This window comes from Pan troglodytes, chromosome 3 (genome assembly GCF_028858775.2).
Source record: "Pan troglodytes isolate AG18354 chromosome 3, NHGRI_mPanTro3-v2.0_pri, whole genome shotgun sequence".
Lineage (NCBI taxonomy): Eukaryota > Metazoa > Chordata > Mammalia > Primates > Hominidae > Pan > Pan troglodytes.
In genome coordinates this window covers 123062915-123181452 of record NC_072401.2, presented here as the reverse complement: position 1 = coordinate 123181452, position 118538 = coordinate 123062915, and the positions used below count along the sequence as shown (strand labels likewise).

Sequence of the window (118538 nt, the reverse complement as noted above, 5' to 3'; positions counted from 1 at the left end):
CCCTTTTTTATTTAAATCTATTTAATCAGGTCACTTTTAATTTAAAGAGCTCTTACTGATACACGTCATTGCCACCACTAGACCACATACCTGTGCAAGTATTTTCAGCCACTTTTTAGGAAAAGATGTGTTTTCAAGGAAACTTTATTTGTTATCTTTCCAGTTGTTTAAGACTTAGAACAATAACGAACAATAAACATAGCTCACGCTTGGGAACGTGCCTTCTGACTCATCTGGACTAATCAGACCCAGGGGATTCAACCAATCAGAACTGAGCGGGGTCTGGTCATCCGCTGCCTGCCAGGCGGAGAGGATTGTTTGTCCTCACAAGTTAGCAGAACTCCGGGAGGCAGCACAGTTGAAATTGATGTGAGACTTGGTAAAGAACACAGATCAATTGAAAAGGTGACTACACCAAAAATCGTTAGCTCATATACATGGCAGAAATGACTTCAGGCAGGGGAGAAGGTGAAAAGGATGGAGACTTTTAATCAAGTTATGAAAAAACAATCTACATAAAGAGGCAACATTAGAAAACAAACTTTATTCCCTTAGAACTTGCACATAGCCTTCCATTTCACCTGCTCTCAAGTTCCATTAGCTTTCTTCCCTGTAGAAATAAAAATGAAAATAAGACAGACAAAAAATTATTGTTGCTAATCATCATTTAGACTAAAGTCTATTTTCTGGCAATCAGCCCCATTAACTACAGATACTTGTTGAAGAATAAATATATTTCTAAATTATATACATTATCTTAACATCACCACTATCCCAGATTCCAGCATTTCAAATGTGTAATGAGCCCTAAATTTAGGAAGCAAATTATTGTTGTACATGCTTTATTTTACAAAAGTCCAATGTATACAAACCCTCACTTTTTCCTTTCTTTCATAGATAAACTTCTCAAAAGTTGTTTTACATTTACAGTCACCTCTTCTTCACTTTACTGCCCTGCTTCTGGACAACCAGACTCACCTATCAGACCTTGAAGGCAAATTGGGAAAACTCCAGTGGAGCTCTCTGAAATTCCCCAACTTCTCTTCCTGTGTTGTAACTTGCTTTCCTTGAAACCCTCTGTTCCCACCTGGTACCCTTAATCTGCAGCTCCACCTTAGACCCCTTGAGACTTGACTTCCCCAGGGCTTGAAATCTTGCTTTACTTAAGTGACTATAATCTGATTCCCTTCTCTCTTTCCTACACACACAGCTCTTTCTCTACTTTGAGGAGGAAATTCTGCCCTGAACTTTAGTGCTAAGGAACCCACCCCAGACCAACAGAAAAGGCAGGGTGGGGTGAGTCAGAGAGTGTCTGGAGGCCCAGGCAGGTGAGGATAAGGGCTGGCAAGGGGGAGAAAATTTGAATCCCACTTTCAATTCACTTCTTTAGTACTCTTGCAGAATCAACAATGACCTTATATTTGTCCAATCCTGTGAAAACCTTTCAGAAACCAATTATGCTAGACTTCCCTGGACTCTCTGATATTATTGGCATTTCTCTTTCCTGAAATACTCTTCTCCTTTGGCATTTTTCCTCCTTACGCCTCTAAAAACACACTTTCTCCTGCTTGTCTTTCTTTCCCTCCAACCTTTCCTTCCTTTTCAGGCTCTCCTGGTTCTACATTTACTCTTCTTCTCTTTTCACTTCACTGATCTTCCCAAGTCATTTCATCCATCTCATCCATGGCTTTGACCTATACCTACATGCCCAATGTAGGTGTAGGTCAGACCTTTAATTCTGTCCTGTTCTTTCTTCTGAGTCCCAGACCTGTGTATCCAATATGTATACTGAACAACTCCACATGGATACTCACAGATTCCTCCTCCAAGATTCTCTAGATGAACTCAGTATCTTACTCATTAAATCCATTCCTCTTCATCTGCCACCAAGTTACCCTTCATCCTACATTCCCTATTTTAGTAACTGGCATAACAGTCCCTCAAGAGTGCAATTCAGAAACCTGTGAGTGCCACTAAAATGCAAGTCCTGCCAACTCAACCTCCCAAATAACTCTGCATCTTCTCCAATATGTTAGGCTCTGGTTGTTTTCCTTGCCTGAACTACTGCAATGACTCCATCATGAGATTTTGTGTCTCTAGTCACTTTTCTTTCTAATTTACCCCCCAAGTGGCTCTTGGAGTTATTGTAATAAAACAAAATCTTATCACATTACTCCTTTACCGCAAGCCAGTTGATGACACTCTATAACCAATGAGAAAAACATGCTTCAATATGTCTCTTAGTTCATATTCTGTTGCTTATAATGAATGCCTGAAACTGAGTAACTTATAAAGAAAAGGAATTTATTTGTTACAGTTTGGCCCCAAGGTCAAGGAGCCACATCTGGTGAGGGACTTCTTGCTAAAAAAGAGTCCCCAGGTGGCACAGGGCATCACATTATGAGGAGACCAAGCATGGTCATGTGCTAGCTTGGGTCTTTCTTTTTTCCTTTTATGAAACTACCAGCTCCCCTCTTATGATAACCCGTTAATCCATTCAACCATTCATGAGGGCAGACTCCCATGATCCAATCACCTCTTCAAGGCCCCACCTCTCAATACTGCCACACTGGGGATTAAGTTTCAACATGAGTTTTGGAGCGGACATTTAAACCATGACAATAAGAAAGTCCAGCATTATCCGTACTTTGCTCTCCTTTATCTTCTTTTTTTAACGCTTTTTTATTTGAGACAGAGTCTCACACTGTTTTCTAGAGGTTGAGTGAAGTGGTGCAATCATACCTCACTGCATGCTCAAACTCTTGGACTCAAGCAATCCTCACACCTTAGCCTCTCAAGTAGCTAGGACTAAAAGTGTGTGCCACTATGCCTGGCAATGTATAATATATATATATATATATATATATATATATATATATATATGTTATATAAATATATATATATATTTTATATGTAAAGATAAGGCATCTTGCTATGTTGCCCAGGCTGGTCTCAAATTCCTGGCCTCAAGCAATCCTCCCTCATTGGCCTCCCAAACTGCTGGGATTACTGGTGTGAGCCACCATGCCTGGCGCCATATCTTCTTCATAACCTTCTTACTTAGACACAGCTAGTCTTAGAGAATATTTTTTTCTAGTTCCATTATTTCACTCAAGACTTCAAGACTACATTGCCCTAAAAGAAATTGAGATTTGTGTTTCATTTCTCAATGTTACAATTTCATTTACTTTTTATGGACGAATGCATACATTATCATACATTGATGGCATGAGGGATGAAAAGATAACTCACAAAGTACCCCCAGCAGGACCCTGCATTAAAACAGTGCTGGCCAGACAATAGTCAGTATGTAACTTATTATTTCATACAACTATCTTCACAATTTGGCCCTCTCTACCTGTGGAACTTTATCTCCTCCTGCTCCTCCTCTTCACTCTGATTTCTAAAGATAATTAATCTCAGGTTTATTTTTAAATACAAAGACCCCTTAGTATACTTGATTAGAATTTAATTTATAAAGATCTAATAGCTGTAAAACTTTTGGGGTGAAATATATCACATAAAGCTGGACATACTATCAAATATGTATTAATATTTAGATTTATCTTTGCAAAGGCCTATATGTTCTGTGACCAGAAAGAATATAAAAATTGTACTAAGATTGACTCACTATACTACCTGAAAAAACCTTTGAAGGCAATAAAATGAAAGCACCTGAAGAGAGCTTCAGGTAACCTAACTGGAAGAAGGAGTTTCCTGGGCTCTCCTTGCAGAGGAAATCACTAATCTCCTTGTGGAGAACCAAAGAGAGATGTCAAGTCTGAGTCAGCAAGTGAGAGCATTTCTTTTGTTTTTTTTTGAGACGGAGTCTTACTCTGTCGCCCAGGCTGGAGTGCAGTGGCACAATCTCTGATCACTGTAAGCTCTGTCTCCCGGGTTCATGCCATTCTCCTGCCTCAGCCTCCCGAGTAGCTGGGACTACAGGCGCCTGCCACCACGCCTGGCTAATTTTTTGTATTTTTAGTAGAGACAGGGTTTCACCGTGTTAGCCAGGATGGTCTCGATCTCCTGACCTCATGATCTGCCCACCTCGGCCTTCCAAAGTGCTGGGATTACAGACGTGAGCCACCGGGCCCGGCCGAGAGCATTTCTTAAGACGAACTCAACAGCCTGTCTAATATGATCTATAATCTTCTGAGATTCTGAGTTGGGAAAAGACAGAGGTAATAGGGAAGTTTTAGCTACCAAATGATAAACCAAATGGTATCTCTATCCACGATGAGGCATTAACAATCAACATGTTTACAGTTCATTCCTTTCACTGGCACTGAATAGAATGCATAATGCAGCAGTTTCATCAAAAGGTCATAATGTGAGAAATTACGTGCAGAACATCCCTGAACCCCTGTAAATGGAGGAATGACTCCATGGAAGAAAGAGTCTCTAGAATTATGATAAATGATGAAAGATTGAGATATTTGGCAAAGGAGTGCATATGCAAATTTTAAAAATACTTGAACTAAGGTATCTTGTTATTTAAAATTTGAAAAGGGGCATATTTGTTCGAACACAGAAATAATGTGCCGTATATCCAAGTGATTTTGGAAATTAAATTGTAAAATATGGTCTAATTATTATTTCACTTTTCTTGGATTAAGGTGGGTTTTTAGTTCACTCTTTTAAAAAAGAATATGCTATAGAATAGACTTTAGATTGTTTGCTTTTTCACATAAACTGGCCTATTTTCAATTTGTGTTATTGGGATTGAGCCAAAGCTGATTTATTTATTTATTTATTTAATTTTTTTTTTTTTTTTTTGAGACAGAGTCTTGCTTTGTCACCCAGGCTGGAGTGCAGTGGCACGATCTCCGCTCACTGCAAGCTCCGCCTCCTGGGTTCAAGCGATTCTCCTGCCTCAGCCTCCTGAGTAGCTGGTACTACATGCCATCACGCCTGACTAATTTTTGTATTTTTAGTACAGACAGGGTTTCACCATATTGGCCAGGCTGGTTTCAAACTCCTGAACCTTGTGATCTGCCCGCCTCGGCCTCCCAAAGTGTTGGAATTACAGGCATAAGCCACTGTGCCTGGCCCAAAGCCGATGTTTTTATAGTGAAAACTTGAATATGCTTATTAATTCATTTAAAATAATAGTATTCAATTTTATAGTGGTAAATATGAAAATATGAAGCTTATGTTCTACTAGAAGAGAAAACAACAACAATAAAAATAATATGACAATTTTTGAAAGTGGTAAGTGGCCTAAAGGAAATAAATAAGGTGGTATGACAATAGTAATAATAGTTAACATTTATCAAATACTTTTTATATGCTGGCACTATTCTTTACATGTAATCTTGTAATGTAGGTAGTAGTATTAGCCCCATTTTACGCATGAAAAAACTGAGTTACATGGAGGTTAAATAACTTGTCCAAAGCCATGCAGCTACAAAATAACAGAGTGAGAATTTGAAGTGAAGTTGTTTCCTGTGTATTGAATCAATCATCTTGATGAAAACAACTGAAATACTTAAAAGAAACATTTTAAAATTATCAAAGAGATAACAAGATAGTTTTTTAAAAGGCCTAAGGTCAAGGGAAAATGAGAACTCTGGAAGGTAAATGGGTTGAGGAGAAATGGGTACAGAAACTGCTTTTGCCCTGAAGTCATTTGTCAATCTGGATAAATTAGAAGCTTTGTTTTGAAGGGCTTGCTGGGCAAGGGAGATGGCACAATGTGGAGAATTCGTAGAAGATCGTCTCCTAAGTAAACTGGAAGCTCCCCTCCACAGAGCTGCACACTCAAGACAGGCATGAACCAGAAGTGAGCCAGCCCAGGAAGAAAATTTAAACCCCTGATTCAATTGCTATCTCAAGACTTCAACTTAGTTTAAGGTGAAAGTGCCCCCCGAGAAGCCTAGAAGAAGCAAACAAAAATTCTTTCTGGAGATTAGTGGGCCTTCACCTGTGGGACTCAAATTGTTTACACAAATAATTTTTCAAATACAATGTCCTACACACAAAGGAAACCACAACATAAAGAAACTAGACTTGAGTAAGAATCAGCAAAAACAATAAAAACACAGACCCCCAACCCCAATAAAGACTTCAAAGGCAAACAGTAAAAGAACTATGCTTACCATGTAATGTAAATGAAGATAAGCTTGAAGACATCAGTAAGAAACAGAAAACTATAAAATGTTGCAAAGTGGAATTTTTAAAAAACTGATCTTCTAGAAATACAATATATGATAACTAAAACTGTAAAAACGTCAATGAATGAGTTTGATGCCAGATTAACCTAAAAAGCTGAAGAGAGAATTAATGATCTGGAATACAGGTTGGGAAAATTATCCAGAGAACTGTATGGGGAGACATAGGGCTGGAAAATACAGAGGAAAATGAAAGAGAATTAGAGGATATTAGGAAAAGGTCTAGGCTAACATAAATTTAACTTAAGCTTGTCCAATGTGTGGCCCCGGGCCACATGCAGCCCAGGATGGCTTTGAATGCAGCCCAACACAAATTTGTAAACTTTCTTAAAACATTATGAGATTTTTTTGTGATTTTTTTTTTTTTTTTTTTTTTAGTTCATCAACTGTTGTTAGTGTTAGTATTTTTTGTGTGTCCCAAGACCGTTCTTCTTCTTCCAATGTGGCCCAGGGAAGCCAAAAGATTGGACACCCCTGGTTTAACTGCTATTCTAAAAGGAGGCACAGAGGCAATATTTGAAGACATAAAGGCTAAGAATTTTCTAGAACTAATGAGAGACCCCAACCTATAGAGTCAGGAAACCCAGTGAATCTCAAGCAATATTAATACAGAACTCCCCACTTATCCACAGTTTCACTTTGCATGGTTTCAATTAACCACAGTCAACTCTGGTCCAAAAATACTAATGGAAAATTTCAGAAATAAGCAATTCAAAAGTTTTAAATCGCATGCTATTCTGAGTAGTGTAATGAAATCTTATGTCATTTCCATTCCATCTCACCCACCTGGGATGTGAATTATCCCTTCATCCAAGTATCCATACTATATACTACCCACCTGTTAGTCACTTAGCAGCTGTCTCAGTTATCAAATAGACTGTCATGGTATTGCAGTGCTTGTGTTCAAGTAACACTAGTTTTACTTAATAGTGGCCCCAAAGTGCAAGAAAGGTGATGCTGGTGATTTGTATTTGCCAAAGAGAAACCATAAAGTGCTTCCTTTAAGTGAAAAGATAAACATTCTCTACTTAATAAGGAAAGAAAATAAATCACATGCTGAAGTTACTAAGATCAGCTCAGTTATTGTTGTTAATCTCTTACTGTGCCTCATTTATAAATTAAAGTTTATTGTAGGTATGTATGTACGTATAGGAAAAACCATAGTATATATAGGGTTCTGTACTATCCACTATCCATACAGGGGACTTCTCTACCAAGAGATCTACCCTTAGACAAATCAGAGTGAAACATCAGAAAACCAAAAACAAAGAGAAATCTTAGAAAGCTTCCCAAGAAGAAAAGACAGACTGCCTTTGAAAGAACAGTAACCCGTTAGCCGACTTCACAGCCATCAGTGAAATGACTGTCTTCAGTGTGCTGAGAGGTGTGCAGAGGTCTGATGGTGCTGGGGCCTATAGACCATGGTAAGAAATTCGCATTCTAATAAAGCCAAAGCCATTAAAAGTTTTGAGCAAGACATAATCTGATTTAAGTTTTACAAAAGTCACTATGGCTATTTTGTAAAGGAGGAATTTAAGGGAGGAAATGATAGACAACGTAAGGGCCATTGCCATAGTCTGCACAAGAGAAACACTTAAAGAATATTAATATATAAATAGATATCAACCAGAAAAATGGATTCATCTTGGCCATATCTGAACACTGTTATTCTAGGTGTAGATAAAATTATAAAAATAAGCCTATCAAATCTGTAGATCATGTGCAGTTTTGAACAAGGGAGTCTACTTTAGGTGACAAAGTCAGTACCCAAGAAGGCTTCAACTTCTTAGTGTGGTGGAATAAATGAAACAAGCTGAAATTAAACAGAGTAAATGTGATATAGGAGTGACAGAACTTAGTACCGCTCATAGAAGAAAACAAGAAAGGTTTTCTTTGACAAGATGAATGAACAGTAATTTCAATCTTGGGCTCATTAATCATTCTACATAATACTACCACATTTCTTTGTGCTACTTAGACCAAACCTTGTCCCCAAACGGGACAAGAATGATGATGAAGGGCACAAAAGCATGCTACGTCAGGTATTTTTGGAAGAACTGGGGATATTTAACATTGGTAACTAAATGTTATTTCATTAACATTTACTGAACATCTCCTTTATGCCAGACTGTCATAAGCACAGGAGATTCAAAATACATAGGACTGGTTCCTTTTCTCACAGTATTCATGGTTTCATTACACTGAAAACAAGAGTAGAACATTGAGGATAAACAACTGTCTTCAAATAATTTCAGATTTATTTATTTATCTTGAGATAGGGTGTTGCTCTGTCGCCTGGAGTGCACTGGAGTGCACAGGCTGGAGTGCACTGTGATCACCGCTCACTGCAGTCTTGACCTCCCAGGCTCAAGCGATCCTCCCACCTCAGCCTCCCAAGTAGCTGGGACTACAGGTGCCCACCACTATACTCAGCTAATTTTATTTCATTATTTGTAGAGACGGGATCTCCCTGTGTTGCCCAGGCTGGTATCTAACTTCTGAGCTTAAGCAATCTTCCCACCTTGGCCTCCCAAAGTGCTGAGATAACAGCCGTGAGTCATCTCACCTGGCTAATTTGAGATTTATTATATGGAATAAGAAATGGGTATGACACCTAGGTAAGCATCCTAGCTTCTTTGAAGGCTAAGGCAGGAAGATCCCTTGAGCCCAGAAGTTTGAGGCTGCAGTGAGGAATGCTCATGTCACTGCACTCCAGCCTGGGTGACAGTATGATCCTGTCTCAAAAAAACAAACAGCAACAACAACTTAAAAAATCAAGTGAAAAACAATACTTCTTTAATAAATGTTTTCAAATGTTAGAAGAGTTTTTAGTATAGTAGATTGATCATTTGATGGTCCCAATTAACAACCTCCCTGTATCCATGATTTTAAAATGTGACCATGCAACTCCTCCCATCAAGATATAGAGTCTATTTCCCATGTCTTGAATCTGAGCTGGCCTTGTTAGGTGCTTTGGCTAATAGAATGCAGCAGAAGTGTACTTGTGCCAGTTATAAGCCTAGGCCTCAAGAACTCTTGCATGCTTCTACTTTCTCTCTTGGACCCCTGTTCCACCATAAGCACCAGCTCTGGCTAGCTGCTGAAGGATGAGAAATCACATGGAGGAGAGCCAACGGGTCCCAGCTGACAACCAGATGAGCTCTGGAATCACAGTGAACTAGACATCACATAGCTGCATGCAGACACATGAGCACAGCTTAGCCCAGCCTAAATTGCCAATCTGACTTGCAATATCATGAGCTAAATAAATCGTTGTTTTAAACCATCAAGTTTTGAGGTTGTTTGTTATGCAACAATAGTTCAATGATACAGGCAGCAAGTCCATGAATATCTTCCATCAATTTTCTTGGATTGAGAAATAATAATTCCTGGTTCAGGTTACTTCCAATTCACTATTAAATTTCTGAACGGTAACAAAAGGAAGCAAGTAATGAAATGATTATTCTATATAGATAAGAGCTTTTATTATTAATTTTTAGATCATACTTAGGATAGTGATACTTTGCTGTTTTTCTGGCAATGAAGTTAGTTTTAAGAATGCCTTGATGTATTTTAAAGACAATTGGCCTGAATAAGAATTTTAGCTAGTTTATGCCTTTTTTCCTTACTCGTATCTTGAAATGTAGATTCATAATTAACTTAGGCTTCTTATTCATTCTTTTCTTTTGCTTTTGCCAAGATGCTTACTGTGGGCTATGACACTTTAAATCACAATGAAGACACTGAATTTCCAGAGGCATAATATCACTTTCATCTTTTGGTTCAAAATCCATATGCTTCCAACATATTCTTGCGGTAGTTGAGCATTTCCTTTCCTTGTTATGCAATAAAAATAGAATCCTTGTATTTCCATTTTCTTTTGGAAAATTTCCAGCATTCCCTGTACTATCAAATCATGGTATTGGAAGGATGATTTGGGGGCACAATATCTCATTGCTACTAAATGCTTTTCATTTTTATTATATATTACTACTTGCTCTGTATTAAATGCCCCCTTTCCTTTAGTGGGGCTGTGCAGGATTTGCTATGCAGTAAAATATAATGCAAATATTCCAGATTATCCTTCGAGGATTAACTAGTCATTCTAATTACTATGTGCCATAAAAACTGGACCTCTAGGTTGGATTACACAAAGCAATGTAAATCTGGGAAAATAAATGATCACTGTGGTTCACGTCTGTGATCCCAGCACTTTGGGAGGATGGGGTGGGAGGATTGTTTGAGCCCAGGAGTTTGAGACCAGCCTGGGCAACATGGCAAAACCCTGTTTCCACCAAAAGTACAAAAAAATAGCCAAGCATGGTGGCACCTGCCTGTAGTCCCAGCTACTCAGGAGACTGAGGTGGGAGAATTGCTTGAACCTGGGAGGTGGGGGTTACAGCGAACTGAGATTGCACCACTGCACTCCAGCCTGGGTGACAGAGAGAAACCCTGTCTCAAACAAACAAACAACAACAAAAGATCTGTTAAACAGCCAAGGTCAAAATTAAGAAGTCATTGCTAGCCTTTCCCTGAGAAAGAAGTTGTGGACCTTGAGGATCCCTCCATAGTCGTCAGTGATATTCTCAAAGCCAACAACATGGAAGGGGATGAGTAATTTAAAATCTGCTTAGAATCTCTGGAACTGAGATTTCCCTCTAATTTTATGCCCAACTCTTGAGTCAAATCTTAAATGAGTGAACCAAACAGCCCTCAGGAGTAGACACCCTTCCTTCTACTTTTTTCTCTGAAGATCTGTTTATTTTCCAACTAACCAAGAATAAGACAGTTCTCCTACAACAACAGCTTTAATATTATATCACTGCTTGGGAGTTTTCCCATCTAAGGTCTTTTACTTAGAATCTGTTCCTGATACTTACCTCACAGGTATTTATGGAGTAAATATATGATCATGACACTAGGCCCTATGGTAAAGCTTCTATGGTCTTCCCTCTGGAAGAAAAGATAATGAAGTTATTCATTTAAAAACACTACTTTAAGGGGTATTGTTACCTTTTTATCATCAAGAAAGCTCTTGGCATCCATTCCTTAAGGAACACATTCACAATTCCATCTCTTTACTAATAAAGGGAATTATGTTTTGGAGTCAAGTTCCAGGCACAGTTTTCTTGCTTAGAAAATGAATGCACTCCAGTCAAAAAAACAAATTCTGAAAAACTGTAAAAAATATTTCTTCAGTTCTTGGCTCTGACTCACTTCTGGTAGGTTCTGATAGTGAGTTGGGAGGGCCATGTAGGTGCAAGGGGCCCCCAAAATTCTTCTCTTTCTATTACCATCACTGGGATGCACAATGCACTTCATCAAAAGCAGTACTACTGTTAACCCCATGAGAGAAAGGAGTCTGTTCCAGGCAAATTCTTTTTACATGTAACACTTATCACTTTTTTGTGTGTGTGTGTTTTTTTTTGCTACAATGTACTCCCAAAATAGTCTGCAAGTTGGGAATCATTTCACCAGAAAGATGGTTAAGTGGAAAATGTAACATGATGTGAAAAAATTATCAACCTCTGGGACTAGATTTTGTGACAATGATGCAGTTTCTGTTAATCATGCCATATTCACATCCGATCAGTTATCAACTCTTGTCAAGTTCACCTCCAGAAATTCTCTATAGTCTATCACCACAACCCTAATTCAGGCCCCCACTTCCTTTCCTGTGTTCTATTGCTGTGGGCTCTAACTTGGTCTCCCCACTCGCTATCTTTCTCTATTCTAGTCCATCCTGATTTTAATCATCTTGAGGCCAATTTAAATCATATCATTGACATGGTAAAATCCTTTAATTGTTCACCTTTACCTATAGTGTAAGATTCGAACCTCTTCAGAGGCATTCACAACTCTTTTCCACCTAGACATGTCTCTTTCCAAATGTCCTCACCCCTCTCATTCTCACATACCCTGAATAGCCACTCTGCACTTCCTGCCCCTCTGCCTTTGCACTTTCAGTTCCCTTTAATGAAAACATCCTCCCCACTGCAAGTATAAATTCTATCTTTCTCTCACAAGTCAAATCAGATGCCACCTTCATCCACAGTCTCTCTCATATCCTGTGTGCCAACAGAACTGGTCTATCCCACTTCCCCAGCTTGGGTGGCAGAAAGAACTATTTTCTCTGTAAATTCAGCTTGAATCACTCTGAGCTCTACCTCACATAAATGCAGAATGGCCTTCTCACTGGAGAGTCCTCTCTCCATGGTAACTCCAGTGCCCTCAGGCATGCTTTCTCAGTCCTAGTGGACAATATAATTACTCTTATCTCCAGGAGGAGAGAGAGAGAGAGAGAGAGATTGAGAGAGGGAGAGAGAGAGAGAAGGAGAGAGAGAGAAGCTAGCTCCATCCACCGAGGGGCCCTTTCCTATCACTTTTATCACTCTCATTTTCACACTATAGTGTTGGGAAAACACTGGGGATCTGACATGCCTGTGCTTCGCCTCGTGTCCAGCACTTGAGAACCTTGTCTTCCTGCATGTGTACTACCAAAATCTGGCAACTTGCCATCCAGGGCACTCCTTGTGCTCTGAAGAAACGCCCTTGGGCCATGTAGGGTTACCACTGCTGTTGCACTGGCCGTCCTTTCCTCCATGGGAGGGGGAAAGGAGAAGCCTCTCTACCTGCTGGCACAGGCAGCTGCTCTCATCCCCACCACTCCCAATGTTGCCGTTCTTCACTTAAAAGGTTCCTCAAGTCTGTAGCATACCCACGGGGCCTTGACAACCCAAGGCATTGTGAGCAGTGTGCAAATAGCTCACTCCTGAGGGATTTCTTCTCAGCCTGTGTTGTAGGTGGAGCCCTCCGTCCCATGTCACTCCATCCCTCACTGTCTGACTCGCATCCCCTTCCCAAGATCAAAGCTTCACATCACCATCAATTCCATTAAATGTGCCTTCCAAGTAATCATCTGAGTCCTTGGGACACATACCAGTTAAAGTGCCTTTAGTTGTATTTTAAAAAAAACTCAAACTACATTAAGCAATAATGAAATTTGCGGGATGACATGATGTAACTAGAAGCTTAGAGGTAGCACAGGCTCGAGGATGGCTTAATGCAGTAGCAAGCCCTATTTCTTTGTGATTCTTGGCTCTGTCTTCCTCTTTGTATCAACTTCATCCTCAAGGACAAAGGCGACCAGAGTAGCCTTAGTGTCTGAACCTACTGCCCACACATGACACATCCAGGAGAAGAGTGAGAGGGTTGCTTCTGCATGCATTCCTGGAGTAGGAGGCAAAAAGATACCTCGAACCCCAGCAACATTTCCTCAGTGGCTGAAATGGAGACTCCCATTCCTGAGCCAATCCCTGGCAAGGGGGAGAAAGCTTATCAACCAGACCCGCCCACTGGGAGTCACTTGGGCTTTTCATAGAGGGGTGTACACCTGAACAAAATTGGGTTGATAGAAATCACAAAAAAGAATGCTGAGCAGGCTATCACCACAACCACTAGAGAGGGATTTCATCTGTGCCTCAAAATAGCTGCCTTCTTTCTGAACTGGTGATATAGAAAACCTCTCATATACATTGATTAAAATCTTAGATACAGCAATATTACCCATTTTTTAAAAAAGCTTTTAGAATCCTACAGTCATAATATTGAGCAAAAGAAGGCAGACACAAAAGAAGATATGTACTGTATGATTTCATTTATATAAAGTTCAAAAACACTGTATTGTATTAGAAATAAGAGGAGTAATGACTGAAAAAAGGGCATGGAGAGGGATTCTGGGCTAATGTTCTGTTCCTTGATTGATGCTAGTTATGGCAGAAGTTTTATTTGTTAAAATTCATTAAGCTGTACATACATGATTTATGTACTTTTGGAATGTATGGTCTACTTCAACTAAAAAGCTAAAAATAAATAATAGAATTATAGTGCAAAGTATTGTGCAAGCTGTGACAGATATTAAGATTAATAACACACAGTCTCTTCAAGATTCAAGGATGTTGTAGCTGAGCAGAGCAGTCACATAAGTCAATCATCCATTACTACACAGTGTTAGGATATGTTCTATGATGAGGAGCATGAGATCCAAGGTCGAGTAAGACTTCCTAGAAAGGATCACATGTTAAGTTGGAACAAACAAAATGTGTGGGTATGAATTTGCTTAGTGAGGAGTGAGGGGATTGTGCAAATGCACGGAGGTAACACAGTACTGAGAATAGCTCAGTGTGGCTGGGTCTGAGTGTCTAAGGAGAAGAGGAAACACAGAGGGTAGAGAGGTCAACAGGGGCCTTTTAGGTTATGTTAAGGAGGTGGACTTTATCCTGAAGGCAAAGGAAAGTCATAGAAGGGGAAGAAGAGGACTGCCATGATCCATCATCAGCCAAGAACACAGTTGGCATTCATAGTGAAGGGGCATCTCTGTGTCTAAGGACTGGAAATAATCTCCATGAAGAGGGTGAAAGGCATCAGGGCTTGGCTAAAAGAAATTCATGGGAAGCTAACTGGCCTGTAAGTCAGATGATTTAGACTCTTGCCCCCCTTTTCCTACAACTTTGATCTGTACCCTTAGACAAGGTGGAATGGGGAAGGGAAAAAACACTGTGGACTCTTTTCTCCAATTTGATATAAGGACAGGGCAGGCACATCTACTTCATGTAATTTACTAATCTCATTGACTACATCCCCATGCCATAGCTATTCTCACCACAGTTTAAGAAGAGAACTCAGGCTTAGAATGACAGAGCTGAGATCCAAACCCAGGACTTCTGGGATCCTGGTGCTCTTCCTGCAGTATTCTGGGGAGGATCAAAATTCCCTCGTTTTTCGGCAAAGAGAAGAATTTGCCCTTGGTTACTTACAAGGTCTTTTCAGTTCCTTCCAAGATTCTATGCTGTAATTGGGATGCAAACCCTTCATCCAGAGATTAAATAAGTGTGTTCTTAACACACTTCATTTGCAAATTCTTGGTCATAAATTATGTTCCCCTTTCTTATTTTTTATAAATAAAAGGATCGTAGGCTTTCAGAGGCTTTTTTCTAAATTTTACAGGAAATAAAATGTTACTTTAAGAGTAATTAGGGATCTAGAAGCTTTTTAAAGCCAGGTCTCTATATGCTAAAAAGCAATATGTAACTAATTTCCATAAGTTGGGAAAAAATGGAAAAAAATTACCCCCACTGGACAGAATAATGGCTTTATATAACTACTTAAGCATGATGCATTGTGATTTTGTCATTAGAGTTGCTTTTCATTACCCCTTTTTTTCCTGATTCTTATGAACCTCACAAACTCATTCCATCATAAGCTGTCCAATGCAAGACAAAAATGTCATTGCTAGTGTCCTAGCATCCAATGTGATTGGTATTGAGCTTGATATATATTTGTTTATTTTTCTATTGCTGACATCAAATGAATACTCAATGACAGAAAAATCAATGTAATTTGACCTTTTGCTCTCTAGTAAAGGAAATAGCACTGTAACTTAATGGCTATATTCTATATCAATATCTATATCAATGTTTGAAAGATGTACACTAAATTGTTAGTAGTAGTACCCATGAGGTAGAAGTGGTACTGTGGGAAAAGGGACTTACACTTTTAATCAAAATACTTTGATATTATTAGAATAATTTTTTAACAATTAAAATGTCTTCATATACTATAAATGTAATTTTTAAAAGTAAAGAATACCACTTTCCCAGCTTTCAAAATTCTTAAGAAGTAAATCATTCTGAAAATTTGTGCAGGCCAATAATGACCGTATCTAATGAAATATTGTAATTAAGTAAACATAGCTATATGTTTTACCACCATTTTTGGCAGTAATAATAATGTTTTATGCTGACAATCCTATTTTTAACAAAGAATTTAAACTCTGTTGACAGAAGGGAGTATGATTAAAAAAAACCTATCAGAATATTCTCGGAGTGTGAAGGACAAATGATATACACAAAACTCCCACATCTGAAGCCAAGAAAATCTTCCTGAGTAATAATAGCAACGTCCAAGAGCAGTGAATGCCTAAGGGGAGTAAACTGGGAGTTGTGCAACCAAAACTGCAATCGCGAATCCCACAATTAGGTTAAATTGTCACAAGATTTATTGAATGGCCACATTATGCATTAGGGAAACACAGATGACTAAGATATGGTTCTTTAATACCAAATTGGCAGGCTGATCTCTACCCAAGTAATCTCAATTCTCTACCCTAGTATCAAGGGTAATGATATTAGTTTATAAAGGAGGAAGTAATTAATTCTGCCTTGGAGAGGTGAGGCATGGTGGTTAGGGGAAGTTTTCAGAACAGCTGACCTTCTAGTAGGCTTAAAAGGCAGATAGAATTTCTCTGGGCAGCAAAGAAAAGTGTGGAAGTTTATTTATTGGGAGTAGGGGAAGATAGATATGAAGGCTATTGCACAAACAAAGGCATGTAAATACTAGGTGTGGTAATATGAGGTACCAGATTGAACTGGGAGTGCAGTGAGGAAAGGATGCTGAATTAGTGAGAAGCTGCAGGATAGGAATAGGAAAGGTAACTTAGTGTTGAGTTCAATTCTAGCAGCATGGCAGACTAGATACCCTGAATGGTTCTCCACTATAATACCCCCAATTCGTTAATAACTATTTTTAAAATGATGCTTTTTAAAGAATTGCTGAGCTCAAAAAGAAGAGAATTAGCTTAGGGCTAGCTCTTGCCTCCAAACCAAAACAAAAACATTGAGTTGAAATGGAAATGGTAAGAAGCCTCCACTAATCTGAGGAGCAACACCTGTACCAGCACTGGGACCAGAATACGACACCTAAATCTCACGCCAATCCCAATCCCTAGGTAAGAATTTAACCTGAGATTTCAACATTTACAACTGGATTCTCAGAAGGGCTAATGTCATTCCAGATCAGCACAGCCTCCTGGCTCCCAGCAAAAGAAAATCCCAATCTTCTCTGAAGTAATTTCACTTTAGGCCCTTAGAATTTTCACAGACTACATTCAATCTGAAACAAACTCATAATAAAAATAATTTTAAAATAAACTATCAAACACACAAAGGAAAATCTACCTTTGTGAGTAAATAGAAATAAGCAATAAATACAGAGATCCTGAAAACTTTTGTTATTGTAATTAGTAATTATATAAAATTACTATTCCTTGGATAATCTTAGCAGTAAAATGTGAAACTTTTTAAATGAGCAGAAACCATAGACTTTCAAAAGTGACCAGACAGGTTTGAAAAATAATCAAGTAGAACATTTAGAAATAAAAAAAAAATTGTTTAAAATAAAAACTTAATTGAATGTTAAATGACCAATAAAAACAGAGAGGGAATTATCTTGTTCTCCTTTTTCATGGCATTTACTTGCCTTTTTTCGTGGCATTTATCACCTTCTACATTCTACATAATTTGCTTACTATATTTATCATTTATTGTCTGTTTCTTAATTTCATCTCTTCAAATGTAAGCGCCTCCTGGGTAGGGATGCATTTATTTTGTTCCCTGAGGTACTCAACTGCCCAAAATAGTGTTTACCACTAGTAACTGCTAAATAAATATTTGCTGAATAAATGAATGGAACTGTCCAGAATGTAGCAAGGAAGTATTAGGAGAAGAAAAATATTAAGGAGGTATTAAGGGGCACAGAGAATAAAATGAGAAGGTTAAACAAACACCTAATTGAAATTCCAGATAAAGAGAAATGAAAGAATGGACAGAATCTTCTCCAAGAGAAATGGCTAATAATTTTGCATCACTGATGAAAGACATGAAGACACAAAAATAAGGATATTTACTTGCTTTGGTCTCACAAGATTGTCCTCAGGAGCAAAGTACTCTTTGAAGATTGTCAGAGAACAAAGAAGCCAGGGTTATTAAAAGGAACTTGTCTTCATTCCCTGTCACCTTACTTTGATGAGTTTAGGACATTCAAATTGGGCCAAATGCTTTGATCTTACAAGAAATAGTATAAGACGGGAAAAGACATGAAGCCCACTGATGATTTACCCTGTCTTGATTAAAGGCCAGATTGAATTACATCACTGGGTTTTCCAGGTCTCCAGTTTGTAAAAAGCAAATAGTGGGATTCTCAGCCCCCGTAATCATTATTAGCCAATTTCTCATAATAAATCTCTTCATGGCTGGGCACTGTGGCTCATGCCTGTAATCCCAGCACTTGGCAAGGCCAAGGCAGGTGGATCATCTGAGGTCAGGAGTTCAAGACCAGCCTGGCCAATATGGTAAAACCCTGTGTCTATTAAATATACAAAAAAATTAGCCGGGCATGGCGGCAGGTGCCTGTAATCCCAGCTACTCAGGAGGCTGAGGCAGGAGAATTGCTTGAACCTGGGAGACAGAGGTTGCAGTGAGCTGAGATTGTGCTACTGCACTGCAGCCTGGGTGACAGAACAAGACTCTATCTCAAAAATAAATAAATAAATCTATCTCTTCATAATAGATCTCCTTTATACATGTGGGTATATATGTGTGTGTGTGTGTGTGTATGCATGCACATGTGTGTGTGTGTGTATGTGTATATATATTTACATAAAGAAGAATTTCTCGCTTAGGTAGAGAAAGGTGTGGGCACTCAATAAATATTATTTAATGTAAACAGTAAATTCACTTAAAGGATAAATTTGTATGTTTAAACAGGCTTATAATTAGGTAAGAGTGAGTATAATGTTATGAAGTCATGTATCTTTTACTGGTTCTGTTTCTCTGGAGAACCCTAATACAAGTGGGTACATAAGGGTTTATTTTTCTTCGATGCTTCATAATTTACATATGCATTATATATATATATCTACTTTTTATGTCAAATATTACATAAAAGAAAAAAGTCCCTTAAATTTTGCAAATATTGGATATACAGAATCATATATAAAGCTCGTTAGATGATACATGTGAAATCATTTCAAGTATCATAAAGATTATTATTCTTTTTTAATACATGGATTTTTTCCTAATAAAGCTCTAAGCTCTTGAGAAAAGAGACTGTTTATATTATTATGTATCTATGATACATACTGAATCACATTCTTCTTTGAATTGAAATGTTAAAAATAAAAGAGAAAAGAAAAATAACTGTTTTATATTCAGGGGTCAGGAAGTCATTCAGGGATTATAGAAGAAGGACAGCATCTGGTCTGGATGTAAAAGATGACTCTAGTAGCAGAAAATGCAATGAAGTGAAAGCTGGGGAGAAGAAGAAACCTGGACACTGGACATCAGGAGAACAGTGGCAAACTGCTGCAAGAACATGGGCTGGGGATCATGAGTATCTGAACTGGGAAGGAGGCAGTGGGAATACAAAGAAGAGGTGGTTCAGAGGTGCAACTGATGGGAGCTGGGGAGAGATTGAAGAGGAAGGGAGCAGTTTCTCATTCAGCAACTGGGAGGATACTGAAGGAGAGAGATGGGCAGATTTGTGAGGGAATTAGCCAACCATGTGACATGGGGGAAGTCAGTTAGCTTCTTCATAGCTCATTATTCTTCTCACATGTAATATGAGGGTGCTGGGCAAGGTATTCTCTTAGGATTCCAACTCTAATATTCTGACTCTAGACAGCAGAATGCTTTTCCCCCCAAGCCATTCAATAAACGCTATTATGTTTATTCCTCATATCACTAGGAGGAAGGGAGGAGCCTTGGAAAGATCATAAAGTTTCCTTTATCTCTTCTTGTTATCCTCTGGGAATTTAGAGTGTGAGAAATTATTCAGAATTTTTAAATTTTCAGGTAAAAATATAACATCAAGAATATTCATTTGACACAATGGGCGTGTGAAAAAAAAAAAGAAAAAAAGAGAATATTCAGTTGGCCAAATGTAGTAAAGAAAAAAACAATTGCCATATCTTTTTTTAAAAATCCTAAATTTACTTCAGAATTTACTGACTAATTAATAATATAAACAGTGACCAGTGACTCCTGGAAAGGTCGGGGGTATTACCTATTCTGTCAGTAATTTGATTAGCAGAATTTCTAGCTTCAGGTAGAGAAAGGTACAGGTGCTCGATAAATATTATTTAATGTAAATGGTAAATTCACTTAAATGAGAAATTTGTATGTTTTAACAGGCTTATAACTATGTAAGAGTGAGTATGATGTTATGAACTTATCTGTTTTGTTTTGTTTTGTTTTTGAGTCTAGCTCTGTCACCCAGGCTGGAGTGCAATGGCGCTATCTCAGCTCACTGCAACCTCCACCTCCCGGGTTCAAGCGATTCTCCTGCCTCAGCCTCCTGAGTAGCTGGGATTACAGGCACGTGCCACCATGCCCAGCTAATTTTTGTATTTTTAGAGGGATGGGGTTTCACCATGTTGGTCAGGCTGGTCTTGAACTCCTGACCTTGTGATCCGCCCACCTCAGGCTCCCAACGTGCTGGGATTACATGAGCCACTGCGCCCCGCCATGAAGTTATCCTTTAATGAAGGTTTTTATTTCAGAGAAATAATTTTCTAATATTATGGAAAAATAGTGATGTAAATTTTTTACACCAAATGTATTACTTGAATAAAGTATTCATTTGTTAGAATATACTTATTTTATTTTAAATAAATTATTTTTTAGTTTTTAAAGGAGCTGTTGAAGAGGTCTGTTTCAATAAGGAGGCTACTGTTGTTTTTTTCGAGCAACCATATTTGTTTTGTCCCAGAGAACACGGCTTATAAACCTTTTTATTTGTTAAATTGATAAGAAAAGACCCCCCTCACTCTCCAGCAGTAGCTGTAGAAATCTAATTTCAAACATATCTACGCAAATTATTAAAGGAAGGAAGGGAGGGAGGGAGGGAAAGAGGGAGGGAAAGAGGGAGGGAAAAAGGGGAGAGAAAAAAGACAATTTTTTACAGTGGAAGAAAAGGAAGGAGGGAAGGAAGAGAGAGAGGAAGGGAGGGAAGAATCAATAATAGGGAGAAAAAATAAAATTTTCATTAGATAAATATAATTCACAAGTGCTATGGAGAAATAATTATCCCTGCATCATTCTCACTTATCAGGCATGAAGAAATGTCATTAAGACCCTGTTATCACTTTTATTGTACCACTTTTAAAATTTATCCTGTGCTTACGTCCCCTCTGGGGGAAAATACATATTCTCACACATGGTTTTGAAAATTACTCTGGAAGGAGATCTGGGAAAATCTATATGGTGTGACAGAAGAATATGATTCAACAATTATTTGTGTTACCTACCCATAGATAACATTCAGGGAAACTTAAAGCATCAGTTTCTGTTATTATAGGTTTAAAAAATACTATTTTTCTTAATGGTGCTAAGTAGCATATTGCTTTACAGTAGAATTAGCCTCATTGAATGACAATAATTCATTCCCAGTGTTTCCCATGGGAGGAATGAACAAAGATGGTTAAATACTGAGGGGGAAAAATAAAGTTAGGATCCTTATTTGAAATTATTTAAATACCTTCAGTTCCATCCTCTTTATTTTGCCACTTCACTGACTGGCATGCAGCACTGTGCTTTGGTGCTAGTATATTTCTATGTATCTCTCAAAAAATAGCCATTGACTAAATGACTGATTAGCTTACCATACTCTCCCTTCTATCACTTAGAAAAGATATTAAGAGCTCCACAGCAAAAAGATGTGTCTTTTTCCCCTCCTCTATCTTTCAATCCACATCAGAAATTAGGGAAGGAAGAAAACTTTATAGCCTGTATCTAAATAAAAATCTCAGACAAAGGATTTGTCTGAAATGATAAGTGTATACTCCTGCACTCAAGGACCTAGGAGGTTCCAAACCTGTGCTTCCTTTACTAAATGCCACTGAAATTAAACTCAAGAAAAGGATTATTCACTAATGATGAGGTCACCAGTGAAATACAACCAGGTTTTTGCACAAATAGGAAAGAAAAAGGCATGGATTGTTTAGATTCGTATTTTATCAGATTTAACACAAGAATGTTAAACAGAGAGTAAGTGATCCTCTAGCAATAAGTGTCCCTATAATCAATCATATGTCACTTATCACCTTTCCATGCCTGGATTTACTTCTTTAAACTTTATTGATTTTTTTTAACATTTTATATTTTTTACACCTAATTCTTCTAAAACCGGAATCTGGAAGCTCTTTGAATGCAGGGAAAATTGTTTTAAAAATGTCTTCCTACAGTGTCTTACACTAGGCTGGCATTCAATAAATATTGGCTGATTTGGATAATGAAATTAAATAAAACCATTTAAATTTCAGCAATTAGGTTAAAAAGGTTTTTTTCTACTTACTGAGCTAACAGATGGTCAGTGCAGAAACTTCGAAAAACATAGAAAAAACTTAAAGAAAAATTTAAGAATCATAAAACATCCTCAATGCCTTCTCCCGCTTCCTGCCCCCAGGAATAAGTGTAAGTTTTTGTAGCATTTTTGCTATGTTGGTTTGATGAAAAAATACAGCGTGCAGCTATACATAAAAGTTCCATAGCTCACAATTTTTGTGTAATGGATATCATGAACTTTTCCCCACATCAATAAATATTCTTCTCTAACATGACTTTTGTGTCAGTTCGGTATTCCATTGCATGAAAACACCATAAATCCCATTGAACACCAAGATCTTCTTGTTTGTAATTTTGTCTATTATAAATTATTCTACTGTGAATATCATATCAAAAAATAGCGATTTATAATTAATCAAATAATTGTGCTCTTATCAGGGAGGATGTTTGATTGACAAAGACAGAGAATGGAATTAAATGGGTTTGTACAATTTTGTATTGCATATTTCACATATTGACGTAGAAAAAATTACTAATCTCTTCAGTTTTAAAGTGTGACTAAGAAATAAGATACTGAGATTTTATAGGAAAAAATTCTTGTCTTTTTTCTTAGAGTATAAAATAGTTATAGAAAATCAAAGCCTTAAACCATTTAACAATGGCAAAAATGAAAGGCTTAACATTTATTTTCTTCATCATTTATCATATATCAGTGAGTTACTAAAAAGAAATATGGGGAAGAATTTTTGCTAATTCAGGAAAGTTTGAAGGCAGTACATGCTAGATAAATGACATAAATACATGCTTAATACACTGATAATGATCATCAATCAGTCTCGATCTTGACTTGTGTCAGATGCAAAAACCTATGTGGCTTTTAAAAAAACTCTAAAATTCTAAATTATAATAACATATTTACTTAATTATAAAACGTGAGACTGCCAAAATCTGTCCCTTACCCGAATCAGTTTTTTTAAATAATTCTATTATCAAGACAAATGATGACAAAAACTAAAAACAAAAATCTCAGAATATGCCATTTAAAGGAATCAGTTCATGGACGACTTATTTGCACTCTTTTTCATTGGTTAGGCATCCTAGTAACCTTTTTTTTAAATCCAAAACTTTTATAGGAGGTAATACATCAGATTATTAATTTTTTTTTTGAGACAGAGTTTCACTCTCATCACCCAGGCTGGAGTGCAATGGCACCATCTTGGCTCACTGCAACCTCCACCACCTGGTTCAAGTGATTCTCTTGTCTCAGCCTCCTGAGTAGCTGGGATTACAGGCACCCACCACCACACCCAACTAATTTTTTTTCATATTTTTAGTAGAGATGGGGCTTCACCATGTTGACCAGGCTGGTCTCAAAGTCCTGACCTCACGTGATCTGCCCGCCTCGGCCTCCCAAATTACTAGGATTACAGGCCAGATTATTCATTTAAAAAAGGTTTTAAGGAAAGGATTATTACTAAGATTATCTACCTCTTATCCAATTTAGTCCCTTGCTCCCAAAGTAGGTTTATACCTTAAATATGGGCCAAAAATATCAGTAATAAAAAAAATAGCAATGGGAAAAGAAACAAAATGGATTTGGGCCATGGGATGGAGATTCACAAAGAATATATGACTTCTGCTCTGAAGAAGCCATAATGTTCTCGGAACTAAAAACTTCAGTCTAGCCCTGTAAGCACATTCAGTTATTGCTTAGCAAGAACATAAAGACTATCAAGGTTAAGGAGAATGGCGTATAGATAAAATACATTTAGGAAATACCTAGGTCCATGACATCAGCATCACTCCCACCCCTACTACCATCTTTATCAGTTTACATCATTACCTATAACAAAAAAATTCTAGTCAAAATTAAATTCTCTAAGAATCTATTGAGTGGTAGTCCCTATCCCCAAGAGTAACATCCTGAAGGGAAAATAATTTATAAAAACAATAGTAGTTGTTGATAAATAACATATATTTCAGTGTATATTTTTCTGTCACCTCATAGAGTTAATCCATATTGTTATCCTTTCTTGAAACAAGGTATAACTCTTCACATATTTCTACTCACCCCCATCCCCTACTGCCTTCTGTGTTATGATGGCCAGGCAGCGTAAGAACCCACTTGACATTCTTGGTCCTGATTTAATGTGGGGCAAGACAGTGCCACTGTGTGTTTTCCTCGAGGCTCATCCAGCTGCACAAGTAGAAGCATGGCTGAGTACAGTTGGTTTTGCCAAGTGAATATAAAGAAGGGAGAGGGAGCAAGGGGGTTGAGCACATTATGCAGGGAATCGTTATGATGATGGTTGTGGGTTTCAAGCTGGGTAAGGGGCCACTGGAATAAACAAAAAAGGGTAGGTCAATGGATTAGAGGTTCTGAAAAGATTGAAGGATTGCTAGAGTTGTGCTAATAGAGGGAATGACCTGCAACTACAGGAGGTGGTAAGGTCAGAGAGTAAGGTGCATGAAATTAAGATTATGGAAGGGTTTTAGTTAGTTGTTGCAATAACTTCTAGAGTGTGATCATGCATAATGGCTGGGGTAGGGTGTAGGACAAGATAGAAAGGAATTCAAGAAACTGAGAGGCCAGGGTGTTAGAAAGATCATCTATGTATATGCTGACTTTTCAAAAATTAATACAGAAAATGTATGGAAGAGAGTGATAATGAGTCAGGAGCTAAAGTCATAGAGAAATTAGGAGGGGCTCAGGGACAGAGAGAAATTGCAACAACAAGGTTAGCTGGTAATATCATTTAATGACATTACATTCAAAGCTGGGGAGAAAGGAGGGAGAATGGTCTGAAGCAGAAAAAAAGAAAAAAGAAAAAAGATCAAAGAGACCTAAAGTCATTCCAGGCCCATAAATATAGAAGGATGTAGTAGAAAAATCAGCCCTGACTTGAGAAGACTGTAAGGGAAGAAGCATCCTCAGACAACCAGGTTTTCTGCAGAGCAAGAAGGTAAAGGAAACTCCTTCACAAAAGGGGATGAATATGTAGCAGATTTTGCTGAGGAAGAATCTTGAGTTCCGGAAGAAACAAAGGAAAGGGGTTCAAGAGTTTGGTAAAGAATATGTGGGCCGGGCGTGGTGGCTCATACCTGTAATCCAAGCACTTTGGGAGGCCGAGGCGGGCAGATCATGAGGTCAGGAATTTGAGACCAGCCTGGCCAATATGGTGAAACCCCATCTCTACCAAAAATACAAAAATTAGCCAGGCATGGTGGCATGCACCTGTAGTCCCAGCTACTCAGGAGGCTGAGGCAGAAGAATCCCTTGAACCCGGGAGGTGGAGGTTGCATTGAGCCAAGATTGCGACACTGCACTCCAGCCTTGTTGACAAAGCGAGACTCCATCTAAAAAAAAAAAAAAAAAAAAGAATATGTGGGAGATGGAGCTAGAAGTAGAAATGGGCAGATATGATGGGAGAGGAGAGGTGGCTTGGAGTCTGGAGCTTTTACAGTGAGTCTTATAAACATGTAGGTAAAGGGCCTCATATGGTTTGGCTGTGCCCCCACACAATCTCATCTTGAATTGTAGCTCCCATAATTCCCACGTGTTGTGTGAAGGAGCAGGTGGGAGATAATTGAATCGTAAGGGCAGTTTCCCCCATACTGTTCTCATGGTAGTGAATATGTCTCATGAGATCTGATGGCTTTATAAGGGGAAACCCCTTTCACTTGGCTCTCATTCTCTCTCGTCTGCCACCATGTAAGATGTGCCTTTTGCCTTCTTCCATGATTGTGAGGCCTCCCCAGCCACGTGGCACTGTGAGTCCATTAAGCCTCTTTTTGTTTATAAATTGCCCAGTCTTGGGTATGTCTTTATCAGCAGTGTGAAAATGAACCAATACAGGGCCTAACAAAGACAGTCCTGGTAGACTCAAGGCAGACAATGGGGTCATGGGAAGGCTGGAACTGCTGAGTGTAGGGAAAGGAGATATTAAGGATATTCACGTTCCTTCATGACCCCGGCAGCTAGAAACAAGAAGGAGGCTGTGAGAAAAGGTAACTGCAAGGTTGCCTTTTTTTTTTTTTTTAAGAGATGGAGTCTCACTCTGTCGCCCAGGCTGGAGTGCAGTGGCGCGATCTCAGCTCACTACAACCTCCGCCTCTCAGGTTCTAGCAATTCTCCTGCCTCAGCCTCCCGAGTAGCTGGGATTACAGGCGCACACTGCCATGCCTGGCTAATTTGTTGTATTTTTAGTAGAGATGAGGTTTCATCGTGTTGCCCAGGCTGGTCTCGAACTCCTGAGCACAGGCAATCCACCGCCTCGGCCTCCCAAAGTGCTAGGATTACAGGCATGAGCCACCGAGCCTGGACCTCCAAGGTTTCTTGACACTTGTTCATGAGGTTATGTGACCAGGGGGATATGTCTTGCCCAGTGTGTACTTGATTCACTCTTGATTCCTGCTGGTTAGGGCTGTTGATGGGAATTTAAAAACATCCTCCTCATACGGCAATTTGTTAGTGCACAAATAAACAAAGTGTGTATATACTATGACTCAAAAATTTTAGGGATTTTCTGGAAAATATTCTCGTGGCAATCAATTTACAAACAAATTAAATAATGAATGGTTAAATACAGCATAGTATATCCATATTATAAAATGAGGTAGATATATTGTTAAGCGAAAATAAAAACAAGTTGCAGAACAGTAAGTACAGTATAATTTCACTTATGTATTTTTAAAAGCAACATAAAATCCTATACTTGCATAGCATATCTAACAAACACTTCCTAAAAACGTACTACATGTTAGGCACTGTAGTTGCTTTATGTATTAATTCACTTAATCAGCTAGGTACTATTATTATTGCCATTGTATAGATAAGGAAACAGACCCAGCAAGGATAAATAATTCACCTCAAACCCCAAAAATATTAAAAAGGCAGACTCAAATTCTGTTCTAGGCAGCCTGGCTCCAGGAGCTCTGGTTTTAAACATGTAAAACTGGCTATTATAGACAAGTATTGAAAAAAGCCTGAAAAAAATATGCCCCAAACTCTTAACTACAATTATTTCTGAGGGGGGAGTAGGACTGAAGGAGGTAAAAGGTAAAGAATATTGTTAGTTTTTACTTTCACTACTTCATGCTCGTTTAAACTTTTGATAATTAGAATATATTCACTTGTATAGTTTTGGTTTTACTTCCTTAAAAAAACATTCATTGTGGTTCCAGTCTGTACCAGGTTTGTGTTCAAGGCACAATGGCGGCATTATTTAAAAAGTAAAAAGGGTAGGGATCAACTTTCCTTGAGGAAGGAAACTTCAAGGAGGAGATTTTGAGTCTTGAAGGATGAAGAGTTTTCCAGGTAGACATTCATGGAAGGGCACATGGTTGGTGTTCTTTATTGTTGTTGTTGTTATTATTATTATTATTATTTTGACAGAGTCTTGCTCTGTTGCCCAGGCTGGAGTGCAGTGGTACGATCTTGGCTGACTACAACCTCTGATTCCAGGTTCAAGAGATTCTCCTGCCTCAGCCTCCCCAGAAGCTGGGATTACAGGTGTGTGCCACCACACCCAGCTAATTTTTGTATTTTCAGTAGATACGGGGTTTCACCATGTTGGCCAGGCTGGTCTTGAACTCCCGACCTAAGGTGATCTACTGGTCTCAGCCTCCCAAAGTGCTGGGATTACAGGCTTGAGCCATGGCGCCCGACTTACAGGTGGTATACAACAAGTTTTTTGAATGAATGGATTCTAGACAGAAGGAACACATATACAAAGTCTCAAAGGAAAGGTAGCAGGAGTCAAAGCTGGAGAGATAGGCAAGGGCCAGATCACCAAAAGCCTTATGTGTTAAGTAAAGGACATTATCTGGAAGCAATGAGGAGACATCAAAAGATCATATATATTTGGGTTTATTTTAGGTTTCCAGGGCATTATCTTACAGATGCTTACTGCACATTAAGTGGTAAGGGATAGTAGAAGAGAATAACCACTGCTGCTGCTAATGAAGATGATGATGATTTGAGATTCTGGGAGATAAAGTATGTGGACTGTAATTGTGACTGTCGCAAATCATCTACTATCTTACATTTTCTGTATTTAAGATCATTTCATTCTTGGCCACATTACTATCTTGAGGGTTTTTTTTTTTTTTTGAGAAAAGGTTTTGCTCTGTTGCCCAGGCTGGTCTCGAACTCCTGGCCTCAAGCAATCCTCTCTTCTGCCTCCCAGAGTGCTGAGATTACAGGTGTGAGCCACCATGCCCAGCCCTATCTTGAGATTTTTTTATATCCTTAGGTACTGGTAATTTTTTTCCTGCTTTTGACTGAATTGTATATTTTGCATTTATATAAAAGTATATTCTGAAAGATCTAAAGTCATGAATAAAATCTTCTTATATGTGTTCCCAAAAAGTCATTCTAGCTAAGCAATTCTATTTTCCCCCCATAACAGTTCCAACCCATAAATCCTTACTGCACCCTTGCTGCCTGTTATGAGCTTTTACTATTCCTCCTAAATCAATTTATTTCTGGATATTGGGTTTTTGCTGAACTATCTCCAGAGGTGTCTTTGTTTTATTTATATTTTAATATATTTGGCTACAGTATGCATAATATTTCTAGCCAAGGATGAGCTGATCATTTTTAAATAAGGTATTATTGGTGGCAGAGGACCTTCAGTGCATTTTTGGTAAAAATCCACCTGTGATTCACTCAGCTGACTTTACATGAAAATTGGAGCCATTTACGGTTTGGTAGCCTGCCATCTTCTTTCTGATGTGTGAGAAGCGTCTCTTTCCTTTGGGATTTCAGAATTTTAAGCTGCTAGGTAAACAGCTGAGTGAGAGGAAAGTCCTCATAAAGCAAACAAAACATCCTAAAGCAATGACTTCTTTTTGTTGTTCAGTAGCCAAGATTAATGTATAATTTTTAGAAGAAATACTTTAGTGTGCAGGAATTGTTTGATGTAGATACTAAGTCTTTTATTATTTTTCCTGGGCTCTACAGAAAGTGTCAGCCTTCAGAGGGTGCCAGAAAAGTCCATTGGGCAGAGCTCCTTTTGCAGAATAAATCACCTTTAAGCCAAGATTCAAAGCTTTCACTTTCCATTATATTGTAGAGCATTCTCCTGTTTGGTAGTCAAGCCTAAATCTGTTGAACGCAAAGAGGTATAACCTGTCTCCTTCTTGGCTCACAACAATATAGATCTTTATTATGCCTTCTATCCCCATCCCCAACTCATAATTATAACAGAGGTTCTGACTGGTTATATCCAAGACTTGAACTTAAAAGGCACACATTTTCAATAGGAACTCTATTGTTTACTGAATTTTTATATTTTACACATTGAGATAGTTTGAATGTATGTCCCTGCTCTAATCTCATGTTGAAATGTAATCCAATCTCAGAAGTAGGCCCAGTGGGAGGTGCTTGGATCATGGGTCCCTCATGAATGGCTTGGACCATCCTCTTGGTGTTAAGTGAGCTCCTGCTCTGAGTTCACACAAGATCTGGCTGTTTAAAGGTGTGTGGCACCTCCCACCAACCTTCCCTTCACCTTCTCTCCCTCTTTGTTGCTCCTGCTTTCGCCGTGTGACCTGCCAGTTCCCCCTTCACTTTCCACCATGATTGTGAGCTTCCTGAGGCCTTCCTAAAAGTTGAGCAGAAACCAGCACCATGCTTCCTGTAAAACCTGCAGAACTGTGAGCCAATTAAACCTCTCTTTTTTTATATATACACTACCTAGTCTCAGGTATTTCTTTATAACAATGCAAGAATAGCCTAATACACAGGTCCAGTTGGACTTTTCCACTTCTCGCAGATATACATGGTGTTGGACATCAATGCCTTCTAGGAACCCTCAAAGACATCACTTAAAGTCCCCCTCTGAGTGCTTATCTCATCACTAAGATATACAACAATCTTCTTTCTAAGGGCATTTACTCACAGACTTGACTCATTGATTAAGATGTAAGCCACACTATGAAATTTTTTTCCTGGCATCCAAATCTCTTTTAAGAAATTACTTACAGAAAAGAAAAAAAAGTAAATAAAAACAAAAAAAAAGAATTTATTACATTAAAAAATAATCTATAGAGGTAAATGAATCATGTTCTTAAAAACTGTTTAGTGATGAAAATATTAATGTATATGTATGAACATTTAGTCAGGATTGTGCAAAGGGATTCAAACATTATAAGTTGATCAGACTAGATGTCCTTTAAAATGTTTCAACCCCACATAGTTCATGATTACCTGGACAGTACAATCTCCTCCCTTTCCTTTATCCCTAAAATCCTTAAAGACATTATAATAATCATAATGTCATATCAAAAGGATTAACAGTTGAATTACATATTTCTATGTTGCCATGTGAATATCTTGTAATTTTAATTATTTAACCAAAATTTGCATTAAAATGAGGCCATTGAGCATCTTGTATGGGTATTTCATACATTTTCAAGATAATTTACTCCAGGTGAATATAGGGGAATCTTGCATGATACCAGTACATTAGCAACGCTCCAGGTGAATATTGGGAGAAAAGATAACATTTTAATTTTTTTGTCTTTTCTATTTCTCTTTCCTTTTGCTTTATCTTAACACTTTTGCCTAAAGTTAAGAGTTATAGGATAAAAGAGTTACATTTGAAGATTAGAGCTGGCTAATGGGAGGTAGGAAGGGCATGGTTTATGTCAATGGGGAAACAGTGTCCTTTATATATACAGAGTGTTTAAGTGAGTTTCACCCTCACTTCTCGAAATTCATGTCTGGTCAGACATCAGTAAGTCAGGTCTTTCTCCAATCAATGGTGGTGGTAGATATTTCTGCTTTTAAACAAAACAACGTCAAAGTGGTTAACCACTAACCTGGTAATATGGAGACTAATAACCTTATCCTAAGTCCATTATTAGTAATTCAGAACTTAGCATGGGGTTGCATTTGGAACCTGTAAGAGGTGTGCATGTAGCACAGAATAAATTTGACATAAAAGAAAAGGGAAAGTAAAGAGAATTGCATTTACATTTTTAATTAACATTTTAAATATGTCTTAAGAATTCAGCCTGGGTAGAATTAATATAAATAAGAAATTATCGTATCTCATTTGATTGAAGGTAAAAGTACCATGACTGGAAAGACTGACCTACTCTATTTTCCCAATTTCTGACAGATGACTTATGTGACCCATTTCTGCTAGTTTCCATATTATAAGTGATTGGTATTCTTTTTCTCCCTGAAGGAAAGACAAATATAACTTTGAAGAACATGTCTTTAAATAGTTTTTGGAAGAGGGTCGGCAGGAATCATTGGGATTAGGATGAAGTGGAATTGTTCTTAACCTTGCCAAAAAGAGAGGCTAGACAGATTTGATTTCTGTATGTTCACACAGAGAGAGGTTGAGGAAATGAACACTAAGTCTTCACGCCCACTTTCCTCAAATCTCCAAACACAATAGCATTCTAAGCCTTGAGCTGCAATTTAGAGTCAAGTCATTCTTCAGATTGTCAATAAAAAACTGCAAGCACTCATCAAGTCTGTATCTTACATTGATTCCCTCTAGGACTGATTTCATATCAAAAATTGTATTAGCAGGTATGTAAAGGAGTACTTGATCATAGAAAAATTGATTAATAATGCACTTAGTCACATAGGAAAGTTATTACAACCCCTTTAAGACACTAATTTACTCTTGGAGATTTCTGATCTGGAGAGAGCTGTGAATTTTCCATCTATAAAACCTAATCTTTTTTTTTTTTTTTTTGAGACAGGATCTGACTCTGTTACCCAGGCAGGAGTGCAATGGCACAATCTCGGCTCACCAAAGCCTTGACAGCCCAGGCTCAGGTGATCCTCCCACCTCAGCTTCCAGAGGGGCTGAGATTACAGGCACGAGCCGTGCCATATCACTGTGCCTGGCTTTTTTTTTTTTTTAATTTTTTGTAGAGACAGGGTCTCACTATGTTGCTCAGTCTGGTCTTGAACTCTTGAACGTAAGAGATCCACCCACCTTGGCCTCCCAAAGTGGGTGTAATCCCATGTCTGGGATTACAGACGTGAGCCACTGTGCCTGGCCTATAAAATGTAATAATTGTTAAGAACTATGAAGGATCTGAAATTTTACCCTACTGGCAAGCTAACAAGGTAGTTAGCCACAGTTTCATGAATGCTGGCAGAAGGCACAAAACTCCCCCGCCAGACACAAAGGACGGTTTATTACTCATAGCAATAGCAGTATCCAGAGTGCCAGTATTTGTGCCAGTATTTGTGCCTGAGTCTCAGTTCCCACAGAGTGACATGGAGAGGGGCAGATGACACCTGCACATGCAGCAGGTTGCATTACAAGAGAAGAACCTGGAGCTTAGGTAACCTGAATCTTTTATAACAGTCAGTAGGCATGCCTGACCTTTGCCCCAAGGAGAGCGTTATCTTTATTACACAGAACAGTACACATACTAGTTCTTTGCTGTTTGCCATATAAACATCCTTGAAAAGATATTCCAGAACAAAGGTAACCATTGCCTCTGCTTTCAAGGTGTACAGAAACATGAGGCACTCATGGAGAATTGTCTCCCCAAAATAATAAATTTCTGTCTCTATTTGCTCAATATTGAAACTATACATAAATCCCCTAGCTTTGCCCCTCAACCCATTTTCCACTCCCTCCTCAAATTGGGAGCCCATCTTGACAATGCTATTGGTAGATGTTAATGGGGTTGGGGGTGGGGCAAATTCAAAATGGTAGAAAATTATAACTTTTAGTAATGGGTAGGATGAAAGTTGGCTGGCTGCGGTGGCTCATGCCTGTAATTCCAGCACTTTGGGAGGCCGAGTGGATCATGAGGTGAGGAGATTGAGACCATCCTGGCTAACACGGTGAAACCCCGTCTCTACTAAAAATACAAAAAATTAGCTGGGTGTGGTGGCGGGCGCCTGTAGTCCCAGCTACTGGGGAAGCTAAGGCGGGAGAATTGCTTGAACCCAGGAGGCGGAGGTTGCAGTGAGCCGAGATTGCGCCACTGCAGTCCAGCCTGGGTGACAGAGCGAGACTCCATCTCAAAAAAAAAAAAAAAAAAAAAAGAATAAAAGAAAAAAGTCAGAAACCCTACAGGGGAGTTGTAGGCAGCTCCTAGTATCTTCCCTTCCCCTAAAAGCATCTTCCTTTCACTTGACTTTAATACACAGCTGGTAATTCCATTAAATGGACACTTACTGTTGTTTTTGAAAAATGTAAATCCCTTGGAGCATTAAGGACTTTTAGGGGCTCACACACATTAGTACAAACTTGTATAAAATACTTTCCCTTTAACAGCTAACTGAGACTGACTGCCCTGAAGGAATAGCAGTTTTTGACTGGCGGGGAATAGAAAGGTCATTGAGAAGCATGGAGCCCTTTTGGGGTAATGGCAGGCCAGAGATAAGATCCTGGAAGGATGAAAACAATACGATGTCACTGAGCTCATAGGTGCTAGGAAACAAGGCATTATAAGGTAGACAAAGATGTAGAGAAAGAGTAGAGAGATGCCAAAGAAAGGTTTTGCCCATTCTCAAATTTTACTTGAGGTTGGCACTGTACCCAAAGCAGAAGAAGAAAAGTCGCTCCCTCCCCCTCCTCACTATGGGATCTCTTCATTTCACAAATAGTTATTGAATGGCTGCTGTTCCAACTACCACGGCTGTTTCAATTGCCACTACTGTTATTACTACTTACCATTTATTGAACACTCACTATGTTGCCAGCTTTATGATTACACTGGTGTGACAATGTCAAATAAGACTCTGTCCCTGCCCCTAGAAGAACTGACAGCCCAGTGTTACAACTTAGCAAATACTATTATAGAATGGCATCTAAATCAGATAGGGTAGATCCTTGCTTTAGGAAACAGACTTCTGATTTCTATTGTTAGTTCTATAATTCACATAGTGAACTAATAGTGGCTAATACTTACTAGTGCCTACTATATGCCAGGTACAGTTTTAAGTGCCATTAACACAGAATCCTTATAACACCCCTATGAAGTAGGTACAACGACTATATCTTCATTTTACTGAGGGAAAAACTGAGGCTCGGAGAGGTTAAGTAGCTTTCTCAAAGTCACACAACCTGTGAGCAGCAGAGGTGGGATTTGATTCCAGGCCTCTGGCCTTATGTTCTTAAATACCTCCCTACACTGTTATTGAAACAAGTTCAAGCTAACTTTCCAGGAAATATAACCATAATTTATAACTTATTTCTATGTTAAAGTAAATTTTGAGTCCCGATATGGTTTGGCTGTGTCCCCAACCAAATCTCACCTTGAATTGTAATGATCCCCAGGTGTCAAGGATGGGGCCAGGTGGAGATAATTGAATCATGAGGGCAGATCCCCCATACTGTTCTCATGGTGGTGAATAAGTCTCATGAGATCTGATGGTTTTATAAATGGAAGTTCCATTTATAAATGGAACTGCACAAGCTCTCTTGCCTGCTGCCATGTAAGCCGTGCCTTTGCTTCTACTTTGCCTTCTGCCTTGATTGTGAGGCCTCCCTAGCCATAGGGAACTGTGAGTCCATGAAACCTCTTTCCTTTATAAATCACCCAGTCTTGGGTATGTCTTTATTTGCAGCATGAGAACAGACCAATACAAGTTCCAAACTTCTGACTAGAGGAAATTTTCAAAACACATTGAGTGAGGAAACTGCCTGGAAACTCCTTGGACTGTAAGAGAACAGCAAGCATTAGTGAAAGACAGTTTATGGGACATTATAAGTTCTGTGTAAAAGGCACTAGAATGTTAATGACCACATCATAAGTTTGGGAATCCTAATTTGGGGGGGTTGATTGTTCTGATATGCAGCTTTTATCTTCTTAATTTATACTGGTAACAAAATCAATCAGTTAAGTTTACTTTAAAAAGCAAGCAAATGCATTTATAGGAGAACTTCTACTCTTTTTTCTTTTCTTTTTGAGACAGAGTCTCGCTCTTGCGCTCTTGTCGCCCAAGCTGGAGTGCAGTGGCGTGATCTTGGTTCATCGCAACCTCCGCCTCCCGGGTTCAAGCAACTCTCCTGCCTCAGCCTCTACACTGGGATTACAGGTGCCTGCCACCACGCCCAGCTAATTTTTGTACTTTTTTTTTAGTAGAGACAGAGTCTCGCCATGTTGGCCAGGCTGGTTTCGAACTCCTGACCTCACGTGATCTGCCCACCTTGGCCTCCCAAAGTGCTGGGACTACAGGTGTGAGCCACTGCGCCCGGCCAAGAACTTCTGCTCTTAAGGAGGGGAAAGAAATGTACACTGTTAGGAACACTTTGCCTGTTTCTGTGCTCTTGCTACCTTCAGAAAATTGCTAAGTCTAACTTCTATGCTGGGTCTAATAAGAAGACACTGTTGAGCAGTAATTCTTACAGATAACCTTATTTATATTTTAAAATTTTTGTGATACATTGAAGTGTTTAATCTTTGCTTTTCATGTCTGTTTTTTTCTTTGTGGTTTCTTCTATTCCTTTTGAGATCAGAAAGTTCTCCTCTGTTATAGGCTGAATTGTGTACTGCCAGAATTCACATGTTGAAGTCCTAACCCCCAGTACCTCAGAATGTGCCAGTATTTGGAGATGGAGTCTTTTAAGAGGTAATTAAGTAAAATGAGGTGATCAGGGTGGGCCCTAATTCTATATGAGTGGTGTCCTTATAAGAAGAGGAGATCAATACACAGGCACAGAAGGAAGACCATGTGAAGACAGGGAGAAGATGGCCATCTATAAACCACAAAGAGAGGCCTCAAAAGAAACCAACTCTGTGAACACTTTGAACTCAGACTTCTAGTCTCCAGAATTGTGAGCAATTAAGTATCTGTTGTTTAAGCCACCCAAGCCACCCAGTCTTTGGTACTTTGTTGTGGCAGCCTCAGGAGACTAAGACATTGTGTAAGAGTAAATCCTGGTGACTCCAGCATTGCTATAGAGCTTCTATCCATGGTCCTATAAGGGCAGTTTATAAACATATTAAAGTAATTATAAAGAAACTATAAACTTCATGAATTCATCCAACAAACATTTATTTAGCTTGTCCTGCACATCAGGTACTGATCTAAATAGCAAGGACAAAAAGATGAGCCCCTAATAGCTCAAAATAAATAAGATCCCACATCACCCTCAAGGGATTCATAGTTTAGAGGAAACAGGCACATACAGAGTGAATTTCAGTATGATGTGATCACTGGTAAGACTGTGGTATACACAGTATGGGTAAGGACCAGAGCCTGTGGGAAATCCACTGGGACCCAAGAGGGCTGTCAGACTGGAGGCCACAGCTAACCTAGCTCTTTAAGGAAAAGTCAGTGTAGCAGATGAATGAAGAGAGACATTTCAGTGACAGGAATGCCATAGACAAAGGCAGAGAAATGGGAAAGTATCTAGCATGTCAGTTGATGACTGAGCGTTCAGGGTAACTGCAGTTAGAATGTGTATGAAAAAGGATGGGAGGAGAGATTGAAAACTTGGATTTTAACCTGAAAGTAGTGGGAAGCCACCAGAGATTTTTATAGAGAAAAGTCGTGATCAGACTTTGCTTTAAGCGTGGTCTTTCCAGTAGTACAAAGAATGAAACAGTATGGGGAGAGGTGGGCTGCAGAAAGGCTGGATAGCAGGGAGAAGCAGGGGAGCCTGAATTGAGGCGATGGTACCGGGTGGAGAAGGGCAGTCCTGCTTTAGAGATATTCCAGAGGTGAAACTGAATAGGTCTGCTAACCTACATTGTGAAACCGTTAACACTTGCATATGTACTAACAACTGAAAAGCACTTCCAAACATAAAGCACTATACAATATTTACTTGTTTTTGTTTTTCCTATATTAGATGTATAAATGCTATTGCTTCTTTCAACATATAGACTTGCCAATTTAATACACAATATTTTATTTACTTTTTAAGAATTAAATTCAAAGGAGCTACATTTTCTTGTGTTTTGCTTAAATTTGGGAAGAATTGTTCCTCTAAAAAGTACAGTATAATTGGATACAGTTAAATAAATTTTATCTCATCAGAGCGTGTCCAGTATTTTTGTGATTTTTCCTAGTTGGACTTGCTAGAAAGCCGTCTATTTGAAGCAAGGGAAAGTCTGGGAGAACACACTCTTCTGGATCTAATCTAAGTTTTCTCACTACCCACCTGTCATGAGTACCTTTTTCAGTCTCTCTAGGCCAAGGGTTTCTTATTTAAAAGGACCAAGAGACTCCCTGATCCCTAAGATTCCTGCTAAGATTCTGTACCTCTTTCCTCCCAAAAGAATGACTGGTCTTGAATTCTAAAATGCAATTTTTGTGAGTGTGTTTTAAAAAGAAGACTGCATTTCGCTGAAAAAATCTTCCTTGGAAAGTATATAAATCTTATTAGACGCCTTTGAGAGTCATTAAAAGAACTGAAGCATCATGCACGTTTAAAACATTACCAGGCTGGATGGAGTACGAAGGCACTCAGGGGAAGGTACTTAAACCTCCGTAGGTTCAACCAAGTCTTACCGGGAGTAACCCAACGAACAAGTGATGCTTTTTGAAACAAATTTGGAGAGTTGGCTGCAGGAAAATTAACAAGCCAGTGGATTTCCTTTTCCCTTCCTTAGGAAACTTGTTTCTGTAGATGCAAAAAGGGCCCTAGATCCTCTGGAAGAGAAAGAGAGTGGGGAGGGGAAGTTTCTCTTTCTTTACTCCCCACCTGCGGTCTGTCTGATTTCCTCTCCAGCTCTGTCTGATAAGGAATTGATTCTCCCCCTCCTCTTCCCCCTCCCGCCCTCCCTCTCCTTCTCCCTGAGTAACGATGCTGTCCTAGCAAGTGATGCTGTCGGAGACAGGAGACGGGCGCCGAGGAGGCATCGCCGCCGCCGCGGGGCTGGAGAGCCTCTCCCAGCACCAGAGCCCCGCTCGGCCCCGGGCTTCCTCGTCGCAGCCACGGCCGCGGCAGCTGCTCCCACGGTTTGATGGTGGGCGGCGGCAGCTCGGCTTCGGCGCTAGCCTCTAACTGCTGGATCGCGGGCCGCGACGCTCTCCGCTCCTGCCTTCCCGCCCTGGGCCGCCCGGGGCCCCGGAAGCCGCGGGAGGTGGTGAAGGGGCGCCGCGGGAAGACTGCACTGCCGCGAAGGCGGAGGAGGCCGGCAGCCGGCACCCCCACACTCGGACCGCAGCCGGCGCGATGTCCACCAAGGTCAGGAAGTGCAAGGAACAAGCAAGGGTGACCTTCCCCGCGCCGGAGGAGGAGGAAGACGAGGGCGAGGACGAGGGCGCGGAGCCGCAGCGCCGCCGCCGGGGCTGGAGGGGCGTCAACGGGGGGCTGGAGACGCGCTCGGCGCCCTCGCAGCGGGAGCCGCACGGCTACTGCCCGCCGCCCTTCTCCCACGGGCCGGACCTGTGAGTACCGGGCCCGGCCGCGGCCCGCGCCTCGGAGGGCGGTGCCGGGCGGGGGGCGGGAAGGCGCGCGCCGGGCGGCTCCACGTCGAGCCCAGGACCTCCGAGACCCACATGGTACGGCCGGGCAGTTCGATTTGGAGTGATTTGGAGGGGACAGACCTCGGCCGGAGGCTCGCCCCCTCGGTCCCGCGCGGTGGAGGGACACAGGGGCTGCCGAGTGCGTGGCAGGGGCTCTGTCCCGGCTCAAGCACACGGAACAGCCCGCAGGCGGGCACACTGACTTCAGACAAGCATCCTGGCGAGCAGCCACTCCCTGTATTAGAGCCGAGGAGCTCGCACGACTGCTGCCAGGGCTGGGCACCCCTTGGAAGACGGACCCCGGGGTCCCGAGCTTACCCAGGGAGGCCGAGGAAGGGGAAGATGTGCACAGACCCAGGCGCGCACTTGAACCCTGAACTCCTCCCGGGCGTCCCAGCGTGGACTTGGGTCCCCTCCGACGCTCTGGGACGTCGGGGGCGGGGGCAGAGAAGTGGGGAGTAGGGAGGGGACAGTGCGATACAGGGTGTGGGTTGAAGGTTTGCCCAGGCGCCTCGTCTCTCTGTGGTTCAGTCACATTGGGGGTAAAACTGGAACCGAAGCCCTATAGGGTCCCCTGAGGGAGAGAGTGGGCATCGGGCAGCCGGGGAACCGCTTTAGTGATAACTTTGACTGCGGTTCCCAGGCGGTGCAGGGTCAGCGGCTCGCGCCCCGGCGCGCGGGCTCTCTTTTTCTCTTTCTTTCTCTCCCTCTCTTTCTAAACGAAGGAGCGGTCGGCGCGCTAATGCATGAGAAAGAGCAACTTTTCTTAATTTCCAATCTTGGAGACAGCTTTTAATCAGTGCGAGACGCAGAGAAGATAAAAAGAGGGTGATCGGTTTCACAGGGTGAGATGCTCTGTATTTTTTCTGTCACGTAACACTGGGAGTGCCGCAGGGCTTACTGTCTTTTTTAGGAAGAACGCTCAGAACTAGGTAGAGAACTTGGGGTCGGATGGTGGCTGGCGGCGCAGACCGGCTGAGCCGGGGAGGTGGTTCTCCAGGATGGGGACAGAGGTTCTGCAGCGCCCCCTGCTGCCGGCGAGAGGCCCACCGCCCGAGGCCGAGACCTCCGGGGTGACCCCTGCATCCCCAGGATCGCGCGCTGCTCCGCGCGCGCAGAGTCTGCGCCTGGTCAGGCTGGACCTGTCGGTAGAACACAGGAACACAATCAGTGGCTGGGAGTAGATCCCATAGGGAAGAGTTCTGATTTTAAATGAGCGACGCATCCCGATGTGGTTCAGTTATTGCTGAAGATAAGCGTGGAATGGAAGCGGCCCAGGAAATGGAGGGAAGGTATATCCTTTGGGATTAAAGCGCCACCAGCTCACTTCCCCGTCTCCCTAAGGTTTTAAAACATTGTCCATTTTTCCTTTTGCCAAATTGGTTTTTATAACCTACCTGTTTTTTTATTCCTTTTAAAATTCTTCTTTTTTAAAAACCTTAAATCCTGACTACATGAAACAGCGGAACTCTTACCTGAGAAAGTAGGGCGGAGCAGAGATTATTCACTTTGCCTTCTGAAATTTGAGGTCAATTACACAAAACCCTGGGGCAAATTCTATTGTAGGCTTGCTGTCTCACTGCTAATAGAACATCTTTTGTATATGTTTGCTAACTTTACGTAATTCAACAAGTAAATGTTGTGGTATACTTATTTTGTAGAAGTCGAGAAAAAGACCCAGCCATTTTTAAGGAGATATACATTAAAAGACATTTCTTCTAGAGGCAGGGCAGCAAGCTCTTCATGTTTATTTCAGGCCTGTCACTTGGTAACATCAGAGACTAGCTTGATCTCTGTAACAGAGATTAGCTGTTTATTCCACCTTTGAGGAGAATCCGGCCACTGTTTAATAAATAGTGTTTATTTATTGTTGTTTAAAAGCGAACACGACAGCCCTAGGATGGACTCCGAGAAGGATACCCAGGGTCATTTCAGGAGACGGAACAGCATAGCTGAATTTAAAATTCAGCAGGATGCTGAGGATACAATCCCACCTTTACCAGGATAATTCCTCGGGGTACTTCTATTGCTGGTTTCACTGCTCCATGCTGCCCTATTCCATGTGGAAATTTTAAATAGACTGACTTGGGAGGAAAAGTGTCACCTGCTGTATCACTAACAAGATTATTTTTACCTGGTGATAGAACTCTTGATTGAACCACTGATTCAAACCAAGACTTCCTTCATCCCAATTGGTTGCAAACCTAGGACCAAGTAATATGTCATTGTAGTGATGGCCTCATTTTTAAAAAATGTTTCAGTTATTCAGTATATGTGATGAATTCCAAAAAAGATATTGGAAGGTAGTTTTCATGAGTCTCAATTCAAGCGTTTCTCAAGCGTGCATATTTGCAAAGTGTAGGCTAGGTACAGCAAGCCACAAAGATAAGCATGACAACTTTCCTGTACTCAAGAAGTTTACAATCTCATGAGGGAGGGGAATGAGACTGGGCATGAGCGGTTATGCTGTAAGTTAGAGTAAAATCAGTTCCGTTTAAAAAACAACAACAACAACAACAACAACAAAAAACCACAAAGAGTTATAAAGGGTCAAGTGCGAAGAAGAGAAGGACAATATTAAGTTGTGGGGAAATCAAGGAAACCTTTATGGGCCTTGAAGGATAGATAGGACAAGAAGCAGAGATAAGGTAAATACTTAATTCAAGCCCTCTCTTTCCCCAAAATGCCAGGCATGTTTAAGGAATATTAGTTGAGTTTGGTTGGAACATAGTTATGTATAGGGGAGCAGTGAGATTTAGCTGGACATGTTGGTTTGAGGCATTAGTGCGGAGGATCCTATATGCCAGGATGAGGCACTAGGGAGCCACCGATTATTTTAAAGTAGCAGTAATTTGAGCAAACCCACTCTGGATTGAAGTGGCAATTAATAGAAAGTGAAGAGACAAATTAGGAGATGACTGTAACTGTCCAGGCTGAGATTAGACTCTGTGATAGTGTAGTGTTGGTGGAATGGAAAGGGGAGAAATTGAGGGGAAAAAAAAAAAACCAGCTAGAATCTATGGAATTTTGCAACTCACTATCCATGATGGCTTTAAAGAGAAAGCAGGATCAGAGACAATTTAGTGATTTTTGACCCAGATAACCAACATGGTTGATGCCATTGTTGACAAGAAAAAAGCAAAGGTGAGGATCTGATTTTTCAGATAGTTCTCTTTTTGTTGTTTTTTTTTCTTTTTAAAGGAATAGTGAATGATCAAATATTTCTGATAGAGATGTTAAGCAGGGAAAAGGAAATACAAGTTTAAAGCTGTCTGATGGGAATTGTTACACAGTTGTGTGACTACATGAGATTACTCAAAGGAGTGTGAAGAGAGAAACAAAGGGAGTCCAAGCTAGATTTTGAGGGAAAAAGCTTTTGTTTAGAGGGCAGGGAGAAAAAGCAGCAAGAAATAACATCGATGCACACTCTTCAAAAACTGAAAGATCAAGAGAAAAACTTATGACTCTACTGTTAGAAGAATCAGTCCTTGCACGTATTAGCATACATGCACAAAATCATTAGATTTTTCAACAATGTTATCTTTAACAGAGAAAGATTTCTAGAAAAAAATCCTGTTTAGTTTTTCTTTAGAGGAAGTGCTGCCAAAAAATTGTCATAATAAAAGCAGTTAATTTGTGTTTATATACTACATGCTGTCATTTATACTCATTCACTTAAATCGCTCCTCTTTAAAGCAGTTTTTTAAATCATTGTCATCACTTACCAAATGAGGAAATTAGTACACAGAGATGTAAAGTAATGTTCTAACGCTTCCCTGGCAAATCAATAATAGATCTTCTGATACTCACCTTTATATGATCAAGGAACCAAACATGAGTCCACAATGCCTTGTAACTCAGATTACCTAAAACACTTTGTATGTTAGTTTCTGTGGCACTGGTCTTGTATAAATGTTCCAGTCTTGGCTTAGTGTGTGTGTTGGCTCAGGCATTAGACTGGAAGCAGGACTTCCCTCCCTCCCAACCCTGGAGGGAATCAGATTCTCCAAGTGATTGTTGAATCTTAGGGACATGAGTCTGGACTTTGAGTCCAGACTGACTAGTGTTATTAAGAAAGAGGCAGCTTTCTTTACAGTTATAGTTTAATTTTTAAGAACAGCACAGCATGGCATTAGACTTAAGGACTTTATTTTTTTAATTCTTTTTTTTTTTTTTTTTGAGACAGAGTCTCACTCTATCACCTAGGCTGGAGTGCAGTTGGTGCAATCATAGCTCATTGCAGACTCAAACTCCTAGGCTCAAGTGATCCTCAAATCTTAGCCTCCCAAGTAACTGGGACTACAGGCACACACTACCATAACTGGCTACTTGTAAAATTTTTTGTATCGACGAGGTCTCACTATGTTGCCCAGGCTGGTCTCTAACTCCTGAGCTCAAGCAATCCTCCTACCTCTACCTCCCAAGTTGCTGTGATTATAGGCATGAACCACCGCACCACCCAGCCTTGAGGCCTTTAATACTCTGAAACTTTTCTTTATATTATCAGTTGTATATAGCAATTTCACTGTGTACAAAGAGTCATCATTTTTGTTGGTTTAAGTTATTTTTATGTAATATCAAGTAGTTTTAAAAGTTAGATAGTGCTAAAAGACGTCTACGAACAACAGCAAGCCCCCAGCAATTCCCTGGTCCCTTCTCCTTTTCTGTCTACTCCACTTTCAACTCTTTCATATACTGCTATCTTTTTATTCATATTTTAGATGTTATCAATAGTCTCAGGTGAGAATTTATGTTCACATGTATCTATTATTCTCCACCTATCTTCCACAAGATGGTTTATCACAATTTCTGGTTAATATCTTATTTAAGTTCTTCATTAATATGACCATGTAATCATTGTTCACTGCTAAGTCAAGTAGTATAGTATGACTACATTTATTTTCTTTGATAATTGGTTGTTTTTCTTGGAGTAAATATTTGTCACATCGTGTCCTTGTTTCTTAGCTAAATCTTCTACGGTGTCTAACTGTGTGTGTTTTCCTGAAGTTATCCTTTCTAGAGCCCTCTAACTTTCTTTGTATGAGGTCTTTTTTTCCCCCCGCTTCAGGAAGCTCTTAGAATTGTCTGTTCATTAGCTCTCTTCTGAAGATGTGCCTTGGTATGGATGCTTTCATCATCACCTGAGCTGGACACTTGGGTAACACTTTCCATCTGGACATTATGTCCTTTAGTTCTGGGAAGTTTTCCTAACCACTATTTTTATTCTTTGCTTTTTCTGGAATTTCTATGGTCTGAATGTTGGACCTCCTGACTGATCCCCTAGTTTTTATATCTCTTCTCGTCTGTTTTCCAGTGCTTGCTTTTTGTGTTTTTTCTATTTCCTTGTCTCTATCTCCCAACTCTTTCACTGAATTTATTTCCATTTTAGTGATTATATTTTTAATTTCTAAGAGCTCTTTCTTGTCTTATGAGTATTCTTTTTTATAGCATTCTTTATTTCAGAGATCCAGGGGTTTTTTTCCTAATATTTCTCAGGGGAGAAGAGATTAGGAAATAATAAACCTGGCTGTTAGTATTGACGAACTCGGCAAGAGTCCCCCTGTTCCTAGTTCCTGCCCCCTGGTATCCCCACGTCTAGAGCATTTCTGTTTCTGTATCTCCAGAGATTCCATATCCTATCTCCCATAGGGGTGCAGGAGGGTTGTCACTTAACCATATCAATTAGCAGGTGGGGATGTAGGGGGATGGTTTCTATGCACTTTTTATATAGCCAATTCCCTCATTTTAGGTTCCAGCCTTATCTCTACTTTCTGGAATTTTTTTTGCTTTCAATTTCTGGGCGTTCTCTGGCATTGAGCTGGGTGGATCAGCTTGTTTTCTGTAACAGCCACTGTAGTTGGAACTTCTTTCTCTCCACTAAATGATTTACTGTTTTAACAACTCATCTCCTTTCCACCGTTATATATTGTAGCTTGGAGTTACAAATGGCTCTTGGTTTCATGGAAGATGAAATTTGTGTTGCAATTCCTTGTTCTCCTTGTTTAGGGAGGTAATTTTGAAAAGGAGAAGGGATGAGAAAGGGCTTTATTCCACCATCTTGAGACTGAACATCCCTATGATACATTCCTATGATTGTGTGTTGTGTTTATTTAAGCCCTAACATTGGCAATATTATTTAACGTAACCAAGAATGGCAGAAGGAAGAACATTCTTACTCGTAACTGATCTTATTAGGCACATGGAGTAGATAGTAACTTACACTGTGTGATAAGAAGGTCATCTGAATTCCCCACCTAAAATCATCTTAGTACCACACTTCTGAAATTTAACAATATAGAATATTTTGAAGAATAATAGAATGTTTGAATTTGAAAGGATTTCATCTAGTCCAGTCTCTTATTTTACAAATTAAGAAACTGAAGCTGCAGGTTGACATCTAATTCACAGCAGCCCCAGGCCATCTGAAATCCCCAGCTTTCTGGGACTGTGCTGTTCGCACTGTGGCCTCCTGTGGTTAAGCATTTCTCTCTTCCTCAAAGAAATTTTAAAATGCATTTACTCTTGGGAGGAGCAATACAGGAAACTATTAATTAGTATTAATTTATTTATGAAATCCAATTAATTCATTTAAATTTGGCTGCTGATGGCAGATCAACTTGAGAAAGTTGGTAAGCTAAATAGGAGGTCTAAGAGTAAGGGGAAAGAGGAAAAAAGGTTATCGCAAAGCACAGTTGACCCCCTGCCAAATATTATTTATGATTATCCCTTTTATTAATATTAAAGAGGTGAGAGGATCCCAGTCCAGCACTAGACCATCTTCTGAGGACTGAGTTAGAATTTTAAGGATTTTTCATTATTGTGCTGGGATAGAAAATGTGTCTGTGCTTCTGTCCCTCTCTCTTTCTCTTAAAGTTGTTATTAAACATTGAGCTTTTCCTCTGCCTACAATATCCCATAAACCTTTACTCCCCCACCCTCCCCCCACCCCCCAGTTTATAATAGGCAGTCAAACACCATGGGAAATGTAATGGGAGGAAGAAAACTTTACGGAGTTGCTGTGCCCTTGGTAGGAAGGAATCCTTTACATTTCCTAGCTCAGGATTGAGATTTCCTGTTTCAGGGAGGATGCTAAGGAATGATGAATGGCTGCTGGGCATTCTTCTAAGGAGGGGAGGCTCTTTGCTTGTCCAGAAGTCTTGCTTCTCAACCCTCTCCCCTCTACTGCCCTCAATGTTGCATAACATCCGTCCAGAAGGGGCGCTGTGTTAGTGGGCTGTGCTGGGTGAACACATAGGAGTCTGGTCCCATACAGAGGGTCTGCAGATGTAGACTGTGGGATGGCTGACTTCACGCTTATGCACGAGGGGCTCAGCAGTGACTTTATGAGAATAATTAGGATTGTTAATAGCATTTTGTGTTTAATTTAGCATTTAGGTCAGGTATGTTTGTCTTCAATTATCTAGTTAAAAAAAACCTATTAAAAATACTATTTTCTTTGCACTGTTCAAATAATAGGTGATAATGTGGATTTGGTCCTAGGTCTTTTTAAAAAATGAGACTTAAATGTCCACAAATGCGTGACTTGTTAAGGAAAATGCGTGACTTGTTTTGACTTTAGATATGGATGATAATGATAGAAAACCAGATTCCTTTATTCTAATAACTATATATATATAATTGATAGTGACTAATGTATTTAAATATGAACTTCTCTTGGGTCAGTAGAAGTTCCTTAATTTTATTATCTATGGTCATTTTGTCTGAATTCTTGTTCAAGTATAGACTGAATTTATATAACTTTTAATTTCATTGTCACTAGTCTTCCTGAAATAATAAAAATTAGTTTTAAAAAGCATTGTGAAGATGAGTTTGAGATTTGTTTAATTACTAATTAATTATTAAAGGTTATTAATTTTAAGATTTATCTCCTGTTTGCCTCTAGATTATCCTGATAAAATATAACTATGTAAAATCAAAATCAAGAGATAGAGAATGCACCAAATACTTTTGTGGTGTAACTAAGAATTAAATGTTATTAAGCAGAAATTTGCTTTGAAAGAATGATTGTTGACATTACTTTTATTTCTTATTATTAATTTATATTATATGTGACATTCTTTTTTATAGACGAATCACTTCAATTCCCCTCCACCACTGCTTCTTCCACACATAACCATATGTGACCAGGGGTATTCTGTAATCTAGAGGGGGAAAATTATCTGTTCCTTAGGTCTTCAGTGATGTGGTTTAACTATGCGTGCATCTGGGCACCCATCCCTCCAGTAGATATTCATCACCATATACTAAAAGCCAAGCATATGGAGATGAAAAGAGGCAGCCTTTGCCTTTAAGGACATTTTAATATCATTGGGGAGATAGGCATGAAGACAGACAATTGCAAAGCAATACAGTAGTTGGTTTAATGGAGTTATACACAGAACACAGTTCCTAGAAGCATAAACATCTAAGTTCTAGAAGGCATTTGCTTGAATACTTTCTTGGGCACATACGTTCGTTTAAGAAGTATTACCAAGAAGTCATGCAGGCAATGGCTAAGGGTCCTCACTTCTGCTCCAGTGTACTTTTAGAGGGAACAATGCACTGTTAGGTAGCTGTTTGCTTTTCTGGTTTTAGCTGCTGAGGAATCTGGCAAAGAGCTACTCATGCTTTCATGAAAAGAATGAGAGATAAAGCAGTGGAGATAGAGCAGGGTTCCTCTCCTTAAATACACAACAGCTTCTTGCTTCTGACAGTCATTAGGGCAAATGCCAAAATTAGCATATATCTAATAGATTGTTTTTAAGTTTTTTGTTTGTTTGTTTGTTTTTTGAGACAGGGTCTCGTTCTGTCACCCAGGCTGGAGTGCAGCAGCGCAGTCTTGGCTCACTGCAACTTCCAACTCCCAGATTCAAGCCATTCTTGATTCTTGTGCCTCAGCCTCCCGAGTAGCTGGGATTATAGGCATGCACCACCATGTCCAGCTAATTTTTGTATTTTTAGTAGAGATGGGGTTTCACTTTGTTGCCCCAGTTGGTCTAGAACTTCTGGCTTCAAGTGAGTCATCTGCCTCTGCCTCCCAAAGTACTGGGATTATAGGCATGAGCCACCATGCCTGGCCAAGCTTTATTAAAATTATGCATGAAGAATTCTGAATATAATGCAGACCAACAGAAACTATCAGGGAATTCATTACTGTGGAGACCTAAATATCTCTCTGGGCTTATAAGTGCTGGAATGTTTATATTTTAAATTTTTATGTGTGTGTGTCAGGGCGGCGGTGGGAATGATGAGAATCTTTAGAAATGAAATCTGCGCTTTCCTCTTTCTTCAGTGAAGCACCTTATCTTGCTGGTTTGGTTGTTACTGTGACAATGTATTATTGAGCTCTATGATGTGTAGGTAGATGCAGGCTGAGAAGTAGGTATGAGATACTTGTGGACTACCTGTGGCCATGTACCCTCTAACTAGACAGTTGAACTGATGGGCTAGCTTTCTCTAGCCTTGCATGCTGGTGTACTTAATGGCTACTGGGGTTCAGAGTGTCCCCACTCCACTTCTTCCCCTCCAAAAAATATATATTAAGAGATGTTCAAAATGTGTGTTTTTGATGATATTATTAAGACTGTTTGTCAGATTCTGTCTCCTCCTTCCAACCACATACACATAAGCCTATTGTGTAAATGTCAGATGTCTCCAGAAGTAGCCACATTGACTGACAGGTGCCTGCTTGCCAGGGAGATTATGGGATTTTTCTATTTTTTGACTTTTCTTCTCTGACTTTCTTGTCTTTTGTCAGTACCTGCTGCTTCCCACCCTCATTACCATTTCCAATTATCACCATCTCCATAGTGTAACTAACATGGTGGCTATTGTCTAACACTTTCCCCCACTTCTGTGCTTTTCTCACTACTTATCTTCTGTGGCTCCATCTGCCCTTCTTGCCCTTCACAAACGGATGCACAGGATCCTGGCTGGTTAGCACAGTCACTTTCTTCAATGTGGTGAACTGCTCCATCCAAACATTTTGGATGTCATTCTCATTAACTCAACTCACATTGATGGTGTTCTTACTTTGCTTGCTTGCTACATGGGTTGAATAGTTGGTTAATCTTTACCTCATTCAATAAAGGATTTGAGGTGACTTCCGTAATAATGCTCATGTATTGCAGCGTGCTAAGGAGCTTGTGATTCAACCCAAACAGCCATGTTAGAAGCTGTTCTTTGTAGAACCAAAATGTTCCGACACATAAGCTCAGCATGCATTTTAATAGTGATACTTGGATTTATAACCCATTGTTCATTTTCTTATTCCCTAGCAGCATCATGATAAAGTAGCCAGGAAGATCTCTGAGCTCTAATCTTCTAGTTCTGTACTCCTCAGTGACCTTAAGGGAGGTAGCATTCTGATGAAGTCTTTAAATCTGCAGAATTAGTATCAATTGCCAAGTATTTTTGAACATATACTACATTGTATTAGGTACAGTAGAGATAATATGTCAAGAATAAAACATAAGATAAGACACAGAAAACATTTATCCTCAATTGAACTGAGGACATGATTGTCACAGGAGACAATAATCAAGGAGACAAAAATCAAGGAGATGAGGTAAAATTAAGTGTCTATATTTATGAGTAGACTACCTATATTACAAAAGCTTGGGCTGAAGTGGTCAGGAATGGCTTCAGAAAGGATCAAAAGACCCAACATTTCATACTGAACAGAATCTTGTGGGTCATATCGGCATTGCCCTGTGAAACGTGACCCTCTGTATACAGAAGTGTAATGTAAACTGGACCACTGATGGTAAGAAGGATTTGAATTGGCAAAGAGCAGAAATAACAGTATGTTCAGAGAGGGAAACATAAGAGGAACATCCTGGAGGTAGGTGTAAAAGGGTCAAGAAATCATTCACAACTTGGATGGGCAGCAACGTGTAGCTCCTGTAATCTGCCTGTAACAAAAGTCTGTCTCCTGAGCCTCCCACTTACTGAGTAGGAGAGAAAACATTAAATGCCCAATCTGTGGTTCACATTAGTGTTTTAAATTTTGTTTTGTTTTTGCTTACTACACAGACACTCAACAAGTGAATAGTGCAATCAATAAATTAAGCAATTAAGTCAATTAAGCAATTAAGCAGTTACGTGAATTGACAAGGAGGGAAGGCTTGCTCTACATTTGGCAGGGATTTGGTCAGTTAGGACAATGTCTCCCCACGTCTTGAGCCGGTGTGGAAGGGGCTTTTGCTTTCTGATTCTTGTCCCCCAATCTTCTAAAGGGCTCAGAGTCTCAGTGGCCTGTCTGTCTACCAGCATTCAGCACACTGCAGAAAGAGGCTGGGAGGCTGACCTCTTTTATCTTAGTTCGATACTATAAAGTAAATGTTTATTTGGATAAAGTTGCTCAGGCTCTCGGGAACTACCCTTTCCCCTGCTCTTCTCTGTCACATCTGGCCATTGGGGGAGGGGAGCTTATGTGTCCCTGGAGGGGGAAAGAGTTAGTGTCCTCTAACTCGTCTGGTCTCTGGGCACTGTTCTATGTCTACTTGAGTGCTGCTTGTCAGCAGAAGTAACTGGATCTTGGCTGACTTTCTTTTGTTAGAAACCCAGATATGCTCCCTCAAGTACTTGGTTTCAGCTCAGCTCCCACTGCTACAAATCCCAGCACCTGCAACATCTTCCATCCAGCTTACAGCACCAGCAATCTGTCCCAAGCCTTAGTGCAGGCTACCTGGCTCTCATAGCAGGGTCCACACCACAGAGGAGCTGAGGGTGGCTTGAGAAAGCTCTTTGCTTTTCCCATATCATTCCATTACTTAACCAGTACTTAAGGTACTTCCTCACCTTATTGAATCCACATCTTGACTTTTACTTCCCTTCTGTTATTTATTTGTCCTCCCAGAACAGTAAGCATCACGGCTTTGCTGTCAGAAGTGGGAGAGCTATCTTGTCTGCATAATGAGAGCACTTTATGATCAGGGTCCTTCAGGATGAATTAGAGAAATAAAGGAATTGAGAAAATCTTTTCATTAGACAGTTTCCCTTTTCTCAAATTCTGCTTGCAAAATCCTCAAAATCATTCAGTAAAAATACAAAAATCCCATAATTTTTTGCTTGTAAGAATCTGAACTTCTCCATGATCCTTTTCTTTTCACTCCTGTAAAATGTATCTTCTCGAACTCCCCTTGAACACACCCACCCAACTCTATACTGCACCACCCACCCTCCAGGCAGAGATGTCCTGAGTCAACCAGGGCAAAGATCCTGTATTTGAAAAGGCAAAAAAGAAGAGCACCTTAATATATTTTCAACAAATGTCCTTAATAGTATGGGAGTACCCCTTGACAGTACAGAAATGGCAGAATAATATGTTTACAGGATAGTGAAGAATGAATCTGGGGAACAAGGGAAGGAAGGTTGGCAAGGCAGGGTGGGGTGGGCTGTCACCATCCCTGAAAGTCATACAGACGAGTCTCGACTGATGAAAAGAGCGGTAGGGGTGTTACTGATAGTTTCCTGTTTTGGTTTTTTTTTTTTTAAAGAGAAGTGTGATATGGTGAAAACAGAGTTTATGAACAGCAAGATGCTGGGCATAGTTGTCATGTGTAAAGAGGAGAATCAGGTACAGCCGGAGGCAATGGAAAATAAGAGTCAGACAGATTCCAGGTTGAATCCCAGTTCTTCGTTATTTTACCATTTGTGTTATCTTTGGCAATTTCATTTGAGCTCAGTTTTGTTATCTATGAAACAGAGAAAATTATACCTGCTTCATGGTATTGTTATGAGAGTTAAATATGATAGTGCATTGAAAACGTTACATACATATGAGGTGCTCAGAAAAGTTTAGTTGCCTTCCTTCATGCCATCTCTGCTGGGAAGCTGTTACAACAACCCAGCTATGACTTGATAAAGATCTGGAGGCTGGTGCTGGCAATGAGAATTGGAAGGAAGCATTCAGTACAAGAAACATTCCAAAGCAGAGGCTTTAGAACTTTGTGACTGACATGATCAAAACAGTGAGTCATAGATGACCTTGAAATTTCTAAACCTGAATAATCAGCCTGAGATACAAATGTTAGGAGTGGGGGCTGCTTTAAGGAAGAAGGTGAGTTGGGGCATTTTAGAGTAACCAGGTGATAGACCACAGTACATGTGGGACCTGAGGTCAGGTGAGAGGATGGGATCTAGGAAGAGATTTAGAAACTCAACTAAACAGATATTTATTGATATTTATTTTCTATGGGGCACTGGGTAGAACTCTGTGGATAATGATAAATAAAACATGAATGTACTATCTATGAACGTGTACAGTAGAGGCATATATGAGAGGGTATTTATTAATACTCTGGGTTGTTTTTTTTTTTTTTTAAATAAATTCAGACACTTGAGCCCAGGAGGCAGAAGTTGCAGCGAGCCAAGATCCTCCCACTACACTCCAGCCTGGGTGACAGAGTAAGACTCTGTCTCAAATAACTTAAAACAGGTTTAAAACACATGGAATATAGGATATTTGGTTTTAAATCTGTGTGAGAAATAATTTTAAAAAGGAGAAAGACTGTGCCAGAAATGTGAAATAAGATAGTAATAACAATTGAGCAGTCCCCCTAAGAGAGGGGCAGGGGAGTGAGGGTTATACAGTTTTTATTATTAGATTAAAGGACAAAAACTTATCTGAAGAGAGAGGCTTCTTGATTTGCAATTCTAGGTTGACTTTGGCACTTTAATCCTCATAAAAGGTACAAAGAATACTATGGTGAACAATCTCTTTAACTCTTTAATTGTTTTTGAAAAGATACAATAACCTTTTAAAAATATCACTCCTTCATAAAAGCAAGGTCTTGACATTAAACAGTCACTGCTGAAGGCATTTCTGTAGGCTGCCTACTTGCTGTGCTGTGGTTTAGGTAAATAGCTTCCTGGAGACCAAATTTTAAATAGTTAATAAATTTTAGAGAAACTAAATGAATGTGAGGCTACTTGTCCCTTTGCCTGTGCTGCTCAAACATATTATTTCAACTTCATTTTTGGCAGGACCAGAGTGACAACTGCTTGAAGGCCTCATAGCCAGGGGTCCTTGATCCAGGATGCTTCATTATTTTTATATTGGAGGTTCCCAGTAAGTGTAAAGAACTTTCATTTTAAGGGCGTATTTCAGGGTCCAACCGTGAGAGATTCTGATTTAGTTCATCTGAATGGGGCCCAGAAATCTGATTTCAACAAGCAGTCCAAGTGACCTTGAGGCAGGTGGTACTCAGGTCACACTTGGAGAAACCCTGTTGGAGGTCAGATGAGTTGATAGCAAAGTCAGGAAAAGTGAGGAGTGTTACTTGTATTTTAGCTTCTGAATAGAGCAGAGCAGAGGGTTCCCTATGGCTCCACCACAATATTTCTCAGAAGAGCCTTTCATCTGCTTAAGTGTTTGGACAAATTCTAGGATCCCAAAAAGCATGAAAAAAATGTTTTGCCTTAAAATGTATTGTCAGTGTCTTCATTCAGGCTGCCATGACAAAATATCATAGAATGGGTGGCTTAAAAAAAAGAAACACACAGAAATTTATTTTCTTCCAGTTCTGGAGACTGGAAGTCTGAAATCGGTGCCAGCATGTTCGGTTTCTGGAGAGGTACCTTGTAGGTGGCCACCTTCTCAATGTTTCCTTACATAGGAGGTAGCAGGGTGAGGGGAGCAAGCCCTCTTGTCCTATAAAGGCACTAATCCCATCATCAGAGCCCCATCTTTATGATCCTATGATTTCAAAATAATCTCCCAAAGGCTCTGTCTCCAAATACTATCACATTAAGGGTTAGGGCTTCAACATATGAATTTTGTGGGGACACAATTTGGTCCATAGCAGTTGGATATTACTAGCTATCTGTATTAGTCATGAGGAGCTTAAACATGGCCCTCATAGATCTGCGGGTCAGTGGTACTCCAATGCTTTTACCAGAAAGAAGTCCCTGCAGAATGCACTCTCGCAGTGTTGAATGACCCATTGGATGAAGATCTGAGGGTAGGAAATTCCTGGCAAAATAATTTTAGTGTTAACATTACTAGAGCTAAACATTCTCTCCCATTCACCCACATTCCTTCCTTATTTTTCATGCTAGAAGAGATACATTGTCAAGGCCAGCTGAGATGATGTTTATGCATTGTGGATGATGTGAATATTGACTCGTTCCATCAGTTCAGATTAATGAAATTTATCTTAGTACTATAAGGAAAGTTAACAAAAAGACACTTCCATTTGTGAATTTATCATAAGATGAGTGATATTAAGTCAGCTCTTTTATTTTGAAACAACAGTATAATTTGTTCTAATTGAGATATCTCACTTCTCAGTGTCAGAAGTTTTTAAAGACAAAATAAAAATGACATGTGACTTGTTCTAAAATCAGACATTTCAGTTCAAATATATAGTATGGAGGTATAGCTTTTGAAGGAATAAGAAGTATTAAGAATTGGGAGGCCGAGGCGGGCGGATCACGAGGTCAGGAGATCGAGACCATCCTGGCTAACACGGTGAAACCCCGTCTCTACTAAAAATACAAAAAAATTAGCCGGGCGTGGTAGCGGGCGCCTGTAGTCCCAGCTACTCGGGAGGCTGAGGCAGGAGAATGGCGTGAACCCGGGAGGCGGAGCTTGCAGTGAGCCGAGATCGCGCCACTGCACTCCAGCCTGGGCGACAGAGCGAGACTCCGTCTCAAAAAAAAAAAAAAAAAAAAAAAGAAGTATTAAGAAAAAACATAAAATACTAAGAAATACAAAGGAAATATTGATGAAAGAATGATGTCCTAATGTTCTCAACCTGGTGTCTTTTGGGAGAAATAGTAGGATTTTTATAAGTGATTTTTCCCTGTAGATAGCAATCATTAAATTAAAAGCCTTTCCACCAAGATGTGACACTTTAATAAGAGTTAATTTTCCCAAAGGTAACCCCTCTGAGTATTGAAATTCTGACATATATACTCCACATATATTTTCTCTCATCAATATATAATATTTTATACAACATGGAATTTCTAGCCATTTGAAGAATATCAGTTCATAGATTAATGATAAAAATATTAACCCAATGAAGTCAGTACCACTAATAGTCATAAAACATACTTATTACTATAATATTTACAAGATTTGTTTAAAATCCTTGTCATAGAGTTTGGTCTTGAAACAAAGTTCTCTTCTATGCAGTTCTTGTCCACCTAAAAGTCATTATTATACCAACACACACACACACACACACACACACACACACCCCACACATGTCCCCCAACTCAGACTTGCACCCTTCCCTTGTCTCCCACACATACCACACATACACTCTACTCCACACTCTCCCCTACACATCATACCCTACTCATAACAGCCAAACACAGCACATTTATTTCACTTCAGAAAGATTATAATGTAATGGTTTCTAATAAATACATTTTAACATTTTTGTCAACCAAAGAATTAAAAATAAAAATTTTAATAAATAAAAATTTAAAACATTAATTTTATGTTTAATAAAGAGATTCACACAGTAGTTAAAACTATTCAAAATATGCAAAAGGGTATAAGTGAAAAGTGAAAAGTGAAAGTCCCCCTTCCTGTATGACTTCTTAGTCCCAGTCCAGATATAACTTCAAAATCTTCATGTGTTGATTTCTAGAAATTGCTACAAACACATATGTGTATATAAAACAAATATGTTTATTTAATTTTTAAAAGTTGATCACTTGACACTAGTTGAGCCATTAGAATTGGGTGCCAGTCACAGCACTGTGTCCTTGCATAAGTCAACAAGCCTCTCTGGGGACCCCTTTAGTTGCCATACCTCTATAGAGTCAGGCTTGCCCGGCCACATTTGCCTTAGTCCCTATCTGGGAGAAGCCAGTGGCTTCTGTGCTCCTCTCTCTGTTTGGGGCCCTCAGAGCTGAAAACAGAATGGACACTGGTAGGTGCCTCTGATTCCTCTTGCCAGGGAAGCTTCCCAATTTAGTCATCCACCCCAGGCACCCAGGGAGGCCAGTGTCCTCTCTAGTTAATTTTCAACTCCTGACTCCACGAACACAGTTTTTTCAATGGTAGGAGGTATTTCTGGAATATATATTCTAGAAATAAAGCATTTTCTTTTCTAGCCGTTCACTTTTAACTTTGACTTATTTGCTTCAAAAGTCAGTAATGTGGAAGCTTTATCTGGTACTTTTTGGTACAATTCATCCCACCAAAAATCACAGATTTTTAAAAGGAAGTTATCTTGAACGTTGGAACTGGGTAAGGTAAGATACAGATTTATACAATATTTGTGCAACATTTTAATAGCCACCAAAATATTGTACAGATTATTGAAAGATTATAGATAGTCACGATGTTAAAAGTGTTTATTTAGCATTGTTTTTCAGAGACTCTGAATTTCTGAAAAAGCTTTTTATTCATGAGGAAAATCTGAGAACTTCATAAAATTCGATTTTATACCTGACGTGAGGATGCACAAGGAAATGAAATTATTTACCTAACATCACAGAAATTAAGATGTGAACTCAAATCACTGTTCACATCAATTGACATAACTTTGATAATGCAGCTAAATAAATCTCAACTAATGTGGTTGTGTTAGGATTTCAGTACGCATTGATCTGGATGTACAATTAGTGCCCTGTTGCTTTACTCACAAAGTAATTCTAGTGATTTTTAAACCATAATCAAACCTTGTCGTTTCAGTTCCAAGAGGCAAATATATAATACTAGTAATTAAATAATTCTTATTACAAAGGCACGGTTGTTTTCAATAAAATCAATCTAGGTTGATGCTCAAATTTTATAATTGCTAAATCTTGTCTGCATCTTTGAAAAGATAAATCCTATAACTTGGGGATGGGTGAATCCCCTTAAGAGAAACGCATAAGGTGGAGGGTGTGGGGGCAAGTGGCATGTGCCGGTAGTCCTAGCTACTTGGGAGGCTGAGGTGGAGGATTGCTTGATCCTAAGGGTTCAGGGCTGCACCTGTGATCTTGCCACTGCACTCTAGCTTGGGCCACAGAGACCCTGTCTCTAAAAAAGTATTTAAATAAACAAAAATTTTAAAATAAAGAGAAAAAGATGAAACTAAGATCCTGCAACATGATACTTGGCCTAAATCCTGTGCTTTTGTAGGGGGCTGAGGGTCAATGATTTTATTTAGTTAAAAGGATGCAATGACTTGGCAGGAGTGTTTTGGCCTCATTCTTTAAAAAATTAACTTCTCTTAGTCTTCAAGCCTAGTACTTGAATGTCAAGTACCTGCAAGCCTCAATGTCCAAGACTTTTAAGAGCGGAAGGTACGATGAGTTCCATCTTTACTAGGGTCACAAGGAAGGCATGGGTATATGGAAATTTTTATTATTATTCCATCTGAATATCATTTTCTAGAGAATAGGAGCTTTTGTTCTGAAGGGCTACCGGCTTCCTTCTGGGATCTAGCAGCCAGGGTTAGATCACAGGTGTCACTTTCAGGCGAGTAGTTAGCAACGGTATCGCTAGCAACTGAGCCGACCCCTGCAGCCAGAGGTTTGCAGTGGGTAGTGTGTATTCCAGAAAGGGCCCTGACATGTGAAAGGAAGGAATATGCCCTAATATTCTACAGTTGTTTTATCGTTGCTACTGATTAGGTCCATGGAGGGAAGCCCATCCCTGAGACGCATGACAGTGATGCGGGAGAAGGGCCGGCGCCAGGCTGTCAGGGGCCCGGCCTTCATGTTCAATGACCGCGGCACCAGCCTCACCGCCGAGGAGGAGCGCTTCCTCGACGCCGCCGAGTACGGCAACATCCCAGTGGTGCGCAAGATGCTGGAGGAGTCCAAGACGCTGAACGTCAACTGCGTGGACTACATGGGCCAGAACGCGCTGCAGCTGGCTGTGGGCAACGAGCACCTGGAGGTGACCGAGCTGCTGCTCAAGAAGGAGAACCTGGCGCGCATTGGCGACGCCCTGCTGCTCGCCATCAGCAAGGGCTACGTGCGCATCGTAGAGGCCATCCTCAACCACCCTGGCTTCGCGGCCAGCAAGCGTCTCACTCTGAGCCCCTGTGAGCAGGAGCTGCAGGACGACGACTTCTACGCTTACGACGAGGACGGCACGCGCTTCTCGCCGGACATCACCCCCATCATCCTGGCGGCGCACTGCCAGAAATACGAAGTGGTGCACATGCTGCTGATGAAGGGTGCCAGGATCGAGCGGCCGCACGACTATTTCTGCAAGTGCGGGGACTGCATGGAGAAGCAGAGGCACGACTCCTTCAGCCACTCACGCTCGAGGATCAATGCCTACAAGGGGCTGGCCAGCCCGGCTTACCTCTCATTGTCCAGCGAGGACCCGGTGCTTACGGCCCTAGAGCTCAGCAACGAGCTGGCCAAGCTGGCCAACATAGAGAAGGAGTTCAAGGTAAGCTTTGCGCTCTACCCCGGCTGCTCTGTGTGCTCACCCAACTTCCCCGCTGCTGCCTGGCCCGCTCTGCCACTGTTCGCTCCACATTCGGTTTTGCCCAGTGAATGTGAAATCACGAGGGACTGAGAACGTCATTCAGACCTCATCTAATGTTTTCTTTCTCCCTCTCAATGATGGTGCTGTGACAAATTCGCTTTGGGGATCCAGTATTCTGGATCAGAGAGCTATAATTATGGTGCCGCTCTGTGTTGGGTAAGCATTAAATAAAACTCAAGATTTCTCCCCTTTTTGCTAAAAGGAGGGTTTGGGTGTGACTTTTTGTCTTCCAAATCCTTCCTCCTGTTTTGTAGTTAGTTGTATGGTAGCACATAAGTAATATGTTTGCTTTATTTCCCCTGAGGGAGTGTACCGTGTCTGGATGTCCTGCAATACTAGGTCTGTGGTGGACTGGACGGAGCAAGCTCCTATTCCATCTCCACGATAGTGTTAGTTTTGAATGCACTGTTCATTGGCCCAAGCATTTGTGTATCCCTTTAGAATCAAAAGTCAAAAGACCAATAAAAAATACTATTAAAGTCACTTCACTGATATGACAAAATGCCTCTCCCTGAATTCCACAAATGTATATTCAGAGTGGTGAGCCGTAGATGTCAGTTCAATCTAGAAATATGAGGACAGCAAAGTGATTTGCTTTAAGAGATTTTTTTTAATAAGTGAACTTTTTTTCTGGATATTATTTTCAATCAAGCAGTATTATTTATTTGTATAAAAATTATATATTAATGACAGATCATTTTATTTTTTAATCAGTTGCTACCTCCTCCTATGCGTTTTGATTGGTTCTGGCTACTAAATCTGGGTATTTCATAGTTCTGATCAATATTATTTAGACTGTTTTTGGCAGCTTCTTGTCTCCCATTTCCCATCTAAAAAGACGATTGTAGACATCAATTCCTTGAATTATTTTCTAGATGCTAAGTTAATCTTTTTAGTTTAGTGTTATGGTGTCAGATCACAGAAAACGTGATTATTCTTTCACATCTGAATATGGTTTTTATAGTTACTGAGATTTACACAAATGCAACTAGCAATATAATTCAGGATACAGAAAATATACTTTGCCCCGGTGTTGCAAGAAAATGGTGGGAAAGTGGTCCCATCCCTTTTCCATACACACAAAATTCCCTGGATATCCATCAATGCTCATTTTGTCCCAGTGGAGATCTGGACTTACTGTAATTTTGTTAACCCATTAAAATATTTTTCTGATGTAAAAGCTACACACATTTATTGTAAGCATTTTCCAAAAAAGGGAAAATACAAAGAAGAAAGTAAGTCTTACCTTATATCTAATCCCTTTGAAGAGATTGATTATGTGGTATTTGAAAAGATTTATTTACTTGGACCCAAAATGTTTTTTTTTGTTTGTTTTTTTTTTTTTTTTAGATCTCAGAGCAAGTTGAAAACTCCAAATTCCGTTTAGAGACAGTAGAAAAGCATTTAGGTAAAGCACTTGTAAATATCACTTTGTTGTTTTGAAACAGTAATTAAAACATAATTCTAAACATTTATTTGCCACTATTTCAAATGCCACACAAATCTTGTTTTTACACATTTTTCTTGATATATACTGAAAGTCTGCAAGAGATTCTATAAAAGGGAATATTTTCTAAGGTCGTGTTTTAATAATTTACTAAAGATGGTGATGTTTGCAATTCCACCCAGAGTCGTCAGCTCAGTGCAACCATGGTAAGAGAATTTGTTATTCATAGTTTTACCCTGAAGCTGGCTAAGTCCATATTGGTAATGCTTAGAATCTCCTTTATTCTGACTTAAAGGGTCACCTCTGATAACCTTTCAGGGGTGGGGAAATATCACAAATAAAGAGGCAAAAAGAGAGAAAACACAGTTGAATTCTAGAGAACATCCATAAAGCTGCCAAATATCTATAAGGTTAAGCAAAAATCATCTAAATCTCCCAGTTCTTTTTTCTAGATTATATGGAAAGTGCTTGTGTAGCAAGATAGCCCTCTCTGAGCCAAAATTAGGACAGTTCTTTAGAAATTATAGTCTCCAAGGACTTCATGTCTCTCTCCCCTAACTCAATGTGCCTTTTCTTTCTCATTTTTACCTGTCCTTGTTATTCCTTTCTTATCTGCCTTTCTTTCACCTTTCTCCCCTCTTATCCCATGTTCATGTCCGTCTGTCAGGGCTTTAGACAGACAGAGAAAATAGTGCTTTCATAGCACTGACCCAGAGACTCTGAGCTCTGAAAGGGCAGCAAAAGTGAAGCTCATTTCTGAGACAAGCAGGTAACCTAATTTGCCCTATTCCATGGTGTTGCTATATTCTTCCCATGGGGACTTTGAGCTCAAAGTATTAGCCTTGAAATTAAAAAAAAAAATTGTTTCCTAGTGAAAAAGAGGTGATTTTTTTCCTTTTAAGACACCTATATTTATTTTATCTTATCAATGGCCTGTAATATCTAGTATCTCACCCCCGAAATTGCCATTATTTAGATGCTTCAGAGAAGATTCTCAGCCACTCTGCAGTTTTCACATTTCTTTGAGGAATACAGTAGGTATGGTGTTTAAAACATGTGAAGGTCAATACCCTAAGAGGTCAAATATTCTAGGATACAGATTTAGATAAATTAATGGAGGATAGCTCGGTGACAGGTTATTAAAGAAATATTTTGGATGTGCAAATGCTGTTTGAAGCTATTCTGAGAAACAGAATATTGGAAAGATAGACTCTTGGTCTAATCCTCCAAAATGTCAGTGGCAAGGAAGCCAGTCATTTATTAAGCTGTGAGGACGCAAATTGAAATTTTCTAGTTCTGACTGAGTCAATGACGCACCTTTTTTGTAAAAATAAAGAAGTGGGGAGAGGTGTTTGCTTCCCTGTGCCTCAGTTTTCCTCTCCTTAAAGTAAAAAAACAATTTCACCTTATATCACACTACAGCTGTAAGGAAGAAAAAAAATGAATATAATCCAAAAGCAAGGTGACATTTTATAGCAGGAAAATACTCTAGGAATCATCTTTCATTTGTAAAAGAGAAAACAAAGGCTGTAGGCAACATTTCATATGTTAAGCCTAGATTTGAGTGTCTTGAGTCCCAGTCGTAGGTATTATATCTAATATAATGTACCTGGTAATATTGAAGCACTTCTTAGCACCTAATTTGTACCAAACACATTCTAAGCATTTAATCCTCATAGTACCAATATTGGGTAGGATTATTCATGTCAGAGAGGTAAAGTGAATTCCACAATATCACACAGCTAGTAGGTGGTAAAGCAGTATTTGAACCCAGGAAGTCTGGCTTCAGACTCTATGCTTTTAATCAGTATGATAACTTGCCTCTTTTGTTATTAGGGAGAGAGCCTGACAGAACCAAGCCTGTTAAGAGTTGAATTTCAGTTTTCCTCTTCAGGATAAAAAAGGATTAGAATGGTAATTAAACATATACATTAAAAGGAGTGTGCAGAACCTGTAGATAGATTGTGATGAAGACTGAACTTCATTGTTCTTCCTCTGGCTTGAGCAGATCCTTAGGGTTTTAAGTTCTGCTCTATAAGGTGTGCAGTAGGTCCACCAGCTAACTGTGGAGGGCTGTGGTAATAGATGAGCAGTATATTAAAGACCATTATGCAAAACTAACTTAAGATAAACTTATTAGAAAATGTAGACCAGACAAATGGTCTGATCTGTGAAGTAACATGGTGGAATTAACAGTCAATGCGGCCTCAAGATGGAACTAACAGTCAATGTGAACTTTACATAGATGGTTGCTTTTGCAGCTGAAGAGAGGCTGTTCTTAGCTGGAGTTCTCCATCTTTCCCACGGAACTCTGCATAGGTTTAAAAAATGGTATCCAATGACTATAACAAAAGAAATCACCATTATCTCCAGCTCTGATTATTTTCTGCACTCTGGCAACAGACTTCTTCAAGTGGGAAATGTTTAAATTGTTATAAAAACAAATAGTGCTGTCCTTGCAACATGTTTGATTATCAGTTTTTTTGATCTTTATTGATCTTTCAGTGGGTGTGAAAAAAGCTTTCCTTAAAACTAAACAGTTTATAGACTATAATTTTATAGGTAATGAGTCATTATTTAGGTATTACTACAGATGTGGGTACTAAGTGTTCTTCAAAGCACGGAAAGTAGCCTCTTTTTATTTCTGATCAGTGGAGAAATGACCACCCTATGTTGTACCAAATCTTACAGAACAGTCTGAACTGAAGAATAACATGAGGAAATTTCATCTAAAAAAATTATATTAAAAGGGAAGCTTTATATGGAAACAGGCATGGATTTAATACTTCTTCTGGATGCTATAATAAAATGTTTCATTAGTCTTTCAGGAATGGAAAGCAGATGGATATTTAACTGACACTCTGCACAGAAACCAGAGACTGAACATTTTATTAATTTTATCAGTTGCATGGTACCAACTTGAATGGAAACTAAAGATTGAAGTTTTATTCATTTTATCTGTTCCCTTACGAAGGGAAAAGGATTAACTGTAACTGTTCTTTATCTGAATTTCTCATATCTGAAATGGAAACTATTCTAATCTGTGTAGCCTTTAAACAGTCTCTCTTCTTCTTGTTTATTTTAGCTGATGACGTGGTTTTGCTCATCAAATCACGTTAATTATTTAAAGGAAAAAAATTGAAATTTTTCACGTCTTTTTTAAAGTATGATTTTTGGAAGCCCAGTAATTCTGCTGAGCCAAATATTACTTAGTAATATGGACACATACAGTGTCTCAGGACATGTTACAATGGGGAATTCTGTTTTCCTCAAGCGTTTCACATTAGATTATTATCTGGTTACCTTTCCTAATAGGCTAGAATTTTAGTGAAAGTCATAAAAGTAGAACTGGGGTCTCCAAAAATGAGATACTTTCTCAGGAGATGGTCATTGACACCTTCATTAGAACAAATGGACTAGAAATAAAGCTCCATTCAGAAGGCAACAAGGAATGCTACCAACTGACTTCCTTATGGCAGTCCATGGCAGTGTATAAATATGCAAATGAAATTAAAGATTCACGGATTATTTTTAGCAAGGTGTTAGTTCCAGTGGCCTGGAAATTTTTCTCTCAGGTACTGAATTCTGTAACCCTTGAGAATTCAGTTACATACAGTGATATATTTCTCTTCTTCTAGTTCTGCAGGGCACAATAATATGCCCTTCAGACAAACAAACAAACAAAAAACCCTCTGTATACAGGTGGGTATCCATCTACCTCTCTACATTCGCTATAAACCAGTTATTCTCAAACATAACATGTATCAGAATCATCTGAAGGGTGTGTGAAAACACACAGAGATTGCTGGGCCCTTCCTCAGTTTCTAAATCAGGACATGTGGGCTGGGGTCTGAGAATTTGCATTTCTAACACATGCCCAGGTGCTGCTGATGCTGCTGGTCTGAGGACTACACTTTGAGAAGCAATGTCTCCAGTAAGGCAAGGGATAATGAACTGGACAAGTTATTTTTCACTGTCAACCTAAATAACAGAGAGAGAGGTTCTCTAAAAGAAAATGAGGCCGGGTGCGGTGACTCAAGCCTGTAATCCCAGCACTTTGGGAGGCCCAGGTGGGTGGATCATTTGAGGTCAGGAGTTCAAGACCAGTCTGGCCAATATGGTGAAACCCCATCTCTACTGAAAATACAAAAGATAGCCGGGTGTGGTGGCACATGCCTATAATCCCAGCTACTCAGGAGGCTGAGGTAGGAGAATTGCTTGAACCCAGGAGGCGGAGGTTGCAGTGAGCCAAGATCGTGCCACTGTACTCCAGCCTGGATGACAGAGCAAGACTCCATCTAAAAAAAAAAAAAAGAAAACGAAAAAAATAGAAAATCATATTTATTTGGGAATATAACATTGCAGTGCAAATACAAGTGACATGGTAAACTATGTGTGTATTCAGGGAGGTAAAGAAAGACAAGGTTTTTAAAGGAAAAGTGAGGAGGGTTACACTCCAGGAACAATAACAAAGGCGGAGCCAGTCCAAAGTTGTACAGGCAGTTGCTGGGCAGATGTCCTCACGGAGGTATTTTTTGTGTAAGGTTGCCATGGCCTTTATGCAAGGTTATGGTTTTTGCAGTCTTTTGTGATAGTTTTATGTGTGAGAACCCTCCCTTCGTGGCCTTCTCTGACTCTATTAGTCAGGTTTTTTTTGTTTTGTGGTGTTTTTAACACAGTTGACTTAGTTTTGACAACTTTCATATCACATGTAGTTGATCTTCTACATCAAATTGCCATTTTAGAAAAATTGCCATTATAGAAAAATTTCCAATGTAGAAATGGTCTTGTTTTGGCTTTACAAGAACTATTGTTTGTACAAAAGAGAGAAAACTCTTTGATCCTTTGGTCTTTTGGCATATACTTTTTTGAGTAAATGCTTTTTAAATTTTTTAATTGACAAATAATTATTGTATATATTTATGGGGTACCATAGGTACCATGGGATGCTTCGATGTATGTATACAATGTGAAATGATTAAATCAAGCTAATTAACATATCTGTCATCTCACGTTACTTTTTGTGGTAGTGAGACATTTGAAATTTACTCATCAATTTTGAAGTATATAGTACAGTATTAAAGCTATAGTCACTGTGCCGTGCAGATAGATCTCAAAAACTTATTTCTTCTGTCTAAATGAAACTTTGTTCACTTTGACCAATATCTCCTCATTCCATCTCTACTTCACCCTGCCTCCTACTCCCACCCCCTGCCTCTGGTAGCCACTTTTCTATTCTCTGAGTATGACTTTTTTAGATTCCACATATAAGTGAGATTATAATCATGCCATTTTCAGAAATATCTCGGATGGTTGGGCTGGTTGCAGCAGAAGGAAACCTGGCTAAAGGGTTGGGTGGGTGCAGATCCAGCCTGTATTCAGCTCAACAAGCCTTGCATCCAGGTAGGCTGCAGCTTTCTACCCCCAAAAGAAGGGATACCTTTTTCTAATTCACCCAAATACTTTCCACTGAATAAAAGCAAATTATTTGTGTTAAAACACTAAACCTCTTGTTCTTAGAATGACTATCGGAAGCTCTCCATGCAATGCAAAGACTTTGTAGTGGGTGTGCTGGATCTCTGCCGAGACTCAGAAGAGGTAGAAGCCATTCTGAATGGAGATCTGGAATCAGCAGAGCCTCTGGAGGTACACAGGCACAAAGCTTCATTAAGTCGTGTCAAACTTGCCATTAAGTATGAAGTCAAAAAGGTGAGTGGGCCTACTTTCATCTAGTGCCATATTAGAATAAACATGTGATACAAACTATGCCATAATCCTAGGAAAATTATTAAAATAATAAGACTAGATGCTAGTAGGCTGGGCAACATAATGAGACTGTGTCTCTACAAAAAATAAACAAAATTAGCTGGGCATGATGGCATGTGCCTGTAATCCCAGCACTTTGGGGCCTGTAATCCCAGCGCTTTGGGAGGCTGAAGCAGGAGGATCACTTGAGGCCAGGCGTTCAAGACCAGCTGGGCAACATAGCGAGACCCTGTCTCTACTTAAAATTTAAAAATTAGCCAGGCATGGTGGCACGTGCCTGTAGTTCCAGCTACTCCGGAGGCTGAGGCAGGAAGATCACTTGAGCCCAGGAGATTTGAAGCTGCAGTGAACAATGATAGCACCACTGCATTCCAGCCTGGGTAACAGAGCAAGCAAGACCTTGTCTCAAAAAATAAAATAAAAAAATAGATGCTATTGATAAAAGAGTTTTTTGTGGGGGGTAAAGTTGCAAGTTAAATGTGTAGCTTCTGATCCTTTCTACTTTTTACCCATGGTGGGACCTTGAATAAGTCATAAATTTTTAAATTTCAGTTCCCTCATGTACAAGGAGGATAATATCTCTTATCTATCTCAGGGTTTTGGTGGAATTTAAATGAGTTAAGATATGCAAAAGCACTCTGTAAACTGTTAATTACAATACAATTAATAATGCTGTTACTTGTATACATTTTTGTAAGGCATTTTTACATTGTTATGTGAATCCTTGCAGCAAGTCTATGTTATTATTCATTTTATCTATAAAATACATCAGATAGATGATGGGGTTTCTATTCTACAAGGAAACTGAGGATTGCCAAGCTTCAATGACATGTCTAAGGTCACATAACTAAGGAGTTGGTCATGCAGGTGCCAGAAATAAAAATTATGATTTTTTTACTCTGATTATTGCAGAAAAACTGTTATGTGTATCTATTTGCTAACTTGTATGGGGCTTTTAAATAATTCACAAAAATTGTAGTTATAATGTTTCACAATAATAAATATCTCAGTTATCCAGAATCCAATACTTTATACATGTTATATAACAGACTTTCTTGTACTTTAAGAGAAACTGATAAATCACAAAGAAATAAACTGTTATCAGCTCTGGTTTTATGAAGTTGGTCAATTTACAAAGAGCCAAGTGTTCTGTCTTTTCTGCAGTGTGACATGGTGCTTAAGAGGACAGGCACTAGAGCCAACCTGTAAGGATTCATGTCCTGACCTCGCCATGTGCTCCTGTGTGACCATGAGCAAGTCACCTAACCATCCAAGCCTCCATCTGCTCACTAGTAAAGTGAAGACAATAGTTGTACCTACTTATTCATTTGTTTAAGGATTGCATGAGATAATGCATGTAATTAGCACACAGTAGTACATGGTGATTTCTCAATAAGTATTAGCTATTAATAATAACATTTCTACATTATGAAAATTCATACCCAGAGTGATGACTCTTAAGCTAGTTAATCCTCACTCGTCAAAGACAGATTTCATGCCCCTTGTACTGAATCAAGTCCTTAGTAAGAGGAGTTGATTTAGGCAGGAAGGAATTTAGTAAGTGATATTGAGGAAGCTCACAGAATCCTAAGAAGAGGTAGAGGAACAAGCTTATCTAAGCTGTGCTTCCAAAAACCTCACCCAGAACCAGGCACAGCGCTGACCTGTTAAGGGAGTTTCTGTGGCCCAAACAGAACAATTCTGCCTCTGCTGCTCCCATATCAGCATAGAAAGGATGCTCTGCATCCTGCCTGTTTTCATATGGCCCCTTCCACTGGTCAAAATGCCTCTGATCAGTGGAACCTAAGCCAATGTTTGCACCCTAGCAGCAAGTGAGGATGGGGAAATCTCTCTCTCTCTCTCTCTCTCTCTCTCTCTCTGTCTCTCTGTCTCTTTCTCCTCTTTCTCTCTCCCCTCCTTTCTGTCTCTCTCTCTTCTGACACACATAATTCTACTACCACAATGTAGAAAACTTCTACACATAGTATTTGCAAGATTTTGGTCAACCATTAATGGCAGATCTCTACTTCATAAGATAGTCAAATGTGAAGATTCTCAGTAAAGATTGAAATAAAACAACTTTTCAAGGAAAGTATGTTACAAGATAATTAAATTGGCTAGATTGCCCTCTCAGAGCATTCTTGCTAGTTGAGGTTTTGTTATTAATATATTGAGGGAAAAGGATAGTTTTGAGCAAGATTGATAGTAAACTGTTTTTTAGAAAATTGTCTGGACATATATTCACACATCCTGCAATATGTATATCTTTTCTTTGGCACCTGAGAGAATTGATTTCAGTTGTCACTTGTTGTTTATCATTGCTTTGGAAGTGTTATATGAGCAGAGACAGCTCATCTACACTTGTGCTTCAGTCAACTAAACTGCCTTGCAGAGTTTATGTCTTCCTGCATGTCAATTTTAAATAAATTGGCATGTAGGTTACAAAGTATGAGGTGTCGTTAGTAATAAATTGGTATCAGTCAACCATCAGGCAACAACAAAAAAGTTAGAACTGTAAGGAGATTTAGGACTTTTGCAAACTTTTCTGGTTTTGTTTGTTTTATGCTATAAAAGGAGTATTAATTAGAGTCTTTGATTTGGAATCTTCACTCAATAACTGTGTGTAAGAATTCTATTCTTGAATAATAAATGTATGTAAGAATTCTGTTCTAGAATAATAAATGTGTGTAAGAATTCTATTCTAGAATACTTGCAAAGCCCCAATTTCTCCTTTCTTTCTTCCTTTCAAAGGCTTCCTTCATGGCCGGGCGCAGTGGCTCACACCTGTAATCCCAGCACTTTGGGGGGCCGAGGCAGGTGGATCACAAGGTCAGGAGATCGAGACCATCCTGGCTAACATGGTGAAACCCTGTCTCTACTAAAAAACATACAAAAAAATTAGACGGTCGTGGTGGCAGGCACCTGTAGTTGCAGCTACTAGGGAGGCTGAGGCAGGAGAATGGCATGAACCCGGGAGGCGGAGCTTGTAGTGAGCCGAGATCGCGCCACTGCACTGCAGCCTGGGCGACAGAGCGAGACTCCGACTCAAAAAAAAAAACAAAAAACAACAAAACAAAAAACAAAGGCTTCCTTCATTTTCAGTCAACACTCACCCATCTTCACTCTCACAAGGAGGAAAAATATCACCCCACCCACTCCTGCTGCTTCCTTTTCCCACCATCTCATTTCTAGTCTCCAAGCAAAACCACATCTTGGGTTATAATGATGCACAAACCCTGCCCACTCTGGCACAGAGGTAGTCCACAGCCATATGCAAGCCATTGGGATTTCAAAGTAACTTTATATGTTATGGACTCCCCCACACCCTGATAACATAATAAACTCATATTTATTCAAATCAACCGATAATTCCACCAAGGAAACCATTCTTATCTAATTGTAAGCCATATTGGCCGCATATGAAACTCAGGAAGTCTTTTTTCTATCCTCTGCCCAAGACCTACTCCCAGCTCTGGTTCTGAGTCTATTATCTTCTAACTGGGCTCAGGATTCCCAGAGCTCTGGTCTTTCCTAGAAATCAAGGCATGAGTTCAACGCAGGCCTTACAGAACTCAAGGACAGTTAATCCAGAAAATGAATATATAAAACACCAGAATAGGAGATACATGACCATGAATTTAATGTTTATGTTGGAAAGGACTTTCTCATATAAAAGCGAAGAAATCTCCAAGCAAAAATGCAAATAATCTGGCCACATATAATTTAAAACCTCTGTATGACATCAGAAAGATTATAAACAAAAAAGTGAAGGGCATACTAGGAAAAATGTTTTTTCGATTGTAACTCACAAAAGATTGATCTTCTTAATATCCCAAGAGCTCAAACAAATTTGTAAGGAAAACATCCAGGGCCCTGTAGAAAAATCAGCAAAAGATTTGAATAGGCATGTCACAGAAGAGAAAATTCAAATGGCTAACATGCATATTTAAAATTTTCAGACCTTTTAGTGATAAACGTATACTAATGTACAAATACCATTTTCCTTCTCTTAAACTAACAAAGAATAAAAATTTACAATTCTCAATGCTGATAGTAAAAGAGTAACCATCTGCCTGCATCTTTACTAACAGGGAATGGATTTTGAAGATTATTCATCCTAAAATCTGTTTTTTTTTCTTTTTTTTGAAATGGAGTCTCACTCTGTCTCCCAGGCTTGAGTGCAGTGGCGAGATATCGGCTCACTGCAACCTCCACCTCCCAGGTTCAAGCAATTTTCCTGCCTCAGCCTCCCGAGTAGCTGGGATTACAGGCACCCATCATCCATGCCTGGCTAATTTTTGTTTTTTTAGTAGAGACGGGGTTTTACCATGTTGGCCAGGCTGGTCTTGAACTCCTGACCTCAAGTGATCCGCCCACCTCAGCCTCTCAGAGTGCTAGGATTATAGGTGTGAGCCACTGCGTCCAGCCTAAAATCATTTTTAAGGGGTCTGTAAGGTAAATTATAAAACTGGAAGGATAGTGAACACTATTACTATTTATAGAAATACCTATATTATTCTCTGAAAAGAGAATGGAATACACTGGAAGATGAAATTTGATTTTCTGAAAATGGGTACAAGAAAATTAAATTTTAGGCAAAAACACTAATTTTGTTTAATTAGAATAATGGACTATTTGCCCCCCGCCAAAAGTCTTGAGTTCTAATTCTGACTCTGCCTCTATCCTGCTCTGTGATGTGCAGCTGAACATTAATCCACTCCCCACCATAGAAATAACCAAAGTTCTACCTACTTCACCGTGAGCTATGTCTATTGTGAGAAAGTTTTTGACAAAAGATACTAGAGCTTGGTAGACCATTGAATCTGGAAAACTGGGCTCTCAGAAAGAGAAGGAGAACATTTCCTGAGTTCTTCGTTTCTGCTCTCCTATTAATATTTCCTCAATAGTAGGATTAGATTTAAATGTAGAAAAGCCATCCTAAAAAGAAACATGCAGCAATATAAACAGGATAAAAGCATCCATTGTGTATCCACTTTCTGTGCAAAAAGTGTGCAGGGGAAGCCCAGAATTAAAGAAATGCAATGAGAGAGTGGTAAATACACCACTGAGACGTTGGAATGGGTGTGCTGGCCGGCACAGTCCTGTGTCCTGCACTGTGTGGCCTCTTGTCCTGGTCTTCCCCAGGCACCAAGAGATAACAGAGCATTTTGCACTCAGCAAGTTTGAAAATCCAGAAAACCTGTGCAATATAAGTTTTAGGTTTATATTTCACAAGTCATTGAGTTTTAAAAAGAAGTTTAATTGCCTAGTTTTTATTTACAAGAATATGTTCCTTTAAATTGTATGAATCGTGGCTCTAACAGTATCATTAAAAACAAATCCAGAGTTCCTACTATGATTTTACACAACAGTATTCCCATGAAGACCGTTCTTGTGAAGGCTGATTTGATGAAAAACAGTGTAACATGAATTAATTTTTAAGTTTAAAATTTGATTGTTTTCCTTAACCTGCCCTGATCAGTGGTTCAGTTTATAATCTATTAGTTATTTGGCAAGAAAAAACATTTCAGTTGTTCTCAATGCTGATTGTCCAATTGAAAGATTGAGATTTTCTTGTGTCAAGCATTCTCTCTTTAAATCAGAAAACTCAAAATAAGGGTATTATTTTTGTTATGACTTCAATTTGCTGGTCCACTGAAGTTAGGAAACAGCATACAAATGTTATCCAGTTGGGCATAACTGGTGTAGTGACATAAGGAGATTTTTCAGGAGGTAAAACACTTTTCAGGTATAAAGGTCACTGCCCTATTTCGAAGTCATTGAAAAGACCAAAACTCATCTCCTAAAGGGATTAGCTTTTTTGCCTTCACTTGCTATTATTGTACTGGCTTTACTTTCTTTTTTGAAATGCTCCTTGTGTACTTGCATTAGGATTTTACATCATTGGAGGAAAATCTGTTTGTGTGGATTAAATGGAATCGACAGAATCCATGAAGTCGTGTATAATTATCTCAAAAAAAAAGAGTAGAATTAGAAGCATAGGAAATAGACCTGTTAAGCTGAATTTTAAAGTGTAACAAGCAAAATGCAAACACCCACAATTTTGGTTACTACTTAATGTAGAGTAAGTGTTTGCACTGTAGTACAGGTTACATCAAGTCAAAGATTGACCATCACATGTATGCCATATGGAAAGGACTGAGTCCATCAAGTCTTTGAAGCTGTGCAATCTTTATAAATATGTAATTAATGCCATAAAGCACATCTTCAAATTTAAAAATTAGTCCAAGGAGGAGGAGTAGGAAAGGGAGATATACTATAACATTAATATTTCTGTCCTCAAGAGTTTAAAACCTAAGAACGACTAGTGCCTTAGTCCGTTTGTGTTGTTATAATAGAATGCCTGAGATGGAGAGACTTATAAGAACAAAACTTTCTTGTCTCATAGTTCTGGAGGCTGGGAAGTCCAAGATCAAGGCACCAGCAGGTTTGGTAGTCTGGTGAGGGCTGCATCCTCTAGAGGGGAGGAACACTACGTCCTCACATGGCAGAAGAGTAGAAGAGCAAGCTAGCTGAATGCTGCATGAAGCCTTTTTTATAAGCGTCTTAATACCATTAACAAGGGAGCAGCCCTCATGGCCTAATCACCTCTTGAAGACCCCACCTGTTAACTCTACCACATTGACAGCACCTGAATGTTGGAGGAGACACATTCAAACGATAGCTACCAAACACTCACAAAAGGGAAATTTGTCCATCAATTCCATATAGACACATGCCCACCTGTCTCTTAACTTCATGGGAATTTTGTTTCCTACAGAAACTGTTGGTCTAAAAACTACATTGTTGATTTCCTAAGTGGTAATCTGATTTAACGACATTATATGCTCCACCTGTAGTTTACCCTGAATGCACCATTATCTGTCCTAAGGTTAGCCTGGCTGCAGCCACCAGGGATGCCTTTTATTTATATCTGTCTAACTTCCCACAAATGCATATCCTCCAAATATCAAGATACTTGTACCAACATTCAAATTAAGACTCTTTTAAATTCTGATTAGGCATCTTGACAAGCCTATGAGTTGAAGTCTCAGTTATAATAGCTTATTTTGTGTCTATTCAAAGCTTACTGTGTACCCTAGAACAATGACCTCTTATCACTTAATTCAACTCTGATGCTTCCATTTTTATCTTCTTGTACCAATATACTTGCCCAATATACTGCCTGGATCATAGGAGGGGCTTAAGATATTTTGATGAGTAAATAAATGAATGAATGAATAAAGGACATTTAGGGACCATAGAGGGAGAGGTGAAGCAGGAAGGAAATGATCTAAATATAGTACAGGAGCAGAAGTGGAAGTTTGGAGAAGTTCTCAACAAGAATCCTAGAAAGTTGTCACATATACCCAGGAAGCCTTCAGCTTTGATATTCGTGAGTTCAAATAATGATTGCATTGGTCTATGAAATGCTGTTTTCCAAACTTAGAACCTTGGAAAAGTGACAAAATCCTGGGTTTGGAGAGAAGATCTAATACATCCTTAGCAACTAGCAGCTACTGAAAATCAGGACCTGGGATTTTGAAAACTGAATGGAAAGGAACTCGCATGATAAAATATGCTTCTTAGTTCAGGCTGCTGTAACTAAGTACCATAGGCTGGGTGGTTTATAAACAACAGAAATTTATTTCTCGGCCAGGCATGGTGGCTCATGCCTGTAATCCCAGCACTTTGAGAGGCTGAGGCAGGCGGATCACCTGAGGTTGAGAGTTTGAGACCAGCCTGACCGCCATGGAGAAACCCCGTCTCTACTAAAAATACAAAAAATTAGCCAGGCATGGTGGCACATGCCTGTAATCTTAGCTACTTGGGAGGCTGAGGTAGGAGAATCACTTGAACCCGGGAGGTGGAGGTTGTGGTGAGACGAGATTGTGCCATTGCACTCCAGCCTGGACAACAAAAGAGAAACTCCATCTCAAAAAAAAAAATTATTTCTTACAGTTCTGGAGGCTGGAAATCCAAAATGAGGATGCCAGCATAGTGAAGATCTGATGAGGGCTCTCCTCTGGGTTGCAGACTGCTGACTTCTCATTGTATCCTCACATGGTGGAAAGAGCGAGCTCTCCCGCCTCTTCCTATCAGGGCTCCAGTCTCATTCATGAAGGCTCCTCCCTCATGATCTAATTACCACCCGAAAGCCTAGCTTTCTAATACCCATCACATTGAGGCTTAGAATTTCAACATAATTACTCAGTTAATTATTTCAAATCTAATATTCATAAATTTATTCTCACCACCTCTGTCTGTGGGTCGTTAAGTATGCATGTATGGTGATGCGGAGGCAGCCGCCAGTGCAGCCATCAGTGGACTTTACACTGGGTGTACTCTGGGGGCAAAGGCAGGGATTTGGGGGAAATTGAACCTACGTCGCCTGTCCTGGGAGATGAGACTTTCTTTTTTAATTAAAATTGTTGATGGGAAACTATGCACCAGTCAGTGGAAACCTGTGCATTTCCTTGTAGGTGGGCTTTGATAAAGAGCCAAATGTTAATAACTCTAGGAATTGCCTGGAGTTACTAAGAATCATCAGGATCATTAACTAGAACTTGATCAAAGAGGAACCTTTTGACAAGTAGGAACTGCAGCTACTCTGTTTCTCAGTTCCCAAAAACATTTCATGGGTGTTTCTTAACAGGTTCATTGTTATTGCTTATTCTGTTTTTTAGAAGACAGTGACACCTTGATTTTTGTGTTGCTAAGAACTCCTTTAAAAAATATGTTGTCACTCATAGTTGATTTTTGAATTCCTGAGCTTGGACAAAGAGCATATGACCATTCAAAAAAAGGTGTGTCTAGCTACAAATGGGCAGATTTTGGCATAGGGAACTTTACACGGGCCTGAGTACAAATACATTCTGCTTCTTGAATAAGAACAGGGCTTTAAAGAAATCCCAGTCCCTCTAAATGATGCAGGCAGATAACTTAACAAAATCAAACGGGAAAAAAAATCAAATGGCTGGGCTGAAATAAGTATAATTTGCTCATTTTTCCTGATTAGAATTGTATTTATTAAAGAACTGCTAAAGATAAATAGTCGTGTTCTTTTGACCTTTTGATAAAGGAAGCAATAAAAAAGAGGACAGGAGGGAAGTGGCATTTGGTGCCAGTTCCTGGAAGAAGTGCATGTGTAGACCCAGCATAATATTTGTAAGTTCAATTGATTATTTTTCAGACCTTTTACAGATTTGCAGTAATAGTACATAATTACACAAAGGGTGCATTATGCATTTTTTTGTATGTAGCATTTTAGGGGTTGCTCGCGAAACTTCACACATTTCTCTTTTAGCTATAGCCTACAATAAACCAAGTAATTTTTCTTCTTTTCCATTTTGAACTGAATGCAAGTAAGCTGGCCAACAGCAAGATGGGACACATTTTTACAAAAGAAGCCAGATGTCACCCAGATTCCACAGAGAAATCTGTGAATCATGGAGGGTTTCTATCAAAAAGAACTGTGATTAAGGACAACACCAATTTTACCTTCTCATTTCCATTCTAATTCTTCTATTAGTTCTGAAACAATTTTGAAAAATGGAGGGAAAGCTAAGAAGAACATTACCAGAACCTTCCAGTACCAATATGCTAGAAAAAATATACTTTAATATCTTTAGGATGCATGTGTATTTAATAGTTGAGCTATTGACAATGGCATGGTAACTTACCTTTCTCTCCCCTTCTCAAACTCTCTCTCTCCCAATAGTTTGTGGCTCATCCCAACTGCCAGCAGCAGCTCTTGACGATCTGGTATGAGAACCTCTCAGGCCTAAGGGAGCAGACCATAGCTATCAAGTGTCTCGTTGTGCTGGTCGTGGCCCTGGGCCTTCCATTCCTGGCCATTGGTTACTGGATCGCACCTTGCAGCAGGGTACTTGCTTTCTACATCTATTTCCTCTGTGGTGGTGTACTGTGTCTCTTTGGGATAAAAAAATAAAAAGCTTCATGCTTAAGAATCTTACCAGTTTTACCCTGAATGTTAATTGATTCAAGAACACAGATTCTCCTTTTTAATTACTGGATCAATTCAAATAAGGGATGAAAAAGGATTTGGTACCAGTGGGATATACCACATTTGCAGGCGTAAAGTACTTAGGCTTTTAAGATAAAATCTTCATGGTAGACAGAGAAGGAAAAGCTGCTTGAGTGAAGTAGCCCTTGTACTGATTTTATTGACGGCTTAATAAGTAGAGTGTCGACTGGGCTGGCCTGTGAACAGACCGGGGAATGGAGTGCACTGCTGCAGTAGTACCAAGAAACAGTTACGCTGGGAACTAGAAGGGCAACCCATTTGGACCTGTCAGAAGAAATCCAAGGTTAAGTGTGTGAAGCACAGTTGAGAACAGCAGTGGTATCCAAAGTCTTCAAGAAAATGCATGTCAGGTTCCCCTAGCCCTTTGTTAATTCAGACAGTTCTTAAAAATGTAGGATTTAGGTTCAGGGGTTTTAGATTTTTTTAGATTGTTTATTTGGTTTTGCTTGGATCATTTTGGTTAGTACCTTTATTCTCCTCTCAACTTTCCAATGTAAAATCAATTTAGTTGTGCCCAAGAGATCCCCTAGCAAGATGTGGAAAGGAATACTATTCATGCCAGTTATTACAGGCACTGCCAGAGAGAATGAGCTGTGCTGAGATCCTTTAATCCTGTTTTTATATTCTGAAATTTGGTTTTGTTTAAGTCAGAGGTAGTTTCAAGGCAAAATGAGTCAAGGGCACTTACAAATGATCCTGGAAATCTGTCATCTCTCTGGCTCAGCAGTCTCCCCCGGCAGAGTTCTGCTCTGCAAACACCATATATGTGTGAGAATATTCATCCATCTCATTTCATCATTGCGTTGCCCATGCAAGTTAAGGCAGAAAGTTTGTCATTTTGATCATGTTTGATGACTCAGCCAAGTTCTTTTGTTACGTATCATGGAAAATTACTTTAAGATTCTTCAAATACGTAAACACTAAAGATGAAAAACTATAAATAATATGAGAGGGCATGCAATAAAAAAAAAATCATATCCTACCCAAATAATTTTCTTTTCTGAAGGAAATGAGTTGGAAAGTTCAGGTTTAGAAGTGTTTGTCTCTTAGGGGAACTTAATCAGTTAAAACATTCCATCAGGTTTGAAGTAGCCATCTTGGAGTCCACTTCTTTTTTCCCTGCACTTTTACAAATACAACTAACAGTGTGGCGTGCTCTGCAGAGAAGGGAAACATGGAAGTTGAGCCGTTCCCAGAGCCCATGTTTAGAGCTGCCGTATACCACCTATCTTATGGAAAAAGGCAACATAGCAAGAATTTTCCATGTATGTCCCATTTTTGAGATTGGCATTCTGCTTTCTTTTCATGTTACTTAAAGTTTTAAAAGATTGACCTTTAGGAGAAACAGACTTGGTAATTCCCAAGAAATTTCTATGTGCTACGGATAAGCTACCCCCAAACGTGCCCTTTTTGCAGCTGTGTAACAACAAGGTGATGTGTAAATGTGTTGTTTATTTTTCTGTGTCTAACATGGAAAATGTGACATTCGTCTGTGTGCATTCATGTTCAATCCCAAAAATCCCTGACATCTCTTTCATCATTTATTGATATCACATTAAGGTTCTAGACCTACAAAAACATTTGTTTGGAGTTAACAGTCCCTTAAATGTGAACCTCAGTACTTTATAAGGTCACAGACAGAGTTAAAAAGCAGGGTCTGAGAGTGTAGAAGAGAGAACATACTTGATAAATCTACCAAATGTACCTAATTCTTGGACTGTGGGGGCCCTTGGGACGGGAGGAATGGTTTTTCATTTTCACTGGAACATGGGACTTTTAAGGACATTATATCATAGGGGATTTTAAAGGAGTCACCTTAAAATAATTATATACTGAACTTTGGAAGTCCCTTTGTACCATTTACATGATTATCCAACTCGGAGATCACTTTCAATTAAGTTAACCTACTTAGAGGTTTTAATTATTGTGTATCTCCTTATTAGGGGCAGTAACAGGTACAATATTCATCTTGGTTCTAATATTTTCTGCCTTTTTAATAGCATACCAGGTATAACTTGATTTTGGAATATTTAGAAATGAGAACTAAAATTTACTTCTGTAGTAGTAATTTTTTTAATCTTCAAAGGGTTTTTAATGTCTTATATGAGTCTATAAGATCCTCATAACATCTCAATTACAAAGCAATGAAGAATTACACAATACAAAGTTGAAGTTTCTTTTTCCAGACCCTAAAATCCAGACTTTGCATATTCTTTTGTGTAAAAATAAGAGCAAGAACCAGTATAGGCCCTGTGATTTCCAGAAGTGCATCTGTGAATGCAGTCTACCCTAAGACAAATTGGACATTCAGAAACAATGAATTTTGAATACTTATTAAATTATTTTTGGAGTAAGCATTCCCCTAAAAAAGAATATTTTTCATAATGTAGAGCTTTTTGGAAACAGAAGCAGAATTTTGAGTGTTCTCCTTTCATCTATTTTTTTTAATCCTATATTGTAATCTCCACAAGTGAAAGCCAGATTTTCTGAAGCAAACTTTTCCTCTTTGGTTTGTTACAGCTGGGGAAAATCCTGCGAAGCCCTTTTATGAAGTTTGTAGCACATGCAGCTTCTTTCATCATCTTCCTGGGTCTGCTTGTGTTCAATGCCTCAGACAGGTTCGAAGGCATCACCACGCTGCCCAATATCACAGTTATTGACTATCCCAAACAGATCTTCAGGGTGAAAACCACCCAGTTTACATGGACTGAAATGCTAATTATGGTCTGGGTTCTTGGTAAGTCTTTTATTTTAAATATCCTAATTTCTACCAAAAAGTAATTATAGAAATAATTGTCATTTTCTATTGAAAAAAATGTTATTATATCTTATACGGTGACAACATCACTGTTGCAAGATAAGCTAAATAGCAAAATAACCAAATAATTTTCTAGCTAGATAATGCTAAAAGGTGTCCCTTAACACTAAATAAAATTTTTTATGAGTAACATGACCCTAATTACAAATATACCATGTTTCAGAAATCTAACTTCAGTTATTGAACAAGATGTAAGTTTTAAAATGTAACTCACTGTGATTATTTAATTGAAATACTTATGAAATAACCCAATGGCTATCAACTGATGACAAATACTTTCTTTGTTGTTTTAGTTCCAGAGATTTTAGGAGAGTTTTCATTTTCAGAATGTTTGTTATTAGGTTGGGTACAAAAATAACTGTGGTTTTTACTATTTTTAAAATGGCAAAAACTGCAATTACTTTTGCACCAACCTATTTCATCTTACAATAACCCATTTTGAATAGCTGTGTTAAAATAAGAATTTGAAGTAATGTGAGGAAAAGAATTTATTGTGTTCTCTGCTAAGAAATGGAGATTGGAACCAGGTTGTTTATTTCTGATTAATCCGAAGTCATTTTTGTATTTGTTTTATCCAATGTGAGTCTTGGTGTCTTCTCATTTTCTGAGTTAGTAGGTTAGTTCTTCCTCCCATTCACTCCTGTGGCCTCAGCCTAGGTCAAGTAATTATTTTATACATTTTCTTTTAAGCCATTACATTTTTTAAAAATTCTACAATATTTTCCCTTTATGTAGTCAGGACAATTTGTTAAGTTGTTAAGTTGTACTATTTTGTCCTCTTGTCCCAGAATGGCATTTTCTGCATTCAGTTTCTTCAGAATGTCCTAGGGCCTCTCACTTAAGGGTTTCATCTTTTTCAAATGATATTGCTCACTTTTTAGCATGACATGGAAATGAGAAGAGAGGAGAAGAGTGTGATATGAGTATCATTGGGAAACTGTTCTTCTTGTTAAAAATCTTGTGGACTTATTTCTCCAATAATCACTATGGTTTGATAACTAACCATTGTGATTGTATAGAACATATTTTCTTCTCCAAAAGTCTTGTGGGATAACTTGAAGAGCCTTCTCTCCTTATTTCCTTTCCTTCTTTCTTCTCCTCACCCCCCTCCACCACCTCCTCTCATGAATAGAGACATCTCTGGTGCCACATGTGGACCGCTTCTCCAAATTCTAGTGTGGTGGGGTGAATTATTTTCTTAGCAGGAGCTTCTTCCATTTAACTCTGCACAGGGCCTCAGTGACCATACAGTCAGTCAGTCAATGCTTTGTGATGCCTAGTACTGTGCTTGACGTGTAGGGTAGAGATGTGACCTGATGGTGGACACAATAATGGCTTCTCGGTCTGGCCTGTAAAATCTGACCTGCACCCTCTGTATTTGTTGTGACAGGAATGATGTGGTCTGAATGTAAAGAGCTCTGGCTGGAAGGACCTAGGGAATACATTTTGCAGTTGTGGAATGTGCTCGACTTTGGGATGCTGTCCATCTTCATTGCTGCTTTCACAGCCAGATTCCTAGCTTTCCTTCAGGCAACGAAGGCACAACAGTATGTGGACAGTTACGTCCAAGAGAGTGACCTCAGTGAAGTGACACTCCCACCAGAGATACAGTATTTCACTTATGGTAAGTTGTTAGCTTCAGGGTCCCCTTATGTTTTGGGAAAGGTATTGGAACCACATTTTGGAAGGAAATGCCAATTGGAGTATGTTTAGTATGAGAGGTGTATTGAATATTTATGGACAGTGGAGAAAGCATGAACTTTGGAACCTACAAAACTGGATTCATTTCAAGGCTCTGACCCCCTTTGCTGTGTAAACTTGTTCAAGTCAATTTGCTTCACTGTGCCTGTTTTCATAGCTATAAAAAGACAATGTTGCAAGGTGGAAGAAAATTACCTTTAAGCCTATAAGATAATTACTATTGGGAGACTGTCTTAATTAGGGAAAAAATAGTTTGATAAACTGCTTGATGTGGAAGATAAGTCCCTGAGAGCATGGGTTCAAGGAGATAAGATAATAAAAGTTGCCAAACTGCTCTGCAGGCAAAGTGAACGGTAATTCAACAGAGGCAGGAAGTAGGTTCTAAAGTGACCGTGAGAATGTAAGCTCTGGAGAACCAGCAGAAATATTTTGGGAGGATGTTGTCCTGTTCACATGGCATGGAATGGGGTTCATGTCAAATATCTCTATATTATGAAGAGCAGTGAGACCTCAGCTGACATCCGGTGTGAAAGAACATTGATGCCTTCCTTGCCCCGTACAAACCAATGGTAAGTAATGTTAGCCTCCCTTCCCTTGAGGCCAAATTGAGGAGCCACAGTTAGCAAATTTGTATATAGTTGTAAAATCTGAAATCTGGAAAAGACTTTAGAAAGTGTTGTCTAATCTTCATCTTACAGGTAAGGGAACTCAGGCACAGAGTTTAACTGTGATCTGGTTGTGAAGAATAATTTTTTATAGGTGTAATTAGGGCACATTGTGATGAGTACAAGGAGCATGTTAACGTTATTGAAGGCTGGATTTCCGCTCCAAAATATAAGATGTAATTAAGCACCTCTGTTATTCTCAGCAAGCAAAGATTTTTATATACCAAGGAGACTTGTTCAAATGAGCAAATGATCACCATTTGTAATTAAAGAATTAATTTTAGATTGTATTTTAGGTATCTTGACTATTTCATAACCTATTTACTGAAATTTATTTATGTATATTTAATGACTGTTGTCTGGAAGGGATGGATTCAGGCTTCCCTATCTCCTATATGTATTGTTTTGATCAATTTTTAATCTTTCTAAGTCTGGTTTCTGCATCTCTAAAGAGAGGATAATAATATCGAATCCATAGGATCATTGAAAGCAGTGTCTGACACATATTAAATAGTCAAGAAATGTTAATTTTTTAAACGTTTTTTTAGATTCAGAGGGTACATGTGCAGGTTTGTTACCTGAGCATATTGCATGATTCTGAGGTTTAGGGCTAGGAATGACCTCATTACCTGGGTACTGAGCATATACCCAATAGATGTTTTTCAACCCTTTCCTCCTCCCTCTAGTAGTTTTCCAGTTTCATTGTTGCTATGTTTATGTCCATGAATACCCACTATTTAGCTTCCACTTATAAGTGAAAACCTGCTGTATTTGGTTTTCTATTCCTGCATTAATTCACTTAGGATAATGGCCTCCAGCTGCATTCATGTTGCTGCAAGGGACATGATTTTTATTCTTTTGTGTGGCTGCATAGTATTCCATGGGGTATATGTACCACATTTTCTGTATCCAGTCCACTGTTGATGAGCACCTAGGTTGATTCCGTATCTTAGCTATTGTGAATAGTGCTGCAATGAAGATGCAAGTGCATGTGTCTTTTGGTAAAACAATATGTTTTCATTTGGATATATACCCACTAATGGAATTGCTGGGTTGAATGGTAGTTCTGTTTTAAGTTCTTTGAGAAATCTTCAAAGTGCTTTCCACAGTGGCTGAACTGATCAACAAATGTTAAGTTTTGTTGTTATTGCAGATGTCTGCAAGTTTGCACAATTAACCACATAATATTTCATTGACCTGACAGGTCTGCTGCAGACTTAATAAGTGACCTTGAAAGGGTTGTTAGGGGTCCTCATTCTGAATCTATATCCAAAATTCTTTTACTTCAGTGGCATTTTACATTTTTCGGGGACAAGTTATATTGCTGAGATACCACATTGTCAGCACCATTGTGATTCAGTGACATTCTCACTCCTCGAAATATTTTATTTGCATGAATTGTTGGATGAACTAATTTTCCCACAAAATATGGAAAAGAAGTTACACTCCGGCTGTGCCTATAGGATGGCAAAATAACTGGTCAGTAAATCTAATAACTGAAGGGACAAATCAGTCAAGCCAGTTGTTTTGTCATCCTGGATACAGTCTGTGTCTAACGAAGTGTTTTAACCTCTCCATGTTTTGTATTTTATTCTGTTTCTGCTGAATGTGAAGTCAGCTTAGTATCTTTATAATAGTGTACCCTCCATCTAAAGTAATATAGAATTTACGTTTCTGGTTTAAGATGAAAATAGTCCCTGGACAGTTAATTAAATCTAGATTAGTTTCAACTGAGATGGTAACCACCTACCTACAAGATAGATCCTATTTAAGGTATTTGCTTTGCGTAGTTGGCAATGAATAGAAAGCTCTGTTTTTAATCTCTTTCTCTCTTTTTTCTAGCTAGAGATAAATGGCTCCCTTCTGACCCGCAGATTATATCTGAAGGCCTTTATGCCATAGCTGTTGTGCTCAGCTTCTCTCGGATTGCGTACATCCTCCCTGCAAATGAGAGCTTTGGCCCCCTGCAGATCTCTCTTGGAAGGACTGTAAAGGACATATTCAAGTTCATGGTCCTCTTTATTATGGTGTTTTTTGCCTTTATGATTGGCATGTTCATACTTTATTCTTACTACCTTGGGGCTAAAGTAAATGCTGCTTTTACCACGTAAGTAAAATATCTTATTATACAGGTATGAGAAAGAGAAATTCTAACCAATCTAGAGGAAGCAAAGGAAAAATTTCTCTGATTGTAATAAAGATGTTTTTAAGCACAGAAAATAATCCATCAAAAACAGTTAGTGCTTGTGTTGATTATATTGCTCTGAAGGCTCATCTCTGAGCTTAGTGAGAGTTTGACCACAGAATGGGTCAGAATTTGGAAAAACCCTAGACAAAACTGGCTATTTTAAGAAAACGGGATAACAGATTTCTAATACTGGGTGTCTCTTACATTATGTATAACATTAAAATTAGTTTCATCATTTTGTAGCCAGTACTCTTCTTTCAGAAAGGAAGCATCAGCTTTTATTTTAATATATTCATTGATCGGTACAGGAAGTCGAGTAAGAGGAAGTTATAGCTAAACATTTTATAGCCCACTATCATGGTAATACCAGTTTCTTCCTTTGGCCATACTGGTTTCTGCACTGGAGACTCACCTCTTCCATGAAGTCTTCCTTGATCAAGTTTCCTTAGTCATTTTCCCTTCAAGTTCCTGCAGCATGGAGACACCCAGATTGTGAGATCTGTTCTCACCCAGTGGTGTTTGGTTGTCATGAATATAGGGCCCCCCTTCTACTGCAGTTCTTCCAGGTGGGAAGGTCATAAACCCTCCCTGCTCTCCCTTTGTTCCCAATAATGCCACTGCTGGAAACAAACTATACACTCAGTAAGTATAGACTAAAGTAGCATATCAAGCCCTTGTAGACATCTCAATTGTTCTAAAATGAATTTTTTAATAGTTAATATAGAACAGGTCTTAGAGGTGAAAGAGACTTGAAACTCGCTTTATTGTAATGAAGAAAAAACCTGTTTGAACCCAGCAGGGAAATTACAAAGAGATCTTGCACACAATGTGATCCCTGCCCCCATTTTCCTTTTAACTCTATGGTAACTCATTTTATACATTCTATTTTCTTCACTGTTTTATCTAGGGATGTGACCATTCAATGTAGTAGAAAGGACATAGGCTGAAAATCATGCAGACGTGGATTTGAATGCAATCTCTGCTGTTTCTAGCTGTGGCTTTTGGTTAAGTTCCTGAACATTTCTCAGTGTCAGTTTCCTTATTTTTAAAATAAGCACAATAAAGTTTAAATAAGGTCGTTGTGACAATTATGTAAGGTGAGTTATATAAAGCCTCTTGCCCACAGTAGGAGCTCAGAACTGCCAGTGTCCTTTCCTTTTTTACTATCCCCCTCTTCCCACACATGCACTCCATATAGATTCGAGGAGAAGCTAGGGGCAGCAAGGTTTGCAAAGGAGCAAGAGGAAGGAGCGGGAGAATTTTGTGATACGGTTAAATAAATGGTAGGAACAAAAAGATTATAGTTTTTCTTACTCTCCTGTCAGCATCTACGCCATGATATCACACAGCCAAATGTTTTGTAATAGAGAGTAACTCTATAGGAATAGAGTTCTATTCAACCCTCCATCCTCAGGGTGTAGCAAAATTTCTAGAACATAATAGGTGCTCTGTCAATATTTGTTTTATGAGTGAATGAATAAACTAGTCCTAAAACCTACAAATCTATAAAATTCATTGTTATTTAGGATGTGTTATAACAAACTTAAAACGTACTTTTTCACAAATCTTTCTCTGAGAAAAGACTTACTTTTGAAGGTGTAATGGAATTTTATGTGTGTAAATCTTTAATTTAATGATTACTAATTTAGTTCACTAGTGATTACAATTTGGTTCTGTGACAAAACCACCCAAAGATCATTTAAGGGACGAACGTAGGTAATTAGTCTGGTGAGGGCCTAAGTGTTAATTGTTGTGGTGGAAGAATCAGGAAGTACATTACATAAATTAAGGGAAAAGAACAGGAATCTTTCATTCTGCTGCCTCCTTTTCATTTCCAGTTAAGTATTTCTAGGTAGGTAATGTGTTCCTATGATAAAAAATTTAAATAGAGAGGCGTCTACAGGGAAATGCCTGTCCTTCTCCCTACCCTTGGCCCAGTCTCTTACTTATCCTTAGTTCCCAGAGACAATGGTGTCTTTTGGATATTTTCAGAGTTTTTTTATATAAAAAAGAATATAAGTATTTGTATGCCCTTCTTTTTTATTTAAATGATAGAATATTTCACACTTGCTATATCTTATTTTTTCATTTACTGTATCTTTGATATAATTTTATATAAACACACAAAGCTCGATCTGTCTCATTTTCCTACAGTGGCTGCATAGCATTCCATCATCTGGATATACCAGAATTATTTAGCCTGTCCCCTATTGATGGATATTTAGATTACTTTCATTCTTCCCTACTGCAAATGATGCTGCAAGGAATATGTTTTTACATACTTTTTAAAAATTGGGTATATAATTTTAATCCCAACCCTGTTCTACTACAGAAAACCTGATTTAAATTTCTAAATCACATACAAAATCAAACAGCAAATTCCCATTTTTGTAGGAGAAAGGAATGGTTATTGTGACTTGACTTCAGCTTTCTCCTGTGGAGTTCAGAGAATTTTCACTTGATGATAACTTCAGAAAAGCTAGGCATTGGCACCATTTAATCATCAGTTCCTGAAAACCTGAAAGAATAATTTTTCTATGAAATGTCATAACAAAGTAATTCTGCTCTTGGAGTATATTATGGTGGCATTTTACATCTGTACAGTAGTTAAACCCTAACTTGTTTTTTACTTTTCACTCTTAGATATTGAAAACTGTTAACTTACTTACTTTGTATCTTATTTTTCCAGTGTAGAAGAAAGTTTCAAGACTTTATTTTGGTCAATATTTGGGTTGTCTGAAGTGACTTCCGTTGTGCTCAAATATGATCACAAATTCATAGAAAATATTGGATACGTTCTTTATGGAATATACAATGTAACTATGGTGGTCGTTTTACTCAACATGCTAATTGCTATGATTAATAGCTCATATCAAGAAATTGAGGTAAATCGGTTTTCTATCCATAGTGTCTATCCTTGTCATCCTATTCTGATAGTATACATCTGCTTCCGTACCCTGTGGCTGAGCTCCAGCTCATGTAACAAAGAGGCTTATATCCACACAGAGCCTGAGCCTTTCCCTGTGTTTTCTACCTGGATAGATAGCTCTACACATTTTTCTGTCTTCTAGGTGCACAGCAGGGGTCCCCATGAATTTACTGCTGCTCCGCCTTCTCTCAGGGTATATTTCAGAAGTTTTGAAATTAGTAGCTAGAAGAAGTATTGGCCCTAAGGAAATTACTCTCTCTTCAATTAGCCAGCCCACAATTCTACCTGGTAGAATGACCAGATGTTTGGCAAACACTAATGGTGTTCTTAATCCAGTCAAAATTTTGAGTATTCTAGAAATCACTTGATTCTTGGTTTTGGATTGGGCTGGGTTTGGTACCTCTCTTCACTGTTGTATATATGTTTTCTTATGTCCTTCAGTTCAGTGTTCAGTATCTTTTTAGTGCTTTGCAGTTTGTTAACTCCACCAAATCTCTATGTATGTTTTAGAAACTCATAATATAGTGTTCTCAAAGTAGAAGTTTTGGTCCTAATGGCCTTCTAGGCTGTGTGAACTGAGAGAGCCAGCTTCCTCCTCATAAGGACCCCTTCCCTTCATTTCTCCTATCAGTTAGGGTGGTTATCGCCATCACCGTGGGCAGCACAGAGAATGGAAGGAGATGTAAAACAAGTTCAGGTACTCCGGGGGGCTTATGTGACATTTGGGGACATATGGTAAACACAGAAATGCCAAAAAGCAATTCATCTGAGAATCATTTTTCTCCTTGCCCTTGAAATATAATATGCTGTGTCTACAACCTGGCTTGGATAGGTATAGGTGAGGAAGGAGGATGGGAAATAGGCAACTATTGTCAAACATGCAGAATTGACTGAGTGGGGGACAGAGGGAGGAATTAATCTTTTTATCCTTCCTTGGCACTCTATTTTTCTTGTCTTTTTTGCATTGTTTTTGGATGTTAGACAGGAAGTTCTGGTTAAATTTCAGTGGGTACAGGTAGAGGCATATGAAAAAGAATGAGTATCTTATATTTGAAAAATGAGAATATTATGTAGGTCTATAGAATATATGTAGATAAATGTGTATAAGTTACCTATTTCAAAAATGTAACTTAGATTCATTGTAAAAAACCTATTAGCATCAGTCACTAGAATATTGAGCATTTAAAATTAGTTTTTTTTCTATTTTTGTGACACAGGATGACAGTGATGTAGAATGGAAGTTTGCTCGTTCAAAACTTTGGTTATCCTATTTTGATGATGGAAAAACATTACCTCCACCTTTCAGTCTAGTTCCTAGTCCAAAATCATTTGTTTATTTCATCATGCGAATCGTTAACTTTCCCAAATGCAGAAGGAGAAGGCTTCAGAAGGATATAGAAATGGGAATGGGTAACTCAAAGTCCAGGGTAGGTATCAAAAACTTACCAAGACCTTAAAATAAATGTTCTGTCTTTTTTTTCTTGTCTTTTGATGTTTGTTCAATAATTTTTATGTGTGAACTTAGAAGATGTTAAAAGTAACTGTCTAGTCCACAGTCTTTCACAGACTAATACTAAATATTTTCATGATGTTTCAAGAAGTCACTGAGTTGAGGCCCTGCTTTTGATCAGAACATCATATAAACTGCCAGATTAAAAACAAACAAAAAAGCCTTTAAGTTGTTAAAAGTAACCAGAAAAGTCACTGTTAGAAAACACTTTGTTTTTGTGTGTTCCATGCTTCTCAACTGTTATTCTGAAGTTAAATAGTTTAAACTTCCAGCCTTCCTCTTGGCTTATGTATAGTTCACCACCACCATATTCTCCTTTTTTGTAGAAACTTTTTATTTGGCTAAATAATCTTTTTTCCATTAGTGTCATAAAATAGATACAGGCCCAAGAGCATCCTCAAATAACCATAAATACTCATTTTATAAATAAGCAAGAAACCCTTGAGTTATCTCAGTTGGGTCGTAGTTTAACTTAAAGAAGATAATTTTCATGATCATACTTTGTTATCATGAACTAACTTTCAGAGATAGAATGGTATAGATAGAAGGATGTGAGTGAACCTAAATAATAGGGAATGAGGCAGACAGGAACAAATGTATAGAGTTAAAATATAACTTTTTCTAAAATTATGAAAATGGTCTGTAGCTATAACATCCTGAAAGCCCACGAGATATCAATGTTATCCCCATAAAGCATAGGCCTTCCTGAGCGAAAGTAGATATTTTTTCTCAGTTGAAACTAGGTGAAAAAGTTAAGATTAGTGCAATTTAACTTATTGCTTTTTAAAATTGTTGTGAATCTTCAAGAATTGTATTCTTTAAGAAAGTGACCTTTTAAATCTTTTTTTGTTTGACCTGGATATGGGCTCTTAAGGCTATTGAGTTACAAGTCAGCGATTGGTTGTGACAGCCCATGATTTAAAATAATACCTCATGTATGTAGTGAGAAGCAGTATAACACAAAGAAGAGAGCTTCGACATTAGACCTGGATTTGAATTGTGGCACTTAGGGCTTATTAACAAGAAACATGGATAAATCACTTCACTACTCTGAGCCTTAATTGTCCACGAATTGTAGACAATTGTCTAACTTTGTAGAGTTGTTGTGAGGATTACATGAGATCTACAAAATTCCAGCCTCAACAAATATCAGTGCCCTTCCTCATTCACAGTTTACAAAGTGCTTTCCTGTACATTTGAACCTCATGCAACGCTGTGAGGTAGGTATTATCATTATTCCCATTTTATAGATAAGACAATTGAAGCTATTCAGATAATTTGCTTATGCAAGGTCACATTAACTGACCAGTGTGGGGTAGGTGCAGAATTCAAGTATTTTAGCATCAGATGCCTAGCTCTCTCTGCGGCACCTGGATGCCTCATGTTCAGCACCTGAGTCCACCCTTGGTTACTGGCCCACTTCCTCTCAGCGAGGTGTACCTTCAGCTGTGCGGTAGCTGGTCTCTTAAAGGAGCCAGGCTCTAGTTGTCATCCTGGGCAGCTCCTGCTGCTACTGAAATTGACTTTGCTTTGAGGGACTTTTGTTTTTCTGGGGATTTATTAACTGAAGCTTTATTGCAAAAAAGAAAGTCTCAAGTGTGGGAGCTCACAACTCTTGCACTTCACAGAACACACCTTGAGTTTTCTTTCTGTAGGCAACAGGTCTCACTGTCTTCATTCCTGATATTATCATAATGTAGAAGGGAAAATACTAAACGTCAGGTTGAGAAGAGCACACGCAGTAGGCTTTTGGCTACCTAGACCACTGTAAAGAAAACACAGCCTGTTCACAGGAACAAGAAGGAAGCATTACATTTAGGCTGTCCTCTCCTGCCTGTATCGTACCATTGACAGGAAAGAATAGCTTTTCTCAGAGAAGATGCTGGAAATAGAAAGCTGGACACTGATCTCTCAGGAGGCTTGTTCCTCGACTTCCCACTCTTCCCATATCTGGTTAAAAACTGCCACAATAAATAATAAAATTTTGATTTCATTTTTTAAAATTTTGCATATAGCTGTTTACATCTCTTTAATATTACTCATATTCATAGATACTCTTCATGTATTGAATGCAGCAGAAATTTGGAGAAATTATACTTTTCTATTTCTCTTTTTTAGAAGAGAGGAAGGAACCTCAAGAAATCTTTCCAGCTAACCTAGACAGCTAACCTCAGTCAGCAATCAGATACTGGCCTCCAGTGGCCGATTGGAGAATTAACTTTGTTAGCTAAGGTTTTCTCCAGGCACAATTGTAAGAGAACAAAGGAAGGTCCTTGCCTATCAGTGGCACTTCCTTATCTCTTAGCATCCCCCACCTTCCTGAGTTATAATGGTGGGAAGTTAGGTGGTGAGGTGAATCATCTCTTTGGCTAGAGGGCCATGTGTTTGAATCACACCTTACAGTGGCAGAGCTTGGCCACAGATAAGAGGCCCTGCTCGTATACATGAAGACTAGGTAGTACCTGTGTGTTCCTCTTGCTTCCTGTTCCTACCCACTCAAAAGCTAAACCTTAAAAAGAAAAAGAGAGAAAAGAAAAGGAAACCAAAATTCTTTAGCCCAATTCTCTCCAAAATTGTGAACCTGGCTCAGTATAAGGCCAAGATGCTTTGGAAGATGTGTTATTTTGGCTAATATTTTAGGGCTGCAAAATACCAAATGGTGCCATCTGAACCTGCAATATGTTTCTATTCAAATCTAGAAGAGGAACTTAGGCTCAGGAACAGATCAAACTTCTATGGAATTTGGCCTTCTAGATGCCTTGAGTACATTTTGATAAAGTATACAAGGTCCCCAGGAAAAATTGTGTTTATTATGAGCCAGTTTTTAACATATATTTTCCATTAAATAGTTCTATTACAGTAGTACATCCTGCCAACATTTTGATAAATGTGAGCATATTGCTCACAGTAATTTTAACCGTTGGGAATATGTTACATCACTTACAAAGCTCAACTTCCACAAAATGTTTCTTGGGAATGTTGACTCCAGAAATGTTATCAAGGAGAATAAATGGATTATATTTTTTATTCCAAATGAATGTATTCTAATTTACTAGGTTAATTGTATTTTTTCCTAGTTAAACCTCTTCACTCAGTCTAACTCAAGAGTTTTTGAATCACACAGTTTTAACAGCATTCTCAATCAGCCAACACGTTATCAGGTAAGCATTCATTAGACGTATCTCTTGATCTCTATGTGATTCCATATATGTCTGTGTGTGTGTTTGTGTGTGTGTCATGAGTTGAATTATATTCTCGAGATATACCATTATACCATGAGGATAGTTCAGAACAAAGAAAATGATTCAACACCTGTGAAATTTTTTTTAAAAAAATTAAAAAGAAAAGAAAATAGTATGTTAGTTGGAGGAGACTTTAGAAATCAGAGTCCAAGTCCTTCATTTTTTTAACTAAGAGTTCCTCTCACAATATTGAAAGCAAAGTGTTGCTACAATTGCCAAATAATGTATAACTTAAACTGGAGAAAGCAGTAGAAGACAGAGTATGTTAGAATGAATAATGCTCCCACAGCAGGAAAACTTGTTTTTTCTCTAGGTTTTTCTTTCAGGTGATCCATTTTTTAAATGGATTGTTTGGCTATACTGTTTCATGAGTGCTACTTTAAAATATCTTTTGCATTTTGATACTGGATGTGACATTTGAACACTATTCTCCAACTCAGGGGAAGTTATAGCCTTTTGTTTTTCATCTCGTTGATCATTTCGATCATCAAGTCTTTGACTTTCTGATGTGTATAAGTTCACAAAAGTGACGATCAAGGAATTTATAATATATTGGTGATGTCAGTTACTGCGTATTGTTCTATTTCTTATCCAATTTTTTTAGAAGCAGGAAACCACAAAATGGCTCAGCCCACTGATTGTCAAAGTCTTTTTTTTAAGAAAAGTTTTGTAAATTTTACATATTTGTTTATTTTTGTTTTATTGGTTTTGTCTAACTTTATTTTTAATTGATAAATAATTATACTTATTCATTGTCTACATAGTGATGTTTTGATACATATGTAGAAATCAGATCAGGGTAATTAGCATATCCATCATCTCAGACATCTATCATTTCTTTGTGTTGGTAACATTCAGTATCCTCCTTCTAGCTATATGAAACTATATAATATTAATATATCATTGTTAACTATGGTCATGCTATAGTGGTATAGAACAGTGGTCCCCAACCTTTTTGGCACCAGGGACCGGTTTTGTGGAAGACAATTTTTTCACGGATGGGGTGGAATGATGGTTTCAGGATGAAAGTGTTCCACCTCAGATCTTCAGGCTCTTCAGGCGTTAGATTCTCATAAGGAGTGCACACCCTAGATCTGTCACATGTGCAGTTCACAATAGGGTTCACAATAATAGGAGAATCTAATGCCGCTGCTAATCTGACAGGAGGTGGAGCTCAAGCGGTAATGCTCGCTTGCCAGCCTGTCACCTCCTGCTGTGCAGCCTGGTTCCTGACAGGCCACGGACAGGTGCCAGTCCTTCACCTGCGGGTTGGGGACTCCTGGTGTAGAACACTAGAACTTATTCCTCCTATCTAGCGGTAATTTTGTATCCTTTAACAAATCTCTCCATATCCCTCCCTACCCCTTACCCTTCCCAGTCTCTAGTATCCTTTGTCCTACATTTTACCTCTGTGAGATCAACTTTTTTTAGCTTCCACATATGAGTTTATGAGTTAGAACATGCGGTGCTTAACTTAATGTTCCTGGTTTATTTCACTTGACATAATGTCCTCCAGTTCCATCCATGTTGCTGCAAATGATGGGATTTCAATCTTTTTTATAGCTGAATTGCATTCCGTTATGTATATATACCGCATTTTTTATATATTCATCTGCTGTTAGACACATAGGTTGATTTCATATTTTGAATATTGTGAATAGTGCTGCAATAAAACATGTGGGTGCGGTTGTCTCTTGGATATAATGATTTCTTTTCCTTTAGATAAATTCCCGTAGCGGGGTTGCTGGATCATATGGTAGCTCTATTTGTAGTTTTTGGAAAATCCTCCATACTGTTCTACATAATGGTTGTACTAGTTTACATTCCCATCAACAACATATTAGAGTTCCCTTTCTCTGCGTTCTTGCCAGCATTTTTTTTTTTTTGTCTTTTTGATAGTAGACATTCTAACTGGAGTGAGATGATACCTCATTGTGGTTTGGTTAGTGATGTCGAGCATTTTTTCATATATCATTGACCATTTGTATGTATTCTTTTGAGAAATGTCTGTTCAGATTATTTGCCCATTTTTAATTGGATTTTTTTTTTTTTTTTTTTTTTTTTTTTTTTGCTGTTGAGATGATTGAGTTCCCTGTGTATTCTGGATATTAATCCCCTATTGGATGAGCAATTTGCAAATATTTTCTCCCATTTTGTAGGCTGTCTTTTCACTGTTGTTTTTTCCTTTGTTGTGCAGAAGCCTTTGGTTTGGTATGATCCCATATGTTTATTTTTGCTTTTGTTACTTGTGCTTTTGAGGTCTTGTTCATAAAATATTTTCCCAGACCAATGTCCTGAAGCATTTATCCTATGTTTTTTTCTACTAGTTTTATCATTTCAGGTCTTACATTTAGGTCTTTGATCCATTTTGCCCTGATTTTTATACAAGGTGAGAAGTGGGAGTCTAGTCTTATTCTTCTGCGTATGGATATCCAGTTTTCCCAGCACCAGTTATTGAAGAGACTGTCCTTTTCCCAATGAGTGTTTTTGGCATCTTTGTAAAAACTCAGTTGGTTATAGATACATGGATTAATTTCTGAGTTCTTAATTCTGTTCCCTAGGTTTATGTGTCTTTTTATGCCAGTACCGTGTAGTTTTGGTTTCTATAGCCTGGTAATATATTTTAAGGTCCGATTGTGTGATACTTCCAGATTTGTTCTTTTTGCTCAGGATGGCTTTGGCTATTTGGGGTCTTTTATGATTCCCTACAAATTTTAGGATATTATTTCTATTTCTGTGAATAATGTCATTGGTATTTTGATAGGAGTTGCATTGAATCTGTAGATTGCTTTGAGTACTGTTGTCATTTTAACAGTAGTAATTCTTCTGATCCATGAGCATGTGGTACATTTCCCTTTGTTTGTATCCTCTTCAGTTTCTTTCATCAGTGTTTTGTAGTTTTCCTTGAAGAGGTCTTTCATCTCCTTGGTTAATTTATACCTGAGTATTGTAAATGGCATTGCCTTTTTTATTTTCTTTTTCAAGTAGTTTGTTGTTTGTGTATAGAAATGCAACTGATTTTTGTATGTTAATTTTGTATTCTGCAACTTTACTGAATTTGTTTGTCAGTTCTAAAAGTTTTTTGGTAGAGTCTATAGGTTTTTCAATGTATACGATCATGTTGTCTGCAAACAGGGACAATTTGACTTCCTCCTTTCCAATTTGGATACCCTTCTTTCTTTCTCTTGCCTAATTGTTCTGGCCAGAACATCCAATACTATGTTGAATAAGAGTGGTGATAGTGAGCATCCTTGTCTTGTTACAGTTCTAAAAAAGCTTTCAGCTTTTCCCAGTTCAGTAAGATGTTAGCTGTGGGTTTGTTATATGCCTTTATTACATTGAGATTCTTTCTTTCTATACCTAATTTATTAAGATTTTTTATCATAAAGGAATATTGAATTGTATGAAAAGCTTTTATCATCTGTTGAGATAATCATACAGTTTTTATCCTTCATTCTGTTGATGTGATGTACGATGTTTATTGATTTTTGTATGTTGAAACATCCTTGCATTCCTGGGATAAATCCCACTATCAAGTGGGATTTTGATGTGATTTTGGATTTGGTTTATTAATATTTTATTGAGGATTTTTACATCTATGTTCATCAGGGATATTGGCCTGTAGTTTTATTGTGTCCTTATTTTGGTATTGGGGTTATACTGGTCTCATAAAGTGAGTTAAGAAGAATTCCTTCTGCTTTAATTTTTTTGATTAGTTTGAGAATAATTAGTATTAATTCTTCTTTAAAGGTTCAGTAGAATTCAGCAGTGAAACCATTTGGTCCTGGACTTTATTTTATTATTTTTTTGGGAGATGTTTTATGCACTCATTTAATCTTGTTACCTGTTTTTGGTCTGTTTAGATTTTCTATTTCTACTTGGTTCAATCTTGGTAGATTGAATGTGTCTGTGATTTTATCTATTTTCCCAGGTTTTCTAATTTATTGGCATATGGTTATTCATAGTAGTCTCTAGTGATCTTTCATATTTCTCTATTATCCATTGTGATGTCTCCTTTTTCATTTTCTGATTTTATTTATTTGAGTCATATCTCTCTGTTTTTAAGTTACTCTAGCTAATGATTTGTCAATTTTATCTTTTTTAAAAAAACTTTGTTTTGTTGATTTTTTTTATTTATTTTAGTCTCAATTTTGTTTATTTCTGCTCTAATCTTTATTATTTCTTCTACCAATTTGGGGTTTGATTTGTTCATGCTTTTCTTGCATGCTTTTTTCAAGCATTTTTGATGCTTTTTTTCCTTTATGTGCATCATTAGATTGTTTGAAATCTTTCTAGTTTTTTGATGGATGTAGGCATTTATTGCTATAAACTTGCCCCTTAATCCTGCTTTTGCTGTGTTGCATGGGTGTTGGTATGTTGTATTTCTATTTTCACTCATTTCAAGGAATATTAAAATTTCATTCTTAATTTTTTCCTCGACCCATTGGTCATTCAGGAATATGTTGTTTAATTTTCATGTATTTGCATAGTTTCAAATGTGCCTTTTGTTATGATGTCTAATTTTATTCCATTGTGGTCAGATAAAATACTTAATATAATTTTGATTTTATTAAGTTCCTGAGACTTGTTTTATGTCCTAACATATGGTCAATCCTAGAGAATGTACCACGTGCTGATTAAAAGAATATATGTTTTGGGGTTGGGTCTGGTAGCTCACACCTGCCTTGGAAGGCCAAGGCAGAAGGATTGCTTAAGCTCAGGAGTTTGAGACCAGCCTGGGCAACATGGTGAGACCCTGTCTCTGCAAAAGTGAAAAAAATTAGCCAGGCATAGTGGCACATGCCTGTAATCCTACATACTTGGGAAGATGAGGTAGGAGGATCACCTGAGCCCAAGAAGTTGAGACTGCAGTGAGCCATGATTGTACAACTGCACTCCAGCCTAGGGTACAGAGTGAGACACTGTCTCAAAAAAAAAAAAAAAAAAAAAAAAAAAACCAGAATGTGTACTTTCCAGCTGTTGGGTAAAATGTTCCGTAAATATATTTTTGGTCCATTGGTCTTGGTGTAGTTTAAATCTGATGGTTTTTTGTTGATTTTCTGTCTGAATGATCTGTCTAATGCTGAGAGTGAGGTTGAAGTTCCCAACTATTATTATATTAGGATATATTTCTCCCTTTAGACTTAATCATATTTGCTTTATATATCTGAGTGCTCTAGTATTGGGTGCATGTATATTTATAACTGGTATATTCGCTTGCTGAGCTGATCCCCTTATTATTATATAATGCCTTTCTTTGTCTCTTTTTAAAGTTAAAGTTTTACTTTTGGTAGTTACATTGTATTCCATCGTATGGTTATACTTATTTAATCATTCTTTTATTGATGAAAATAGAGGATATTGCTAATATTTAGCTATTATAAGCAATACTGTAGTAAGTCATTTTGTATATATAACATCTCAATCATGAACAAATACATGGAATTGTCTGGTTAAAGTATATTTGAATTTTAATTTTTTAGCTATTATCAAACTGATGGAGCTTGTACTAACTTACATTCTTACAATAAATATATGAGAGCACCTATTTCCTCCTTAATTTACAAACAGTGTGTTACCAAAGGTTTTTATCTTCACCAGATAGGTTAAAATGTGCTGCTTTGCATTTCTTTATCATGAATGAGTTTTACCTTCTTTTTTATGTTTAATGTTATATGTACTTATGTCTCCATATATATTTGCTTTTCTTGAAGGGCTTTTTGTTATCAATGAAGAGGAATTCTTCATATTTTAACAATATTAGCCTTTGTGTTATGACTTAAGAATGTTTTTACCAGGTTATTGTGTGTCTTTTTAATATTTAAAGTATTTTTTCCCATCCACAACTTTTTTTATTTTTGTATAGTCAACGTTACAAATTGTTTATGGCATCAGGTTTTGTGTCCTACTTGGAAAGATTTTTCCCCCATAGGAGATTATTTAATATTTTTAACTCATATTTCTTTCACTTCTTTGGACTCTGAAAATATTTGATTCATATAGAATATATTTTCATTTAACCTGTAGGATGGGAATCCAAATATGTTGTCTTTCCAGATTATTATACAGTTGGGTGTGTTGAATAATCTATCTTTTCTATTGATTTGAAATACCACTTTAATAATTTACTAAATTCCTGTATAAATTTATTTCTAGGCTTCTCATTCTGTTCCACTGATCTATTCATGCTGTAGAACCACATTATCATAATTATTATAGTTTAAGACAAAAATCAAACAAACAAAACACACATGTGCATACTTGCACGTGTGTACATACACACGCACACGCACACACACATACACATCCTTACTTCAGGGTTTTTATTTTACAGAATTTCCTATTATTTTTCCTTTCTTTCTTTCTTTCTTTTTTTTTTTTTGTGACAGAGTTTGCCTCTCTTGCCCAGGCTGGAGTGCAGTGGTGCAATCTCGGCTCACTGCAACCTCCACCTCCTGGATTCAAGCAATTCTCCTGCCTCAGCCTCCCGAGTAGCTGGGACTACTGGTGCCTGCCACCACACCCAGCTAACTTTTGTATTTTTAGTAGAGATTGGGTTTTACCATGTTGACCAGGCTGGTCTTGAACTCCTGACCTCAAGTGATCCACTTGCCTCAGCCTCCCAAAATGCTGGGATTAAAGGTATGAGCCACCAGCACCCAACTTCTTCCTTATTTCTCTATTTGAATTTTAAGGTGGGCTTGTCTGCTGGTATCTTTATTTTGATCACGTTAAGGCAAATTGATGCTTTATAATGTTGTGTTTTCTTTTCTAAGGATATACTTTTCGATTTATTAGGTCTTTTGTGTATTCAGTGACATTTTAAAGTAGTCCCCTTATTGTTTATATTAATTATGATTAATTTGGTGCAGTTCTCACAAAACCACCACATACCAACCTTTAAATGGCTAAAAGAAAATAGAAATTTATTTCTCTCTCATGTTCCTAATGTGGTACCTAACAATGTCAGGGACCCAGGCTTTTTCCATCGTATTACTGCATGATGAATGGCTTTCAGTCTAACATTATCTCATGTTCCAAGAAAGCTCCTGGAGCTCTGCCTATTGTTTCTACATTCCAAAATATAGTTAGAAAGTGATAGAGAAGAAAGTTCCTTCCTATAAGAAACTTCTGTAAAGTTGCACAAACCACCTATCTGCAATGGAGCCTGGGAAATAAAGTCCTAATTTCAAGTGGCCATGTGCCAAACTAAAAAGCTGTGGAAGAGAAGTGGCAGTCTCTGCTGAAGTGGATTATACTATATGTCTTGGTGTTTATCTTAATATTTTTAAACATACTTAGATCTCTGTTAATTGATTGATATGTTTCAAGTTTTATCTTTTGATCCTTCAGCTCTAAACTATGAAGAAAATCAATATCTGTATTTTATTTACACCATTTTCCCCCTTCCTCTCCCAGCTCCTGCTTGTTAAATTATTAGAACTGTGTTTGTTGGGGGAAGAAGAATAATTTTCTTAATCCCTTTAGGTTCAGTACCTGGGGGCTATGAATTAAACTGACAACTGACTGATAAACAGGAGGGGAAAAAAGGATTATTTATGCATGCAGTGCACATACCTGTAGAAAAACTCAGTGATGAGTGGCTCAAAGGGGTAGTTGGCATTTGGGGCTTATATACCAACTTAACAAGGGACAAGAAGTTTGTGGAGAAGGGATATGACAAAGGAAAAAGTGTTTGGGTTGCTAAAGGTAGTAAATTGTTGGAAGGTAAATATGTGGGAGAAACTGATAGAAGATACGGGTTATTTTAGTAAGGTTGCTTGTGCAGAACCACCTTGGTGCTGACTTTCTGTCCCCAGTGGTAATGATTGTTTTTCCTCCTGCTAATCTGGGAGGGGGAGAGGAGGAAGATCTTCACAAAGGGAAATGTATGTCCTGTTTTTAGGCAGTTGGGTTAGGGCAGAGAACTCTTTCTGTGTTTGCTACTTTTTAACTGCCTTTAGCTCAAAATAATCCTTATGCCAAAATGGCATATTTTGGGGTGACATATTCTGATCCACTTCACTACCTTGTCAGGACTATAGCCTACATTTGGTTTAGTTTTAGTCCCACAGTTAAACATAGTCAGTATTCACCACCAGTCTTTTTTGCCATAATTTTCTGTTTATCTCTTTCTTAGCTTAACTTTGTCTTTTGGTAGTTCCTTCAAGAAGAGTTTATGAGAACTATGTTCTCTGAGTTATTTTATGTTCTAAATTAGTTTCTATTTCTATATATTTATATTGACTACCTGTAATATACTTAGGTTATAATTTATTTTTAATGTATGTGTAGATGTTGCTCCAGAGCCTCCTGAAATGGAATGTTGATGTGGAAGAGTTTGAGGCCAGCCTGATTGTTTTCCTCATATAGTTGACTGGAGGTTTTAGTTTGAATGCCCCAAATATCTTTATCTTTTAAATCCTACAACTCAGTATTGATTGTTCTATAGATGGATCTGTATCAATTTTTCCTGGCATACACTATGGCCTTTCTATTTTTTTGTTTTTTAAGATGGAGTCTTGCTGTGTCACCCAGGCTGGAGTGCAGTGGCATGATCTCGGCTCACTGCAATCTCCACCTCCCAGGTTCAAGTGATTGTCCTACCTCAGCCTCCCAAGTAGCTGGGACTACAGGTGCCACCACCACACCTGGTCAATTTTTGTATTTTTTTAGTAGAGATGGGGTTTCATTGTGTTAGCCAGGGTAGTCTCGATCTCCTGACCTCGTGATCCACCCATCTCGGCCTCCCAAAGTGCTTGCATTACAGGCATGGGCCACTGCACCTGGCCACACTATGGCCTTTCAATATGTACGTCTAGTCTTCTTTTAATTTTTGAATAATTTTATTGAAATATCTCTAAACATTTTTTCTGCTCCATTATTTTGAATTTCTTCTTCAAAGACACCAATTTAAAGCCTGCTGAATTCTTCTTGACTGTCTTCCATATCTACCATTTTTTCCCTATTCATTTTGAATTTTTCATCCATTTCTATTTTTGGCTCCTTTTTCCTCAAACTTTATTTTTTAATTTTATTTTTAATTTACACATTATAATTATGCATACTTATGGCATACAGTGTGATATTTCAATACATGTATACGTTGTGTAAGGATCAAAGCAGTGTATTTGGCATGTTCATCACCTTGTTCATTTATCATTTCTTTGTTGTAAGACCATTCAACATCCTCTCTTCTAGCTATTTTAAAACATACAATACAATGTTATTAACTATAGTCCCCCTACTGTGCCCTGTAACACCTTAAATTACTTCTTCTATCTAACTATAACTTTGTACCTGGTGACCAACTTCTCCCTACTTCCCATTCCCCCTGCCCTCTCCAACTTCTGGTAGCCACTATTCTACTCTCTACTTCCATGAGATAAACTTTTTAAGATGTCACGTATGAGTGAGATCATATGATATTTGCCTTTCTGTACCTGGTTTATTTCATTTAACATTATGTCTTCCAGGTCCATCTGTGTTGCCACAAAGACAAAATGTCATTGTGGCTGAATAGAATTCCACTGTGTGTATATATACAACCATACTTTCTTTATCTGTTCATCTGCTGATGGACAGTTAGGTTGATTCCATATTTTGGCTGTTGTGAATAGTGCTGCAGTAAACATGGGAGTACAGATGTCTCTTCAACATACTGATTTCATTTCCTTTGGGTATATACCAGTAGTGGGATTGCTGGATCATATGGTAGTTCTATTTTTAATTTTTTAAGTATCTATTCAATATACTGATTTCATTTCCTTTGGATATATACCCAGTAGTAGGATTTTTGAATCATATGGTAGTTCTATTTTTAATTTTTTAAGGAACTTCCATACTGTTTTCTGTAATGGCTGTACTAATTTTACATTCCTATCAATAGTGTATGAGTTCTCTTTCTCCACATCCATACCAGCATTTGTTGTTTTTTGTCTGTTTGATAATAGCCATCCTAACTAGGGTGAGGTGAAATCTTATTGTGGTTTTGATTTGCATTTCTCTGATGATTAGTGATGTTGAACATTTTTTCATATGCCTGTTGTCCATTTGTATGTCTTCTTTTGACAAATGTCTCTTCAGGTCTTTTGCCCATTTTTAAATTGGATTACTTGTTTTTTGCTGTTGAGTTGTTTAAGTTTCTTATATATTCTGGATATTAACCCCTTGTCAGATGTGTAGTTTGAAAATATGCTTGATGTAACCCCATTTGCCTATTTTTGCTTTTGTTGCCTGTGTTTTTGAGGTCTTATCCAAAAACTCCTTGCCCAGACCAGTGTCCTGAAGTATTTCCCCTGTTTTCTTCTAGTAGTTTTATCATTTTGAGTCTTACACCTGAGACTTTATTTTGAAATGATTTTTGTATATGGTGAGAGGTAGAGGTCTAGTTTTATCCTTCTGCATGTGGATGTCCAGTTTTCCCAGCACCATTCATTGAAGAGACTGTCCTTTCCCCAATGTATGTTCTTGGTGCATTTGTTGAAAATCAGGTAGCTGTAAGTGCTTCCTGGTTCATAGACAACTGTCTTCTCACTCTGTCTCATATGGCAGAAAAGGGACAAGGAAGTTCTGTGGGGTCTCTTTTATAAGAGCACTAATCCCATTTGTAAGGGTGGAACCTAATCACCTCCTAATACCATCACATTGGAGGGGTAGGATTTGAACACATGAGCCTGGGGTGGACAAAACATTCAGTTCATAACAATGAGTAATAATAACAATTGTTTAGTTGTTAGAGATTTTTTTTCATGCAGCCTGATTATAATAGGTAAGACTTACCTTTAAAACTATTACAGAACTTGGAGGTGGGCGTGGTGGCTCACGCCTGTAATCCCAGCACTTTGGGAGGCCAAGGTGGGTGGATCACCTGAGGTCAAGAGTTTGAGACCAGCCTGGTTAACATGGTGAAACCCTGTCTCTACTAAAAAAAAAAAAAACAGAACCTGGTCTGCTAAATAGGGATTTTTCTTTCAAAGTGATAACTCTTAGAATGTACTAATTCTAATGAGGCTATCACAACTCAGAATATTTTTAGAACATCTTTAAAGAATTACTTTTATAATTAGTCCATAAGACTCAAAAAATGTTTCATTTTTTTCTAGTTACTGAACTTAGCTAATTATTCCTATTAATAAGACTTAGTGCCATGACTTTGCATTTTTTAAAAAAATGATCACATCCAACTTCAACAAACATGTAGCCATCACCAATAGGGTCATCACCTTATGTGTTTTATATCCAAATGAGGGTTTTTTTCTCCAAAACAATTTCTTCAAAGACAGAGATTCAAATATGCCCCAAGGGGCCACAGCGGAAGAGTTTCAAAAATGTTTTTATCAGGGCCAGACATGGTGGCTCACTTCTACAATTCCAGTGCTTTGGGAGGCTGATTTGGGAGGGCAGTTTGAGTCCAGGAGTTTGAGGCTGCAATGAGCTATGATCATGTCACTGAACTTCAGCCCTGGTGACACAGCAAGATGCTTTCTCTCAAAAAAAAATAAAAATACCAAAAATGTTTTGATCAATAGTGGTATTTATATTAAAATTAATTATTAATAGCATGTTGAAGTAATTCTTTTATGTGTGTAAAGAATTTTTTTTAACTGGGTGTGATTTTTTTCTCAAGAACATAGGACGATGGCTATGATTAAATTCTGCTAATTTTAACAATATTTTATTTATTATTTATTATAACGATATTTGTGTTTGGTTATTTCAAGTTAAAAGCACGCAGATATGCTATGATATGTTAAGAAATAGGAATTTATTGTGAGACTCCACAGAAGCTGGACTATGAGTTCTTGAGTTTTATTCTCTCTGTTGTCTCTTGCTGGCAGATCTGCTTTCACAGATGACTTCGCTTTGGTAACACCCTTGGTCCAAACAAATACATTATTGGACAGTCTTTGGCCCAGGTGGTAGACTCTGGTCCAATCCATGAAGGATATCACTGATGGCTTGGTTTTACTGGAAGCACATGACAGTTTTTCTCTAAATGGGGCAAAATGAGATGTTCCTGAACTCCACTCACAGTGAGCTTCAGGCACATTCAGGGACAACCCCTGTTATACATGATGTTAGGTTATACAGATACAAAGATATAGGTCATGCCTTCAAGAATCTCTCCATTGAAGTAGAATGGCAGTGCTGAGGTTAGGAGGAAGGAAAGGAAAGTATAAGTAGACAAATATTCACATAACGCTACATGCTATGTGGTATAGTTATGCCTATATATGAAATAGAAATAAATGTAAATGCAATGAAATATAAATAAAATGGTTTGGGAATAGAGAAAACAAAAATAGCTCAGAGCAGTCTGAACTATGTGAGGTATGCAGGCCCAGAGAACATGAGTATGGGACTTTCAGTCACAGCCCCCTACCTCTACCCATGCCTGAGGGCAGTTGTTTAAATTCATTTGTTCCTGACTTGCAGCCTCACCTGTTATCTTCATGTACCTAGAATTTGTGATACAAAGAACAATGTATAACCAGTCAAAAGCTTATGTTATTTCAATGTAAGTCCTTCATAAACAACTTAGGAACTGCCTCTTCTTTTACTTTAAAAAGCCACTAGTAATTGCTGCGAATTGGAGCACGTATTCAGGGCAACTTGAATCTGTGCTCCCCAGGTTGCAGTCCTTAAACTTGGCCCAAATAAACTCTCTACTTATATATTTAGTTTGCCTCAGATTTTTTCTTTAGGTCAACAGAACTGGGAAACCTAGAAGAGAAGATATTTTAAAGTCAATCAATAGGTTTGCAGGTCCCTCTTCAAAAAAAACAAAAAACAAAAAAATGCAGAAAAAAGTAACAGGTAAAAGTCAATCAAGTAGAAGAAAAAACAAATTTATTCTCTGTTGCCCCAAAGAACAGAATTTGGACCAATAGTTATTTTGGCTTCAAAACAAAGAAGTTGTTTTCTAACAGCTATAGTTGCCCAAAAATAGATTAAACCAGCTGTCTGGAAAAATAGCAGGCCCTCAATCACAGAAGTTTATACAGAAGCTGTGTAATGGTAATCTTTCACAAAGTTTCATGAGTGGTATAAAAACATGAAAAATAATGATTCCCAAGGTCCTTTTCCTTTCTAAAATTTTACTCTATACTTCTGAGTTTTTTTCTATTTGTCTACATCAGTCTTATTACCCTTCCTTCACACTTTTTAGATTGTTAAAATTCATCGTACAAAATCTACTAATAAGAGTCAAATTTGGCTTCTCTGTAGAATTAAGTGAGAGAATGAATGTAAAAGTACCTGATAGAGTGCTTAACAATTATTAGTTGAATTTGAATCAGTAAAAAATACCAAGTGAGAAGAAAAGCTTTCACTCCTTTCGGGAAGGAAGATATCTAACCACCCCGCAGCTACCCAACCACCCACATCTTATTTCTTCTCCCAGTCTTAACGGAGGGTTGAAAAATGAACTTGGGTTTGTTTGCAGGAAGGACTGTTTGAAGTAAGTACCGCCTGGAATCTTTACCTGGTTACCACTCAATTTCAGTTTTGGAACCTCTCTAGGATTTCCATACCCTGGACAGAGAAAATCAATAGTCTTTATAGAGTTAGAGTGTATTCCTTAAAGAGTGACTCACAGGCTTGTACCAAGAAAGCTATATAATTTCTGGAGGTTTGTGGAATGTGGAAGTTAATCTATAGACTTCTTTTGTGTTAGTTAGTTAGCAATTTGAGCAAGAGGGAAAAAAGATGAATCTGTTATTGGTCAGTTTAATTTCTTGTACCAGCTTTAATTAAAGAATCAGTTGGAAATTTAGTTAAAGGTAGTATTTAAAATGGTACTTTTACTTGTTACATATGAGTTTCATGGTCCTTGCTTATGGTACCATCATTAAGATGGATTTATCAAGATTTGCTTTACAGAAGCATAGATAATAATGAAAGAATAATAGTTATATTATTTGAGCACCTACTATGTAATTTACATGTATTGTCTCTTTTACAAGACACTGTCTAGCATTTCCATTACACAGATTAAGATACCAAGGTTCCAGAGCTTGTGAATGATGGAGTCACAACTCAAAACTACATGATTTGTTCTTGCAACTCACAGTCTCAACTGTGTTAAAGAAAACCAGAGCCAGACAGCAGCTAAAGTGGTAAAAACAGATTTTATTCAGGAACTATTGCGACAGGGGGAGAGAGACCTCAAGAGTCTTTGTTGCCTATTACACAATACTGTCTTGGGTTTACTAGACAAGCTTTCTAATAGAATGGGGATGGCCAATCTTTGTCTCCTTCTCTGAGCTGCAGATCATTTTAGAATTCTCATGAACTGTCTTTCCAACATGAACAAAGGGGTGGACTATTACCAGGTAGTGTCATGTGTGGGGAAGCTGATTTCTGTCTAATCTTAGGTACCTTCTTGCCTTGTGCAGAGGCTCAACTTGTCTCAGCACTACTGGTTAAATAGTCATTTCTTTTCCACCAATTTGTATTACTGCCTTTCAAGCTGCTTTCAACTGATACACATAATTTTGTATTTTCATTTTATAGGAATCTGTCTTCACTGTCCCCTAAATTTAACCAGATCCCTGATATGTTCACCCATTATTGTGAATGGTTCCATATCAATATGAAGTTTCACTGGACTGGGGACTGTGTTCACTGTTGTATTCCTAGCACCTGGTACAGTACCTGCCACAGAATTGGCTCTCAATAAATATTTGCTGAATGAATGAATCAGTCCAGTTTAAGATCCATCCAGCTGTGAGTCTGTCCTGGGATCTAGATTCTACAAAATTCAACAGGTTTTATGTCTTACAGTGACTGGAAAAATCAGCTTTTCCTTTTCAGTAGCGTGGGCCCTCTCAGTCTGTTGTTATTCTCTGCATAACATTTTGAATCTTCCTGGATTCTTCTCTTTTACTTGACCTTGGCATAATTTCTACTTTCTTAAAATTGAAGTATATATTTTCTACTCTCGCTATGTCTGCATTTTCGTTCAGGTCTTTTTCCCTTTCCTTTGTTATCTTTTATATACAATATTTGTTACATGCATAAGAATATGTATAATGCAAAATAAATTATGAAGCATAATTACATTCACACCTACGAAACCACCGCCGACCTGACAATGATAACATTATCCGTCCATTGCCTCTACTTATATGCACCTCGCTACCTACTCCTCTGCCTCCACCTAAGAGTTAATCCCTATCTTGAAGTTGGGTTTCTCCTCTTCTTGCTTTGATTTTCTTTTCAAATATAATTTATTATATGTGTCAGTATTCCTAAAAATATATTCTACAGATTTACTTGTTATTGAGCTTCATAAGAATAGCTTCATACTCTGTGGTCTTCTGCAACTGGAATTTTTCATTCAACATTATGCTTCTAAGATTCATCCACACTGTTGTGTGTGGCTATGGTGCATTAATTTCATTAATGAACACAATAACATTACATTGAAAATACTAAAATCTGTCTATTCTTGTTAATATTTGTTTAGATTGTTTCCAGTGTTTTGCAATTTCAGACAGGGTTGCTACAAACATTGTTGTATGTCTCTTGGTTCATACCTGCAAAGTTTCTCTAGGCCTTTTACTGAGAAGTGGACTTCTAGCTGAAAGGGTATGCAAATGTTCAACTTTAAAAGATAATACCACCTGGATGCAGTGGCTCATGCCTATAGCTCCAGCTGCTTGAGAGGCTGAGGCAGGAGGACAGCGTTGAGCCCAGGAGTTTGAGGCAAGCCTGTGCAATATAGTGAGACTCCACCTCTAAAATTTTTTTAATAGAAATCAATTTAAAAACTAAAAAGATAGTACTAAATTGTCTTCAAAGTTGTCTGCAGTCTTGCCAGTAAAATATAAAAGTCCCCATTGATCCATATCCTTTCTAACACTTGGCATAACCAGATTTATTAATCGTCCTCTTTATTAGATGTAAAATTGTGTCTCCTTTTAGTCATAATTTGTGTTTCCCTGCAACAGAGTTTGAAATTGTTTCTTAAGCTTGTGGACCCTTCACGTTTCCATTTCTGTGAAACATTTGTTTGTCTTTTGCCCATTTTAAAATCGGGTTATTTGAGTTTTTCTTATTGAATTAAAGTTCTTTATATATTTGTACATAAATTATTTTTAATTACAAGCATTACCAATATTTTCTCCCAGTTTATGACTTGCCTTTTCACTTTCTTTATAGTATCTCTTTAAACAGAAATTTTAAATTGTAATGAAGTTGAATTTATCAGTCTTTTCTATTGTAATCAGAAGTTTTAATCTTGTTTTTTTAAAAATACAGGTCTACCCCAAATTTATAAATATACTGTCTAATATAATACGTTCTTTTAAGGGTTCAGAAGCTTTGTCTTTCACATTTAAGATGCAAATGGAATTAATTTTTGTGTTCATGGTATGAAATAGGGCTCCAATTTAATTTTTTCCATATGGGTAACAGTTATCCTAGAAGAGCATTTATTTAGACGTAAAATAGTCACATATATTGCTATTAGAGAAAAGTATGCAATATAACAAAATATATGGCATTTAGAAAACATAAAATATAATACAGTAATTAGTATATATACAAATTTTAAAGAAAAGATATTGGAAGGGCATACACCAAATGAAAACAGTGATTATCTTTGGATGGTGAGGTTGCCAATCATTTCATTTGTTTATTTTGTTCTTCTGTATATTTTCCAAATTCTCCATATAGAGTATACATTGATGTATTTTTCTAAATACTGGGAAATAAGGTAGTGTCTACGGGTGATAATGTAGTGTCAATGTAACTTAAAAAGAAACTATTAGTTGAAAGAGGAGCCATGAATTCAAATCTTCAAGCTTAACTTCTTTTTAAAAGCTTCTTCCGTTTCTGAGGCAAAAAAAAAAGTATTGGTGGATTATGCAGTAAGTCTCAGTAGAAGGCATTAAGAGAGTTAAGTTCTGGAACCTGTGTAATTTTTCTATACATAGTTATAAAATTTTTTTCTCCCCTGAGTTGTTTGCTTTACAGGTATGTAAGCCTCTTTGGAAAATAGGATTCGGGCACTTATGTATATCATTGGAGATCTAATCATTTACTTTTGCCCAACAGCAGATAATGAAAAGACTTATAAAGCGGTATGTTTTGAAAGCACAAGTAGACAAAGAAAATGATGAAGTTAATGAAGGTAAGCATCTCCAACTTAAAAAATATCCTTTTATAACTAACTTAATGAACCTGGAAAACTTCGTGTTGAGGCATATTTTAAAAATCCAATCCCAGGTTATAGTTTGGATGCCTCTAAGATGGGAGGAGGATCTTATGTTACGTTTCTAAAACTTCATCTTTTAAAATAAACAGTTATTTACAGTATCGATCAGAGGCAGTTTATCTCTACTCATAGTGCCCTAACTGATTCTTAGAATGTAAAGACTGACATCTTTCTAGGAGTTTTTTAATCCTTCTGACATAAGGTAGTCAGTAGTATTGGTTACATTTTCAATGAGTTCACATTAGTGTTAACATTTTTCCAGTTAAGCAGATAAAAGAACAGTGACTCAAACAGAATTCATGTCTTCAGGAAAACCTCTGTTTTGTTGTTCAGAAACACATTTTTAACCTGTTTTTCTTGTCTGGTGCTTCTCTTTTGAATTTCACTTTCCCCCCTGCCTCCTTACTTTAAGCAAGCTTATTTTTTTAAGGCATATTTGAGGCAGGGCATCTGTCTGGACTATAAAAATTTTTTACCAAAGTCTAGGATGTAGAGCTAAACACAGGCCCAGAGTTGGAAAGAAATCAACCAGGGAGAAATAAGTTGCCCTAAAAATGGAAACTGTACCTTCCAACACCAATGAGATGCCACTAAATCTATCTACACTGATAAAAGAGGAAAGGGCTAAACTTAATAAAATTGTTCATAGGCTTTGAAGCCATTACTTGATTAATACAAGGAATCCGTTTTAAATGTAAGTCAATCCAATAGTGTATGTATGTAGAAGAGAAACCTGTGAATTTATAATTGATAACTAGCAAAAATCTAATCATGGTGACCTAATCAAACTGTCTCAGGAGAAAGGATTGGAATGAGGTTGTAGTTTAGAAAGCAGAAGTCTGATGAGTTGTACCGTAATCTCCATGGGGGGTGGGGAGGGAGGAACAAAGTGGGAAGAACTGTATGGCTAAAACGGCATAAAAAACAAGAAGCATTTCCCAAGCCCTTGCACAAAAGGGGAAAATCAATGAGAATTTGGAGTTTTGAACAAAGTTCTTTCTAAGAAAATGTGTCATATAACCTCCTCATTTAATTAATCAGGAAACTAAAATCTGAAGAGTTTGAGTAACTTGTGTTTCCTGAATTGGCAGATTAAATGTTTAATACAACACATAGGTTGTAGTCTCCCCATGAGTCGGGGACAAGGAAGAAAGGATAGTAGAAGGTGAAGTAGGGCAGGGGGTCTTCTGCGGTACTGATTGGTGTGAGAATCCACTCCTTCCACTGAAGTCTGCCTCATGATTTCAAATAAGATCAGTTTATTCCTTTTATATTGCCATATGCCAAAGGAAGCACTTTTTTTTTTTTTGCCACAAAAGGGCTCCTCAAATGTTTTGTGTGTATTCCTGAGAGTTAGAATTCTTTTCAAATAAAAATGCTCTGACTTTTATATAATAGAAGAATATTGAAATTATACTTTAAAGCATATTAAAGATACCAGGAAATATCATCAAAGGTGTGTTTTAAATGCCATTTTATTATAAAAACCTAAGTCAATGGTTTGAAGAATCATTCCTTAGATTCAAGGTAAATTCTTGCTCCAACATTCACTTTTGAAGGTCAGTGGTTTATCTACATTACAGTCACTTGCAAGAGAATCCAGTGTTTCTTTTCTTTTCTTTTTTAACCAAATACTGCCTCTCCTTGAAGAGAATCCAGTTTTTAATTGCAATATACGTATGCTCAAAATACTGCCAAACTGAATTATGGGAGCAATTTATTTTTATAGCCCAAACTCTCCTATTCTCTTCAGGAATATATTGTCAGTGGTATCATATCTAAACTCCTCAATTACACTGTTGCTTGTTACTTCCTTACACATTAGTCCTTTGTGCTGGACAAACTAATGTCTTCATGTCCATTGCCATTGCCTTCCCTAATAAACACTCCTTACTCTTTTTTCTTTCTTTCCCTTACTTCATATTTGCCTTAAAATTATTTGCCTGTCAGATAGATTGATTCATTTTTAGTAAAATTTAGTTTTTCTAGGATTCCCTTTGATCCTAGCAATGGGAGCTATTTGATGCAGGTGTCAACCTTTACACTTGAAAGAAACAAAGGGACTCCCTTGCAGTCAGAAAGGAGATATCTTGGCTATAGATCAGTTAACGGAGAATCACCTTATGTTAAAATGTAGGTCAACAAAAGGACAATACTTTAAGCTGAGTGTTACTTTAAAAAATATAGCTGGACTATTTTTATAGCTTTTTTCAAAGGTCAGTATACCTTTAAAGACAGATGTTTCTTAAATATTTTAAAGAAAAAACTTTGAAGTAGCTACCTTGGAGACCTTATGAAGCAAATACATTGATATTGTAAGAATTTCATTCTTTGTTCTTTTCTAAATCCAAAGAGCAACTTACCAATAATTTTTTAATGTCAATACTACAGGTGAATTAAAAGAAATCAAGCAAGATATCTCCAGCCTTCGTTATGAACTTTTGGAAGACAAGAGCCAAGCAACTGAGGAATTAGCCATTCTAATTCATAAACTTAGTGAGAAACTGAATCCCAGCATGCTGAGATGTGAATGATGCAGCAACCTGGATTTGGCTTTGACTATAGCACAAATGTGGGCAATAATATTTCTAAGTATGAAATACTTGAAAAACTATGATGTAAATTTTTAGTATTAACTACCTTTATCATGTGAATCTTTAAAAGTTAGCTCTTAATGGTTTTATTGTTTTATCACATTAAAATGCATTTTATTTGTCTGCTTTGACATTACAGTGGCATACCATTGTGTTGAAAAGCCCAATATTACTATATTATTGAAATTTTTATTCATTTTAGAGTGAACTCCACATCTTTGCACTACCTGTTTGCCTCCAAGAGACTATCAGTTCCTTGGGGACAGGGACCATGTCTTATTCATCTTTGTGTCTCCAGCATCTAGTACAGTGCCTGGTATATAGTAGGTGCTCAATAAATGTTGAAACCAACTGAACTGCCAACAAAATAAAAATAAAAAGTCTTCACTATGTAGCATACCTTCCCTTGTCCAAGTTCTGAAGAGGTTTTTTTTTTTTTTAATAGAAACTGAAGAAATTTTACAACCAGCTATGACTTGGTAAGACATTCTTAGAATTTTAGGTGTCACTGATAATCCTAGAACCATTGAGCCCCGAGTGAAGAATTTAACAACAAAATGGGTTAATGAAAAATATAATTACATTGTATATTTAAGTTTCATAGAATTATTTAAAACAACACATTAAAGATTTTTCTAAAATATAGACTTCTTGCTTTCTGTCTTAGACTTACATTTGTTGTTTTTCAGTAATGTGATTTTCTTTTAAGTTGGGGGTTATGCAGGGTTGTCATTTTATTATAACCATCTAATTTCTGCCTCTGCTGCTTTAATGCTAAATGAGATATCAACAGCTGACTTCATATCTCACCTGTGAGCTCCCTGCTGAGTTTTGGAGGGTCTGCTCATGGGAAGAAATAGGAAAGAGCAATGACTATGGGCGTACTTGGAAAGACATGGCCAAGCATCCCCAGGTGTGTTTCAGTTCCTTTTGGGGCATTTCTTGCCATCGTTGCTTACAATGCTTGACATCTTTGTTTTTTATCAAAGGATTCCAATTCCACTTTCTATATAAAATATATTGTGATATATCTACATATGCCTTATTACATAATTGTGCTGAATGCTGGTAATATCCGCAATGCCTCTTGACTTTAATTGGAAAAGGCATGCAGACCAGTAAGTTCCCCAGTCACTTCAGAGACTATAAAACACTCAAAGCATTTTTTAACCAGCTAGGTTTAAATCTCTCATAGAGTTATGTTTAACATCCTGAGTCTCTTCAGTCAGTTGCTGTCAAGTCGTATAGGAATACGAATTGTGATCATAGATCAAAGATTTTCAGAGGTCCTTAAAACCAACTAAATACATGCTACTTTAAAATCATTGCTATCACGCAGAAAAGCTCTTTAGACATGAAGACAGAAATAAGTGTTAAATGGAACTACATAAAGCTCTTTAAAGATTATTTCTTAATTTCTACTTTTTGGGAGTTAAATTAAGAAAGGAACTTTATAAATGTTTTGCTACCATTGTAGAACACTTCATTAACTTTTGTGCCATGCTAAGAGTATTCGTCTTAAACATTTTTCAAACTTTATGTACTTTATGTTGTGTCTCAGAACTGAATAAAATATTGAATTTTTCCATTGTTATATGTTACCATATGTTAAGATAGTAAAGATACAAAGTTTCTATAATAGATGTTTCTGATAGTTTTATAGTATGGTCCAGGATTCCAAGTGTGAAAAGTTTTTGCTTATAGCTATGGAACTGAATATTTTGTAATTTTCTTCTTTGCGGTTGGAAAAAATGTTGAATGAAAAGGTGGCAGATTCAGCTGGGGACATTCAGCCTAAGATCCTTGGAATCTGAAGATCAGAGAAGTATGAAGATAAGCCTCATGGTATCCACACCATGTGGATAAAAAGCTGACTTTTTTTTTTTTTGTCCATGCCCCTCACAACTGTAGAGCTCTTAACAGGCATTTTTTCTTTATTTACTATGTACAAACTGGTATAGTTTTAAGATTTCATCTTTTTCCTTATTCATCATTTCAAGGTGTTGTTTCAGAAGAAGGTGTGATGACAAGGTGTAGTGAGTGTGGTTGATGTTTTTGATGCCCTGCCCAGATGCCCTCTACTGGACCAGTGCACCTGTCTCCCAGATTCTCCTGTGCAGTTCCTAGCCAATCACTTCCCCTGGAGAATTGCCCTCAGCTAAAAAGAAGCAGCCTTGCTCGGGATGTGATGCCTCCGCCTCCCCATGGCCAGTGACTGATGGGTGGGGGCACAAAGGGCTGGCCCCTTGTCTCAAGGTGGGGCCAACTATTCGGTGCAGTTCATGCTCCAGAGCTCCTGAAAGGATTAGGGTGATGCCAGACTCAAGCTGAGATGAAATCCTGGTTTAGATTCTTCCTCTGCCTTTTCCAGTTTCCTTCCTTCCCTTTTCCCAGAGAGCATCCCCTTAATGAGTCACCACATCCAAATCTTATTAGGTTTTGCTTTTAGGGAACTCACACTAAGCCATAAGGTATTAATGTGGTAGCATACGGTTGAGATGAGGATTAGTCGAGGGGATTGCTGTCAGAATTAGTCCTTCACTTGAGGATAAAGATAGCTCTGGGTCAGCAAGTCTTTTCCCTAGTCACTTTTAACAGGTACCTTTGGGAAAACAAACCTCAAAGAAGTTGTTGGGGGCAACTCAGAGAAGGGAGCATTTAAACAGGACCAAAAACAACTTTATAGAAAAAAACATTAATTAAAGGATTGTCAAAGCCCCGGGACTCTTTTTTCCTTGGGACATCTCTCATTTTTTACCTCCTTGCTATTCTTATTTTTTTCTCATTTACAGATAAAAGAAAGCAACACTCAAACTGCTTCTTAGACTTATTGTTTGAAAAGTTGGGTACTTTATAAGTGCCTGCTGTATTGAATTTACAGAGCACCCGTGACTTTATGGAAGTCACAATCTGTTGAAAAGTTTGGGTTCTTAGACTTGAAATAATGAGAAAACTTTGAAAAATGGTACACAGTATCTTTACAGAGTTTATGCACAATAAAAACAAAAATGATACGTTGTGATTATTAAAAGCAAATTTGGTACAATTTAGGATAACTGTCTTACCCAATATGTCAATATATTTATATTTCAAATGTGCAAGCCAAGTGAAAGCAGCTTTTATAAATGGGAAGATAAATTGTCTTATGGACAATGTCTAAAGAGAACTGAAGCCACACTAATGACTGTGGTATGGGACAAACCATTTAACTTCTCTGGTCTTCATAAATAGTTCAGGCAAACAGGGTTATGCTACATCAGGGGTTCCTAGTCCCTGGAGCTCATAGAGGTGTTTTAGCAGGTTAATGTCATCATCCAAGGTGGTAATCTTTCTTTGTGTCTTTTTAAATTTTTTAAATAAAGTTTTTAAAATACATTTTTAGAGGCGGGTCTCACTATGTTGTCCAGGCTAGTCTTGAACTTTCGGCCTCAAGCAATCCTCCTGCCTCAGCCTCCCAAAATCAGGCTGGGCACAGTGGTGCACACCTGTAATCGCAGCACTTTGGGACGTTGAAGCAGGTTGATGGCTTCAGTTCAGGAGTTCAAGACCAGCAGGGCAACATGGTGAAACTGTCTCTACAAAAAATACAAAACAAATTAGCCGGGCGTGGTGGCATGTGTCTGTGGTTCCAGCTACTCAGGAGGCTGGAGTGAGAGGATAACTTGAGCCCAGGAAGTTGAGGCTGCAGTGAGCTGGTTCACGCTACTGCACTCCAGCCTGGGTGACAAAGTGAACCACCCCCCGCAAAAAAAAAAAAAAAAAAAAAAATCTAAAATGGGTATTTATAACTTTGTTCAGTTTAAAAAAGAGTTTGAGAATTTCTAAATTTATACCATGTGTTAGGGGAAACTAATGTTTTTACTCATGACTCAGTCACTCAGCTGACCACCACTAGCGTGTTGATGGTTTTAACTTTAATGCAGTTTAAATTGCTTTTATTTTTAGCCATAAGTTGTTTAACTTATACTCATAATGGTTGCTTTAGCACCATAACATAAGGTTATAAATTACTGAGGTGCATGGTAATTCTGCAGATTTGTCTCTAAAGTGGTCTTTGTTACATCTGAGAGGCAGTCATCTTCTGTTGAGTTTTATAAAGACCACCAAGATGTCTCTGATACCCTAAAACATCTTTAAAAAGAGGACACACAGTGGTAATTTAACTTGACATTTTCTTTATTGTGAATAAAAATTCCTCACCCTGCTAATTAATTATTTGAGGAATACTTAGTAGGTTGAAATCTTTACTAATCATTTAGAAACAAAACATAGTATGTACTTTAAAAATAATAAATTGCATTTTTAGATGCAAAATCAAAGAATTCCAAATATCATATTATGCAAACTTTTTGTATTGTTTTGATACTATATCATAGCCTCATTTCACTGTTTTAAAATAAATTTGAGCTTCAAAATAAACTTTTACTTTCCTTCTACACAATTAATTGAACAGTGGACATCACTTGCTAAATGGAAAGTGAGCACTGCCAGCATTGTCTGTTTTTGGTGTTTTTTTTTTTATCTATTCATTAGAACCATAGTATTTCTTCATTATTAATTTGTATGAACTATTTTTTAAGATATTAACTCTTTTCTCCTATATTTTTGTTTTCATTTAAACATTGTTGTGACATATTGAAATGTTTATCTTTACTTTTCATTTTTTTTAAGTTAGTTTTTTGTTTGTTTTTTAGAAATGGGGCCTTGCTATTTTGCCCAGGCTGGATTGTTGGGCTCAAGCAATCTTGAGCCTCAGCCTTCAAATAGCTGAGACTACAGGCATGTAACACCATATCTGCTTTTTTCCTTTGTGGTTTCTTCTATTCCTTTTGAGATCAGTTTCCTTCTATTATGGGCTGAATTGTGTCCCCTCAAAACTCATGTTAAAGTCCTCGCCTTCAGTATCTCAGACTATAACTATAGTTGGAGATAGGGTCTTTAAAGAGGTAATTAATTTAAAATGAGATAATATAACTGGTGTGCTTATAAAAAGACAAGATAAGACACAGACAGACATAGAGGGAGGACCATGTGAAGACACAGGGAGAAGATGGCGATCTACAAGCCAAGAAGAGAGGCCTCTGAAGATTGGTTTTATTCCCTGCTGACACCTTGATCTATGACTTCTAGACTCCAAGACTGTGAGAAAATAAATTTCTGTTGTTGAAAAGCCTCCCAGTGTGTAGTACTTTGCTATGGCAGCCCTAGCAAACTAATACTATATCCTCCAACCTCCAAAATTCTGTAAAATGCTATCCAATTCTATTTTCTTCTATCTTTTCTATGGCTTTATTTTTCAGTTGACTTCTAAAATTTATTTGTATTTTTTTCTTGAATCTAAATTGATATATATTTCCCCCAAATTGCTGAACAGCTAACTCATCTACATGTATTGTGTATTTTAATGTGGAATTATTTTAGCCTCAGAGAAATAATTGTCTGGAACATAGGGAAAACTTTTTCAGATATTGCTGCAGTAAATAACTTCTCTTCTTAAGAAGCACCTCTTCTCAGGGATTTAATTCTTTTTGTTTCACAATTATTTGTGAACTCTTTCCTGGAAAACCACAGTGGCTCATGTCTGTAATCCCAGAACTTTGGGAGGCTGAGGTGGGCGGACCACTCGAGCCCAGGAGTTCAATACCAGCCTGGGCAACATGGCAAAACTCCATCTCTACAAAAAAAAGAAAAAAAAAGAAAAAGAAAAAGAAAAACCACAAGAATCAGAAAAGTAGCTGTATCTGAACTTATCTGTATTTCCCCAGGCAGAGCTCTATGCACATTAAGGAAGGACTGATGAAAGTGAGTCAAAGAATGTCAGCTCTTAAATCCTGGGTCACTATGGGTCAGTAGTAGTCTGTGGGGCCCCGAGAGTCAGGGGTGGTTCCTGAGGCCTTTTCACAGGTGTCTGCAATTTTGAAACTATTTTCATAACACTAAGTTGTGATTTGCCGTTTCACTCTGCCAACATTTGCACTGATGGTACCGAAACAATGGTGGTTAATACTGCTAGTGCTTAAGCATAAATCAAAATAGTGGCTCCAAACTGTACTAGTAGACACCTTATTCTATATAACATGCACTGATAGGAAACAAAAATCATTTCATATAAAAATGTTCTTAACGAAGCAGCAACATTGTTAATATTATCTTTTTTCTTTTTTCTTTCTTCTGATTCAGCCCTCATTTATTACATCTTAACTCTTGAATATGTCTTTTTAAATGTTCTATGTGATGACATAAGGAGTATGTATAAAATCCTTCTACTGAATACTGAAATACATTAGTTGTCTCAAGGAAAAGCACTTGTGGGATTGAGCTGCTAGCTGAACTTCCTGCTTTTTTCATGGGACACTTTTTATTTGAAGGAATTACTCACAAATTATGATTATTCAGACTTAGATATTTGGCATTTACTTTCTTGTGAATTCAAGAAGGGAACCTGTCAGTTCAAGGAAAACAATCGACATTTGTTGCCAATGTGTAAATTTCAAACTTTCAAGCACAAATTTGAATTTTGGAAAATATGTATTCACCATCTAAGTTTGACAGATCTCCCATACTCGGGACTTTACTGATGAGATCCATGGTGATACTAACAGATGGAATTTTTTGATGTTGTGTAACGAAGTCACAGTTCACATTGCAACTAACCTTTCAAAAAACTACTACTTGTTGAGTTTGGACCAAATTTTCTTCATATACATGAACAAAAACAACATATAACAATAGATTGAATGCAGTAGCAGATTTGAAGCTCCTCCTGTCTACTATTAAAATGGACAGAAAATAGATTTGCGCACAGTACCAGTTATTTCATTTTATTTTTTTATTTTGGAAAATATTTTTTTTCATTAAGATATTTGTCATAGGTTTTAAAAAAACACTAATTGTTTTCAGTTCTAATGTCTAATATGGTAAAAATCAATAGGTAACTCATATAAACAAATGGTCTTTATACTTTCCAAAGCAATCTACAGATTCAGTGCAATTCCCATCAAAATATCATTACTACTTTTCACAGAACTAAAAAAAAAAATCTAAAATTCATATGGAACCAAAAGACAGCCTGAATAGCCAAAGCAATAATAAGCAAAAAGAACAAATCTGGAGGCATCACGTTACCACACTTCAAATTATACTGCAAGGCAAGTTACCAAAACAGCATGGTACTGGTAAAAAAAATAAAAATAAAAATAAATAAATAAAGACACATAGGCCAATGGAACAGAATAGAGAACCCAGAAATAAAGCCAAGTACTTACAGTCAACTGATCTTCAACAAAGCATACAAAAACATAAATTGGGAAAAGGGCGCCCTATTCAATAAATGGTGCTGGGAAAACTAGTTTAGCCACAGGTAGAAGAATGAAACTGGATTCCCATCTCTCACCTTATACAAAAATCAACTCAAGATGAATCAAAGACTTAAATCTAAGACCTGAAACCACACAAATTTTAGAAGATAACATTGGAAAAACTCTTTTGGACATTAGCCAAATGCAACAAAAACAAAAATAAATAAATGGGACCTAAATAAACTAAAAAGCTTCTGCACAGCAAAAGAAATAATCAGTAAACAGCCCATAGAGTAAAAGAAAATATTTTCAAACTGTGCATCTGATAAAGGACTTGTACCTAGAATCTACAAGGAACTCAAACAAATCAGCTAGAAAAAAACAATCCCATCAAAAAGTGGGCAAAGGACATTTTTCAAAAGAAGATATACAAATAGCCAAGAAATATGAAAAGATGCTCAACATCACTAAATCACCAGGGAAATGCAAATTAAAACCACAGTGAGATACCACCTTACTCCTGCAATAATGGCCATGAGGCAGGCGGATCACGAGGTCAGGAGTTCAAGACCAGCCTGGCCAACATGGCAAAACCCTGTTTCTACTAAAAATACAAAAATCAGCCAGGCGTGGTGGCGGGCACCTGTAATCCCAGCTACTCGGGAGGCTGAGGCAGGAGAATCACTTGAACCCGGGAGCCGGAGGTTGCAGTGAGCCGAGATAGTGCCATTGCACTCCAGCCTGGGGGACAAGAGCAAGACTGTCTCAAAAAAAAAAAATTTTTTTAGAAAATATATGTTGGCGTCGATATGGTGAAAAGGGAACACTTTTGCACTGCTTGGGGGATGTAAATTAATACCACCACTATGGAAAACAGTATAAAGTTT

The 118538-nt window shown here is 38.1% G+C and overlaps 1 protein-coding gene and 1 long non-coding RNA gene across 7 annotated transcripts; one reads left to right on the top strand and one right to left on the bottom strand.

Annotated features, from left to right (window-relative positions):
* Positions 1-549: 549 nt before the first annotated feature.
* LOC104006190 (uncharacterized) lies at positions 550-39174 on the bottom strand. Of its 2 annotated transcripts, none has more exons than XR_679790.4 (3): positions 39084-39174; positions 11054-11126; positions 550-610 (listed from the first exon to the last, which is right to left on the bottom strand). It is a non-coding gene; the product is annotated as an uncharacterized LOC104006190 (long non-coding RNA). The 2 variants fall into 2 exon arrangements; XR_010156681.1 differs by lacking the exon at positions 39084-39174 and adding an exon at positions 25454-25703.
* On the top strand, positions 38065-110489 carry TRPC3 (transient receptor potential cation channel subfamily C member 3). 5 transcript variants are annotated; one of them, XM_063809819.1, is made up of 13 exons: positions 38065-38687; positions 57351-58122; positions 65189-65377; positions 75156-75320; positions 78003-78219; positions 79691-79924; positions 82509-82773; positions 85544-85739; positions 87001-87210; positions 88466-88513; positions 90371-90454; positions 107603-107675; positions 110151-110489. In XM_063809819.1, exons 1-13 carry the CDS (start codon positions 38473-38475, stop codon positions 110291-110293), a joined length of 2811 nt encoding a protein of 936 aa, XP_063665889.1. In that variant the 5' UTR covers positions 38065-38472; the 3' UTR covers positions 110294-110489. The 5 variants fall into 5 exon arrangements, with proteins under 5 accessions (XP_063665889.1, XP_063665888.1, XP_063665890.1 ...); XM_063809818.1 differs by having other exon boundaries at positions 38066-38687; positions 107600-107675; XM_526676.9 differs by lacking the exon at positions 88466-88513 and having other exon boundaries at positions 38067-38687; positions 107600-107675.
* Positions 110490-118538: the final 8049 nt, after the last annotated feature.

Coding starts and splice junctions, on each gene's coding strand:
- TRPC3 (XM_063809818.1), top strand. CDS start 38,473: ATGTCCACCAAGGTCAGGAAGTGCAAGGAACAAGCAAGGGTGACCTTC. Junction 79,925..82,508: donor GATACAGTATTTCACTTATG/GTAAGTTGTTAG, acceptor TCTTTTTTCTAG/CTAGAGATAAATGGCTCCCT. Junction 88,514..90,370: donor ACCTCATGCAACGCTGTGAG/GTAGGTATTATC, acceptor ATTTTTTCCTAG/TTAAACCTCTTCACTCAGTC.